The 144,179-nt window shown below is 46.5% G+C and overlaps 1 protein-coding gene across 3 annotated transcripts; it reads left to right on the top strand.

The window, feature by feature from the left end:
• Positions 1-34,969: 34,969 nt before the first annotated feature.
• Positions 34,970-117,499, top strand: DEPDC1B (DEP domain containing 1B). 3 transcript variants are annotated; one of them, XM_073584283.1, is made up of 11 exons: positions 34,970-34,987; positions 57,876-58,141; positions 61,543-61,678; positions 79,545-79,672; positions 80,592-80,722; positions 86,359-86,406; positions 92,359-92,499; positions 96,780-96,946; positions 99,860-100,036; positions 100,139-100,324; positions 116,940-117,499. In XM_073584283.1, exons 2-11 carry the CDS (start codon positions 57,909-57,911, stop codon positions 117,099-117,101), a joined length of 1,509 nt encoding a protein of 502 aa, XP_073440384.1. In that variant the 5' UTR covers positions 34,970-34,987; positions 57,876-57,908; the 3' UTR covers positions 117,102-117,499. The 3 variants fall into 3 exon arrangements, with proteins under 3 accessions (XP_073440384.1, XP_073440383.1, XP_073440385.1); XM_073584282.1 differs by having other exon boundaries at positions 34,987-35,119; XM_073584284.1 differs by lacking the exon at positions 116,940-117,499 and adding an exon at positions 100,965-101,144 and having other exon boundaries at positions 34,987-35,119.
• Positions 117,500-144,179: the final 26,680 nt, after the last annotated feature.

Raw genomic sequence — 144,179 nt, forward strand, 5'->3', positions numbered from 1 at the left:
AAGTGACCGCTCTGTGACCTGCCCCCTGACCTGCCTCTGACCTGTCTAACCTGTCTGCAGGGGTCCTCACTCTAGCTGAGGATTCCTGCAGAGAGGTCGGACGCAGCAAGAGCTCCTGTGCTGGGTATTGTGGTGCCACAGCTTGTAGCATCACAATCCCTGCAGAAGAAAGAAGAAGAAGAAAGAAAACTACAACTGTAAGTGCTAATTGATCCCTGATCCCCTGCCCAATCTATCTTCACCCCCCCACCTATCTTCATTCCCCCGTCCCCCCTTTTACCCCCCTCACCCCCCTTTTACCCCCCCTCACCCCCCTTTTACCCCCTCCACCCCCCCTTTTGGCCCGCCTCCGTGTGCAGCCGCCAAGCGTTGATCGGTGACGCAGTTCACCGATCAACACTTGTGCTCGCTTTTTTTTACTCCGCACACACATCCCGTTTTTCATTTTTTTCTCCCCCCCTTGTGCCACCTAACTACAACCCTAACTGACCCCTGCCCAATCTTTCTTCATCCACCCCAATCCCCCCATCCCCCTTCCCCCTATTTTTACCCCCCTCCACCCCACTTTTGCGCCACCTCCGTGCGCAGCCACCGAGCGTTGATCGGTGACGCAGTTCACCGATCAACACTCGTGCTCGCCTTTTTTCCTTCGCACACACATCCCGTTTTTCATTTTTTTCTCCCCCCCTTGTGCCACCTAACAACAACCCTAACTGACCCCTGCCCAATCTCTCTTCATCCACCCCAATCCCCCCATCCCCCACCCCCCTCCACCCCACTTTTGCGCCACCTGCCTGCCGTTTTAAATTTTTTTCTCCCCTTTTTGTGCCACGTAACTACAACCCTAACTGTTGATCCCTGTCCGATCTCTATTCATCCACCCCAATCCTCCCAGCCCCCTCTTTTTACCCCCCTTTGTGCCGTTTCCGTGTGCACATTTAGCAGCCGCTGAATTTTGATAAGTGACGCAATTCACTTATAAAAGTTCGTGCCGACTGTTTTCCATTTTTCTTTTTCACCTCCCCCCCCCTTTGAGCCACCCCTGTGCACACATCCAGCAGCCACTGAATTTTGGTAAGTGACGCCGTTCACTTACCATATCTAGGTCCTGCTGTTTTAGACTTTTTTTTCCACATTTCCTTTTAGCTTTTTCTTACAGGATAGTGTGCACCAATCACTAGCCCCCCACCACATACACAGTTATAAATAAAGTACACCCAAGCACCATATTTACACAAAAAAATGTCCCGCCCATCACGTTCCTCCCAACAGCGCTATTCAATGGAGGAGGCATATTCTTACCTTGCCTCCGACACTGATAGCGAGGATGACGATCCGACTTTTCTTTATTTTTCGGATTCTTCATCCTCTTCTTCTTCCTCTTCCCCCTCCTCATCTTCCTCCTCGGGTCCTGCGGAACCGCCACGCAGACGCTCCAGGACAGAAGATGAGGCAGCGCCCACCATGCCCGCAGCTGATTCAGCAGACCCTGTGTGGACCTCGCCCCCCGAAAATTACGAGCCACTGATTCCTGATTTTGTGGCAGAATCAGGAATCAAGTTTGACACCACCGGCCTCACAGAAATTGACTTTTTCAAAGTCTTTTTCTCTGAGGATTTTGTTAACCACATGGTGGAGCAAACTAATTTGTACGCTCGGCAATTTTTGGAGCAAAACCCGCTTTCATCCTATACTAACTGGTCTCCTGTGGACGCAGTTGAAATGACGAAGTTTTGGGGCCTGGTCCTCCACATGGGTATCCTGAAGAAGCCTGAAATTTCGCAATATTGGAGTGTTGATATTTTATACAACACTCCAGTATTCCGAATGGTCATGGCCCGGGCGCGTTTTCAGGCCATCCTCAAGTTTCTGCATTATAACGATAATGCACAGTGTCTCGCACGAGATGACCCCAACTTTGACCGTCTGTTCAAAGTTCGGCCGGTCATCGAACACTTCAACAAAAAGTTTGCTGAAGTGTACGTGCTCCAAAGGAACATCTGCGTGGACGAGTCCTTGGTCCATTTTAAGGGCAGGCTCGGATTCCGTCAATACCTGCCCAGTAAGAGGGCCAGGTACGGAATCAAACTCTATAAGCTGTGTGAGAGTACCTCAGGGTACACCCACAGGTTTAGAGTGTACGAAGGAAAGGACACCAGGATTGAACCCCCTGAGTGTCCTCCTGACCTGGGAGTGAGTGGGAAAATTGTGTGGGATTTGGTGCACCCACTGCTGGATAAAGGTTATCACCTCTACACTGATAACTTTTATACCAGTGTCCCACTCTACAAAGCCCTCTTTGCGCGAGGTACCGCAGCTTGCGGTACTGTCCGCAAAAATCAGAGAGGCCTCCCGAAGACGCTACTTGGGCAGATGCTCCGAAAAGGTGAGAGCAGGGCCCAATGTAGCGACCACCTGCTGGTGGTCAAGTACAAGGACAAGAGGGATGTCTTTCTCTTGACCACCATACACGGTGATGGCAGCGCCCTCAGCACTGTACGGGGTACCTCGGCACAGGTCAGCAAACCTGAATGTGTGCTGGGGTACAATAAAAACATGGGGGGCGTTGATCGCTCCGATCAATACCTCCAACCGTACAATGCTTTGAGAAAGGCCAAGGCGTGGTACAAAAAGCTGGTCGTGCACATCGTCCAATTGGCAATGCTCAACGCATTCCTATTGTCACAATGTGCATGCCCCAGCGATACGTCGTACCTTCAGTTTCAGGAGGTAGTGGTTAAGGCCCTGATGTTTGGCACTCTGGAAGGAGCGGGCCCCAGAACTTCCGGAACTGAAGGTGCTCGTATTGTACCAGGTCAGCATTTCCCGGGGGAGGTCCCGCAAACTGGAAAAAGAGGTAAATCGCAAAAAAGGTGCCGAGTGTGTTACAAAAACGGAATACGCAAGGACACCATTTATCAATGCGACACCTGCCCCGAAAAACCTGGCCTGTGTATGAAGGATTGCTTCAAATTGTACCACACCTCAATGCACTACTAAATTTCGTTACCGGAAACATTAGATTAGTTGGGGCACATCTAGATAAGTTCCTTGGGGGTCTAGTTTCCAAATCAATGTCACTTGTGGGTTTTTTTTACTGTTTAGGCACATCAGGGGCTCTGCAAATGGAAAATGACGCCCACAGACCATTCCATCTAAGTCTGCATTTCAAAACGTCACTCCCTTCCGACCCTGCCGTGTGCCTAAACAGTTTTTTCCCACATATGGGGTACCAGCGTACTCAGGACAAATTGGACAACAACTTTTGGGGTCCAATTTCTCCTCTTACGCTTGGGAAAATTGAAAATTGGGGACTAAACGATCATTTTTGTGGGCACAAAATAGGATTTTTTATTTTCACGCCTGGGCAGTATAAACTTTAGTGAAACACTTGGGGGTTCAAAGTTCTCACCACATATCTAGATAAGTTCCTTAGGGGGTCTAGTTTCCAAAATGGGGTCACTTGTGGGGGGTTTCTACTGTTTAACCACATCAGGGGCTCTGCAAACGGAACATGACGCCCGCAGACCATTCCATCAAAGTCTGCATTCCAAAGCGTCACTTCTTCCCTTCTGAGCCCCGACGTGTGCCCAAACAGTAGTTTTCCCCCACATATGGGGAACCAGCGTACTCAGGACAAATTGGAAAACAACTTTTGGGGTCCAATTTCTCCTGTTACGCTTGGGAAAATTAAAAATTGGGGACTAAACGATCATTTTTGTGGGCACAAAATAGGATTTTTTATTTTCACGCCTGGGCAGTATAAACTTTAGTGAAACACTTGGAGGTTCAAAGTTCTCACCACATATCTAGTTAAGTTCCTTAGGGGGTCTAGTTTCCAAAATGGGGTCACTTGTGGGGGGTTTCCACTGTTTGAGCACATTGGGGGCTCGTCAAACGCAACATGGCGTCCAATCTCAATTCCAGCCAATTTTAGGTTGAAAAAGTCAAGCGGCGCTGCTTCCCTTCCGAGCCCTGCCGTGCGCCCAATCAGTGGTCCCCCCCACATACAGAGTATCAGCGTACTCAGGACAAATTGGACAACAACTTTTGACGTCCAATTTCTCCTTCTACCTTTGGGAAAATAAAAAATTGGGGACTAAACGATCATGTTTGTGGAAAAAATATGATTTTTTATTTTCACGCCCGGGCGTTATAAACTCCTGTAAAGCCCTAGGGGGTTCAAGGTGCTCACCACACATCTAGATAAGTTCCTTAGGGGGTCTAGTTTCCAAAATGGGGTCACTTGTGGGGGGTTTACACTGTTTGGGCACATTGGGGGCTCGTCAAACGCAACATGGCGTCCAATCTCAATTCCAGCCAATTTTAGGTTGAAAAAGTCAAGCGGCGCTGCTTCCCTTCCGAGCCCTGCCGTGCGCCCAAACAGTGGTCCCCCCCACATATAGAGTATCAGCGTACTCAGGACAAATTGGACAACAACTTTTGGGGTCCAATTTCTCCTGCTACCTTTGGGAAAATAAAAAATTGGGGACTAAACGATCATGTTTGTGGAAAAAATATGATTTTTTATTTTCACGCCCGGGCGTTATAAACTCCTGTGAAGCCCCAGGGGGTTCAAGGTGCTCACCACACATCTAGATAAGTTCCTTAGGGGGTCTAGTTTCCAAAATGGGGTCACTTGTGGGGGATTCCACTGTTTGGGCACATTAGGGGCTCGTCAAACGCAACATGGCGTCCAATCTCAATTCCAGCCAATTTTAGGTTGAAAAAGTCAAGCGGCGCTGCTTCCCTTCCGAGCCCTGCCGTGCGCCCAAACAGTGGTCCCCCCCACATATAGAGTATCAGCGTACTCAGGACAAATTGGACAACAACTTTTGGGGTCCAATTTCTCCTGCTACCTTTGGGAAAATAAAAAATTGGGGACTAAACGATCATGTTTGTGGAAAAAATATGATTTTTTATTTTCACGCCCGGGCATTATAAACTCCTGTGAAGCCCCAGGGGGTTCAAGGTGCTCACCACACATCTAGATAAGTTCCTTAGGGGGTCTAGTTTCCAAAATGGGGTCACTTGTGGGGGATTCCACTGTTTGGGCACATTAGGGGCTCGTCAAACGCAACATGGCGTCCAATCTCAATTCCAGCCAATTTTAGGTTGAAAAAGTCAAGCGGCGCTGCTTCCCTTCCGAGCCCTGCCGTGCGCCCAAACAGTGGTCCCCCCCACATATAGAGTATCAGCGTACTCAGAACAAATTGGACAACAACTTTTGGGGTCCAATTTCTCCTGCTACCTTTGGGAAAATAAAAAATTGGGGACTAAACGATCATGTTTGTGGAAAAAATATGATTTTTTATTTTCACGCCCGGGCGTTATAAACTCCTGTGAGGCCCCTGGGGGTTCAAGGTGCTCACCACACATCTAGATAAGTTCCTTAGGGGGTCTAGTTTCCAAAATGGGGTCACTTGTGGGGGGTTTCCACTGTTTGGGCACATTAGGGGCTCGTCAAACGCAACATGGCGTCCAATCTCAATTCCAGCCAATTTTAGGTTGAAAAAGTCAAGCGGCGCTGCTTCCCTTCCGAGCCCTGCCGTGCGCCTAAACAGTGGTCCCCCCCACATATAGAGTATCAGCATACTCAGGACAAATTGGACAACAACTTTTGGGGTCCAATTTCTCCTGCTACCTTTGGGAAAATAAAAAATTGGGGACTAAACGATCATGTTTGTGGAAAAAATATGATTTTCTATTTTCACGCCCGGGCGTTATAAACTCCTGTGAAGCCCCAGGGGGTTCAAGGTGCTCACCACACATCTAGATAAGTTCCTTAGGGGGTCTAGTTTCCAAAATGGGGTCACTTGTGGGGGGTTTCCACTGTTTGGGCACATTGGGGGCTCGTCAAACGCAACATGGTGTCCAATCTCAATTCCAGCCAATTTTAGGTTGAAAAAGTCAAGCGGCGCTGCTTCCCTTCCGAGCCCTGCCGTGCGCCCAAACAGTGGTCCCCCCCACATATAGAGTATCAGCGTACTCAGGACAAATTGGACAACAACTTTTGGGGTCCAATTTCTCCTGCTACCTTTGGGAAAATAAAAAATTGGGGACTAAACGATCATGTTTGTGGAAAAAATATGATTTTTTATTTTCACGCCCGGGCGTTATAAACTCCTGTGAAGCCCCAGGGGGTTCAAGGTGCTCACCACACATCTAGATAAGTTCCTTAGGGGGTCTAGTTTCCAAAATGGGGTCAGTTGTGGGGGGTTTCCACTGTTTGGGCACATTGGGGGCTCGTCAAATGCAACATGGCGTCCAATCTCAATTCCAACCAATTTTAGGTTGAAAAAGTCAAACGGCGCTGCTTCTCTTCCGAGCCCTGCCGTGCGCCCAAACAGTGGTCCCCCCCCACATATAGGGTATCAGCGTACTCAGGACAAATTGGACAACAACTTTTGGGGTCCAATTTCTCCTGTTACCCTTGGGAAAATTAAAAAATTGTTGCTAACAGATCATTTTTGTGACTAAAAAGTTAAATGTTATTTTTTTCCTTCCATGTTGCTTCTGCTCCTGTGAAGCACTTGAATGGTAAATAATCTTCTAGAATGTAGTTTTGAGTAGCTTGAGGGGTTCAGTTTTTAGAATGGTGTCACTTTTGGGTATTTTCTGCCATATAGACCCCTCAAAGTGACTTCAAATGTGAGGTGGTCCCTACAAAAAATGGTTTTGTAAATTTTGTTGTAAAAATGAGAAATCGCTGGTCAACTTTTAACCCTTATAACTTCCTAACAAAAAAAAATGTTGTTTCCAAATTTGTGCTGATGTAAAGTAGACATGTGGGAAATGTTATTTATTAACTATTTTCTGTCATGTAACTCTCTGGTTTAAGGTAATAAAAATTCAAACTTTGAAAATCGCAAAATATTCTAAATTTTCGCCATATTTCCGTTTTTTTCATAAATAAACGCAAGTTATAGCGAAGAAATTTTATCACTAAAGTGAAGTACAATATGTCACGAGAAAACAATGTCAGAACCGCCTAGATCCGTTGAAGCGTTCCAGAGTTATGACCTCATAAAGGGACAGTGGTCAGAATTGTAAAAATTGGCCCGGTAGTTAACGTGCAAACCACCCTTGGTAGTGAAGGGGTTAATTTTAGGAATTCCATGGCTGCAGTCTCAAAATCCTATCATCAACTGGGAGACCAAGGAGATCACTTTCCCATCAAGAGAAACACCAGTACCAAGCCAGGCAACTCCTCAGGACACGGGAAGTACCACTGAGGTATCTTTATTACCATCTAATTATAATGAATTTTCGGATATTTGTGAGAAGAAAATGGCAGACCAGCTTCTTCCTCACAGAACTTATGATTGTCCCATTGAACTGCTTCCGGGGGTAGCTATTCCATTCAAGAATGTCTTCCCACTAGCAGCTCCGGAGCTGCAGGCTTTGAAGGAATACATTGATGAGAATTTGGCTAAGCGTTTCATTCGCCCCTCCTCATCACCGGCAGGAACACCCATTTTTTTCGTTAAAAAGAAGAATGGAACTCTTAGAACTTGTACTGATTATCGGGAGCTCAATAAGGTAGCTATCCGGAATCGCTACCTTTTACAGTTGATTCCTGAACTGCTGGAAAGAGTAAGACATACTAAAATCTTCTCTAATCTGGATCTTCGAAGAGCGTATAATTTGATTTGAATCAGTTCTGGAGATGAATGGAAGACTGCATTTAGATGTCGGTATGGGCATTTTGAATATCTGATGATGCCTTTCGGTCTCTGCAATGCTCCGGCAACCTTTTAATATCTGGCTAATGATATTTTTAGAGATGTGCTAGACCATTTTGTTGTGATCTATCTGGATGATATTTAGATTTTTACTGATTAGTTGCAGGAACATCAGGAGCATGTTAAAACCGTCCTGAGGCGTCTGAAAGAGAATCATCTCTGCATTAAGCCTGAGAAATGTGAATTCCATCGCACAGAGATTCAATTTCTGGAGTATGTCATCTCACCACAGGGGCTTAACATGGAGGCAAGTAAGATCCAGGCTATTCTTGATTGGCCCGCATCTAAAAATGTCAAGGAGGTACAGCTTTTCATTGGATTCGCAAATTTTTATAGACGATTTATTTGTAATTTCTCTGAGATTGTTCGACCCATTACACAGCTAACCAAGAAGGAAAAGACTTTCTTGTGGTCCTCACAGGCTCAGGAAGCCTTTGATTGTCTTAAGTCTCAGTTTACTTCTGCACCTGTACTGATTCACCCTAACCCAGCACAACCTTTCATTGTGGAAGTGGACGCTTCAGACTGGGCTCTGGGGGCCATCATCTTACAAAGAACAGGAGACAAGGGTCTGTTACATCCATGTGGTTTTTTATTCTCGCAGACTTTCCGCTGCAGAGAAGAACTATGATATGGGAGATAAAGAGCTTCTATCCATTATCGCTGCATTTAAGGAATAGATGCACCACCTGCAGGGGTCAGCACAACAAGTTATTGTGCTCACAGATCATCGCAATTTGGAATTTCTTACATCTGCTAGATGTCTTTCTCCATGGCAGGCTCGTTGGAGTCTATTTTTGAACCAATTTAATTTTGTCATTTCGTACCGACCAGAGTCACGTAATGGGAGAGCGGATGCTTTGTCCCGAATCCATGCCACGGATTCCGTACCTGGGACCCCGTCCAAGACCATCTTGTCTGATGCCAATTTTGTCGGCGTCATTCAGAATAAGGACTTAGGAAGACTATTAAAGAGGCACATGACTCAGACCCATTTCTCGCCAACCTGACTGCCGACATGAACTTAGTTCTCAAAAATGGTATGTGGGTCCGGGATCAATGTTTATACGTTCCGGAGGCCATAAAGCTGCTTTTCCTCAAGTTTGTCCATGACTCCAAGTTGGCTGGTCATCTGGGGGTACAGAAGAGAAGACTCTGGAGTTCCTCAGCAATTTTTTTCTGGTGGCCTACCTGTTTGAAAGGCGTGAAGAGCTACGTTCTCTCTTGTGAGGTATGTGCACGCTTTAAGACTCCTCGTGTTAGGCGTCAGGTTTCTGCGTCTGCTCTGCAGGAATCCAGAGCCTCACATTCTGCGGTCTCCTACAGTCTTTCTACTGCAGAGGAGATTACTTTGCAGCAGACCGCTCCAGAGACTAAGTCCCTTTGTGCTCCTACTGGGCATGCTCACGAGGCGATCTCCCATTGGAGATCGGGAGTCATGTGTCCAGGTCCTGTTCCAGATCTCATTGGTCCATCTCGGAGATCTGGAAGGTCCCGCACGGCTATACAAAGTGCGCATGGCCGTTCCGCCATGTGCTAGTATAGACTATACTTGCTATGTGTGAATGGTGACGGATGTATGATTCTGGTGACTGACTCATTTGAAACCCCTTCCCTCTGATATTACGCATGGTGATAGGATATTAGTTTAGCAGTCAGCGCCAATCAGTGGCAAGCCTTAAGCCACTGTGCACACCGCACCGCTACGCTAGTGTCCGACATCGCGCTTGCTATCTGGCTTTGTCGTCGAGTGGCAGTGTCCTACGCCGCGCTGCAGTTTCAGCCCTTCTTGGCGTTCGCAGCAGCGACGCCGCACACATGGTAGGTCTAGAGGGACCCATCTCCTCTGTCTTGGGTCCTGCTCCTGTGACCAGATACTGTGTGTGCATTTACCTGAAGACTGTGTCACTAACAGGTTCAGCGTTTTGTGTGCATTTACCTGAAGCCTGTGTCACTAACAGGTTCAGTGTTTTGTATGTTTTTGTTGCGGCACCTCTGTGTGTGAACAGAGCCCGCTCTGCACACTCTGGGTAAAGTTGAACCCGTATGCATCATACCGCCATATTGCTCCTCTGTCATCACTCAGCAGCGGTTGTTTCACCTACTGCACGGTGAACCCCGAGCGGCGAACGCACTTTATTATTTATTTTTATTTAGTGCGTTCTGCCGTTCCTAACACCTCGTGTATCAACCACTGGATTGCTACATCCACTACCCGTCCCCTCTCGCTCTTGGGGGTCTATTTCGATGGACTCTGGGGGAAAGAATTCTATTCTGGTGGTTATAGATCACCTTACTAAAGCTGCCCACTTTATCCCTTCTACTGGTCTTCCCTCTGCCAAGGAGACGGTAGATCTGGTCATCCAGAATGTGTTTCGGCTGCATGGAGTTTGTATTGCTCAGGTGATAATTGATTCACCTGTGCAATACAAAGGAAATCCTGAAAACATGATCTGTTGGTGGGCCTTGAGGACTGAAGTTGGGGAACCCTGCTCTAGAGGTTCTATTGGCCAGGTTGTCACTGAGAAATTGTAAATTATTGTAAGGTCATGTCCCACCTGCCAGCTGACTTTCCCAGTTGCTCACTTCCGTAGCCCTTTAGTGACGTTGCCCATGGTTGAGGTTCAATTTGATCGCATAGCCATGGATCTAGTGGGACCCCTGGTCAAGTCTGCCAGAGGACACTAGTATTTCTTGGTGGTACTGGACTATGCTACATGGTATCCGGACGCCGTACCACTACTAAACTCCTCTGCCAAGTGTATAGCCCGGGAGTTGGTCCATATCTTTTCTAGAACAGGGTTGCTTAAGGAGATCCTAATGGACCAAGAAACCACATTTACATCAAAGATGATGAGGGAGTTGTGCAAAACCCTGCAAATCACAGAGCTCAGGACCTCAGTCTACCATCCACAGATCGATGGCTTGGTGGAAATGTTTAATAAAACCTTGAAGGCCATGTTAAAGAAGGTCATAGAGAAGGATGGCTGAGACTGGGACTGTCTACTGCTGTACCTTCAGATCTCCATCAAAGACATCCCACAAGCCTCTACTGGATTCTCCCTTTTTAAACTCTTGTATGGCCAACACCCCCGTGGACTCCTGGACATAGCGAAGGAGACCTGGGAGGCGGAGTCTACACCCTACCGGAGTGTAATCGAACATTTGGCCATATGCAGGTGAGAACTGCCAAGGTGATGCTCATCATGAAAGAACACCTCTTTAAAGCTCAAAAGGCAGAGGTGAGGGTGCACAATAGATTGGCGAGAATGAGACACTTCAACCATGGGGATCGAATCATGATGCTTGTACTTACTGTAGAGTGCAAATTCCTAGCCAAGTGGCAGGGCCTATATGAAATAGTTGAAAAGGTTGGAGACGTCAACTACAACGTCCACCGACTAGGAAGAAGGAAGCCCTACCAGGTGTACCACTTCAACCGGATTAAGCCATGGCGTGATAGGGAGCCAGTGGAAGCTCTGTGTTTAGTAGCTAAGCCTGAAGTATACATGGAAAAGGTTAAGGTGGCAGAGACCGAGAGTTGATACATCGGAACAGAGACCTGTTCTCAGAACTACCAGGTTGTACTAAGATCATAGAGCATGAGGTTCTGATGGAACCTCATGTCTGGGTAAACTTGAAGCCATATCGGATTCCAAGAAGCCCGCCGAGAGGTGATTTCGAAAGGGGTGAAGCGGATGCTGAGCCTGGGAGCCATTGAAGAGTCTAAGAGTGGCTGGTCCAGTCCCATAGTCTTTGTGAACAAGATGGAGAATGGCGGTTTTGCAATGACTGTAGGAAGCTGAATGAGGTCTCTAAGTTCGATACATACCTAATACCCTGTGTCTATAAATTAATTGAGAGGCTAAGGCCAGTCCGGTACATTACCACCCTTTAACTCACAAAAGGGTATTGGCATATTCCCATGTCCCAAGACGCCAAGGAGAAGATTGCCTTCTCAATGCCAGATGGATGCTTCCAGTACACAAGGATGCCGTTCGGGTTACAAGGAGCTCCAACCACCTTCCAGAAAGCCATGGACCGAATCCTAACTCCCCACATGAGGTATGCAGCAGCCTACCTGGATGACATTGTGATCTTCAGCCAGGATTGGGGAAGCCATCTGAGCAAAGTCCATTCAATATTTGATGCTGTACGGAAGGCGGGGTTTTCCATAAAAAGAAATGTGCCATGGGATTGGAGGAAGCTAAATACTTGGGCTATGTTGCAGGCAGGGGCGAAATAAAGCCCCAAATAAATAAAGTTGAGGCGATCCAGAGTTGGCCACAACCCCTCTCAAAGAAGCAGGTCAGAGCATTCCTTGGCATTGTGGGCTATTACTGCCGGTTTATCCTTAACTTCGCCACGATAGCAGCCTCTCTGACGGATCTCCTTAAAGGGAAAAAGTCGACTATGGCTAAGTGGTCTCCAGAAGCTGTAACGTCCTTCCAGGCACTGAAGCCCTGTGTAAATAGTCAGTTCTAGTGGCACCGGATTTCTCCAAGGAGTTTGTGGTCCAGACGGACGCGTCAAATATTGGCCAGATGCTGTCTTATTACAAGAAGTGAACGGGAAAGAGCACCCCGTAATGTATCTGAGTCGGAAATTGTCATTTTGTGAGAATTAGTCCATAATAGGTTAGGAATGTTTAGCCATCAAGTGGGCGTTGGACACTCTAACATACTACCTCTTAGGTAGGAAGTTCAGGCTAGTGTCAGACCATGCCCCACTGAAGTGGATGAGGGAGAAGAAAGGGAACAATGTCTGAGTGACCAGGTGGTTCCTAGCCCTTCAGGTTTTTAACTTCCATGCGGAGCATAGGCCAGGGAAACTGCATGGCAATGCTGATGCTCTGTTGAGCTCCACTGTTTGATGGCAGAAGGTGCCAAGCTTTGGGCAGAGGGGGTTTATGTAAGATGGCCGACCTAAGGGGTCCTTGAAGGGAGATATGTATGATGGCGGTTGGTAGCTTTCGTTATGTGAGCCCGTAAAGCATGCGCCAGCACATATAGTGCTGAAAGAGTTATTAGGCCATTACAGGGCTGGGTTTTACAAGCAGTCAAAAGAGATGGGGGGATGACTGCTCACATATCCCCACCCCAGGGACATGGTTTGGCAGATAAAATGGAGACCAAGTGTCTCATTGAGGGTCTGGGACTGGAGGTGTGGAGGCCTCCAGCGTGTTTGCTAAAGACACTGACCTGAGCGGGGGGACTCGCAGTACTGATGGACAGTTTATTTTCTGTATCTTTTTTCACTTTGTGCCGTAGAAGTCTATCCTGTGTTTGCTTGTGCTTAAGCATATTTATGAAGTTTTAATAAACCTGACTGGACATTTTTATGAAAATTGCTTCCAGTGCCTACCTCAACCGCAGCTGAGTGAGTGCAAAATTCTACAACATATATAATCACCTTTACCATTTTTTTATTTTCTCAATATTGTCTAAATGCAGTTTCACTAATAAGATGAGAAAGATGATGAGTAGAGGAGGACTCCGGACAAACTGACCTTCATGACTTCAATAAGGCAGTCTGATTGCTTTCCAGTTTACTATCAGATAACCTGAGGAACAACGGTAAAACGTGTCCAACCACGAATGTGCTGCGTTAAACTCTATGACCTTGACAATAACTCAAGGTCATAGAGTTATATACAGTATATTTAACATTATATATATCCGTGTCTAGCAGCTAAGCCTGAAGTATACATGGAAAAGGTTAAGGTGGCAGAGACCGAGAGTTGATACATCGGAACAGAGACCTGTTCTCAGAACTACCAGGTTGTAATAAGATCATAGAGTATGAGGTTCTGATGGAACCTCATGTCCGGGTAAACTTGAAGCTATATCGGATTCCAAGAAGCCCGCCGAGAGGTGATTTCGAAAGAGGTGAAGCGGATGCTGAGCCTGGGAGCCATTGAAGAGTCCAAGAGTGGCTGGTCCAGTCCCATAGTCTTTGTGAACAAGATGGAGAATGGCGGTTTTGCAATGACTATAGGAAGCTGAATGAAGTCTCTAAGTTCGATACATACTTAATGCCCTGTGTCTATAAATTAATTGAGAGGCTAAGGCTAGCCCGGTACATTACCACCCTTTAACTCACAAAAGGGTATTGGCATATTCCCATGTCCCAAGGCGCCAAGGAGAAGATTGCCTTCTCAATGCCAGATGGATGCTTCCAGTACACAAGGATGCCGTTTGGGTTACAAGGAGCTCCAACCACCTTCCAGAGAGCCATGGACCGAATCCTAACTCCCCACATGAGGTATGCAGCAGCATACCTGGATGACATCGTGATCTTCAGCCAGGATTGGGGAAGCCATCTGAGCAAAGTCCATTCAATATTTGATGCTCTACGGAAGGCGGGGTTTTCCATAAAAAGAAATGTGCCATGGGATTGGAGGAAGCTAAATACTTGGGCTATGTCGTAGGCAGGGTCGAAATAAAGCCCCAAATAAATAAAGTTGAGGCGATCCAGAGTTGGCCACAACCCCTCTCAAAGAAGCAGGTCAGAGCATTCCTTGGCATTGTGGGCTATTACTGCCGGTTTATCCCTAACTTCGCCACGATAGCAGCCTCTCTGACGGATCCCCTTAAAGGGAAAAAGTCGGCTATGGCTAAGTGGTCTCCAGAAGCTGTAATGTCCTTCCAGGCACTGAAGCCCTGTGTAAACAGCCAGTTCTAGTGGCACCAGATTTCTCCAAGGAGTTTGTGGTCCAGATGGACGCGTCAAATATTGGGCTAGATGCTGTCTTATTATAAAAAGTGAACGGGAAAGAGCACCCCATAATGTATCTGAGTCGGAAATTGTCATTCTGCTAGAATTACTCCATAATGGAGTAGGAATGTTTAGTCACCAAGTGGGCGTTGGACACTCTAAGATACTACCTCTTAGGTAGGAAGTTCAGGCTAGTGTCAGACCATGCCCCACTGAAGTGGATGAGGGAGAAGAAAGGGAACAATGTCTGAGTGACCAGGTGGTTCCTAGCCCTTCAGGTTTTTAACTTCCATGTGGAGCATAGGCCAGGGAAACTGCATGGCAATGCTGATGCTCTGTCGAGAGTCCACTGTTTGATGGCAGAAGGTGCCAAGCTTTGGGCAGAGGGGGTTTATGTAAGATGGTCGCCTTAGGGGTCCTTGAGGGGAGATATGTATGATGGAGGTTGGTAGCTTTGGTTATGTGATCTCGTAAAGCATGCGCCAGCACATATAGTGCTGAAAGAGTTATCAGGCCATTACAGGGCTGGGTTTTACAAGCATCAAAAGAGATGGGGGGATGACTGCAAACATATCCCCACCCTAGTGACATGGTTTGGCAGATAAAATGGAGACCAAGTGTCTCATTCAGGGTCTGCAGGGTCTGGGACTGGAGGTGTGGAGGCCTCCAGCGTTTTTGCTAAAGACACTGACCTGAGCGGGCGGACTCGCAGTACTGATGGACTGTTTATTGTCTGTATCTTTTTTCACTTTGTGCCGTAGAAGTCTGTCCTGTGTTTGCTTGTGCTTAAGCATGTTTATGAAGTTTTAATAAACCTGACTGGACATTTTTTATGAAAACTGCTTCCAGTGCCTACCTCAACCGCAGCTGAGTGCAAAATTCTACAACATATATAATCACCTTTACCATTTTTTTATTTTCTCAATATTGTCTAAATGCAGTTTCACTAATAAGATGGGAAAGATGATGAGCAGAGGAGGACTCCGGACAAACTGACCTTCATGACTTCAATAAGGCAGTCTGATTGCTTTCCAGATTACTATCAGATAACCTGAGGAACAACGGTAAAACGTGTCCAACCACGAATGTGCTGCGTTAAACTCTATGACCTTGACAATAGCTCAAGGTCATAGAGTTATATACAGTATATATAACATTATATATATATATATATATATATATGTACACTCCAAATTTTTTCACAATAGAAATGTAACAATTGCATACTATACTGATTAAATCCAAAATTCCTTACCGAAAAGTAGTGTGGATCTTGTAAAAATGTTCTGATATTTATTGATACAGAAAAGATGTATATCTTTGTACCGTGTTAGCCAGTGGATAGAAAAATATTCAGGATTGCGAGTCCCCTGTAGTTGATACCTTTTAATGGCTAACTGAAAAGATATTTATTGAGATTTTTGTAGAATTAGAAAACTTGAATCCAGAGCAAACTAATAAGACAGTTATCAATATACACTTGTTAACATTAAAATGTCAACACCAAGAAAGAAAAGTGACAGAATTATGGAAATCACAGTATGGATAGACATGTTAACCCCTTCACTACCAAGGGTGGTTTGCAATTTTTACAATTCTGACCACTGTCCTTTCATGAGGCCATAACTCTGGAACGCTTCCATGGATCCCGGTGATTCTGACATTGTTTTCTCATGACATATTGTACTTCATGTTAGTAGTAAAAATTCATTCATATAACTTGCGTTTATTTGTGAAAAAAACGGAAATTTGACGAATTTTCCAACTTTGAATTTTTATGCCCTTAAATCACAGAGATACGGCACACAAAAAACTTAATAAGTAACATTTCCCACATGTTTACTTTACATCAGCATAATTTTGGAACCAAAATTTTTTTTTTGTTAGGAAGTTATAAGGGTTAAAAGTTGACCAGCGATTTCTCATTTTGCATCACCATTTTTTTTTTTTCGGACCACATCACATTTGAAGTCACTTTGAATGGTCTATATGATAGAAAATACCCAAAAGTGACACCATTCTAAAAACTGCACCCCTTAAGGTGCTCAAAACCACATTCAAGGAGTTTATTAACCCTTCAGGTGCTTCACAGGAATTTTTTGAATATTTAAAAAAAATTAACATTTAACTTTTTTTCACAAAAAAATACTTAGGTTCAATTTTTTTATTTTACCAAGTGTAACAGGAGAAATTGGACTGCAAAAATTATTGTGCAATTTGTTCTGAGTACACTGATACCTGATATGTGGGGGGGAACCACTGTTTCGGCGCATGGCAGAGCTCAGAAGGGAAGGAGCGCCGTTTGACTTTTACAATGCAAAATTGTCTGGAATTCAGATCGGAGGCCATGTCGCGTTTGGAGAGCCCCTGATGTACCTAAACAGTGGAAACCCCCCACAAGTGACCCCATTTTGGAAACTAGACCCCCCCAAGGAACTTATCTAGATATGTGGTGAGAACTTTGAACCCACAAGGGCTTCACAGAAGTTTATAACGTACAGCGGTACAATTAAAAAATCATATTTTTTCCACAAAATGATCTTTTCACCCACAATTTTTATTTTCCCAAGGGTAACAGGACCCTAAAAGTTATTGTGCAATTTGTCCTGAGTACGCTGATACCCCATGTGTGGGTGTAAACGACTATTTGGGCGCATGGCAGAGCTCGGAAGGGAAGCAGCGCCATTTGACTTTTTTGGCTGGAGTTGAGATCGGACACCATGTCGCGTTTGGAGAGCCCCTGATGTACCAAAACAGTGGAAACCCCCCACAAATGACACCATTTTGGAAAATAGACCCCTCAAGGAACTTATCTAGATGTGTGGTGAAAACTTTGAACCCCCAAGTGCTTCACAGAAGTTTATAACGCCCGGGCGTGAAAATAAAAAAAATCATATTTTTTTTCCACAAAAATGATATTTTTGCCCCCAATTTTTATTTTCCTAAGGGCAACAGGAGAAATAGGACCCCAAAAGTTGTTTTGCAATTTGTCCTGAGTAGGCTGATACCCCATATGAGGGGGTAAAACACTGTTTGGGTGCAAGGCAGAGCTTGGAAGGGAAGGAGCACCATTTGACTTTTTCAACGCAGAATTGGCTAGAATTGAGATCAGATGCCATGTTGCGTTTGGAGAGCACCTGATGTGCCCAAACAGTGGAAACCCCCCAATTATAACTCCAACCCTAACCCACCCCTAACCCTAATCTCAGCCCTAACCCTAACCCTAGCCCTAGCCCTAACCCTAAATAGGAAAATGGAAATAAATACATTTTTTTAATTTTATTATTTTTCCCTAACTAAGGGGGTGATAACGGGGGGTTTGATTTACTATTTATGGCGGTTTTTATGTTTGGCAGCTGTCACACGCTAAAAGACGCTATTTATTGTAAAAATAGTTTTTGCATCACCACATATTGAGAGCTATAATTTTTCCATATTTTGACCCACCGAGTCATGTGAGGTCTTATTTTTTGCGGGACGAGTTGACGTTTTTATTGGTACCATGTTCGGGCATGTGACATTTTTTGATCGCTTTTTATTTTGTTTTTTGGGACGCAGAATTTACAAAAACCAGCTTTTCATGAATTTCTTTTGGGGGGTGCGTTTACGCCGTTCCGCGTGCGATAAAATTGATAAAGCGGTTTTCTTCTTCGGTTCAGTACGGTTACAGCCATATCTCATTTATGTCATTTTTTTATGTTTCGCGCTTTTATGCGATGAAAACAATTTTACATAAAAAATAGTTATTTTTGCATCACTTTATTCTCTGAGCTATAACTTTTTTTATTTTTTTGCTGATGATGCTGTATGATGGCTTGTTTTTTGCAGGACAAGATGACATTGTCAGCGGTACCATGGATATTTATATCCGTCTTTTTGATCGCGCGTTATTGCACTTTTTGTTCGGTGGTATGATAATAAATCATTATTTTTTGCTTCGTTTTTTATTTTTATTTTTTAAGAGGTTCACTAAAGGGGTTAACTAATGGGACAGTTTTATAGGGCGGGTCGTTACGGATGCGGCAGTACCAAATATGTGTACTTTTATTGTTTTGGTTTTTTTTATTTCCAAAAAATGAATTTATTGGGGAATATATAAAAAATTTTTTAATTTATTTAGCGATTTTTTAAAAATTATTTTTACACTTTTTTTTTACTTTATTACAATGTCCCAGGGGGGTCATAACTGTCCTGTGACAGATCGCTGATCTGTCACATCACAGATCACTGTGATAGATCAGCGATTTGTCACAGGCAGTGCAGCAGGCTTCCTCATGCCTGCGCTCTGCGGGCAGTGAGGAAGCCAACTTCCTGCAGGCCCCCAGAGGTCCCCGCCGCCATATTGGATCCGGGGACCAGCAGGAAAGGAGCCCCCCGCAGCAGCGCTGCACATTGCGCTGCCGTGGGGGGCTCAGGAAAGCACGGAGGGAGCCCCCTCCCTGCCGATGCTTCCCTTTAACCCCCGGTACACCGCGATCGTGTTTGATCGCGGTGTACAAGGGGTTAACGCGTTGGGGGCGGTCTGTGACTGCCCCTGACACATTGTGCCGGGTGTCAGCTATGATAATTAGCTGACACCCGGCCGCGATAAGTGCGCTCACCACGTGGGCGCCGCTTATCACTATGACGTAATATTCCGTCCTTGGTAATTAGGGCCCAGGTCACATGGATGGAATATTACGTCCAATGAAGGAAAGGGGTTAATGATATGCAAATGATAAGAAATAGAATTTTTTTTTATTTATTCAGCATCGAGTTTAATTGCCACAGGCAAAAATCCCAGTACATACATTGGCTGCTATCAATGAGGTACTAATAGTTAATAATTATGATTAATGGTTGTCTGAGAGATGTTCTGCCACCCAGAATGCACATGGACACACACATCATCAATATCTGCAGGTGGCAGCTCCCTTTGCAATTGCCGAACAATGACATCTCCGAAGAGAATTAAGTCAGGAAATGTTGCAAAGTCACGGGAGCATGTTTAGGCCACACAAGCTACTTAAAGTAGCACGTAGGACTGGTGTGACGTTCACTCATGGTATTGCCTACGTGGTGTCCAGACCAATCTATGGCTGGTATTGTGTCCAAGACAAAAGAGGAACTCATCACTTAAAAGAGTACTTCACACTGGTCGTACTCCTGAGATTATGGTGTGTGGTGGCATAATGCACAGTTGCTGGACCCCTCTAGTTTTCATTCCTGGTACACTAAGGGTGTGTGAACAAGTTGCGGACTCGTCTGCGGATCCGCAGTGGATTTCCATGCGGTGTTCAGTACCATGTTATCCTATGGAAAACAAAAACCGCTGTGCACATGCTGCGGAAATTTCCACGCGGAAACGCAGCGGTTTATTTTCCGCAGCATGTCAATTCTTTGGTCGGATTCCGCCGCGTTTTTACACCTATTCCATTATAGGAATCCGCAGGTATAAAAACGCAGGCGAAACCCGCAGGAAATCTGCAGTAAATCCGCAGGTAAAACGCAGGCATTTTGACCTGCGGATTCTGCAGATTCCGTGCGGAAAAATCCGCAGACGAATCCGCAACGTGTGCACATACCCTTATAACAGCTTGGCCTTACAGCGATTTGGTCATGGAACCAGTGGTACAGTCATTTCTCCAAAGAGTCCCAGGAGCCATATGTCAATATCACAATGAAAAGCCACATGTTGCCTGTGTTTCCGTCTTTAGGCTATGTGCACACGTCGCGGATTCTGCTGCGTTTCCGCAGTGTTTTTGGCCCTGCGGAAACGCAGCAGTTCCGCAGACATGGTACAGTACCATGTTAGCCTATGGCATTTCAAATCCGCTGTGCGCACGCTGCGTTTTTTTTCCGCGTGATTTTGCTGCAGTTTACAAACCGCAGCATGTCAATTCTTTGAATCATAGAATCATAGAATCGTAGAGTTGGAAGGGACCTCCTGGGCCATCTGGTCCAACCCCCTGCTCAAAGCAGGATTCGCTAAATCATCCCAGTCAGATGTCTGTCCAGTCTCTGTTTGAAGACTTCCATTGAAGGAGAACTCACCACTTCTCGTGGCAGCCTGTTCCACTCATTGATCACTCTAACTGTCAAAAAGTTTTTTCTAATATCTAATCTGTGTCTCCTCCCATTCAGTTTCATCCCATTGCTTCTAGTCTTTCCTTGTGCAAATGAGAATAAAGTTGATCCTTCTACAATGTGACAGCCCTTTAGATATTTGTAGACGGATTCCGCAGTGGTTTCACACCTTTAACATAGTAGAGGTGTGAAACCGCAGGGCAAAACCGCAGACTAATCCGCAGGAAAACCGCAGGACACTTTACCTGCGGTTTTACCTGCGGATCCACGTGGAAAAACCCGCAGGTGAATCCGCAGCGTGTGCACATAGCCTTATACTCAGAGATTCCCGTTATACAGATCCTCCGTTGTGCCTCTACCAAGAAAAAAAACAAATTCTTCTCACTTTCTTTGAATCCCATGACATACTGTGTCCTCTTCGGTGTGCCTGGTATAGTGAGGCATGACATCACTGCCATGCGAACACCTATGCCTGGCACGCCAACACTCGCTGCCAGCCTCTGATTGGCCAGCGGTGTGTTTTGCAGCGCAGGGTGTCACTGGTGTGTCAGGTGTGACAGACAGTCATCCTGGATCCGGCTATAGTCGGTCTTTGCGTTTAGCTCAAGTACCTTCTTGATTTTTGCATCTCTGTTATGGAACTGTATTCTTCTTCCCCTAGGACCCAATAGTTACCTCCACGCTCTGCAGCTAAGCACACACCTGTGCTGAAGGTTTAAATACATTCAATTACTGTAGCATGGTGCGGTTGTTACCTCATACTTGCTCATGTCTTGTTGGAAGTTCTAGCAGTCGGTGTTTCCCCCCATCCGTCTACTCTCTCTGTCTTTAGTTTTAGTGGGGATTGACTAGTTTACCCTGTCCCCTTCCTATATAGGGCCTAGCGCTAGTGTCAGGCAGGGATTAGATACCTGCTCGGCGATAGGTACAGAACCTATATAGGGAATTTTAGGGCAGAGTGATTTTAGATCTGCCTAGGGGTCTACTCTCCCCTCTTCTCTAGTGCTTGGGCTCCCCCTTTCCTCTTCACGCTGTTGTGCACTTACTTTTTGCTGCAATAAACTTCAGCTGAATGTGCGTCCTGGGACCCACATCCAACTAAAGTAGGCAGGTGTCCCTTCTGCACACGCCCGATTGCTGCTGCACCCTTTGCAATCGTTACTCCCCTGTGTACCTCCATTCAATGCGTAGCTGTCACTGATGGGTACTGCAGAATAGCTCTTATTCTCTTCAGTGTATATCTGGCTGCCACCAGAGCTAATAAAGGCTGCATATATAACCCCCATCCTGGTGTATATTTCTCCCATCCTGGTACACATACTCCCCATCCTGGTATATATGTCCTCCATCATGGTATACATGCCCCCCCCATCCTGCTATATCTTGGTATACCTGTCCCCATCCTAGTATACGTGCTCCCCATCCTGGTTTACATGACTCCATCCTGGTATATATGTCCCCTATTTTGGTATACATGTCCCCCATCCTTCTCACATTCTTGCGAATAAAGAAGTATCAGGGCGCTTCCTTCAGAGGATCTTTAACCCAATTTGGAGCAAGAAGGTTATAAAGCCAAATAACTGAGTATCTCTGATGTTAAATCAGATGATATTTTATTGGCTAAGTAAAATGCAAAAATTTTTAAAAAACAATAAAAACATTAAAACATTTTTTGTTATAAAAAAAACACAGTGCGTTTCGGCCGAATAGGCCTTCATCAGGGATATGAAAAATGATTTTGTTGTAAGCTATTTATACCCCATTTTTTTTTTTGCTAACGGGTGTGGTTATAATACATGAGGAACCAATCACTAATTATCAAACTCTTTAGCAGTTAAAGTACATATGTTGTAACTTCATCCCCAATAAAAGAATGTTGTGCACACATATTAAATAACATCATCCCTCCTTCAGGGTTAAAACAGTATATCTGTAAATTTTAGGCAATCAGACATGTCATTGCACATGTTCCACAAAAAAAAACAAAAAACAAAACCTGTTCATATGACTGATTAAACACCTCACTTCTCTTGGTGCAAGCGGTCAGGTGGTAAACTAGAAGCACTGCAGGTACTAAAGATCATAAATAAATAACTAAAAAACATATTTGAGAAAAAAAAAATCATCAAAAAAATGTTTAAAAAAAAATCCCAAAGTTTCCCCCCCCTCCCTTCCAAAGAAATTAAAAAAAGGAAAAACAAGACAAAGGGGGAATCTATTGATTGATCTACACAAGATCAGAGATCTCATTCAGTCCATCAGGGTACAGACTGCCAAGTCTGTATATCCAATAGGACTCTTTGGCATTAAGAGCTGCTTTCCTGTTTCTCATTGCTGCAAGTATTTGTTCTATTGGAGTGACCTTTATACATTAAAAGTTTTTGCTATGTATAAGAGTGATGTGCTTAGATAAACTTTGTTTTAAAAACCCTATTTTCACATTATGTCTATGACCATTCATACGATTTCGTAGTGACTGTGAAGTGCGGCCGACATATAAAAGTCCACACACACAGGTCAACACATACACAAATAAATCAGAACCACAGGTTAATTCTTGGGTAAAATTGTATGTGGTATTGCTGTTTTTTATATTTACATTTTTCTTACCATGATCTATAATTTTACAACAGTCACAACGTTTTTTTCCACATTTAAAAATTCCTTTTTTCTCATTTTTTGGGCAGATGGCACATTTATTGGTATTGGTTTTTTGCGGGGGTGTAAATAGGTGCTATATGATTTTTAAGACAATATTAGGTCTTTTTGGGATAAGATCTTTGAGTATTGGGTCTTTCCTCAGTAAGTACCAATATTTTTCAAGAATGCAGCGGATGGATTGGTGGCTTCTATTGTAGGTGGTAATTAAGCTATATTTCCACTTTGCTGTGCTATCCATAGCATCATGTTTTGAGGAATGTTTTTTCAAGCAATCATCCTGTGTGAGAGTGAGATTGCGCTGATATGCTGCATGTACTAATGGTTTTGGATACCTTTTTTCTTTAAACCTAGAAAGTAAAACCTGTGATTGTTGTACGTAATCTGTATTTGACGTACAGTTGCGTCTAATACGACGGAATTGACTGATTGGAATATTTGTCTTCCATTTACAGTAGTGTGAATTAAAAAATCCAAATAGCCATTAGTGTCAACTGGTTTAAAATGAGTTCGGCTTTTGATTTGATTATCCTCATGGTATAGTTCTAAATCCAGGAAAATGATACTTTCCTTGGAAATATTTACAGTGAATGAGAGCCCCCAATTGTTGCTGTTGAGCTCTTCAACAAAGAGGGACGCCTCCTGTTCCGTACCACACCAGATGAGGAACAGATCATCTCTAAAACGTCGATAATATTTGATATTATTACTGTATTTATAGGATCCAATTGGCGATAGGGACTCAAACCTCCCCATAAACTAGTTTGCAAAACTTGGGGCTGCCCGAGTCCCCATTGCGGTCCCGAACTGCAGTAAATACAGTGTGTTCTGGAACATGAATAAATTGTGTTCCAGAATGAATTTTAAACCATTTAATAAAAAGGTATTTTGTTTAAAGGGAATGGTATTGCTATTACAGACGGGCAGCACACCGGTGGAAGGATCACCCTTGTTTGCAAACTTTTCCCAGTGTTGTGCCTCTTTGCACAACCACACAAGGTGAGCAAGTTTGAAGTTGTATTTTTCTCACCAAACTGAATTGACTCATCCACTACGCTTAGATAGCACTCTCCCTCTTTTTTCCCCTCTTTCTCTTCTTCTCGCATTCTTCCAATCCTACAATGTATGGTGTCTTTGTTGCCAGATAAAAGGCCAGCAGCTGGCTTTGGCATGCCTGCTATAGTGAGGCATGACATCACTGCCATTCAATGCCAATGCCTGGCATGCCAATGTCAGGTGCCAGCCTATGATTGGCCAGTGGCGTGTATTGCAGCACAGGAAGCTGACGCGTCTCTGTGCTGCAATACCCTTCAGCAAAATGTGTGTCGTCGGACACACATCAAACTGAAGTAGGTGTTGGGGTCGGTGGGCACCCCTCCTGCATGGGCCCTGTCATGGTAACACCCCGGTCTACCTCCACTCAATGTGTACCTGCCACTGATGGATACTGCAGAATAGCTCTGTGTAAGTCTGGCTGCCACCTGTTAGCACCACACTGGATCCCTGATCTGACAGACAGGGTCTCCGGCGTGTCACTTCACTCACCCGCACTGCGGTCGGTTCTTCCCTTCCCCATGCTCTGCATGCTTCCAGCAGAGCTTCCAGCTGGGCCACCAGCCATGTCCTTAGAGCACGCGCGCGTACTCCCGCCCTCTTAAAGGTCCAGTGTGTGCAATTGCTATTTCCTCCCCAGCCAATTATGTATATATTGCTTCCTCCTCACTGGGGAGGTGCCTGAGCAACCTTCCTGTTCTGCAGTCTAAGTTGTGTAAGGTTGCATACCAGTCCTTGCTGCACTCTGGTGCAGAGCCTGTCTGCCTGCTGCATTCTGGTGCAGATCCTGCCTGCTGCATTCTGGTGCAGATCCTGCCTGCCTGCCACACTCTGGTGCAGATCCTGCCTGCTGCATTCTGGTGCAGATGCTGCCTGCCGCACTCTGGTGCAGATCCTGCCTGCTGAACTCTGATACGAACTCCGCCTGCTGCACTCTGATACGAACACAACCTGCTGCAGAGTCTGGTGCTTCCTTAGTCACGCCCCTCCAGGCTCTCCGCGGTCCAAGGCACAGTGGTTCCACAAACCATGTCCGTGACACGACCAGAGCTGATAACGGCTACATGGTGGCCGTGCTGGGTGTCGGACTATAGATAGATCATCAATATGTTGTCACTCGAAAATCTTTTAAAGTTGGTTACTCCTGTAGGTATAACAGGTACGCAGGATGCAGTGATGAGGCACGAGATGGATGTAACTTTTGGTGGTGGCTTTTATATATAGATGCTAATAGGGCTATCCTGAGCAACCAAACAAGATAACAACAATTGTCCTCACAGGGACCAAACACAAAGAAACAGGAATAATGCGAACACGACTAACCCGGCAAAGGCCGGTCACTATAGGGCTGCGGCATGGCCAACTACAGGTCCTTAGTTACTATGTGTCACTTAGCCGTCCTCACGCCCCACTGCGTGCTGCACGATGGTGCTTTGGCGTCGCAGCTGCTGGGCCCAGTCGCCGAGGATCTGGCGAAGGCTTCGGGCGTTCCTACGCCCAGGTGATGAGGGGGCACAACAGACCCTAGGAGAGTCCTTTGGCAGGATAGCTCCCCGTGGAGGCAGCGGGATACCGCCTGTTAGCGGAAGAATGGAGGCCGCAGCCCCCGGGCAGGGACGGGCCGCAGTGATGCTGAGTGGCGGCTGGTAGGCCGCTAGCGCAGCCTAGGGCTATGCTAGGAGTCCCGCGGATGGCGAGGGGCAGGTCCAAGCTGCGGACTGAAGCGGGGCGGTGGCGGCTGCGGGCGGCAATGGGCAGGCCGCAGGTGCGAGCTGGAAGCGGCAACGGCCGTGGGCGGCAGCGGACAGGCCGCAGCCACGGGCTGGAGTGAAGCTGCAATGGCCACGGGCGGCAGCGGCCGCGAGCTGGAGTGAAGCGGTGATCTTTTGTCGGTCGGCTCGGTGCCGTCTCCCTATGGTCCACAGCGAGTCTCCCTCCCATCTCTCCTGCCTCCGTCTTCCTCTCTGGTGGCTGCTGGAGGCTCTCGCTCCCTGGCGCCCTTGAGGTCTCCTGCTCCTCCTCTGCCGATCTGACTCCCCCGGCTAGCGTCCTCCGCCCCTTTTATATTAGCTCCTCCCCCAACCTGGACATCTCTGCCATCCGTCCTCTAATTCTGTCCCCTGGAAACAGACCCCCTAGGAACCTTGGTGACGGTCCCCTTAGTTCCGGCCCGGACATGAGGCGGGGGCCCTTCCTCCTACACTCCCACCAACTGATACACGATCAACTGACCATTTGATGTCTACTTTATTGAGACAACAGACTCTTCTGTATCATGTTTAAATGTTCGTTCCACTGCATATTGGGAGATAAGACTAGAAGTGTCTAGTAGAGATGAGCGTGTCTAGGTCAGCGGTACCTGGCAGCTAGATGGAAGTCCTGCGAATTTCCCTTGGCATCCCTGGCGCAGCTATTGATTAGCCATGACCTGTACAGATGATGTAGCACCAGCCCTGAATAATCAAATGCTGCACTTAGGACACCGGAAGCGAAGAGATTTTTGGGCCTTCTGTCTAGCTGCTAGGTACCACTGGCCTGGACTGAAGAGTCACAAATCAATCTGCTCATCTCTATTGTCTAGCAGTGGCTTTCATTATTGACTACACATAAACATTCAGTCATACTGATCATTCTAGTATATGGGGGAGTCGGAAGAGATATGTGTTGGCAGGACAAGACTCATGTCTATGGCCACCTTAGCGTCCAGAAAGCCATTCTCCAACCTACTATAAAAATGCAGCCTAAGCTAACCCCTTATTGACTTCAGATACGCTTTTTAATGGTGGCAATTAAGGGTACTTATGCCTCAGCGCGGCGTTTTAACAGCACTGCGAAATAAGTGTATAGCACCCCCCAGTGTCGAAATTTCTCCAAGGTTTCGGCTACTAGGGGTAGCTGAGACCCCAGAGAACATGATTCAGGTCGGTTTTTACCGACCTCAGTGTTGAGACCGCCATTAACGGAATAATGGTGATTGCAAAAAAAAAAAGTCTGATTTCCTATTTACGGTAATTTCTCTCTCCTCTGATGTGATCCCAGAATGTGATGTAGTGACAAAGCAGAGCTAAAGACCAATACATATTATTATTTCTATAGCACCATTGATTCCATGATGCTGTCCATGAGAAGGGGTTACATACAAATTACAGATATCACTTACAGTAAACTAACAATCACAGACTGATACAGAGGGGAGAGGACCCTGCCCTTGAGGGCTTACATTCTACAGGATGGTGGGGAAGGAGACAGTATGTCAGGGGTTGCAGTAGCTCTGATGGTATTGAGGTGGCCCCGTGGTCATTACAGGTTGTAAGCTTTTGTGAAGAGGTGGGTTTTCAGATTCCATCTGAAGGATCCAAATGTGGTGGATAACTGGACGTGTTGGGGCACATATGAAATAATTTATGACATTGCAAGTTGCACAAAAATTTGGCCACAATAAGGCTGGGTTCATATTGCATTAAGGGGGTGCGTTTAACACACCCATACACTGCTATAGATGAGCGCATTGCTAACGTATGTCATAATCGGCATGTGATAGCGATGTGCCGTCCTTCTGTGACTGACCCTTGGACGCGGGCTGCAGTGTCCGAGGGTCCGTCACTGCTAGCGGGATTGCATAACGCAATAGCGTTAGGGAATAGCGTTAACACAGTCCGTCAAAGCTATGCGTTGAACGGCCTGCATTAACGTTATGTGAACCTGGCCTAACCAAAGTGCAGTAGCATTAAAGAGTATACAAAATGCAAGAATTAAAGTGAACCTGTCATTTGCCATAAATGCCATGTGATTTTTTTTTACCAAAACAACTTCAGGGGAACAAAATCATTTAGACCAGGTAAAATATTTACATACAGTGGGGAAAAAAAGTATTTAGTCAGTCAGCAATAGTGCAAGTTCCACCACTTAAAAAGATGAGAGGCGTCTGTAATTTACATCATAGGTAGACCTCAACTATGGGAGACAAACTGAGAAAAAAAAATCCAGAAAATCACATTGTCTGGTTTTTTTTCATTTTATTTGCATATTATGGTGGAAAATAAGTATTTGGTCAGAAACAAAATTTCATCTCAATACTTTGTGATATATCCTTTGTTGGCAATGACAGAGGTCAAACGTTTTCTGTAAGTCTTCACAAGGTTGCCACACACTGTTGTTGGTATGTTGGCCCATTCCTCCATGCAGATCTCCTGTAGAGCAGTGATGTTTTTGGCTTTTCGCTTGGCAACACGGACTTTCAACTCCCTCCAAAGGTTTTCTATAGGGTTGAGATCTGGAGACTGGCTAGGCCACTCCAGGACCTTGAAATGCTTCTTACGAAGCCACTCCTTCGTTGCCCTGGCGGTGTGCTTTGGATCATTGTCATGTTGAAAGACCCAGCCACGTTTCATCTTCAATGCCCTTGCTGATGGAAGGAGGTTTGCACTCAAAATCTCACGATACATGGCCCCATTCATTCTTTCATGTACCCGGATCAGTCGTCCTGGCCCCTTTGCAGTGAAACAGCCCCAAAGCATGATGTTTCCACCACCATGCTTTACAGTAGGTATGGTGTTTGATGGATGCAACTCAGTATTCTTTTTCCTCCAAACACGACAAGTTGTGTTTCTACCAAACAGTTCCAGTTTGGTTTCATCAGACCATAGGACATTCTCCCAAAACTCCTCTGGATCATCCAAATGCTCTCTAGCAAACTTCAGACGGGCCCGGACATGTACAGGCTTAAGCAGTGGGACACGTCTGGCACTGCAGGATCTGAGTCCATGGTGGCGTAGTGTGTTACTTATGGTAGGCCTTGTTACATTGGTCCCAGCTCTCTGCAGTTCATTCACTAGGTCCCCCCGCGTGGTTCTGGGATTTTTGCTCACCGTTCTTGTGATCATTCTGACCCCACGGGGTGGGCTTTTGCGTGGAGCACCAGATCGAGGGAGATTATCAGTGGTCTTGTATGTCTTCCATTTTCTAATTATTGCTCCCACAGTTGATTTCTTCACTCCAAGCTGGTTGGCTATTGCAGATTCAGTCTTCCCAGCCTGGTGCAGGGCTACAATTTTGTTTCTGGTGTCCTTTGACAGCTCTTTGGTCTTCACCATAGTGGAGTTTGGAGTCAGACTGTTTGAGGGTGTGCACAGGTGTCTTTTTATACTGCTAACAAGTTTAAACAGGTGCCATTACTACAGGTAATGAGTGGAGGAAAGAGGAGACTCTTAAAGAAGAAGTTACAGGTCTGTGAGAGCCAGAAATCTTGATTGCTTGTTTCTGACCAAATACTTATTTTCCACCATAATATGCAAATAAAATGAAAAAAAAACAGACAATGTGATTTTCTGGATTTTTTTTTCTCAGTTTGTCTTCCATAGTTGAGGTCTACCTATGATGTAAATTACAGACGCCTCTCATCTTTTTAAGTGGTGGAACTTGCACTATTGCTGACTGACTAAATACTTTTTTTCCCCACCGTAGTTATGGCAAGTGACACATCCTCTTTTAACAAGAACTCTCAACAAAAATTGTATCCCCTACACCTTTCTAGTTCTGCATCAGGTATAAGCCCCGAACACAGTCCCGGGCTCCATCACCCACATTTACAAGCCCCCTGCATACAGCCCCTGCCCCCCTTTCTGTATCACCCACAGGTACAAGCCCCCTGCACACAGCCCCTGCCCCCCATTCTGTATTACCCACAGGTACAAGCCCCCTGCACACAGCCCCTGCCCCCCATTCTGTATTACCCACAGGTACAAGCCCCCTGCACACAGCCCCTGCCCCCCATTCTGTATTACCCACAGGTACAAGCCCCCTGCACACAGCCCCTGCCCCCCATTCTGTATTACCTACAGGTACAAGCCCCCTGTACACAGCCCCTGCCCCCCATTCTGTATTACCCACAGGTACAAGCCCCCTGCATACAGCCCCTGCCCCCCATTCTGTATTACCCACAGGTACAAGCCCCCTGCACACAGCCCCTGCCCCCCATTCTGTATTACCTACAGGTACAAGCCCCCTGCACACAGCCCCTGCCCCCCATTCTGTATTACCCACAGGTACAAGCCCCCTGCACACAGCCCCTGCCCCCCATTCTGTATTACCTACAGGTACAAGCCCCCTGCACACAGCCCCTGCCCCCCATTCTGTATTACCCACAGGTACAAGCTCCCTGCACACAGCCCCTGCCCCCCATTCTGTATTACCCACAGGTACAAGCCCCCTGCACACAGCCCCTGCCCCCCATTCTGTATTACCCACAGGTACAAGCCCCGTGCACACAGCCCCTGCCCCCCATTCTGTATTACCCACAGGTACAAGCCCCCTGCACACAGCCCCTGCCCCCCATTCTGTATTACCCACAGGTACAAGCCCCCTGCACACAGCCCCTGCCCCCCATTCTGTATCACCCACAGGTACAAGCCCCCTGCACACAGCCCCTGCCCCCCATTCTGTATTACCCACAGGTACAAGCCCACTGCACACAGCCCCTGCCCCCCATTCTGTATTACCCACAGGTACAAGCCCCCTGCACACAGCCCCTGCCCCCCATTCTGTATCACCCACAGGTACAAGCCCCCTGCACACAGCCCCTCCCCCCCATTCTGTATTACCCACAGGTACAAGCCCCCTGCACACAGCCCCTGCCCCCCATTCTGTATTACCCACAGGTACAAGCCCCCTGCACACAGCCCCTGCCCCCCATTCTGTATTACCTACAGGTACAAGCCCCCTGCACACAGCCCCTGCCCCCCATTCTGTATTACCCACAGGTACAAGCCCCCTGCACACAGCCCCTGCCCCCCATTCTGTATCACCCACAGGTACAAGCCCCCTGCACACAGCCCCTGCCCCCCATTCTGTATCACCCACAGGTACAAGCCCCCTGCACACAGCCCCTGCCCCCCATTCTGTATTACCCACAGGTACAAGCCCCCTGCACACAGCCCCTGCCCCCCATTCTGTATTACCCACAGGTACAAGCCCCCTGCACACAGCCCCTGCCCCCCATTCTGTATTACCTACAGGTACAAGCCCCCTGCACACAGCCCCTGCCCCCCATTCTGTATCACCCACAGGTACAAGCCCCCTGCACACAGCCCCTGCCCCTCATTCTGTATCACCCACAGGTACAAGCCCCCTGCACACAGCCCCTGCCCCCCATTCTGTATTACCTACAGGTACAAGCCCCCTGCACACAGCCCCTGCCCCCCATTCTGTATTACCCACAGGTACAAGCCCCCTGCACACAGCCCCTGCCCCCCATTCTGTATCACCCACAGGTACAAGCCCCCTGCACACAGCCCCTGCCCCCCATTCTGTATTACCTACAGGTACAAGCCCCCTGCACACAGCCCCTGCCCCCCATTCTGTATTACCCACAGGTACAAGCCCCCTGCACACAGCCCCTGCCCCCCATTCTGTATCACCCACAGGTACAAGCCCCCTGCACACAGCCCCTGCCCCCCATTCTGTATTACCTACAGGTACAAGCCCCCTGCACACAGCCCCTGCCCCCCATTCTGTATCACCCACAGGTACAAGCCCCCTGCACACAGCCCCTGCCCCCCATTCTGTATCACCCACAGGTACAAGCCCCCTGCACACAGCCCCTGCCCCCCATTCTGTATCACCCACAGGTACAAGCCCCCTGCACACAGCCCCTGCCCCCCATTCTGTATTACCCACAGGTACAAGCCCCCTGCACACAGCCCCTGCCCCCCATTCTGTATTACCCACAGGTACAAGCCCCCTGCACACAGCCCCTGCCCCCCATTCTGTATCACCCACAGGTACAAGCCCCCTGCACACAGCCCCTGCCCCCCATTCTGTATCACCCACAGGTACAAGCCCCCTGCACACAGCCCCTGCCCCCCATTCTGTATTACCTACAGGTACAAGCCCCCTGCACACAGCCCCTGCCCCCCATTCTGTATCACCCACAGGTACAAGCCCCCTGCACACAGCCCCTGCCCCCCATTCTGTATTACCCACAGGTACAAGCCCCCTGCACACAGCCCCTGCCCCCCATTCTGTATCACCCACAGGTACAAGCCCCCTGCACACAGCCCCTGCCCCCCATTCTGTATCACCCACAGGTACAAGCCCCCTGCACACAGCCCCTGCCCCCCATTCTGTATTACCTACAGGTACAAGCCCCCTGCACACAGCCCCTGCCCCCCATTCTGTATTACCCACAGGTACAAGCCCCCTGCACACAGCCCCTGCCCCCCATTCTGTATCACCCACAGGTACAAGCCCCCTGCACACAGCCCCTGCCCCCCATTCTGTATTACCTACAGGTACAAGCCCCCTGCACACAGCCCCTGCCCCCCATTCTGTATCACCCACAGGTACAAGCCCCCTGCACACAGCCCCTGCCCCCCATTCTGTATCACCCACAGGTACAAGCCCCCTGCACACAGCCCCTGCCCCCATTCTGTATCACCCACAGGTACAAGCCCCCTGCACACAGCCCCTGCCCCCCATTCTGTATTACCTACAGGTACAAGCCCCCTGCACACAGCCCCTGCCCCCCATTCTGTATCACCCACAGGTACAAGCCCCCTGCACACAGCCCCTGCCCCCCATTCTGTATCACCCACAGGTACAAGCCCCCTGCACACAGCCCCTGCCCCCCATTCTGTATCACCCACAGGTACAAGCCCCCTGCACACAGCCCCTGCCCCCCATTCTGTATTACCCACAGGTACAAGGCCCCTGCACACAGCCCCTGCCCCCCATTCTGTATCACCCACAGGTACAAGCCCCCTGCACACAGCCCCTGCCCCCCATTCTGTATTACCCACAGGTACAAGCCCCCTGCACACAGCCCCTGCCCCCCATTCTGTATTACCCACAGGTACAAGCCCCCTGCACACAGCCCCTGCCCCCCATTCTGTATTACCCACAGGTACAAGCCCCCTGCACACAGCCCCTGCCCCCCATTCTGTATTACCCACAGGTACAAGCCCCCTGCACACAGCCCCTGCCCCCCATTCTGTATTACCTACAGGTACAAGCCCCCTGCACACAGCCCCTGCCCCCCATTCTGTATCACCCACAGGTACAAGCCCCCTGCACACAGCCCCTGCCCCTCATTCTGTATCACCCACAGGTACAAGCCCCCTGCACACAGCCCCTGCCCCCCATTCTGTATTACCTACAGGTACAAGCCCCCTGCACACAGCCCCTGCCCCCCATTCTGTATTACCCACAGGTACAAGCCCCCTGCACACAGCCCCTGCCCCCCATTCTGTATCACCCACAGGTACAAGCCCCCTGCACACAGCCCCTGCCCCCCATTCTGTATTACCTACAGGTACAAGCCCCCTGCACACAGCCCCTGCCCCCCATTCTGTATCACCCACAGGTACAAGCCCCCTGCACACAGCCCCTGCCCCCCATTCTGTATCACCCACAGGTACAAGCCCCCTGCACACAGCCCCTGCCCCCCATTCTGTATCACCCACAGGTACAAGCCCCCTGCACACAGCCCCTGCCCCCCATTCTGTATTACCCACAGGTACAAGCCCCCTGCACACAGCCCCTGCCCCCCATTCTGTATTACCCACAGGTACAAGCCCCCTGCACACAGCCCCTGCCCCCCATTCTGTATCACCCACAGGTACAAGCCCCCTGCACACAGCCCCTGCCCCCCATTCTGTATCACCCACAGGTACAAGCCCCCTGCACACAGCCCCTGCCCCCCATTCTGTATTACCTACAGGTACAAGCCCCCTGCACACAGCCCCTGCCCCCCATTCTGTATCACCCACAGGTACAAGCCCCCTGCACACAGCCCCTGCCCCCCATTCTGTATTACCCACAGGTACAAGGCCCCTGCACACAGCCCCTGCCCCCCATTCTGTATCACCCACAGGTACAAGCCCCCTGCACACAGCCCCTGCCCCCCATTCTGTATCACCCACAGGTACAAGCCCCCTGCACACAGCCCCTGCCCCCCATTCTGTATTACCTACAGGTACAAGCCCCCTGCACACAGCCCCTGCCCCCCATTCTGTATCACCCACAGGTACAAGCCCCCTGCACACAGCCCCTGCCCCCCATTCTGTATCACCCACAGGTACAAGCCCCCTGCACACAGCCCCTGCCCCCCATTCTGTATCACCCACAGGTACAAGCCCCCTGCACACAGCCCCTGCCCCCCATTCTGTATTACCCACAGGTACAAGGCCCCTGCACACAGCCCCTGCCCCCCATTCTGTATCACCCACAGGTACAAGCCCCCTGCACACAGCCCCTGCCCCCCATTCTGTATTACCCACAGGTACAAGCCCCCTGCACACAGCCCCTGCCCCCCATTCTGTATTACCCACAGGTACAAGCCCCCTGCACACAGCCCCTGCCCCCCATTCTGTATTACCCACAGGTACAAGCCCCCTGCACACAGCCCCTGCCCCCCATTCTGTATTACCCACAGGTACAAGCCCCCTGCACACAGCTCTTTCCCCCCATTCTGTATTACCAACAGGTACAAACCCCCTGCACAATGCACACAGCTCCTGACAGGTACAAGCCCCCTGCATACAGCTCTTTCCCCCCAGTTCTGCATCACCCACAGGCACAAGCCCCCTGCACGGTTTTGTATTCTCCACAGGTGTAAGCCGCCCCCAGCCTCCCCCCCCCCCCCCCCCCCATACAGCCTCCTCCCCCGTGCAAGTATGACTGGCACTGCCGCATCCCTCCCCAGACACGTCACGTGGTGGCACCACAGCCAATAAGCGGACTAAGTCCTACAGGTACAAGATTCAAACTGCTGCTCTGCTCTCGTCTCCTGGAGACACAGCAGCACCGGGGAGACGCGGCCGGGCCGCACTGGGGACATGGAGCACCGCATCATAGGCCCGGGCCCGTACAGAGCGACCAAGCTGGTGAGAGCTGCGTCATCTCCGGGCACTGCCTCGTGTGAGGGATGGAGCCCGCTCCTCGTGAGGCTTCATGGCAATGTCCGCTGTTATAGTGCGCATTCCTATACAGCGTCCTGACGACTGTACACTGAGCTGTGGTGACGTCATAGCAGTCATATATACAGAGGAACACGTTGTCCCCCTGGGGCAAGCAGCAGATGTGGGGGTGCAGGAGCAGATGTGGGGGTGCAGGAGCAGATGAGGGGGGACGCAGGAGCAGATGTGGAGGTCGGGCAGGAGCAGATGTGGAGGTCAGGGGCAGTAGTAGATTTCGGGGGGTCGTAGGAGCAGATGTGGAGGTCAGGGGCAGTAGTAGATTTCGGGGGGTCGTAGGAGCAGATGTGGGGGGGACGCAGCATATGTGGGGGGGATGCAGGAGCAGATGTGGAGGTCAGGGGCAGGAGCAGATGTGGGGGGGACGCAGGAGCAGATGTGGAGGGCAGGAGCAGATGTGGGGGGGACGCAGGAGAAGATGTGGGGGGGACGCAGGAGCAGATGTGGAGGTCAGGGGCAGGAGCAGATGTGGAGGTCAGGGGCAGGAGCAGATGTGGGGGGGACGCAGGAGCAGATGTGGAGGGCAGGAGCAGATGTGGGGGGGACGCAGGAGAAGATGTGGGGGGGACGCAGCATATGTGGGGGGGATGCAGGAGCAGATGTGGAGGTCAGGGGCAGGAGCAGATGTGGGGGGGACGCAGGAGCAGATGTGGAGGGCAGGAGCAGATGTGGGGGGGACGCAGGAGAAGATGTGGGGGGGACGCAGGAGCAGATGTGGAGGTCAGGGGCAGGAGCAGATGTGGAGGTCAGGGGCAGGAGCAGATGTGGAGGTCAGGGGCAGGAGCAGATGTAGGGGGGACGCAGGAGCAGATGTGGGGGGGACGCAGGAGCAGATGTGGGGGGGACGCAGGAGCAGATGTGGAGGTCAGGGGCAGGAGCAGATGTAGGGGGGACGCAGGAGCAGATGTGGAGGTCAGGGGCAGGAGCAGATGTGGGGGGGACGCAGGAGCAGATGTGGGGGGGACGCAGGAGCAGATGTGGGGGGGACGCAGGAGCAGATGTGGGGGGGACGCAGGAGCAGATGTGGAGGTCAGGGGCAGGAGCAGATGAGGGGGCAGCGCTTTGCTTTTGATATGTGCACTCGCTGCTTATTTCGTAGTGTCAGGTCTGCGCTGGCTGCAGAGCCGCAGATTGTGGCACACCGGGCAGTGTGAGCATGACAATTTCTTGAGGTCACTTTACTATTTTAAATGTATTTTTTGTCTTGTGTTTGACCTTTTGCACTTAAATTTGAACTGCCGCACTTGGTTCATGAATTTGGCACCACAACTGCTTTAATTTCTAAAGGTGGTCTCGCACATTCCTAATGGTGCAATAAATGGATGATTAAAACAATACAGTCGTTTCCTGGGGGAATGTGACAAGTAATATATGGTCATCTGGAAGAAGCGGGAAGATGCCTGAATGATCCTTCACCCTTCCATTATAGCAGCTGTAATGTGGATGGCCTCGTTTTTGTAGTGTTTGCTGAAGCACCAGCGTCCGTCCATCTGATGTGTGTGTCCACTGTTTATTATTGGGATACGCGCCCTTCCTGTGATGCCAGAGGTCGGAGTCATGCGATTATTCTGCTCCATGGGTGTCAAACATTGCTGTATAACTGGAGAAAGTCAATGAACGTGACACGGTCAGATCCTTTAGTTTATACTGTGAGGTGCACGCATTTTCTGTGTGTGAGAGGGGGAAAATATATAAAAACCGTGCCCCGTGACCATCTTTCACTCAGTTTTGCAGTTAGAAGAACTGTTCTGCATTCACGTTCATTGCTGCAAGCCTCGTAAAAAAAAAAAAAAGTTTTTTTTTTTTTTTTTTAAATATGTAAACACATCAGTTTAAAGGGAAACGACTCTTTGCAACCGCGTTTTCTGGCCACGTTGTGGATGTTCTGTCTGGCCGTGCCTCTATGGTCAGCTCGTTCGTGCTGTCATGTATCTGCTTTCTCTACTTTTGACAGTTCCAACTTGACAGGTTCTCTTTAAAGGAATCTGTCAGCAGGTTTTTGTTATGTAGCTGAGAGCAACATATTGTAGGGTCAGAGACCCTGATTCCAGTGATGTTACTTGACTGCTTGTTTCAGTTTCCATAAAATCAGTGTTTTAGCAGCAGGAGATTATCACTAGAGGACTAGTTGTCTAGTGCCAGTTAGGGCCCCGTCACACATAGCGATCTCGCTAGCGAGATCGCCGCTGAGTCACAAGTTTTGTGACACAACAGCGATCTCACCAGCGAGATCGCTGTGTGTGACAGCGATCAGCGACCGGCCCCCCTGCCGGTATCGCTGATCGCTGTAGGAAACCGCTGGACATTTCTTTTGTCGCTGGTCTCCTGCTGGCTAGCACGCATCGATGCGTGTGACAGGCGGGAGACCAGCGATCAGCTGGTAACTAACGTACACATCGGGTATCCAAGGGACGCACGTCCCTTGTATACCCGATGTGTACGTTAGTTACCAGCTCCCTGCATCAGCGTGCTGGTAACTAACGAACACAGTGACTCCGCGTGCTCGGCGTCGCTGGTGCTGAACGCTGGTGAAGCTGTCTGTTTGACAGCTCACCAGCGATCATGTAGCGACTCACCAGCGATCCTGACACGTTGATATCGTTGTTGGGATTGCTGGTGAGTCGCTATGTGTGACTCCAGCTTTAGTCCTTCTGCTCTGTGTAACCCGGCCCCCACCACTGATTGGTTGCTTAATTTCAGTGTACGCAGAACGTTGTCAATTTTAATGCAAAAAAAATTACAACTTTTCCTAGCATTTTACCCCAGATTTCTGCCTTAACTGCTTTGATGAATCTGGGCTGTTGTGTTTAGATCCGGCACTGCTGGAGCTGAATACGGCTGATCAGTGGGGGCGCCATGTGTCGGTTCTCCTATCGAATATATTGATGACCTGTTGGAAGGCTAGATCATCAATATCTTGAAGGGGTTGTCTCATGTTATTAAATGGACAACATTGTAGAGTGCTTGTAGAAACAATATGCAATTTACCTCTTATTAATAATCCTCTCCAAATCCACAACTTTACAGTTTAGTGCTTATTTCCTAGGCAAGGAGCTGGTGATTACCAGCTATGGAGCTTGCAAGTATCTCTCTGAAGCTGGCTGAATGCGGGCAGCTTCTGTCATCATAGCTCGGACCGGCAGCACAATCACGTCTCCAGCCTCAAGTTTTACACTTGTCGTATAAGTTGGTTGAAAGATTGCCAAATCCAACAATTGTGGTAGATGTGTGCATGGGCCTTCTGATCACAGATGTTGATGTAAAGGATTGGAAATGTTGGATTTCAACTTGCCCAATCCTTTGTTTCTGCAGGAAATAATCCACTGGTGGAAGTGTCTAGGAGCAGTTTATCTCCCTCTCCCCATTAAAAACCCCTGCAGGATGTATGGATAGTGTGTCATATGCCCTATTGACTGTAAGGTAGCGGGTGGTCTTGCACCTATTAAATTCCCCAAGATCATAGGATCAGTTCCCATCATGCAATCATCCCATGGCCATCCTGTGTAGCTGACATGTTTCTGGGGTGGAGGACACTTCTCTGGACCAGTTGTGGTTTGGCGATTTCCTGTCGGTGTCTCCGCATATTCTTGGCTGTGAATTCTCCACTTCTGCTATTACAAGTTCCTGCACGTTTCTATTGTTTCATGTATTGTGTACGGAATGTGTTTTATGCCTCTTTCTTACATGTACAGGCTGATTGACCCGCTTATGTGTCGCATTGTAAAAATAACCCCCAAAAACATTTCATCGTGAGGATTTAGCTTAAATCTTGGATAGTGACACAAGTGCCATACCCTAAATTCACATACTGTTCTACTAAGAACCAGGTCTGTAGTGATTTTCATCCTTTGGCTGTAAACAGGACTAACCCCATTCACTGACCACAAAGGGGAGATCTTAGAAAAAAGTGAGACTTTTTAATTTCTGCAATGATTAACCCCTTAATGACCTATGTGCCTTTTTACTAACCTGCCGAAACACAGAATAGGGCCCCCCCCTACATGTTCAAAAATTCAGCTGGTGTGGGATGTATTGTACAGCTGATATACTGCTGAATCAGCCGTGATCAGTGTAGCATCAATCGTGGTCCTTTAACCCCCTTGATGCTGCTTTGAATAGCGACAATAACATGTAGATGGGTTAAAAGCTGGAGGATGGCTGCTGTGGTAACATGAGGCCACAGCGTCTACCGGCTAGTGTGGCTCGTTAGGATAGTTGTAGTGAAAATAATATAATTATTAATTCTGTGTTGTGGTAACTCCTAGGAGGCACCTACAAAACTGAATAGGTCCTTAAATGTTTTTTTTTTTTATGTGTGTGTGTGTATATATATATATATATATATATATATATATATATATCGTATATTCTGTAAATTTTCTGCAAAAGGAGGAAAAAAAAATTGGTGCAAGTGCAGAAATTTTAACACCTTTAACATCTAATCAGAATAAAGGAACTGTCTGATTTAAAAATAATCAGACTTAGAATGTTGCCAAATGTTTCAAATTTTTAGTGTTTTTATCACGTTTACATATTTTGATAAATAAACACAGAACATCGACCTAAATTTACTGCTAAGATAAACAAAAAAGTGTTGTGAAAAATCAAACTCTGCATCATTGGGACATGTTGAAACATTACAGAGTTATTGCTACATAAAGTGACATGTCACATTTGAAAAATTGGGCTGGGTTAAAGAGGTAGTGCTAAAGTGGCTGCAGACTTGTGAATCGTCACAGCGTGCATTTGATCCTCCCAGCGCACGCAATGCACGCTGTGACGATTCGCCGGCAACGGGAATGGTGCATACTCCAGACCAGAACCTGAATAGACATTTTCCGTCGCTCTCAGCACAAGTGTATTGTGCGAAGCCAGAAGCAGTCTAGTCGGGTTCTAGACGGGAATATGCATATCGCATGCTTGCGGTCACGTGACCACCATTCCCGGTGCTGGCGAATCCTCCCAGCGTGCATTGCGTGCTATGGGAGGATTCACAAGTCTGCAGTCACATAGAGCTACTCCAGACTTATTTTAGACCAGACAACCCTTATAAAAAGGTGGTTGCAGAGGGGGTTTTCCACACTTAGTTCTCAGTATAGGTCATGCATCTGTCGGGGCCCACACTGATGATGTACTTATGGGTCCTAAAGTCCCTATGTGTGAATGGAAAGGCGGGGCGCATGCATGGCCACTACTCTAGTGTTTTGTTTTTTTATTCAATATTATCTGATGCGCCCTTTAATTTCTTAAACTCTTGAACAACTTTTTATCTCTATTTAGGTAAAATAAAAATTATTTTGGAAAAAAAAAATGTAAACGCCAACTGCCTTTCTGCCTGGACTGTGTGTTTTTATACAATAGTGTTTTAAAAGGAATGGTAAACTTTTTTTTTTTTCTTTTTTTCTTCCCATTTACCACTAGGCACATGTAGATTAGTGTGACATATAACTGATGAGTTCATCCTTCTTATCTTTACAGCGCACCCACTCTATAAACCATAGTGACCCTTGCCTCTAACAATGTGTGCTCCATGACCTTCTGACGTCTGTGTATACATGACTCCACAAGCACTGTATACATTGAGTCTTCTTTGTGTATGCCGTTTATATACTGATCCAAGACAGGCTCTCCATATGGAGCAATCATTCCCCGGAGTAACATCCAGGTATATGAGATCTCTGTATGCAGAGAGAAAAAGAAAGAGCAGGAATTCTAGTGTCACCTATTGAAAGTGTCAAAGGCTGGAAGGAAAGGTTTGTGGATGGTTTCTGCACTTGCCGACAGTTAATGAGACGTATATCCCAGGATGTAAAACGAAATGGTGGTTTATTCTACACGTTTCCTTTTATATCCTGGGATATACGTCCAATCAAGTGTTGGCAAGTGCAGAAACCATCCACAAACCTTTCCTTCCACCTTTGATGTCTTATGGTCAACTGCTGACCCGTGGATCTGCTGCAGCTGAAATTCCATTTGACATGCTTTTTAAAACCTAGAAAGTGAGTGTAATCTGATTTTACCATCTGTCATATCTCTCGGATAAGACCCTATTTTTCTCTCCTACAGCTCTGTACCTGTTGGAAGTAGGGATCATAAAAGTTGAAGCTTTAAAGAGAATTGTCACATGAATTAGGATAAGAAGCCAGACCATAAACTCCATTGGCGGACACGCGTTTCAGGATTAGACTTCAAAATTCATTAAATGCCTAGATTAGTGACACCTCCAAATACCAATCAATCAAAAAGAGAAAATAGGAAGCTTTTATGGTATAAAATCACAGAAATTTCCAGGACGTCCACCTGACAGCACTATGGAGGACGTCCTCCTCCTCCTTACAGGGACAGGAAAGCACACGAGAGGTTAAAAGGCCATGTCCCACCCCCTTTCCCTCAGTGTTTTTCCTGTCCCTGCACGGAGGGACACGCGAGAGCTTACCGGAGGGACCCAGGGGATCGTGCGGCCGGTCCAATCCTTCCCCTGTCAAGAGGTCCCGGGGCCGAAACTTCCCGGTGGGGAGTCCCTCGGCTCCAAAGGCCAGGAGCAGGACGGCGCTCCTGGAGGGAGCCGTTCCTCCCGGTGGGGGGGCTCTCGGCTCCAGGACGGGTCGGCTCCCCGCAGGCGGCTGGCCATGCGGGCACCGACAGAAGTGGGGCGGCGGGCCGAGTACCCGCAGGACGTCGCCGACGCTGGGCAGTGGAGGCCAGAGCCATAGCAGGAACGGCTCCCTGCACGCGCCGAGCGCGGTCGCGCGCAGATGCCCGGCAGGAAGTGGAGGCGCGGCTTACCAGCGTCACATCCGGTGACGTCAGACGCCGGTTTCAAATCCAGGGCGCGCGCGCTCCTGGACCAAAGCGTTCTCCAGAGTCGTCACAGGTGGCCAGGCTGTGTGACTGCATCGGACGCCAGGGAATGGAAGGCAACACTGCATCTGGTGGAGGGGTAAGTGCGCATAGCGCAGACCACCCTCCCCACCCGTCCCCACAGCCCAGATCTGATGAGGTGCCCCTTATATTATCAGGAAAAGGGAACCCCGGCTGAGTCCCCCTCGGGGAAGGACCCGGCGAAAGCCATCGCCAAATCAGTCAGATGTCCGGTGTGCAGAGTAAAGCTGCCAGACACCTATAGCAAGACCCTATGCGGTCCCTGTACCTCCAGAGTCATAGGCGAGGAACAGCCATCTCTGCTTTCCGAAATGAGGTCGCTGATAAGGGAAGAGATTCAGGCCTCTACGTCCCGGCGTCGATCCCCCAGCCCTGGGCCAGGTCGCAAGCGTCCGAGGTGGGAACCAGTCCCAGTATCAGAGGCGAGCCCTAGCGAGGAATCCGATTTCCGGAACTCAGATCAGGAGGAAGAAGGCGAGATCCTGGGGGATAGTCAGGAACAGAACAGAAAGTACCTATTCAGACTGGAGGATACGGACGAGCTGGTACACGCGGTCAGAAATACCATGCAGATGGAAGAAGTCCCTAAGCCACAGTCCAGACAGGACTTAATGTTTGGAGGACTGGTGTCCCGCAAACAGGTGGTGTTCCCTGTGAGCGAGCACATCAAAGCAATGATCCAGGAGGAGTGGAAGGAAGCAGAGCGTCGGTTGACACTCTCCCGAAGCTTTAAAAATAGACTGCCCTTCGATCCCGAGGAAACTCGGGCGTGGGAAGAAGTCCCTAAGATCGACGTCCCGGTTGCCAAGGTTACGAAGAAATCGGCTATCCCAGCCGAGGACTCATCCGGTCTTCGAGACCCAATGGATAGAAAGGCGGACGTCTTGTTAAAAAGAACATGGGAGACGTCGGCGGCCCTGATTAGAGCCAACATAGCAGCCACCTCGGTGGCCAGGTCTATGTTCCTGTGGTTGGGGCAGTTGGAGGAAAACCTAACCAACAAGACCCCGAGGTCAGAGATACTAGCATCTCTTCCTCTTTTGAAATCAGCCACGGCGTTCCTGTCGGATACGTCGGCGGAATCAGTTAGGTTTGCGGCCAGAAACAGCTCCCTCTCTAATGCGGCCCGGAGAGCAGTCTGGCTTAGATCCTGGTCGGGGGATAACCCTTCTAAGGCCAAGTTATGTGCCATCCCTTTCTCGGGTCTGAGGGTGTTTGGTCCAGCCCTGGATAATATCCTTGAGCTGGTGTCTGATAAGAATAAGGGATTTCCGGAAGAAAAGCCCAGGCGGTCCCAGTCCTTTCGGAGAGGCTCCTTCTTCAGAGGACAGTCAGAGTTTAGGGGCCGGGCGAGGTCTAATAGAAGCTCCTACAGAGGCTCCTTCAGCCAAAGTGGGAAGAACAGAGGTCCCCCATTTGCATCGACATCTAGGTCGAGGAGACAATGACGCCATAGGCATTGGGGGGAGACTTCGCCACTTTGCAGCAAACTGGTCGCGAGTCACCAACAATCAGTGGGTCCTCAGAACCATCAGCGAAGGTTACAGGATAGAGCTCTATTCTCCTCCCCCCGACAGATATATTGCCCCCACTGTCGTCCAGGAGGACTCCGCAATGTGGTCGGATCTTCAGGACATGTTAGACTCAGGGGTCATAATACCAGTTTCACCATCAGAAAGAGGAAAAGGTCACTACTCTTCCCTGTTTGCAATTACAAAGAAATCCGGCGAGGCCCGCACCATCATAAACCTGAAGCCACTAAATGCTTGGGTCAGATACAGGAGGTTCCGGATGGAATCAATCCGATCCGCAATTCCTCTGATAGACAGGGACGCAGTTATGTGCACCCTAGACCTAAAAAAGGCATATTATCAGGTTCCTATTCATCCCTCATCCCAAAGCCTACTAAGGTTCGCGATCAGTTCACTAGCCCGGACCTGCCATTTCCAGTTCCAGGGTCTTCCATTCGGGCTGGCCTCAGCTCCCAGGATCTTTACAAAGCTGGTGGTAGAGGTGGTGGCCTACCTGAGAGATCAGGGTATTGTGATTGTGCCGTACCTGGACGACTTCTTACTGGTGGCAAGATCCAAAGAAGCGCTCATCCGAGACAGGATCCGAACAACTACTGTGATGGAGTTCCTGGGCTGGGTGATCAACTGGGAGAAGTGGGACCTCACACCAAACACCAGAAAGGTATTCCTGGGAGTCCTCCTAGACTCAGCCGACAGAATATCCTGGCTACCCGAGCAGAAGCAGAAGTCCATTCAGGCCAGAACCAGAGGTCTGTTGAAGCGTCAATGCTCCATTAGGGAAGCAATGGAGGTCCTGGGCCTCATGACGGCCTGCATCCAGTGTGTCCGTTGGGCCCAATTCCACTCGCGGTTGTTACAAAGAGAAATTCTCGCGAGGTGGGACAGGAGTCAGGCGTCGCTAGACAAACCCCTAAGACTCTCAGGACGAGTAAAGGAGTCCCTTCGCTGGTGGTTACAGGCCAGGAACCTTCAGGTGGGCGTGCATTGGAAAACCTCTCCATACGTGGTAGTCACCACAGACGCAAGTGCGTGGGGATGGGGAGCCCACATAGAAGGGAAGATCTTCCAGGGGAAGTGGCCAGCAAGCATCAAGGCCAGATCCTCCAATTTCAAGGAACTCTTCGCGGTCTGGGAAGCATTGCGGAGAAACCGGTCGGTACTAAAGAGTCGTCATGTTCGCATTTTATCCGACAATACAACGACAGTGGCATTCCTGAAACACCAAGGAGGAACCAGGCATCAACCACTACAGGCACTGGCGGAAAAGATATTCACGTGGGCAGAACGGACAGTTCGATCCGTGACCGCGGTACATCTAGAGGGTTCCCAAAACGAAGTGGCGGACTACCTGAGCAGACAACAGATCCACCCGACAGAGTGGGAATTGAACATAGAGATCTTCAACCAGCTTTGTCAGCGCTGGGGGAACCCCAGTATAGATCTCTTCGCAAGCCGCAAGAACTCGAAGGTTCCCAGATTCTACTCCCTAAATCCGATGGACCATCCAGAGGGCGTAGACGCCCTGAGTCAGACTTGGGGAGAATCCCTCTCTTATGCGTTCCCACCACTGGCCCTCATACCGGCAGTGCTCAGAAAGATACGCGAGGACCACGCAAGAGTGATATTGATAGTGCCATACTGGCCGAGGAGAAGCTGGTTTTCCCTTCTGGGAGCCATGGCAGTAGAAGATCCAGTCGAGCTGCCCTTGTGGGAGAACATCATCCACCAGGGCCCGATCCACCACCCGGACCCAGCAAGACTCCATCTATCGGCTTGGATCCTGAGAGGGACATCCTGAAGGCAAAAGGATTGTCGGAGCAGGTCATATCCACCCTACAGGCCAGCAGGAAGCCGGTGACGTCGGCAATTTATCGGAAGATATGGAAGAGATTCTGTTTGGGGGGTGGCAGGTCCGGGCTCGTGGCAGGTACCCCGGATCTCCCTAACATACTAGGGTTCCTGCAGGCAGGTTTTAATAAAGGCCTCAGGCCCAGTACTCTAAAAGTCCAGGTTTCAGCTTTGAGCGCCTTCTATGATTATCAGTTAGCTGCACATCCCTGGGTGATAAGGTTTATAAAAGCCACACAGCGCCTGCGCCCCACGATTAGGCAGCTCACCCCGCCATGGGACCTGGGCCTGGTACTTCGGTTCCTCTGCTCGGACACTTTCGCCCTTAGTGAGAAGATAGCCATCCCTGCTCTCACTCGTAAAACGGCCTTTCTAGTAGCCATTACCACGGTCAAAAGAATAGGGGAGATCCAGGCCCTATCCACTAAGGATCCATACCTCCAGATAAGAGAGGATAGTATAATCCTAAGGTTAGACCCGGCATTTACCCCGAAGGTAGCCTCTACAAGAAATCTGAACCAGGAGGTAGTGTTACCCTCTTTCTGCGATAATCCCCGAAATGAGAAGGAGCGGCGGCTCCACTCGCTAGACGTGAGGCGCGCAGTTATAGAATACCTAGAGGCCACCAATAGTTGGCGTATCGACCCGAACCTGTTCGTTCTCTTTGGTGGTAGGAATAAAGGGAAGAAGGCCTCTAAGGCGTCCATAGCGCGTTGGATTACCTCAGTAATCTCGGACGCTTACCAGGCTGAAGGCGCCAGCCCGCCTGATTCCTTAAAAGCCCACTCTACAAGGGCGGTATCGGCCTCATGGGCCGAGCGGGCGGGGGCGTCAGTTGATCAAATTTGTCGAGCGGCAACCTGGGCTAGTCTTAATACATTCTGCAAACACTACAAACTAGATGTGTTAGCTGGCCAACAAACCGCATTCGGGAGAAAAGTTCTCCAAGCAGTAATCCCACCCTGAGGAGGTGCTTTGGTACTCTCCATAGTGCTGTCAGGTGGACGTCCTGGAAAATAGGTATTAGACCTACCGGTAATGATGTTTCCAGGAGTCCATCCTGACAGCACGGGTAGTTCCCTCCCTGTTATGTTATACTATGTTGTATTATGTTATGTCATATGCTGTAATATGATTGTTTCATTAAACCGTTACTAGCATCATCCACCTTGTGGTACTTGTCAAATCACTGAGGGAAAGGGGGTGGGACATGGCCTTTTAACCTCTCGTGTGCTTTCCTGTCCCTGTAAGGAGGAGGAGGAGGACGTCCTCCATAGTGCTGTCAGGATGGACTCCTGGAAACATCATTACCGGTAGGTCTAATACCTATTTTTATTGCTATAGTATTAATTGTACAAAAATGAATAAAAATGGGGACAACAAAATGCAAAAAAATGGTCATTAAAACGTACATGAACTAGAATATGTCCTATCAATGATGTATTTCACAAAGTATCCTAGAAAAGATTTTTAGCCACTCAATGGTCCAAAAGATGAATGCTTGAAAGTGCATATGGAGCAAAAAAAATCAGCTTCCTAATGACCACATGAGGTGTATGCTCGGATCAATAGAATTAAATCTCAAATTGAAAGGATATAATTTATATAAAGTGCATTAGAGTAATGAATAAATCACAATATGCATCCCATATTCTGGAAGACCAGCTAAATCCCTGTTCCCAGAGGCAAAGTGCCCTCAAAAGATTACTCGTACATATAAATGCTATGAGTTCAACAATATACAAAAGTAGAGATCAAGCAATATATGAAATAAAGTACAGGGAATCACAGGGAGAAAAAATTATTGCTGGAAGTTATACATTGTACCTTTTTAAATAACCGTGGCACCCCGATGCACGTTTCACTTTCTGCTTTTTCCAAGGGAGTGTGCGTGACATGTTTCAGGATGTTTGTCCCTCATCCGTGCAAAGCATGAGAACTGGTTTGACTGAGTGAGAGGCCTTTAATGTGAGGTCTGAGGGGTAAAGTGTCTCCTTTGTAGAGAGTCCCCATGTTGGTGTAAGGAGACTTTCCAGTATATTCCAAGCAATGCCCTCCTGGGAACATAAATATAGAAACTTGTATTTGCTGCCATAGTGGTGATTTGCTTTGAGCAGTGAGCACTCTCTACCCAATGAGTGCTCTGTAATCGTATCCACCACTTGCTGACTGCACACATGCTGTACCATAACTTAATGCTCACTGAGCGTAGAGCACTGACTGTTCACAGCCCTGGTGTAGTACAGATGACTGTGAGCGACTGCAAGTAGAATAAAACTTTTTTTTTTTTTTTTTTGTCTTACTGTTTAAATTATAGTTAGGCTACTGCACATGTTTAAAGGGAACCTGTCATGTCATTGGTAGCATCTAAAGTGTCCCCAGTGCGGTGTTAGTGATACAATTTGAATGTATTTTTCCATTAAAATTGCCACTGTAATTCTTATAAAAAGCACTTTATATAGTTATAGCTTACCTGCTCATAGGGTTAGTCATAGGGTTGTGCTCCATTGCGTTGTCAGGGTTGTCACCACCCATGCAATTTGGATTATGTTCCCGGGGTTGCGCCGACATCACTGCTTGCGCAGCCTTTATTCTTTTGCACCACTTGCGCAGTGTCTATTGGGGGACCCGTGCTTGCGCAGTATCCATCGGCTTTTTTTGCATGCACTGTGATGAGTGGCTCCGGCGTATGCTTGCACACAGTCAGTAAATGTGGTAACTATAACCAGCTTCAGTGTGCACGGGAGCCGCTCATCAAGTCACATGCGCGGATCGCAGACGGACAATTTGCAAGCACGGGTCAACAATTACATATTGCGCAAGCGCGACTCCCCCAATAAACACTGCGCAAGGGCTGCAAAATGATAAACCCTGCGGAAGTACGGGATTTAAAACCGTATTAACCTGCAGCTTACTATTATTGCTGTCTTTAAATCTTAAAGATTTATTCCCATCTTCATAAACTGATATTGTTGGACAGTTCTTGTAACAAAAAGCACTCAAATAAGCAATTCTTGCAAATATTGCATAGGAGACCAACTACCACTGCTGTGTAACTTTCAAGCAATGCTTGAAACAAAAAATGCTTTCAAGGTCGATAGAAAAGGGCATGTAAGCACGGGGCATGTTCTGTTGTCTAGGCACACATGTCAAATCTGGCCCATGATGCTGGCCCTGCACTTTTAACTGTATTGGTATCCTGGAGGAGTGAGCGTCTGCTGATGTTCCTTCCTCCATCACTCTCCCTCTAAGTCTGATGTCTCAGTGCAGTGGGCGCGATAACGTCACTATTTAACGCCTATTGTACCGAGCAGCGAAGAGTTTCACAGCACTCGCTGTTGAGACCAGAGCAGTGGGGGACCAGGCAGAGGTGAGTAATCTTATTAATTTATTTATTTTTTTTTTTTAGCGTGGAACCCATTATACTGTGTGGAGATCACAGTATGGCCATCATACCTTGCTGGGGAGGACCATCGTACTGTATGTGAGGAGGAATTCATTACACTGTGTTTGGGGGGCACTTTGTTGACAACATACTTTATTATCTGTATTATTTATACATTTGCATATTGTAAAATACTGACCAAATTCTGAACATGTGAACGTGGCATTACTAGTACACTTGCATATACAGCGGATACAAAAAGTCTACACATCCCTGTTAAAATGCCAAGATTTTGTCATGTAAAAATTGGCAAATTCTGAGCACATCTCCAATTGTAAGTGAATGTTTACATTTTGGTTTTATTATTTTATTTTTCCCTCCCAAATTGCTTTTGTTTATCTAATGGAATTATACAGATTTCGGGTGACATTAAAGGCGAAAAAAAATTCTGAAACTATTTTTCTTGGCTGGTCCATACAATCAGGGCAACTGTTACCACCCACCTTTCGTGTCTACCTCTTTCCTCATAGACTGTAAGCTTTTGAGCAGGGCCCTCATTCCTCTTGGTATCTGTTATGATCTATGTGATTATTGTTATGCTGTAATGTCTATAGTCTGTACAAGTCTCTGAAATGTAAAGTGCTGCGGAATATGTCGGCGCTATAGAAATAAAATGTATTATTATTATGGTGCTTGAACCTCTAGGTTCAAGCAACATATTGTAATCCGATTTCTTATATTTTATTATTATTCTACTTCTTCTCCGCGTTTTCTGCAATTAATACGGCCCGAACCGCTCGGCGCAGAGACCGGTGGGGACAGGTGTGCTATGTATTTTTGGAGTTCATCCGATTTGTAGTTTTTTAAAAAATCGCATTTTAAGCAAAAAGTTTCCCGTAGGAATTAATGGCGACCTTTCCATGACCCCCAACTGACATGGATTGAAGCCACAGCGCAGGTGCAGTGACCTTACAAAGATGGCAGCTATGCAAATGCAGCTTCCACACATGACCCGTATTAGCTAATAGAAGCTGACAGATCGCTGATTCAAGGTCTTAAAGGCGCAGAGCGCCAATGGCTTCTGAAAAGTCCCACCCAGTGATGGCTAACCTGGCACTCCAGCTATTGTAAAACTACAACTCCAAGCATGCCCTTAGAACCTGCAGCAGTTGAGGCATGCTGGGAGTTGTAGTTCTCCAACAGCTGGAGTGCCAAGGTTCGCCATCACTGTAATAAGTGGCTACCGAGGGGCCGAATGGGCCAAAGTGGCTACCAAGTGGGCAAAGTGGCTACTGAGGGGCTGTGTGCACCAAAGTGGCTCTTAAGGATTCCTGCATGCCAAAATGGCTACAAAGGGGCCAAAATGGCTACCTAGGGGCAGGGCCTTGCATGCCAGACTTGCTCCTGAGGTTTATTGGCGTGGTTTCTGAGGGGCCCTGGGAACCACACTGGCTCCTGAGGGGGCCCGCACAACAAAGTGGGTCTTGGGCTTCACATACTAAAGTGGCCCCTGAGAGGCCTCGCTTGCCAGACTGGCTCCTGAAAGGCCCCGACATCATAGTGGCTGTTGAGGGGCCACACCATGCCAAAGTGGCTTGTGAGGGGCTGTACTATGCCAGTCACTATGGCTTTTACCAACCTAAGATGATTCGCACCACAAGAATGTCCACAAAATATTTCCATGAAAACGCGATATGCGCTTTTGTCCATTTATATTTTTCAGTGGTACAGCTGCAATTAAATGGTTGCTATCATTACTAAGGTCCTCATCACACTGAACGAGCATCCGATCATGACGTTTCAGCAGTACCCCGCTGTGACGGCGGCAATTGCTACGTGTGACAGTGGGATACAACATCGCAGGGGGCGTTCCTGAGCATGGCAGATCTCAGTCCCGGCCGTTTTCATCGCTGGGGTGTCGTGCATCATACACTCCCAGCGAAGAAAATTGTTCATTGTGACTGCTGTGCTTGCAACGCTGCGATGTCGGGTTTGGGACGTTGCAGCGTCGCGATCGTCAGCGGTATTATTCAGTGTGAAGGGACCTTAAGGACTTACAAGTCCACTAATGGTACAATTTTATTGAGTAAATAGGGAGCACTGCACTGCTATAAGAAATGTATGTGACAAGCTTCCCTGATTTCTGTAACAAATGTTAGTGGCCTGATTAATGAAAATTGCCTCAGAGTAAAACCATTTTGGTTGTCCATAGCAACCAGAGGTCAGCGTTCATATTTGTAACTGCTGAGGTAAAATGAAAGCTGACCTCTGATTGGTTGTCGGGGCCACTCGAGCAGTCTGTCAGGCAGTTTCACTGTGTGAGGCCTGCTCTTCCTAATCTGCTAGTCACCTTCTAATTTCTGTGTTCGGTGAATAACATAAAGCAGAATTTCTGAAGGAATTTCCACTGAGATAAATCTGCCCCTAAGGGTGTATTCACACGTGTGAGAGGAGCAGTTAACAAATCGCTGCCATTTTTTTTCTCATAGCAAATTTTGCCATGCAGTATTATGTAAGGGCTGGGAACCAAAAAATAGGGCGAGTCATTGTTTCTTTCCCGCAGCCCTAAAATAGAGTATTTCACCTATGCTATTAATTTCCATGGGGGGAACAATGCCGTGCTTATTCCAGCAGATTTGCTACAGGTTTTGTGGCAATAAGGTCGTTTCACACAGGAGATTCTTTGGCGCGTACATTGCCGGACATTTTAGCTCTACAAATCACAACCTATTATTTTCAATGGCCGTATAACATGGCTACTTGACATCACATGTGAATATGCCCATTGATAACAATGGGTCATGATTTTTAGCGAGAAAATTGTCCGCAATTCTCATGCCAAAAAATCGCCCCTGTGAATCGGCCCTAATGCTGTGGATTTGCTGCGTGTCTGTAGCAGTTTTGCAGTCTGCAGTAAATTTGGGAAAATTTACTAAAATAGGTCTCGGGCATACAGCAGAGTTTGATCATTGATTTTTCAATGATGTTTGGAGGCGAAAACCAGGAGTGAAACTCAAAGACAAAATTTATATTGGAAAGATTTGCACCAATTTTGTATTTTGCACCTACTCCTGATGCTTTTACAGGGCTTTTCATGACCCCTTTATAAACGTCTATGTCAAAATCACCTGCAAAAATGCCCAGTCAGATGTTTTTGCAAGCGATTTTCAAGGCTCCCGTAGGTTATAATGGGCAATTTCCCAGCACTAATGTGCTTAAACGGGCTTAATTACACACAGTCCGATTTTTACATCCGAATTCAACTGATTATTTATTCTGACTGTGTGTACTAGCTCTAAGGCTATGGGCCCACGTAGCGTTTTAAAATGCACACTAAAAACCGGACTCCTTCCCAGAAATCGCACTTTTTTTCCGCGCGATTTCACCGCGATTCTGTTCGCGATTTTGCCGCGATTTTCTCAAGCACTTTCCAAGCGATTTGAAGCGTCGCTTGGAAAGTGATTGACAGGTTGGTCACACTCATCAAACATAGTGTTTGACAAGTGTGAGCAGCTTTTTACTATTGAGGCCGCCTATGCAATAGTAAAAGATAAAATGTTAAAAATGATAAAAAAAATAAATAAAAAAATCGGGGTATATTTACCTTCCGACGTCCCGCGCTGCCATCCCGGGCCACAGTGTTCCCAGTAATGCCTTGCGAGACCTGTGATGACGTTGGTCTCGCATTGCTATAGCGATCTCGCGAGACCACGTCATCACAGGACCTTGCCGCAAGGCATTACTGGGAACGCTTAGGCTGGGAATGCAACGCGGGACGCCGGAAGGTAAATATACCCCGATTTTTTTTTATTTTTTATTCTTTTTTTTTTTTACAGGGGTATGGTACCCAGGGCCTGGAGGACAGTCTCCTCTCCTCCACACCGTGGGTACCAACCGCACATGAGACGCTTAACTTCCCGCATGGTGGGCAGCGCCACATGCGGGAAGTAAGCGATTCTCATGCATTCCTATGGGTGCGGAATCGCGGCAATTCTTCGCGATTCCGCACAAAAGAATTAGCATGCTGCGATTTTTTTTTTTTTCCGCGATGCGTTTCCGCCGCGGAAAAAAGTGCAGCATTAGCACAGCATGTGCAGAATGCCATAGGAATGCATGGGGGGGCGTTCTGTACACGATTTTTAAACGTTTTCGCGCCGAAAATCGCGGCAAAAATGCTTAAAAATCGCATCGTGTGCACATAGCCTAAATGTGACTTCATTAGCTACATAAAAGTAGTTTGTTTCCATTGTGGCCGTCCCTATTAAAATCTGCCAAAAGCAGACAGACTTTACATTCGCAGAGTCTACCTGTGAGAACTTGCTGCTAGAGAGATTATTGCAATCAGAATCTCTAGTGAAATCAATAAATCAAACTGAGCAGCCACAATTTCTTACATACAGACTCTGCCTAGGACAGTCTGCCTGTTCTTCACAAGTTTCCGGACCCCGTTCATTTCATCATTGTGGGTCCCAGCGTCCCCTTGAAGCAAATGGTGGTGACATCACACAGGTCCTTTAGCCTGCACCCAATATTATATGATGGTGACATCACTACATCACCCCCATTGGCTTCATATACAACCCGTCCCAGGTTGTGCTATCGCTATACACGACATTCATATTCTAACTTTACTTTCTTACAGTCGACACCTGATACACTGCTGTAAAGCTGGCAGCGCTGTTCAAGCACCATGTATTTCCGCCAGGAAATGCCCATCTACCGTAGTTATTAGTGTGATATTTTTTTTTTTTTTTTTTTTTTCTTCTTTTTCTTTTTCTTTTACAATCCATGTCACAATCCTGGCATTTTAACAGTGGTGTGTAGACTTTTTTTTTATATCCACATTATGCCTAGCATGTACGATAGTTGTAATGGTGATCCCATTCATCTTGGGGTCCATGTACATTAGCAGAACACACACAAACCTTTTCTTAAGGTACTGTCACACTTAGCGATGTACCAGCGATCCCGACCAGCAATATGACACGGTCAGGATCGCTGGCACATCGCTAAGTGGTCGCTAGTGAGCTGCCACACAGGCAGATCTCACTAGCGACATCGCAGGGGTCGGGGTCGCTACTTACCTGTCAGACGCGGCGATCCTGACGTCCTCCCGCACGCGTCGCTCGTCGTCACAGCAGGAAGCTGACGGCGAGAAACGGTCCAGCACGTTTTTGCGCGATCAGTGATAACCAGCGGGGGAGCGGTCGGAGGTAAGTATCAGACATAGCAATATCGCTATAACGTCACAAAAACCAGTGACGTTATAGCGATATTGATAGCGATATCGCTTAGTGTGACAGCCCCTTTACAGTCAGTTCTCTTTTTTGCTTTGATCCTGTCCCATTGTTTTTACAGAAAATACACAAGCTTCTGCAGAATCTGACCTTGTCTCTACACTCACCAGACACCTCCACTGTTTATCTTCAGAGAATGTGAGGTTGTGTTGGAGGTCAGAGACCCCTGTGATCTGGTGAGGTGCTGGGCATGACCTATGGTGGACATCTGGATGAGGTCGTAAGCTTGAAAGTTATTCAGGCCTGAAAATTTTGATCTTGATGGTTCCATCAGATTGAAAGGTGGATTAGTTGAAGTTTGGTCTGGCACCATGTGCAGTTATGTCCTGTGAATGTTGGTGCAGGGGTCACTTTCACAGTTGGGACGTTAATGAATAACTGACCAATGGGTACGGGTGAGAGCAATGTGTTTCTGAATCCAGGCTGTGGAGAAATCTTTAGCATTCATTGCTCAATTTGACTGTGAGAAATTTCATGTTTTCTTTTTCTTTTAAAAGTGTAAGCTTGAGAAAGCTAAAGCAGGCTCGGGAAATGAATCATTAGTTGTACTTACTTTTGAGGGCCAGGTATAGAGGCTTACATTGTAAACTTGGTCCTATTCTGGAAAGGGCTCCTCTGCGACAGATATTGATGACCCATGCTTAGGAGGATATACACCAAACGGGCAAAAGTATTGAATAAATCCTTTAATTTGTTTTTCAGTCAGTCACATTGCCCCCCTGTGAATAACATCACGCCCCTCGCTGTGCCGTCTGCCTTTAATAACATTCTTGAGAGAGTGGGTCATTCTAGGAACCTCGCTGCTAAATGCGTGGTCTTGTAATAGGACGTCACTAGTGTAATGAGTCAGTTTATGAATTTTCCTATCATGTAACTGTAGAAAAGGCGGTGACCTCACATCCAAAACTCATATGTTGATCCATTGCAGCTAAGCAAAAATGTATGAAACCGAACATGTGGTTCTTAGTTAAAGTGATCCTGTCACCAGGTTTGACCGATCTGAGATATGGCCACCACCTTTCAGCCCTTAAATACCGCATTATGAGCCCCCAAACCGACCTGCAAGAAAACAAAAAGACCTTTTATTATACTCTACCTGCGGGACAGGCCAGTCCGATGGCCGTCACTGGTCTTGGTCCGGCACCTCCCTTATTTTTGCGGTTCTGTCCTTGCTTCGTATGGATGACGCGTCCCTACATCATCCCCACAGTATTCCTGGCATCACGCTCCTGCTCAGGCGTGTTTCTCTGCCCTGACAAGGGTGGAGGAAAGTACTGCAGTGTGCAGGCATCAGGAAGGGTCAAACAGCCCTGGCGCCTGTGCATTACAGTACTTTTCTCTGCCCTAGCCAGGGCACAGTAGTACGCCTGCGCAGGAGTGCGATGCCGGGAAGACTGTGTGGGACGACTCGTCTTCCACACAAAGCAAGAAGAAGGGATGCATATGACCAAGACCAGCGGCGTCCATTCAGACTGGACCGCCCCGCAGGTGTCTTGCAGGTCGGTTTGGGGGCATGTATACAGCATTATAGAATGCTGTGTATCAGGCTTGTAAGGTGGTGGCCGTATCTCATATTGGTCAAACTAGGTGACAGGTTCACTTTAAAGTGGCAGCACGGTGGCTCAGTGGTTAGCGCTGCAGCCTTGCAGCGCTGGGGTCCGGGTTCGAATCCCACCAAGGACAACATCTGCAAGGAGTTTGTATGTTCTCCCCGTGTTTGCGTGGGTTTCCTCCGGGTACTCCGGTTTCCTCCCACACTTCAAAGACATACTGATAGGGAATTTAGATTGTGAGCCCCCATCGGGGACAGTGATGAAAATGTGTGCAAACTGTAAAGCGCTGCGGAATATGTTAGCGCTATATAAAAATAGATTATTATTATTATTATTATTATTAAAGGGAATCTGTCACCCCTTTTTTGAGATATCAAAAAAGATTTAATGATATAATTCAATTGTTTGTCACATAAGGATTCTCTTAGTACTTTTTCTTCCCCCTGAACCCGCACCTTTCATGCATAATTACCTTTTTTTATATCGGTTCAGATGTATGTAAACTGCTGCGGTCCGGTCCAATGGGCGGGGCTTATTCACCTGCTCTCCCCGTCTTGCTCTACACAAGAAGAAATGCGTAGAGCAAGAATCCTTATGTGACACACAATTGTATGATATCATTATATGATATCTCAAAAAAGGGGTGACAGATTCCCTTTAACACTCTGACTAGACTGTATGAAGACTACTGTCACATCACGGTGAACCTCTTAGTGAGTCCCTAACCTTTAAAGTTGCGGCACTGTGAGTCGACCACCAATGAAACGATATTGCATCGGCAGGAAGAGCTAACCAGGTGCCCGACACCACGCATGCTGCAAGGCAAAGACTCAGTTTATGAATTTTCCTCTCTCTTGCTCTTCCGTTGTACTACTCACAGTTGATTGCGAAATAAGGAACCACAGCAACGACACTCTGAAGTGGAGACCACGTAGTTAGATTGTGGTCACTGGGAGCTGAGACGCTCTGCTGACTATAACTGCAGAGTCCTAACTTCCTCTGGCATTAGCATCAGCACACAAACTGTGCCCTTGCTGGGATCTTCATGACATAGGTTTCCTTAGCCGAGCTGCAGGCAAGCCTTGCCTTGCATCACCAGGTACAATGCCAAGCATCAGATGGTGTGGTGGAAATCATGCCATCAATGGACTCTGGAGCAGTGGAAACGTGTGCTGTTTAGTGACGATCACTTTTTTTCTATCTGGCATCTTATGGATGTTTCTGGATTTGATGCAGGAGGGATAGTGTTTTTTTTTTTTATTTTTTTTTATGGGTCTCTCTAGGCCCCTTAGTTCCAGTGAAGGGGAATCTAAATCCTTCAGTATAGAAGACATTTTGGACAATTGTCGCCTCTAACGTTATGGAAACAGTTTGGGTGACGTTCTCTTCCTGTACCAGCATAACTGCCCATGAGCACAGAGCAAGACCCATAAAGTCATGGTTGGGTGAGCATGGGGTGGTGTAAGAACTATATCGACCCATACAGGGCTCTGACCTCAACTCATGCAACACCTTTGGGATGAACTAGAGTGGAGATTGTAAGCCCGACCCTCTCAGCCAACATCAGTGCATTACCTTACAAATGCTCTTCTAAATAAATGAGAATAATTCCCACAGAAACTTATAAAAGTCTTGCAGAAACCTTCTCAGAAAGTTTAAGCTGTTGTAGTTGCTAAACCCTTACCGACATACAGTCACACCATATATCGGCTCCCTGGCTTTGATGTGGACTCTGGAACTGCCGGCAAAGATGATGTATCTTCCATCCATCATCTGCTTCTAACAGTAATGAGTGCAGCCAAGCGTTTCCTGTGGCTGTTCACGTGTTAATTGCCTCTGTTGTGTTATGGGGGGCTGTTTTAAACACCCATAGGTGCCCCCATTTTTTACACTGTGCTGAAAATAACCCCTGTGTTTTCCTGATAAGAACTGTGTCAGTCTATGTCACTGCCACGCTGCCCTACAGCGCCCCTAGTGCATTACAATGTAATGTGTGTGAATGTGTATAATATTTATAAATAATGTGTGTATATAATAGGTTTTCTAGACCGGACAACCCTTTTATTGCTTGATAAGATACACAGATAAAAAAAAAAGAGAATATAATTGTTATACTAATTTTTCTTATCCTGTTGCTGTTCAGGTTCTAATCTTCGTTTGTTCTTTCAGTGGAATGAAACAATTGAACTTTTCCGCTCGGGGATGACCCAGAAGAAGCATCGCTTGCACTTTAAAACCTATGATCGCTGTTTCACTGCAACAGAAGCCGTGGATTGGTTGCATGAACTACTCCAATGTAACCAAAATTTTGGTCCAGAAGTAACTCGAGGTCAGACAATCCAGCTATTAAAGAAGTTCTTGAATAACCATGTAATTGAGGATGTGAAAGGAAGATGGGGTAAAGAAGACTTTGAGGATAGTAACAGCCTGTACAGGTAAACTCTGTGAATGTAAATGTTACGGTTAGAGGAAAATAAAGATGTACCTGAAAGTGGACCCTCTGGGTCACGGCTCCAGAGCCCCTGGGGGCGAGAGCCCAGGTGAGGACCACCCCCTATACAGGGAGTGTTAGGGACATGCCACCAGGGATAGAGCCGCAACAGCCGGAACCAAAGGGACGACTGAGGCAAATAGAAGGAAGGTACTGATGTGGACAATAAGCGAGGCACCGGGCAATGCAGGGGCCCAGTGGGGTACAGGACTGGAGAGCCAGGGGAGCACAGGACCGGAGGCTGAAAGGTAAGGAGCACAGATGAATAAGGAGAAGGACGGCAGGTAACCGAAACGGGAAGGAGAACGCAGGGAGCAGGACAGAGGGAAGAAAGCCTCAGGGAGACTGGGAGGGCAGAGCACTGGAAAGAAAGACCGGGGAAGGCAGGCAGCGAACAGCACTAACATACACAGACAGAGAACGAGAGGGGCCCGAGACAGTGAGCACCGCAGCAGACAGCGTCACCGTATATGATAATCAGGCGTCTTACCTGAGCTGGCGCCGGGCATATGTAGCGGTGGGCGCCGCCATCTTGGGGGCGGAGCTAGCGCGTCACATGATTCAGGAGGCCGCGTGCTGTGTGCTGGTACCCGTCGCCGAGGGAGCCGGAGGCCAGGCGCGGGGGCGCGCTGAAGAGCAGGAGCGCGCCGGACCGAGCGCGCAGCAAGGTAAGCAGGAGCAGGGACTAGCGCCGTGACAGTAAATTATCTGCATGGTCGAGTCTTTGATGTTCAGGATACCTGTTTACCCCCTTCCTCTTTTTAATTTTCAACAAAAGACACCAAGAAGAAGAAACAAAAATGTGAAACCATAAAATATAGGATTAGTTCTAAAAAGCTAATTATCATCTGATTTTAAAATCTTAGGACTGCCTCACATCACTTGACATATCAGTTTTGTTTTTACATAGAATGTAGTGAGGAAAACAAAAGTCAAATTGGTATCCGTTTTATACACATTTGAGCACATATCCATTTAAGTACTTTTTTTTGTGCTTTTTCACCTTTAAAATAATTGTTTTCTATAATGTTGCAGTCTATGGGAGACGGATGCATGATCAGAGAATGTTAGAGTTGGAAGGGGCCTCCTGGGTCATAAAGTCCAACCACCTGCTCAATGCAGGATTCACTAAATCATTCCAGACAGATGTGTGTACAGCCTCCTTCCATTGAAGGAGAACTCACCACCACTCGGGGCAGCCTGTTCCACTCACCCGCACTGTCAAAAAGATTTTTCTAATTTCAGTCTCATTCCGTTGCTTCTAGTGTTTCCTTGAGCAAATGAGAATAATGATGATCCCTCTATACTGTGATATCCCCTCAGATATTTGTAGACAGCAACTAAGTCAGTTTCAGTATACCACCCTACCCGCGCCCTCCGTTCTGCTGATGACCTGAGATTAGCATCCTCAATAGTCAGAACCTCCCACTCCCGTCTCCAAGACTTTACACGTGCCGCGCCAATTCTTTGGAATGCACTTCCCAGGTCAATACGATTAGTCCCCAATCCCCACAATTTTAAGCGTGTCCTGAAAACGCATTTATTCAGACTGGCCTACCACCCCAACACATTAACCTAATCTATCCCTGTGTGGCAGAGCCAAAAGTTTTACCATAACCAGGTTCCCCGCATCATGTTCCCACATGCTTTATGCCTCCATTAGCCCTCTGTGTCTGTACTGTTACACACTTAACATTATGACTGGTCCATACAATCAGGGTAACTGTTACCACCCACCTTTCGTGTCTCCCTCTTTCCTCATAGACTGTAAGCTTGCGAGCAGGGCCCTCTTTCCTCTTGGTATTTGTTATAATCTACTGTATGTGATTATTGTTATGCTGTAATGTCTATTGTCTGTACAAATCCCCTCTGAAATGTAAAGTGCTGCGGAATATGTCGGCGCTATAAAAATAAAATTTATTATTATTATTATTATTAAGTCTACTCTTAGCCTTCTTTTTTGCAAGCTAAACATTCACAAATCCTTTAACTGTTCTTTGTAGGACATGTTTGCAGTCCGCTCAATCCTGGTAGCTCTTCTTTGAACTTGCTTCAGTTTTTCAATGTCTTTTTTTAAACTATGGTGCACAGAGCGGGACACAGTATTCCATATGAGTGCCCCTGCGCTGCTTCCATGCTGTGGTGGTAAACCTACCTCTGCTTGCCGACTGGGAGAGAGAGTTCGGTACAGCAGCTCAGGAGTGCACTAATCCTGGTAAGCAGGAAGCTGGAGACAGGCAGCTGTGTGCTCCTGAAGGTTAATCTTGACACAACTCCTTTTAATTTGCAATTTAAGGAAAACCCCTTTTATCCCATATCCACATGATAAAAAATTACTTGCTAATTACTACTCGATCTGCTTGGACTCCCTGCAGAGTCCTGTCTTGAACAGAGTGATGCATGTATGCTCAATTGTATGCTCAATGAGACTGCCAGAAATAGTTGAGCACTGTACTGTTCTTTCTGACAGTCCCATAGACAATTAAAGGCGTGGGTGCTGAGCATGCGCCCCTCCGCTCCTTGCTAGCAGTCTGATCTCTAGCGATCTACAAATTGGCCCCCAATGGCATTGCAAAGTCCAGAATTGAAAGGCGAGCACCGTCATAACCTCCAAACCGCCTTAGATATGTGTGAAAGAGACGCAGCCGGCAATTAACTGCTAACCCTTAGGTGTACATTCATAGAAAAAAGCAAATCCACATTGCAAAAGTACAGAAGGAATGGCACTCACCGGGCAAAGAAGTCAAGGCTTTATTGTAAAAACATATTTAACGGGAGAACGGGTGCTACAACGAAGTAATGACGATCGTTTTGGGCAGAACAAGCGCTTCCACGGGTCACCCGTGGAAGCGCTTGTTCTGCCCGAAACGATCGTCGTTACTTCTTTGCAGCACCCATTCTCCCGTTAAATATGCCATTCCTTCTGTACTTCCCCAGTGGCATTACTTGCAATTTTGTGGTGATCTCTTTAATTCTTCCATAAAAGTGAAAGGAGAAACATGCGTATGTATGTATGTATAGATAGATATATGTTGCTCCCTCACTATTCATTCTCTGCCAGGGTCACGCAGCAGCGTAGTAGAAGGCAATGGATTCCTATTCTTGACCTAGCATAGCCCGGGTTCCTCAGGTGTGTTGAGGAGCTGCCATAAATGTCCTTTTAAAGTGAGAAATAATATTACAGTGGTTTTGTGAGACAAGGGGCATGTGATAATTTCCCTGACGCCCAACTGTCCTCCAATCCCAGGCATCATGCAATTGTTGTAACTTTGTTGTTCATCTCTTGATTGTTTTTCTCTCTCTTTTTTTTTTTTTTTTTTTTTTTTTTTTTACATTTAACTCCAGGTTTCCGCCAACATCACCTCTTAAACCATACCCCAAAAGACCTCAGCAAAGAGTGGACCCTCTCCCATTCCCTCGCTGGTCTGATGAAGAGTCTGTGATGTCACATGCTTATATTCCTGTGAAACCTCTTGTAATGGTTTGTATTATTTTTTTACCATGGTATTGGTTTTTGTATCAGCTGTATGTGAATAATTGTCGAAGAGCATCAGATTTCACTACTATTGATGGTCTGTCCCTGTAATGCACCAATACTTGGGCAGCCACAGCTGGGGGATTTCGGCATTCAGGAGTGGGGAACGTCTTCTGACCTCTGATTGTAAAATGCATTACATGATAAGGAGAGGATGTGATGAGAATAACCTATTACAAAGACGTCTCCCTTGCCGTAGTCCCTTAAGGGGCGAACATTCTGTGCCCTCCTCATGTCACTGCACCATGTTATGTGTTGTCTAATTTACAGAATGTTTTCTAAGATGCCTCCTGCTGCACTTTCATCTGCACGGCTGATGCCCAATTATGCTGATATATTCACTCCTCGGTGAGATAAGGGAAAATGTTAATCAAAGGCATTTCCTCTCCTTCCACATATCAGCACTTCAGTTTTCAAGGACAAGACAAATTGCTCTGGTATGGATTTGATTTTGTGGCTTGCATACGCCTCAGGTCTTTCTGGAGGTTGCCGCTCAAGCAATCGAATCGTAGAAACGCAACCATTTAAATCTTTAGGGCAGGTTCACATGACTGTATTTTCAATCTGAGGGCTGTCCAGCGCTTGGATAAATGTTATTCAATGGGACAGTGCAGATAAGCGGCTTTTTTTTTTTTTTTTTACGAACTTATTCTGGCCATGAAAATCGCAGCATGCACTAGCCACAAGAGCATAAGGAGGGTCATCCACACACCCTTGAAGGCAAGAACTGGAGGGCCTCATTGAATTTTGGAGACTAAAAACATTTAATGTGCAACATCTGGTGGTGTAGAAAAGTGGGGGCTAATCCAGGCTTTATTCCTTATTCTCTGGTGACCGGCCGGTCTGTTATGACCCCCACACCCTCCCGCAAGTGACACTAAAAACCCACTCAGGCAAGATGCTTGTGGGAGGGCAGCACAACACCTCCAAGGCATAAAAGAACAGCTCATGCCAGGTGTCCACCTTTGATAACCAATAGTTGAAGGTTGAAGATGAATGAGGGCGTATGCTTGTTTGGTTGGCCAGGTATGACCATCTTTGAAAACTTTTCCCTCATTGTCCAAAATACCCGGTCATCATGGCGTGGATGCTGGGAGGGTGTCATGAAATTGGCCCAGGCCTTTGACAATGTACCCCTGCTTCTGCTGTGTCTCCCCCTCGCCTCCCCTCCTTAGTTGGACAAGAGGAAGCTTGCCCCCTTCCGCTAGTGTCTGATGGGAATGTTTTCAACATATTTTCCACAATGGATTTCTGGAATCGCAACATTTTAGTAGAACTCTTCTATGGAAGGAGATGGGCAAACTTCTCCTTGTAGCGTGGGTCTAGCAGGGTAAACAACCAGTACTTTTTTTTTTTTTTTTGTTTGGATAAGCTAAGGGTCACTAGAAAGACAGAGGTACTTAAAGTCTACCATATGTATCAAGGTCTCTAAAGCCAACACTTCCCTGTTTCCACCATGATGACGACTCTCCACTTCAACCTCCTCCACATTGCTACCCAATCCACGGTAACTAATTCTTCTCCGGTGTGCAGTTTGTCTCCTAGACCTATTAGCTTCAGCAGAGCCTGTTGCCGTTTCGCTGAGGCAGTGCTGCAGAGTTCCCAGCATCAGGCTGATGTGGACGACTTTGAGATACCATATCGGAGATGGAGAGGAGCAGATGTGGGAAACCCTGATAGAAGTAGGGCCAGCAATCCTCGGTATCGGGAGCACATGTGCCATGCCATGCTGGGACTTGGACCCAGCCTCCACAATGTTCATCCAGTGTGCCGTCAGTTAAATGTATCATCTCTGCGCCCAAGCGCTTGTCCACGTGTAGTCGTTAAGTGAACAATCCCAGTAACCGCGTTGGTAAGAGCACTGGTGATGTTCCTGGACAAGGTTGGGACGCAACACCAGAAGAATAAGTAGCGGCTGGGACAGGGTACCAAGGGACGGCTGCTGCCATGAGTCAGCAGAAATCCTCCATGTCAACAAGCCGAAACAACATTTCCACGGCAAGTAGCCTGGAAATGTGCCTATTTAGTGTTTTTGGACCTGTGGGTGGATGGGTGCAAACTTTCTCATTTGTTCCAAGGCCTGGGGTAGAGACAACTGAATGCTGTTCTGGGACAAGGATTTGGAAGTGCCTGATGATGGTGCATCAGAACGTGCAGGGCAGGAGGCATCTGCGCCAGGGTCATGGACAGGGGATTGGGAAGCACCTAGCATAGGGGAAGAGGGAGTGGTGTCACCTGCTGGGACCAATCAGGGACCCAGGCATTTGGCCCACCAAATCAGGTGCTTAGATGACATGAGCCTGATCATGCTGGTGGTGGTTAGGTTCTTAGTGACCATGCCCCTGCTGATCTTGGCAATACACACATTGCAAATGGCCATTTTTTTCTCTAATCCCCTCCATGACAGCACACAGAAGGGTTGCCTCCCCATCCTAATTAGGGACAGGAAACAAGAGGTTAAATAGCCCTCCCCTTCCTCTAATCCCCAGTGTTTTCCTGTCCCTAATAGTGATTGAAGCGGTTCTGTGTGCTCCGTGGATGGGGCCAGCGAGATCCCGGAGTTTTCTTACCTGTGAGCCGGGCAGCCGGGGTCGATCGTCCCGGACCTTCCTCCCCGGACGCTGCTCCCGCCGCTGGCGGGACCCGCACCGTCCTCCGACGCTCCGGCAGTGCTGGATCGTGAGTCGGACTGGGGGCCTCCCGTAGCTCCTCAGCCCAGGATCCACTCCCCCCGCGCGCTGCATGCTCGTCTCTAACCGAGCGGCATGTACCGGAAGTGACGTTCACCGCCGGGTCCGAAGGCGCGACGTCCCTTCCGCCTTGCGTTCCACAGTGGAACGCACCACCATCTTGGCGGGAAATTTAAAAAAAAAATGACAGGTGGCGCCAGGAACTGAGGGGGAGCGACCTCATCCGATTGGATGAGGTAAGGAAATGCTGGATCTCGGTTCCGATTTAAGGACCCTGATGGAAGACTCCATAAGGTAGGACTAACGTCTGCATGATGGATGTGTCTTCCCTCAAAGCTGCTTCTGTAGAGCCCAGCACAAACCCTGGCCCAGTGAGTACACTTGGAAAAGGGTATACACCTTTTTGGTTTAGGACCCATTCTTAGGGGCCCCCTCCTTTTCTCTCTTTCAGGGAGAACAGGATCCTACACCAAAAACGGAAGAAAAACCTACAAGCCGCAAATGCGCCATCTGTAGGAAAAAAAACTCCCCTCCGATTATAAAAAGACCTTGTGCCAGCAATGCACGGCAAAAATCGTCCGGGAGGAACTACCATCCCTGATAGAGAGGGATGATGCGACAGAAAATCCAGTCGTCCCTGGCTACCTTCTCCCAGTCATTCGGGGGGGGGGGCCCTCAACCTCAAGGAAGAGAAAATATGCCCCTGAGGACATCTCATATTCCGAACGCGAGTCATCGGTTTCAGCGGATTGGAGGGAAGGGGGTGAATTAACCCCAACCCAGACAGAGGATGGTAAGGGATGGTTCTTTTCCTCAGACGATATGAAGGAACTACTCTCAGCAGTCAGGAACACAATGGGAGTAGAAGAAGATAGACCGCTCAGTGCAGGATGATCTATTTGGTGGCCTGAAGTCCAGGAAGAAAATGGTTTTTCCTATCCGTGATAATATCCAGAGTCTAATCTTGGAAGAATGGGAACTCCCGGAAAAGAAGCTAAGTATCCCAGGCGAAATGAAGGATCGGTTTCTCCTGGACGAAGAAGCCTCGAAACCTTGGACTGAGATTCCAAAAGTAGATATCCAGGTAGCCAGAGTAGCTAAAAAAACTACGCTACTCTTCGAGGACTCCTCGCAGCTCAAGGACCCGCTTGACCGAAAGATGGATAGTCTACTGAGGAAGTCCTGGGAAGCCTCAGCAACTTCCTTAAAAACAAATGTGGCATTGGCCTGTGTAACTAGAACCCTATACCTCTGGCTCCAGCAGTTAGAGGACCATATAAAAAGAGGAACTCCGAGGGAAGATCTTCTAACTTCTCTACCGCTTCTACAGAAGGCAGGAGCTTTTTTAGCGGACTCCTCAGCAGAATCGGTCCGTGTTGCGGCAAGAACATTCGTGCTTTCCCACACCACCCGAAGGGCCTTATGGCTGGAAATGTGGAGTGGAGATATCCTATCAAAATTATGCTCTATTCCATTCAAGGGCGAATACGTATTTGGTCTGGCATTGGACGAACTATTAGAGAAAGTGACAGACAAGAAGAAAAATCTTCCCAAGCCGAAACCGTCCAAATAAAAGCCCTATCACCCATCCCAAGCTCAAACCCCTCAATACAGGGGTAAAGGAAAAACAGGGCGATGGAGCTACCCAAAAGGCGGAAGAGGCAGGAATGTTTAACAACTCCCGCTCAGACAGAGATAAGAAATGACGCCAAGCAGGTAGGGGGCAGAATCGCAAACTACTTCCCGAGTTGGCAGAAGATAACAAACGATCGAAGAATCCTGGACTTGGTCAGATGGGGAGTAAAAATAGAATTCTCCTCCAGCCCTCCTCAAAACCTGGAAGTAACACATCTTCCTTCGGCAAGACTTCAAAAAGTTCTGCATTCAGAACTCCAAAAGATGCTGTCATCGGCAGTGATCTCACCAGTTCCAGAATCGGAGCAGGGTCAAGGCCACTACTCCTGGCTGTTCTTAGTAAAAAAAGCCAAGTGGGAAATATCGGGTCATCATCAGCCTAAAGAAGCTGAACCAAGATGTCCGGTACCAACGCTTCAAGATGGAATCGATAAAGACCATGATACCATTGATCGGAGAAGACTTTGCCATGGCCACTATAGATCTCCAAGAGGCCTATTACCACGTACCCATCCATCTCATTGACAATATCTAAGGTTCGCGGTCACTCTAGACGAAGAAGTGCACCACTTCCAGTTCAGAGTCCTGCCCTTCGGCATGTCTTCGGCACCCCGAACATTTACAAAAATAATGGCAGAAGTGGTAGCATTCTTCAGAGGAAAGGACATATGTGTCGTCCCTTACCTGGACGACCTCCTGGTCATGTCTCCCTCCAACACCACTCTAAAACAACACCTGCAATCAGTCCTGGAGACCCAGGCATCCCTAGGCTGGATAATAAATTGGGAAAAATCAGATCTGAATCCCTCAACCAGGAAGGTCTTTCTAGGGATCCTCCTAGATTCCCAGAACCAAATATCCTTTCTTCCATCCACCAAGCAGGTGGGCGTGAGATCAAAAGTTCGGACTCTAAAAAGTTAGAAAACAGTGACCATAAGGTTTGCCATGTCAACATTAGGGTCAATGACTTCTTGCATCCAAGCGGTCCCCTGGGCCCAGGCCCACTCGAGGATACTCCAGAGATATATACGCCTTTCCACCATTTCCCCTAATACTGAAAACTCTGCAAAAGGTCCGGACAGACGGGGTCAACACTATCCTGATCGCCCCTCTCTGGCCAAAAAGTAGCTGGTTCAGAGCCCTAAAACTAATGAACTCAGAGGGTCCCCTGATCCTACCTTTGAACCGCAACCTTCTACATCAAGGTCCCATCCCTCACCCGGCTCCCCACAGCTTAAGCTTAGTAGAAACTGAAAGAAAAAGAGCGCAATAGGGTCTTACCCGAGAAACTGAGAATGTAAAGTAATTCGTTATACTCCCCTTTTGTAGGAGAGTATCAGACATAAAGGAACAAAGGTCAGCTTGCTGCACATCCAAATGACCACGCCGTGGCCATAAATCATCAGATTCAAAGAAAATAACTTTTATGGATTAAGCGTGCGCTGCCAGACCATCACTCCTCACAAGTGGTGTGCTTTATACATTTATTCCCAACGCGTTTCAAAGTTAACAACTTCTTCCTCAGGGGATGACATGTATACATGTCATCCCCTGAGGAAGAAGTTGTTAACTTTGAAACGCGTTGGGAATAAATGTATAAAGCACACCACTTGTGAGGAGTGATGGTCTCACAGCTTAAGCTTGGCAGCCCGGCTTCTGAAACCACAATTCTGAAAGTCAGAGGCCTCTCAGATGCGGTGTTATCCACCTTACAAAAAAGTAGGAACCAATCTCAAACACCATATATTCCAAAATATGGAAGACTTTCTCAGCATGGTATGGATCCACTCCCATAGATCCCCAGGTACCTTGAGGGTCCAAGTATCAGTCCTGAGTTCTTACTTTGACCAAAAACCTAGCAGAGCATCGATGGATCAAGAGATTTATGTCAGCAGCTTCCAGAATCCGTCCAAATAAATCCAGCATGGTCCCAGCATGGGACCTGAATATAGTACTAAAGGGTCTAACGAACCCTCCATTTGAACCTATCGACCAGACCCAGATAGATAAACTATCCTGGAAAACAGCACTACTCGTAGCCCTTACAACGGCAAGAAGAGTGGGCGAAATTCAGGCTCTGTCCATCAGAGAGCCCTATCTAAGAATTCTGGACGATAGAATAATTTTCCGACTAGACCCTTCCTTTGTGCCAAAAGTGTCTTTGGATTTCCACAGGTCCCAGGAAATAATACTGCCCTCCTTCTGCGATAACCCGAAGGATGAGAGAGAAGTGGATTCCATTCTCTGGACGTCCGGCGAGCAGTCCTGGTCTATTTGGAAGAGACAAAACTCTGGAGGAAAAATCAAAATCTTTTTGTTCAGTATGGCGGACCGAACAAAGGGAAAAAAGCGTCCAAAAGCTCCCTAGCTAACTGGATCAAGGAAGCAATCATGGCCGCTTATAAAAATCAGGATCTACCTCCTCCGGTATCCCTGAAAGCCAACTCCACTAGAACATCTCCTTGGTAGAAAAGACTAATGCATCCATTGAGCAGATCTGCAAAGATGCGACCTGGTCTTCAGTCCATACCTTCACTAGGCATTATAGATTAGATCTTATGTCAGTACGAGATCTAGCCCTTGGCAGGAAAGTCCTGCAAGCTGTGGTCCCTCCCTAAACCATTATTCTTTGGTATACCTCCTGTGTGCTGTCGTGGAGGGGATTAGAGAAAATAGAACTACACTTACCGGTAGTTGGGTTTCTAAGACCCTCCACAACAGCACGGGTAATTTCCCCCCTAACAAATTTTGTTCATGTGACTTATATGAATAAATAATATTTCAAGCATTCACTCTATGTGGTCCTTGGAAAACACTGTGGATTAAAGGAAGGGCAGGGCTATTTAACCTCTTGTTTCCAGTCCCTAATTAGGATGGGGAGGCAACCTCCTGTGTGCTGTCGTGGAGGGTCTTAGAAACCCAACTACTGGTAAGTGTAGTTCTATTTTTGTTTCAGAGCTTTCTTTAAAAAAGTCCCAGACTGGGGAACACCTAACTTTGATGGAGAAATCCCGGAGTGTCTGAGGAACACTTGCCCGCCTTCTCACTCTGATCACCCCATTGCCTCTTCCTGCCTGTTTCGGTGCTGCTGATTTCCCCCCCCCCCCCCCCCTCAGCGCTGCTTGCCTTGCTCTGCATGTCAGCTTCCCAAGTTGGGTCGGTCACTTCGTCATCCATCACTGCTTCTTCTACTGCTGCACCCTGGTCCTCCGGACTTGGTGACTTAACAACAACCTGACTTATTGTCAACTGTGTCTCCTCATCATCTTCCTCCATTAACATAATTTGCCGGTCCCCACCATCCTCTTCTTGTGTTCCCTCTTGGAACATGCAGGGTGAGACAACAATTAAGAAATTATGTTGTAAAGAGCTCCTCGGAGTGTCCTAGTGTGGGATCACTGATCTCCTGGGACTCAACATGGTGGGAGGAAGGAGGATCATGGTGAAAATTAAGAGATCCTGACTGGTGGCTGGTGAGACTGGACCTTGTGGAAGACTGGGTGGTTCTGGCAAGCCTGCTGGAAGCATTATCTGCTATCCAACCGACCACATATTCACAATGCTCTGACTTCAGAAGTGATGTACCATGCCGACCTGCAAAGTGGGACAGGAAACTATACATCATGGATGGACATGTTTCTTGTGCTCCAGCAACAGGCATATTTGCACTTGCCCCACGTCCTCGGCTTCTTGGTGGGAGGAAAGAGGATCAGGGTGAGGATTAAGTGATCCAGACTGTTGGCTGGCGAGACTGGACTGTGTGGAAGACTTGGTGGTATTTGTAAGCATACTGAATACTGCATATCTGCTATGCAATAGAGCACCTGTTCCATGGATTGAGTGATGGTCAATGGAGCAGATCTGTTCTTCCAGCTGGGACCATGGTCGCTTAAGCTGACATCCTGTAGAAAGTCAAATCTGTGTTCCTCTTGATTGAGCCATATTGTCCTGGCTGTTGCTCTGGCAAGTCACCTGATTCTTCTTGCAGAATGATAGAATTCTCTTTTTATATCCACATCTGTCGCTCAGGTCAGGGGGAGGTGGGATGAGTTTGACTTATACAATAGGTAATCAACATATTAACAAACATCTATTGTTCAATTACCCTGCCTTCCTGTCATACTAGATTACAACACAATATGCTGCAACAAACTTCGACTCGAGTCAATCTTATAGGCTCATAGTAACAATAGTCTGTTTCTTGAACAACCAAAGGAAAACAGAAATTCAAAAGTCAACCTAAAGAGAAGTCTATGCCTCCTGGCCTACTGAGAATAGACATATGGGTAATTAAGAATAAATGCTGTATCATCACAACACCCTTTTTGATCTAAATGATTGGCCCAGATAAAATACAGTAGCCTGTACTCTCCTCCCAAGCCGTTGAAGCCTTGTCTCCACTCGCGGTCCCAGGGCTCTCGTATGACATGTGCCCGGGCGCCCAATCATCGCCGGCATCACTGGCCCCGCCTTCGGATGTTTTGAACTTGAAGAGGAAGTCAGAGGTCAGCATCAGCCTTGTCTTCCTCTTCATGTCCGAAGGCGGAGACAGTGACGCCAGCGATGATTGGGCGTTGGGCACCTTGTGTCATACAACCGCACGAGAGCCCCTGGACCACAATTGCAGACAACGCCGGAGCTGAGATGCCACAGGAGGCGAGTATAGCCTTTTCTCCTTCGTCTCATTGGGGGACACAGGTACTGTGGGTGTATGCTACTGCTGCCTGGAGGCTGACACTAAGTGAAAAAAAGAGGTTAGCTCCTCCGCCGTATACACCCTCGCCCCGATTGCGGGCGGAAGCCAGTTTTTTGCTTAATGTCTGTTGGAGGCACACGTCGGTCTGTCTCAAGACTGATTTTATTTATTTTTTTTCTTTTCTTTTTCCCCATGAGGATAAGACAGGGACGACGGACCCTATTGAAAGGGTCCGATCTCCACAAACCAACAACGGGCGAGCACGTGTGAGTGTCCCTCCACGTATCCTCTCCCGTAACGGGGATTTTTTCTGGATGTTCTATTTTTTCACAATGAAGATGAGATAGGGGAGACGGATCTTATGAAAGGGTCCGATCTCCCCAAACCAGCAACGGGCGATCACATGCGAGTGCCCCTCCATGTATCCTCTCCCGCCACGTGGGATATTGTCAGACCACGGAGGTGAGATATGGGCGACGGACCCTATGGAAGGGGTCCGATCTCCCCAAACCAACAACTGGTTGGTGGCCATGGCCTGGGCGGACGCCGGAGGAAATTTAGGCCGGAACTAGGCCGCAAAGAAAAGTCCGCCCCCCCAGGATCTTTCTTTTTCTTCCGGGGGCCAGCCTGCTGTACTGGCGCGCAGATTAAAGCGACGCCTCGCACGCTGAGGACACAGGAGACACAGGACTGGGGTAAGTGCTGCCCCACCGAGAGGCCACGCTATCAGGAACAAAGAGCGCCCTCCCCCCCCGGCGTTTTTTTTGTCAGCACGGAGACCTGACAGGTACAACATGTCAGGAAAATCTAAGACACATACGTTCCTATACGGTGCATGCATCTCCTGTCAGTCAGCTTTTCCGCGGGCGCAGACCAAACGGATATGCGAAGCCTGCGAGTCCGAACGCGCTCAGGAGCCCTCCCCTGCGACTGAGCCCAGTGTAACAGGCCCCCCGGAATGGGCATTATCACTGTCGCAATCTATGGCGTCACTTACAAGAGCAATCGAGTCCCTTCGGGCCCCAGATACGGTCAGGGACAGTTGCTCTCCTGTCTTAGAGGGGTCCTCTACCTCACAGGAGCCTCCGGCCTGCAGGGGCCGCTCTCACTCCAGGCAGGCGCATGGGTAACGAACTCACACGGCGTCTCCCGGTCCATCCGGTGCCTCGGCATCCGTGAGCTCTGCTTCTCGCTCCCCGTCACCAGCAGTCGATAGCAATCAAGGCTCGGACTACGACTCGGATATACCCCTTGACCTAGATACGCCAGGTGGTCAGGAAACGGTTGGCAGTCTCATAGAAGTCGTCACCCAGACTCTTGGGATTGAGGATGATTCCACTCTGGCTGCGGGCCATAAGTTGTAATTTAAGCGTGTCAAACGTCCCCATAGAGTATTTTACACTCACCCTGAATTTGAGGACATAGTGCAAAGACACAGAGAACGGCCGGACAGGCGGTTCTCGGGTCAGAGGGCACTCGAGGCAAAGTACCCCTTTTCCCCCGGATCTCCATAAAAAGTGGACGGAATCCCCAACGGTGGATCCACTGGTGTCACTCTTGGCTACAAAAACTCTACTATCTTTGCCTAGTGGTTCTTCTATTAAGGATCCCACTGATCGTCTCATAGAGAACTTGGCACACTCAGTGTTTGAGGCATCAGGATCAGCGCTCTTGCCTTCGTTCGCAGCAACGTGGGTAGTCAAGGCCATGATTTCTTGGTCAGAAACTTTGAAAAGAGCCTTGCAGGACCTAGACCTACCAGCGGAAGTATCAGAAATCCAAAATCAGATAGCCATGGCGGGGGACTACTTGATTAATGCATCTTTAGATGCTGCCAACTGCACTGCACTTACAGCCGCAAATGCAATCTCCATTAGGAGAGCGCTATGATTAAGGACATGGCGGGCCGATTCAGCCTCAAAAAAGTCCTTGACAGCGCTACCTTACCAGTGTGGCCGCCTGTTCGGAGAGAGGTTAGATCAGCTCATCTCCGACTCCACAGGAGGCAAAAGTGGCTTTCTTCCTCAGCAAAAGGCCAAACCGCCGTTTCATCACCAGTTGCAGGCGCGTTTTCGGGCCTTTCGCAACCCCGGGTGGACGACAGCTGCTAATTCCGCCACATCAGGGCGTCCCAATCACAATAGGGACCGACAGGTCTCATATAGAGCCAACCCATTGGGGAGGATGCGTGCTAACCAGTCTAGGTCGAGAGGATCCAGGTCCCAAAGATCTTCAGCCAAATGACTCGGGGCATTTGTCAGGCGGCACCAGCAGGGTAGGCGGCCGCCTACTCCGGTTTCACCATGCCTGGCTCAATTTTGCACACGACACATGGGTGAGAGAGCTGGTGTCCACAGGGTACAAGATAGAATTTGTCAGGTACCCCCCAAGACGATTTTTTCTTTCCCGTCTTCCCAAGTCCCCATGGCCATCCTGCACTCCCGGGGCATAGTAGAATTCCCCTACTTAGATGACCTCTTGGTCAAGGCCCCTTCAAGGCAGGCATGCAAGGAAAGTGTCAGCATTACGCTAGATACTCTTGCCCACTTAGGGTGGTTGGTCAATGTAAAGAAGTCATCCCTTGTTCCAGCTCAGAGAATTTCCTTTTCAGGGATGACCTTCGACACTTGCCGAGGGTTGGTAAGTCTCCCTCGAGACAAGGCCCTAGCCCTCCGGCAGGGGGTGCGAGGACTGCCCCAACCAGTCCCTCACACCATCCGTTTCGGCATGAGGATTCTGGGGAAAATGATGGAAGCGATCCCGTTCGCCCAGTTTCATCTTCCTCCCCTGCAGCACGTCCTCTTGTCAGCCTGGGACAAGAACCCATTCACGCTCGATCATCGGTGCCGGTTGTCCTCTCAGGTCAGGCAGTCACTAGAGTGGTGGACAATGAGTTCCTCCCTGCTTCAGGGGAAACCCTTCCCCCCCAGATCAGTGGCTGGTGGTCACAACCGACGCCAGCCTTCTTGGCTGGGGAGCGGTTTTTCGCCACCACACGACCCAGGGAAGGTGTTTTCTGCAGGAGGCACGCCTCCCAATCAACTTGTTGGCGATACGGGCGATCCGGCTGACTGCATCGATTCCATCACCTTCTAGCAGGCCGCCCTGTCCAGATTCAGTCGGACAAGGCCACGGCGGTGGCTTACATAAATCATCAGGGGGGCACCCGCAGCAGGGCAACCATGCGCGAAGTAGGGCACGTGCTTCGCTGGGCCGAGAGGAACTGCTCGCTGATATCTGTGGTCCACATCCCGGGGGTAGAAAACTGGGTGGCAGACTTTCTCAGCCGGCAGGGCTTGCGTCTGGAGAATGGTCACTTCACCCAGAGGTTTTTCAGCAGATTTGCCAACAGTGGGGAACACCGAATGTGGATCTGATGGCGTCCAGGGTGAACGCCAAGGTGTCCTTGTTCGTCGCGCGGTCCCGGGACCCGCAGGCAATTGTCGTAGATGTGCTGGTTCTGCCATGGAATCAGTTTCGCCTCCCATACCTATTTCCCCTGCTGCCTCTACTTCTGAGGGTCATCAAGAAAATCAAGGCAGAAGGGGTGCCAGTGATTCTTGCTGGCCCCAGACTGGCCTCGTCGGGGGTGGTACGCAAATCTGGTGCAGCTGCTCGTCGACGTGCCATGGCAACTGCCAGAGCGCCCAGATCTACTGTCTCACGGGACGATCTGCCACCCGAACTCAGGGGCCCTTTGTTTGACGGCTTGGCCGTTGAATCCTGGATTCTGACGCAGGCGGGGTTCGGGCGCAAGGTGGTTGCTACGATGGTTGGCGCCCGAAAGCCTACCTCGGCACGAGTTTACCACCACCCCTGGAAGGTTTTCTTTGCATGATGTCAGGGCAACTGTTGTTCGCCAATGAGATTCTCCATCCCTAATATCTTGGCTTTTCTCAAGTCTGGTTTAGACTCAGGCTTGGCTCCCAGTTCTCTCAGGAGACAGATATCGGCTTTATCCGTCCTCTTTCAGTGCAGGATTGCTACCAACTTGCAGGTTAAGACTTTCATCCGGGGGTCTCCCACTTGGTACATACCTCCCTATAAGGCACCTATGAACGCCTGGGACCTTAACCTGGTCCTAAGTGTTCTGCAGGAAACTCCATTTGAGACGCTTCAGGATGTCTCTTTGTCATGCCTTTTCTGGAAGGTGGTGTTTCTGGTAGCCATAACATCAATCAGGAGTGTCTCGGAGCTGGCAGCGTTATCTTGCCGAGCCCCGTTCCTGACCTTTTTACAAAGACAAGGTGGTTCTTAGACCAGCTCCTCCTTTTTTACCAAAGGTCGTTTCCTCGTTTCATATTAATGAGGATATTGTCTTGCCCTCTTTCTGTCCAGCACCGCTGCACCGTGTGGAAAAGGCTCTTCATACGTTGGACCTGGTGAGCGCTCTCAGGAGGTACGTGTCACGGACGGCACCCTTTCGTCAGTCAGACGCACTGTTCGTGCTCCCTAAGGGTCGCAGGAAGGGACTCGCTGCCTCAAAATCAACCATAGCCAGATGGATTCGTTTGGTTATTCAGGAGTCTTACCGCGTCAGGGGCGCCCCGATTCCAGCAGGGATCAGAGCACACTCTACTCGGGCAGTGGGCGCCTCTTGGGCGCTTCGACACCAGGCTTCGGCGGAACAGGTTTGCAAGGCAACAACCTGGTCCAGCCTGCACATGTTTACTAAACATTACAATGTCCATACTCAGGCTTCGGCGGATGCGAGCCAGGGTAGAAGGATTCTCCAAGCAGCATTGGCGCACCTTTAGACAAGAGCTGCATGTAGCTTGGATCGGTGAGTCAACTTCTCACCCAGGGACTGCTTTAGGATGTCCCACAGTACCTGTGTCCCCCAAAGAGACAAAGGAGAAACATGGATTTTTGTGATAACTCACCATAAAATCCTTTTCTCCGAGACGCTCATTGGGGGACACAGCACCCACCCTGTTAGCCAAGTTGGCTTCTGTTTATTTAATTAATATGCTTTCTGTATGAAATTAGGGTGGTTATTTTCTAGACATGTTGTTACCTGCATTAAGGTTGATGTTGTCTGATTTTTGTATGATCTCCTACTGGTTTCCGCCCGCAGTCGGGGCGAGGGTGTATACGGCGGAGGAGCTAACCTCTTTTTTTCACTTTGTGTCAGCCTCCAGGCGGCAGTAGCATATACCCACAGTACCTGTGTCCCCCAATGAGCGTCTCGGAGAAAAGGATTTTACGGTGAGTTACCACAAAAATCCATGTTATTTATTTTATTGGGGTCAAACCGTTAGATAAAGAATGGGTTGTCCTAGTAGTGGCTAACCCCCTTTAAACAATACAGTCCTAATGGAGGAAAAGGTATATGTCAAAAGGAGAGCTGTTGGCAAAATTGGTAAATGCCCAGCAGTAGTATCTGAGGTGGTGGTGCCGGATGTAATTTTCAATTTTATTAGTGCTAGGTTGAAGGTTTCTTTAAAGAAGTTGTCCACTACTTGGACAACTTGTTATACCCCACACTTGGCCCCGATAAAATAGAAAATCCTTTACTCTCCCCTGGCCCTTGTGCTGTTCCCACAGTGTCAGCACTCCCTCTCCCATGCAGTTATTGTGACACATGACCCAGGGCTTCAGCTGATCTGATTTCCTTTTTATATTCAGTTTGTCCAAAGGCAGGGACAGTGATGCCAGTGCTCATTAGGCGCCGTGGTCACATGTCACAACAACCACACGACAGCCCTGGGAGCGCGATTGCTGACCCCCAGGGAACGGCGCTGGCACGGGTGGTGATTGTAGGCTTTTTTTTTTTTATCACAGCCAAGCGTGGGTTATGAAAAGTGGTTGTCCTAGTAGTAGACAACCCCTTTTAAATATTCTTTTGTGTGCGTAGTTAAGTTCTAAGAACCAGAGTGAGTCATTTTATAGGTATATTATATTATAGGTAGATGGTAGGTATATTATAGGTATATGATAGATAGGTATATTATAGGGGTAGGTAGGAATATTATATGATGGTAGGTATATTATAGGTATATGATAGAGATGGTTGACCCAGCTTAGGGGAAGGAATTTTTTTCCCTATGGAGAAAATTGGCTTCTACTCTGTGGGTTTTTTGCCTTCCCCAGGATCAACAATGCAGAACAGCTTCACTAAAAATAGGCTGAACTAGATGGTCATAAGGTCTTCCTTCAGCCTTCAAAACTATGTTACTATGTTACTATTTTAATTTCCACCTCAGTATACCAAGGGGAAGTTACTATTATGAAAAGTTTTTATTTGCATGATAGATTTTTTTGCTTTAAAGGCATATTCTGTATCTGTACCTGCTCTACTGTTATGCTTGTCATCACTGATGTCTCAATAAATACACTCTTCTTGATTTAAAAAAATAGGGAGGTAACATCAGAAAATGAAGAATTGTTTAAATAATATTTTTATGCGTATTAAAAAAAAAAAATTGGCAAGATTGTAATATGGAAAAAAAAAAAGAAGTGATGTCAAACAGTAATTCCTGTAATTTTCCCACTGGGAATTTTTTTAGGCTATGTTTACACACAAGGCAAAAAAACTGAGCTGGACTATAAGCTGGTATGTAAGAGCTTGTTCACACTGTGGCAGGGCTGCCATTAGGAATTTCAGGGCCCCATACTGTAAAATTCTTGGGCCCCCTTGAGACTCTGTCCAGGCTCCACCCCAGCCCCGCCTCCACCCCTCAAATCTTCCACAGTCCCACCGCCCACTCTTGGAAAAACTCCACTTCTGCACCCCGTCCTCAAATCACACATTAACATTTCCCAGCTCATACGTATAGCCATCAGCTTTTGTTCTGGCCAAAAGAATTTTAAGCCGCCACCACAAGGTAGACTCTTTTGGCCGAGCACTACTCTACTGTAACCTATTAATTATTTGTTAAAGTACCCAATACTTTTGTAAGTATATTTTTCTTTAAGGAAATGAGTCACATACATTTTTTTACAATAATTGAAACCAGATTGTGACTTTTTTTTTATAATCTGTATTTCTGATTGCAGATTATTGTACTCTGTTTTCTTCACATGTATGAAGCTGTTGGTGGATATCGATCTGTGCTTGGACCGCAGTGCATGGACGGGCCGCCAGTCTCCTGACTAGAACTCAGAGGCCTCACAGCATGTATGAGGATGCAGGCCAGGAGATCGGCGCCCAGTCCATGCACTGCAGTGCGAGCGTAGCGCATTTTCCCAAATAAAGATGTTTCCCAATCATATATACCCACTTTTTATTTTTTCATCAATATTGTCATAGGAGGGCTTGTTTTTTGCGGGACGAGTTGTACTTTTGAATGACATGACTGGCTTTACCAAATAGTGTACTGGAAAATGTGAAGAAAATTCAAAGTGCGGTGAAATTGAAAAGAGAAAAAAAAGTGGAATTCTACAATTTTTTGGGTCGTTTCAGCAGCCTCCCATCTCCTCACCTCGGCAGCCTCCCATCTCCTCACCTCGGCAGCCTCCCATCTCCTCACCTCGGCAGCCTCCCATCCCCACACCTCGGCAGCCTCCCATCCCCACACCTCGGCGGCCTCCCATCCCCACACCTCGGCGGCCTCCCATCCCCACACCTCGGCGGCCTCCCATCTCCACACCTCGGCAGCCTCCCATCCCCACACCTCGGCAGCCTCCCATCCCCACACCTCGGCAGCCTCCCATCCCCACACCTCGGCAGCCTCCCATCCCCACACCTCGGCAGCCTCCCATCCCCACACCTCGGCAGCCTCCCATCCCCACACCTCGCCAGCCTCCCATCCCCACACCTCGGCAGATTCCCATCTCCTCACCGCGGCAGATTCCCATCTCCTCACCGCGGCAGATTCCCATCTCCTCACCGCGGCAGATTCCCATCTCCTCACCGCGGCAGATTCCCATCTCCTCACCGCGGCAGATTCCCATCTCCTCACCGCAGCAGATTCCCATCTCCTCACCGCAGCAGATTCCCATCTCCTCACACACTGCCCGCCTCCTCTGCCTCATCACCGACTTCAGTATCTTCTGTCTCCCACAAATGTGACATGTTGCTGCTCTGCTCCAGAATGAAGAAGAGTGTGCGGCGTGTCACATGACCTGCGTCAGGCCCATGATGCACTTTGTCCTGCTGCTGCTTAAAAGTACAGCACCGACTTCTGGCCGCAGCGTGCACTAACAACACTGTAGGTTTTAAATCACTGCAGTGTTGTTATGTATCTGGCTTGCAGCGGCTGCTGGCCATAAACTATTATAGCCCGAACAGCAGTAGCAAGAGAGGAGGACCCGGGCTGCAAGCGCATCCGGGCCCCCCTTTTTTCTACTGTTCATCGGGCCCCATACAGTAGTAAGGGCAGTAATGCCCTGATGGCGGCCCTGCACTGTGGCCATTTCATAGACAAATCCCTAGAAAAAAAATTAAGAATGATTATACATCCTGTAGTAAGTAAATCAGTAAATGTTAACGGTTCATGTAAATAACACAGGGTACTTGGTTAACACTATTTTAAGTAAAAAAGCATAAAATCTATCCCACCATTACAAGGTGTACCCTGCTTGGATGTCTCCAGTGTTCTGCATAACTATGGTCAGAGCAGAGGGACAGATATTCCCATCTAAATTGGCTGAAATGGGAATAAACTTTATAAATATTTTTTTTTTTCCTAGAAAATGAAACGACTTCTATAATGGCTACATATAAAGCAACATCTTATGAACTAATCAGCCACCTTACAGGACATGGTGGTGGGGGAATGGGGAAAGATTACTATAAATTACTCCAATACTAAATATTGGCAATAATTCGACCATTTTTTCCCCCTAGAATTCTGAGATGTGGTATAAACGTCACAGTATAGCCATAGGAGAGGTGCCAGCCTGTCGGCTGCTATATCGAAAAGAGTTAACCGCAGAAAACATTGAAGAAATATGGAAATCTAGGACGCTATTACGGTAAGTCAGCTGGGCAATATCATTTAGGGGCAGCATGGTGGCTCAGTGGTTAGCACTTCAGCCTTGTAGCCCTGGGGTCCTGGGTTCCAATCCTACCAAGGATAACATCTGCAAGGAGTTTGTATGTTCTCCCCATGTTTCCTTGGGTTTCCTCCGGGGTCTCCAGTTTCCTCCCACACTCCGGTTTCCTCCCACACGGCGCTTAGAAACCCGCTGTTTACCTTTGATACGAGCTAGGAGCCTCGCTGATCACTGCTCTCCCTCCTGCCACACGCAGCGATGCGTGCTGGCCAGCGGGAGACCAACGATCAAAAAAAAATCCAGGGCATTCGAGCACGATCAGCGATACCCGGCAGGGGGGCCGGTCGCTGATAGGTGTCACACACAGTGATCTCACAAAACTTGTGACTCAGCAGTGATCTCGTTAGCAAGATCGCGGTGTGTGACGGGGGCTTTAGACTTCTCACCTGAACATAGACCTTTCCCCCAAAATTATTTGTATAGCTGTCCACAATCTCTAATAATGAATGTTAGATCCTGTGTTATCTATTTTGTATGGACGTGTTACCTTTAACTGTTATCTTTTCTGTGATGATAGCGAGACTGCTGAAAAGTGTCATGTACAGGACAAGTATTACTCTAGTAGAAGGCCTAATGGCAAATGTGAATAATGCAGGTTTTCTGTTTCTTTTTTCAGATAGATAGTGGTATGAAGAATGTTGTTATTATTTGACACTATTTTCTTCATTTTAACATAAAAACCTGGCTTATTATAGGCCACTTTCTGATGACACATTCCCTTTTAAGCTTTCCAATGTGTATTATTTGTTTTTCACTTAGATCAGTCTCTTAATTTCAGTAAATCAAACCTTCACATCAATACTTTATGGGTTCAGAGTTTCTTTTCCTTGTCTTAAAGTTTACGAAAGATTTTTGGACTTGATTCTCTGGATGAAGTGATGGACATTAAGCAAACAAATGGGAAGCATGTAATGCACAACGTGTACAATGTCAACAAGCAGGGGATCGTGCTGATGGATGATCGATCAAGTGAGTTGCTTCCCATTCCCCTCCCTCCTCCAAGGCTTCATTGATCAGCGGTCCATTAATGTACATCAGTATCACTATGTGCATCAATGTACATGGGGAAAACCAATGCTGTTGCGGTTGTATATTTGTGTTTGGCTGAGCTGCAGTAACAGAAGAAGTCACGTTAAATTGTGCAATACAGCTATGGGTCAGCCAGGGGTTGTCATGTCGCAACTTATTGTTGACCCATCCATAGCTGGGTGGATGGGGTTTGGCGCAACCTGATATTGATGACCTGATGATCAGTTGTTATAAGCTCTGGTGGCAGTCGAAAATAAACACAATGAAGGGGATTACAATGCACGGCTCCATTAATTTTGTAGTGGCTGCTGCCAGTTCCTACAGAGCAGCTGTTACGATCCTATTCATGATAGATAAGAACAGGAAGAATAAACAGAAGAATATCTGCAGTACCCAGCATCTGCACACTGCAGCTTTACATCTGGCCGCCATCAGACCTTTATAATAGCTTGTTAGGTTGGGGTCAACACCTTTACTATCTGGTATTGATGATCTGTCCGATATCTTGTGACCAATCTTGATAATCCGTAACTGAAAACATACAATATCCACATAAAGGGAATGTGTGACTTGAAAATAGCATACTGTTTACATCATGTGTGTTAAGCCCCCGTTACACACTGCGATATCGCTAGCAATATCGCTGTAAAGTCACCGATTTTGTGAAGTTGCAGCGATATTGCTAGCGATATCGCTGCATGTGATACTTACCTCCGACCGACTCCCCCGCTGGTTATCGCTGATCGCGCGAGAAGCTCCTGGACCATTCCTCGTCGGCCACTTCCTGCTGGGCTTCCTGTGGCGCCGACGAGCGACGCGTGGAGCCGGGCGGGAGGACGAAGGATCACCGCGTCTGACAGGTAAGTAGCTATCCCCGTCCCCAGCGATGTCGCTGGTGAGATCTGCCTGTGTGGCAGCTCACTAGCGACCACCTAGCGATGCACCAGCGATCCTGACCGCGTCATACCCTTACACTGACTTAGAAATTTTTAGGCTGTGTTCACACACAGCATTTTTTTTTGCGTTTTTCCTGCGGATTTACCAAAAAATCCACTCAAAAAAACATTTAAAAGAAGCTTCCCATTCATTTTAATGCATTTTGCACTTTTTGTGCATATTGATGCGGAAAAAAACGCTTCGTGGTAAAAAACGCAGCACGCTCATTAATTTCGTGGTAAATTCTGCATTTGTAGCTATTTTCTATGTGTCTGGGGACGCGCAGGAAAAAAACGCATAAACGCGCGTATTTCCTGCAAAAAACACACAGAAAACGCGCGGAAAAAAATCCTGTTTTTATGCCGAAATTTTCTGCATTCGCGTGCACATAGCCTTAGAAGTGAGTTTGTGATATTTTGAAAACACACATAAAATCTGTATTTAAAAAAAAAAAAAAAAAAAAAATGGGGAAGGCTTTGCAATTTTCAATCTGACCACTGTGGCTGTTTCAGAATCACACTTCATCTCGTATTAGAAAGAGTTTACAACGAGTCTCCTTATTATTAAAGGCAGAATTACATTGATGGGAAACACCTCAATATATAGCTGATAACACAGGATTCACCAATCACAGTAGGTGATGTCACAAGTAAGGCTGGAGTCACACTAACCTGCGCAAAATATGGTCAGTATTTTACATGCGTAATACGGATGACAGACCCCTAAATAGTGCTCCGTATGTCATCCGTAATCAAGGTGTGGTCGCGTATTTTGCGCATGTCAGCATCCGTATGTAATCCGTATGGCATCCGTATGGTGAGATTTTCTCGCAGGCTTGCAAAATGGACATATAATGGATCCCTATGACCGTTTTAATAAAGAAAGAAAGAATAGATATATACACATAGAAAAAAAAAATTATATATATATATATATATATATATATATATATAATTTTTTTTTTTTTTTTCTATGTGTATATATCTATTCTTTCTTTCTTTATTAAACCTGTCAGTGTGAGTTTACTGTATAGCTCACTGAATTGCCGGCTTTGCTAAAAGACACCTGGTGCGTATTTCTCGCAAGTCACATGTGTGGTCCGTGTGTAATCCGTATTTTTTGCGCGCCCATAGACTTGCATTGGCGTATTACGGCCGTAGTACGCTGACAATCGCAGCATGCTGCGATTGGCACGGAGCCTAGAATACGGATGAGAAATATACGGCTGGTGCGAGGGATCCCATAGAGAATCATTGGTCCGTGTCTAATGCGTGCCTAAGGCCGGGGTCACACTGGCGAGGAATACGGCCGAGAGAGAGGCGCTAAAAGCGTATTCTAGGCTCCGTGCCAATCGCAGCGTGCTGCGATTGTAAGCGTACTACGGCCGTAATACGCCAATGCAAGTCTATGGGTGCGCAAAAAATACGGATTACACACGGACCACACATGTGACTTGCGAGAAATACGCACCAGGTGTCTTTTAGCAAAGCCGGCAATTCAGTGAGCTATACAGTAAACTCACACTGACAGGTTTAATAAAGAAAGAAAGAATAGCTATATACACATAAAATGAATATGAAAATATATATATATAATATGCATTCTATGTGTCTATATCTATTCTTTGGTTTCTGTTAGAAACCCTGTCATAGGGCTCCATTATATGTCCATTTTGCAAGCCTGCGAGAAAATCTCACCATACGGATGCCATATGGATTACATACGGATGCTGACATGCGCAAAATACGCGACCACACCTTGATTACGGATGACATACGGAGCACTATTTAGGGGTCTGTCATCCGTATTACGCATGTAAAATACTGACTGTATTTTGCGCAGGTTAGTGTGACTCTAGCCTAACACTGCCCCTTTCATAATGACTTTTACGAAGGCTCATTCAGGACCCTCATTCCCTGTTCCTGATCAGGCACATCTTCAGAGTTTTTCTTACATGTGATTTGAAGGGCTTTAAATAAATTTTTTTTCGTAACACATGTAGCTTCATTTTTCTGTCATTATCCTTTTTCCTACTCTATTATTAATACAAAAACTAAATAGAGGAAATACTTGTGTTTTTCACCTTTATTTTCTAAACTTGATTTTCCCTGTAACTGGGGATGGTATTTTAGCCCCAGTTAAAGTGGAAATGCAGCTCCCTGGCTACATAGCAAAGCTATCTGAGTCTCCTAAAACTCAGCAACAACAGTTCCTTTCCAAGACCAAGGGACCACACAACTGCTGGGTCAGGAGCAAAACTGGAAGCGCCACTAGCACTTCCTATATGCTGTATATAATGCGCTTGTGAAGCGTCATGCATACAGCGATCGGGAAGGCGGAGATGAAAGCAAAGCTTCTCTTTGTTTAACAGCAGGCTCCGCACTCCCGCAGCCGCACAATCGTGCACGTTTTAGAACTTCACTGCAGAGTGGAACAGGGACCCCCCCCCTCAGACTATTATAGTCTATGGGTGGTCCAGAAGCAGTTGAATACAAAAGGTAGGGTCTTAATCTGGTCATTATAACTAATGTACTTGTGGATTTCCAGAAACAGTACATTAAAGTCTAAAAAAAAAAAAAAAAAAAAAAAAAAAAAAGCCTCAGTGACCAGTGTGAAAATAGTAACAGGATTTCTAATTTTTATTTAGCTGATACAGATTTGGGATAGAAAACATTGCCAAAATTTGTTTAACCCAATAACTCTATCTTGGAGCATTTCAGGAAATTTGGCGAGGACTCATAAGCAGAGCTCACTCCACATAGGGTAGATGCTGGCTGTAATATATAGCTGGTATCTGCCTCTTGCAGCAGCGAAACTCTGGGAAAGAAAAAAAAAAAATCAACAAAACCCCAAAAAATCAATTGTGGAATTGCTTTTTTTTTTCCTTTGCAATTTCACTAAATTCTTAGGTCCCCCCATGTTTCAGTACAACACAGTATAAAAAAGTGGATGGTGTCATTCAAAAGTACAACTAGTGACACTAAAACACAAGCCCATCATATATTATTGTTAACCGGAAAATAATATTATGGCTCTTGGAAGTAGGGGAGGGAAGAATGATGGTGTAAAGATGAAAAACTAGTTACTCCTAAAGAAGTTGAAAAATATATTTAACTCAAACCTGATGTAATCAATGGGTCATTTTCTGAGGACTCGTTCCGTTTTAACTCCTTAACGACTGCCGATACACCTTTTAACGCAGTTAGTGCCTTCCAGCATCAGAAAATCTCAGTTGTCTCGGCTATTGGGGTATCTGAGACCCTGGAGAACGTGATGTTGCTATCTCCGTTATTAATAGAATAACGGCGACTGCAAAGAAAAAAAAGTCCGATTTCCCATATAATTTCTCTCTCCTCTGATGTGATTGCACATCAATCCCCCCCTGGACCCTCCTGTATTCCCTTGTGATGTCCCCAGGCGGCAGCGTCTTCTTCCGGGAGGAAAATAGCGTGCGCACGGCAACAATAGGAAATTTTTAAACCCTATCACAGTAATCAAAATAAAAAAAATAGTAAATCAAACCCCCCTTTATCATCGCCTTAGTTAGGTAAAAATAATAAAATAAAAAAAAGTATTAATTTCCATTTTTTCATTAGAGTAGGGTTGAGTGAAAGTTAGGGTTGGGCAAAAGTTAGGGCAGGGTTAGGGTTTTGGTTAGGGTTGGTATTAGGGTTAGGGGTGTGTTGGGGTTAGGGGTGTGTTGGGGAGGATTAGGGTTGGAGTTAGAATTGGGCTGTCCACTGTTTAGGTACATCAGGGGTTTCCAAATGCGACATTGCGCCACCATTGATTCCAGCCAATTTTGCGTTCAAAAACTCAAACGGTGCTCCCTCCCTTCTGAGCCCTGCCATGCGCCTAAACAGTGTCTTTCCGCCACAGAAAGGATATCGGCGTACTCCGGAGAAATCGCCCAACAAATTTTGTGGTCCGTTTTCTTCTGATACACTTGTGAAAATAAAAAAATTTGGTTCCAAAGTAAAATTTTTTTGTGAGAAAAAGTAAAATGTTAATTTTTTTTCTTTCCACATTGCTTTAGTTTTCGTGAAGCACCTGAAGGGTTAATGAGGTTCTTGAATGTGGTTTTGAGCATCTTGAGGGGTGCAGTTTTTAGAATGGTGTGACTTTTGGGTATTTTCTTTTATATTGACCTCCCAAACTCACTTCAAATGTGAGGTGGTCCCTAAAAGAAAATGGTTTTGTAAAATTTTGTTGTGAAAATGAGAAATCGCTGGTCAAATTTTAACCCTTATAACGTCCTAACAAAAAAAATAATGTTTCCAAAATTATGCTGATGTAAAGTAGGCATGTGGGAAATGTTACATATTAACTATCTCTGATTTAAGGGTACAAAATTAAAAGTTTGAAAATTGCTAAATTTTCAAAATTTTTTCCAAATTTCCATTTTTTTTCATAAATAAGCGCAAGTTATATCAAAGAAATTTTACCACTAACACGAAGTACAATATGTCACGAAAAAACTGTCTCAGAATCAGTGGGATACGTTGAAGTGTTCCAGAGCAATAACCTCATAAAGTGACAGTGGTCAGAATTGTAAAAATTGGCCTGGTCATTAAGTACCAAATTGGCTATGTCACTAAGGTGTTGAAACCTGTCCTAACTGATTGTGTTTTTTTTTACAGAGGAGCTTCCCCATTGGCTACTGTCGGCAATGAAATGCTTGGCGAAGTGTAAGTCTGGCATGTCACTTTTTTCTTCTTTCATGTTTCTGTGCAGTTATTTATGTCTTACCAATTGTGAGGTGTGACTTGGCCATACACTTATGGTTTTATAGTTGTAGTTTCCTTCCACTAAGGTTATAGAAAACACATGTGTGATCACTGATCTGTCCTCCCTTAAAAAAAAAAAAAAAAAAATCAGTCCGTTTTATGCACATTTGTACAGGATAGGTGAAGGCCCCTGCGGTTAGGGGGTTTCAGTCTCTGGGTTATGACTATAAGCACCCTAATACAAAATTACAGCATGGGTGTTCTTGATTAGATTGTTAGGCCGGGGACACACTAGGTGCAAACCGCGCTTCCATACCCGGCACTGCCGCCGTCGGTTCGGATCGGAGCGTTCAGCTGCATAGAAATACATGCAGCCGCACACTCCGGTCCCGAGTGCCGGCGGCAGTTCCGTTCTTTGATGTGAGAGACTCGCGTGAGTTTCTCGCATTCCTCACGAAAGTGTGACCCCGGCCTTAACCCCTTCCTGACATCCGACGTACTATCCCGTCCATGGGACCCGGGCCCCTATGCCCATGGACGGGATAGTACGTCTGCTGCGATCAGCGGCGCTCACGTGGTGAGCGCCGCTGATCGCGGCCGGGTGTCAGCTGATTATCACAGCTGACACCCGGCACAATGTGTCAGGGGCGGTCACGGACCGCCCCCGACACGTTAAACCCTTGCACACCGCGATCAAACATGATCGCGGAGTACCGGGGGTTAAAGGGAAGCATCGGCAGGGAGGGGGCTCCCTCCGTGCTTCCCTGAGCCCCCCCCACAGCAGCGCAATGTGCAGCGCTGCTGCGGGGGACTCCTTTCCTGCAGGCCCCCGAATCCAAGATGGCGACGGGGGCCTGCAGGAAGCTGGCTACCTCAGTGCCTGCAAAGCGCAGGCATGAGGAAGCCTTCTGCACTGCCTGTGACAGATCGCTGATCTGTCACAGTGATCTGTGATGTGTCAGATCAGCGATCTGTCACAGGACAGTGATGTCCCACCTGGGACTATGTAATAAAGTTAAAAAAAAAATAAAAAAAAGTGTTAAAATAATATTAAAAAAATCGCCAAATAAATTAGAAAAAAAAAAAAATATTCCCCCAATAAATCCTTTTTTTGGAAATAAAAAAACAAACAAAAAACAATAAAAGTACAAATATTAGGTATCGCCGCGTCCGTAACGACCCGCCCTATAAAACTGTCCCATTAGTTAACCCTTTAGCGAACCCCTTAAAAAATAAAAATAAAATAAAAATAAAAAACGAAGCAAAAAATAATGATTTATTATCATACCGCCAAACAAAAAGTGTAATAACGCGCGATCAAAAAGACGCATATAAATATCCATGGTACCGCTGAAAACGTCATCTTGTCCCGCAAAAAACGAGCCGCCATACAGAATCATCAGCGAAAAAATAAAGTTATAGCTCGCAGAATAAAGCGATAAAAACGACCTAAATGAGGTATCGCAGTAACCGTACTGACCCGAAGAATAAAACCGCTTTATCAATTTTACCGCATGCGGAACGGTGTAAACGCACCCCCCCAAAAGAAATTCATGAAACGCTGGTTTTTGTTCATTCTGCGTCCCAAAAATCGGAATAAAAAGCGATTAAAAAAAATGTCATGTGCCCGAAAATGGTGCCAATAAAAACGTCAACTCGTCCCGCAGAAAATAAGACCTCACATGACTCGGTGGGTCAAAATACGGAAAAATTATAGCTCTCAATATGTGGTGATGCAAAAACTATTTTTCAATAAAAAGCGTCTTTTAGCGTGCGACAGCTGCCAAACATAAAAACCGCCATAAATAGTAAATCAAACCCCCCGTTATCACCCCCTTAGTTAGGGAAAAATAATAAAATAAAAAAAATGTATTTATTTCCATTTTCCCGCTAGGGCTATGGTTAGGGCTAGGGTTAGGGTTAGGGCTGAGATTAGGGTTAGGGGTGTGTTGGGGTTCGGGTTGGAGTTAGAATTGTGGGTTTCCACTGTTTGGGCACATCAGGGGCTCTCCAAATGCAACATGGCATCTGATCTCAATTCCAGCCAATTCTGAGTTGAAAAAGTCAAATGGTGCTCCTTCCCTTCAAAGCTCTGCCATGCACCCAAACAGTGTTTTACCCCCAAATGTAGGGTATCAGCCTACTCAGGACAAATTGCAAAACAATTTTTGGGGTCCAATTTCTCCTGTTACCCTTAGGAAAATAAAAAATTGGGGGCAAAAATATCATTTTTGTGGAAAAAAATGATTTTTTTATTTTCACGTCCGAGCGTTATAAACTTCTGTGAAGCACTTGGGGGTTCAAAGTGCTCACCACACATCTAGATAAGTTCCGTGGGGGGGTCTAGTGTCCAAAATGGGGTCACTTGTGTGGAGTTTCAATAGTTTAGGTACATCAGGGGCTCTCCAAAGGCAACATGACACCCGCAGACCATTCCATCAAAGTCTGCATTCCAAAACGTCACTACTTCCCTTCCGAGCCCCGACAGTAGTTTTCTCCCACATATGGGGTGTCAGCGTACTCATGACAAATTGGACAACAACTTTTGGGGTTCAATTTCTCCTGTTACCCTTGGGAAAATGAAAAAATTAGGGACTAATTGATCATGTTAGTGGGAAAAATACCATTTTTTTATTTTCATGCCCTGGCATTATAAACTTCTGTGAAGCCCTTGGGGGTTCAAAGTGCTCACCTCACATCTAGATAAGTTCCTTAGGGGGTCTAGTTTCCAAAATGGGGTCATTTGTGGCAGGGTGGATTGATTTAAATCACGCCGATTTAAATCACGATTTAAATCAAAAGATTTTTTTCTATTTAAATCGGATCGATTTAAATCATGATTTTAATCATGATTTAAATCACTGATTTAAATCAAAAGGTTTTTTTTTAATATAAATCACGATTAAAATGAGAAGTGAGAGCAGTGTGCATGTGCGCCCATAGTTACACGGACGAAACTAGGGGCAACGATCTAACGCCAGGGTGAGGGGGGGACCCCAAAGTAAGTAAAAATCTTTTTTGTTTTACTATATGGCAATAGGTAGGTGTTTAAAAGCAGCATGTCTTAATTGTATAAACTATTAATAGCCTCCACATTTTGTTCATACTGCCCCTTTAATTCCACACTTCTAGCTTGGTTTCAGTTTTGGTTTAGTTTCTTTTTCCCTGCATTCAGTTGACATGCCCAAACTTGTTGGATAGTCAGCAGTACTTGGCTCAGGCTGTAGTAACATCAGCAGTGCTTGGCTCAGGCTGTAGTAACAATCAAACTTCATAAGTGATCTGTGTGAGCCTGCCATGGCAGCAGGTCATAAGAGAGACCCTATTTGGGTTCATTTTGTTGAGATGCCAGCAGCAGATCTTGGAAAGAAAGGTGCAAGAGCAAAGTGCAAATACTGTCAAAAGGATATCCAAGGACTTGTTTGCCGTTTGAAATCACATTATGAAAACTGCAACCAGAAGGGAAATGAAGATGTTGATAGTGATACAACTAATGTCAATGAACCCCCACAGCTTCTTATGCACCAGGAGCCTAGTACTAGTGGTAAGTCTGGCAATTAATTTACAACCTATTTTTTTAACAGACATTTTACTGGGATGGTTAAAGTCTATGAAAAGAAAAATTTCTAGCACTGGTAGTTCTGGAGTATAGAATTTAAATTTATGTTAAGGCAATATTTCACAGAAAATTAACGCTAAAGGACATGTGCACCTTTATTTTTTTAAGGTGCACATGTCCTCCCCCCGCAGCGCTCTTACCTCCGATCCCCGCAGCGCTGAGATCCGTGGCTTCGTTTTGACCGTCCGCCTCCCGTCCTCCGGTTGCGGCCTACTCGCAGTGATCCAGCGGCGTGACGTCAGCGGGCCGCACGCTCCATTGAAATGAATGGAGGCGCGCTCGCGGACGGGCAGAACGAAGCCACGGATCCCCGCAGCGCTGACATCGGAGGTAAGAGAGCTGCGGGGGGAGGACATGTGCACACTGTGACTGGCTGCACCTTAAAAAATAAAGGTGCACATGTACTTACTCTCTGTAGTTCAATTCTGAGTGTTTAATAGTGCAAATAAAAATTATTAGGTTTCATAATCAACTGTTTTAATATTTTTATTTGTGTAAAACAATTAGATTTGCAAAAAGACAAAGTTTTGCTTGTGTACAACTTGATTAAAAAATCTGATTTAAATCAAATGATTTAAATAAAAAAAATCTGATTTAAATCAAAAAAATCTGATTTTTTTGATTTTTTTAAAAAAATCAAGATTTTTATCCACCCTGATTTGTGGGGGGTTTCCACTGTTTAGGTACATCGGGGGTTTTCCAATCGTGACATGGTGTCCGATCTCAATTCCAGCCAAAAACGTCAAATGGCGCTGCTTCCCTTCCGAGCTCTGCCATGCTCCCAAATAGTGGTTTACCCCCACATGTGGGGTATCAGCATACTCAGGACAAATTGCACAATAACTTTTAGGGTCCTGTTACCCTTGGGAAAATAAAAACTGGGGTGAAAAGATCATTTTTGTGGAAAAAATATGATTTTTTAATTGTACCGCTGTACGTTATAAACTTCTGTAAAGCGTACGTTATAAACTTCTGTAAAGCCCTTGTGGGTTCAAAGTTCTCACCACATATCTAGATAAGTTCCTTGGGGGTTCTAGTTTCCAAAATGGGGTCACTTGTAGGGGGTTTCCACTGTTTAGGTACATCAGGGACTCTCCAAACGTGACATGGCGTCCGATCTGAATTCCAGCCAATTTTGCATTGGAAAAAGTCAAACGACGCTCCTTCCATTCTGAGCTCTGCCATGCGCCGAAACAGTCGTTCCCCCCCACATATCGGGTATCGGCGTACTCAGGACAAATTGCACAATAACTTTTGCAGTCCAATTTCTCCTGTTGCCCTTGGTAAAATAAAAAAAATTGAACCTGAAGTATTTTTTTTGTGAAAAAAAGTTAGATGTTCATTTTTTTTTTAAATATTCAAAAAAATTCCTGTGACGCACCTAAAGGGTTAATAAACTTCTTGAATGTGGTTTTGAGCACCTTAAGGGGTGCAGTTTTTAGAATGGTGTCACTTTTGGGTATTTTCTATCATATAGACCCCTCAAAGTGGCTTCAAATGTGATGTGGTCCGTAAAAATAAAATGGTGTTGTAAAAATGAGAAATCGCTGGTCAACTTTTAACCCTTATAACTTCCTAACAAAAAAAAATTTTGGTTCCAAAATTGTGCTGATGTAAAGTAAACATGTGGGAAATGTTACTTATCAAGTTTTTTGTGTGCCGTATCTCTGTGATTTAAGGGCATAAAAATTCAAAGTTGGAAAATTGAGAAATTTTCAAACTTTTCGCCAAATTTCCGCTTTTCTCACAAATAAACGCAAGTTATTTGAATTAAATTTTACCACTATCATGAAGTACAATATGTCACGAGAAAACAATGTCAGAATCACCGGGATCCATGGAAGCGTTCCAGAGTTATGACCTCATAAAGGTACAGTGGTCAGAATTGTAAAAGTTGGCACGGTCATGAACGTGCAAATCACCCTTGGGGGTGAAGGGGTTAAAGTAATAGTCTGAAATTAGAAAAAGAAAAGGGGCTTGCTTTTTCCATGGCACCTCTCTTGTACATGGATTGTCTTGAAGCTAAGGGCCACCTTACATGTTAGATTAAAATCACCTGGACCTGCTATCTGACGTGTATGTGGGTCGCCTACTGAGAATTTGCTGATTGTGTGATCTAAGGTGTAGGAGCACCTGTAGCTCCATCGCTTGACCAGGGATGATTTACAGTAGCCAATGCGGCCCATGGAGAAGAGTGGTGCCGTTTCTGGAAGGGGGCAGCAAACGTGTTCTGTCTGTTCTAAAGCCATTTTGTATATTTTGTCAAACTATTGACGCCTTTCCTATTTGTTTAGGGCCAAATTGCTCGGAAATGAAGCAGCCAATGTATTTGGGCTTTGAGCGAGATGTATTTAGGACCATCGCTGACTATTACAGCTCTCTACTGGAGCCACTTCTGACATTTCCGCTGTTTGATGTTTTTGTGAACATACTTGGTAAGCCAGCAAATGAGTCTGATTTTCTGAAATAACCAACACCTCCTTGTGTTTTTTTTTTCTCTGTATGCTGCCATTATTAAATTACTGTAGCTTTCTGTGAGATGACAGGACACGGAAGCGTTACATCACAACATGTATTTTATGTAGGACTTGTCTTACTTGGGGGAATTAAATTAACCATTGCTTCTGGTAGGTATCATTTAGGTTCTGAAAATTATCCTGGTCCCTTTTAGTATACATTGTTGTATCGCCATTTTTATGTTCACACTACAATTGTGAAAACCACTGGTGGCAATGCTTTACATTACAGGTTAAAGCCTGAGGCTGCACTACTGAGAACACTGTCCTATTGTGATTTCTGTCCGGTGATGTGTTATTACGTAGCCCATGCCTGTATGCAAATGACCAAATATAATATACTTTATATCCTACCGTATTGAGTTGTATCTCCAGGTGTAGCAGGCTTCATCCTTACAGCCTCGGTGCACTACGGTATTAAAGAGAACCTGTCACCATGTTTTCCCCATGTAAAGTAGGGTCAGCCCTTTGTTACAGCGTTCTGGACTGCTGGATAGAAGTCCCCAGTTCCCTCCGCAATGCAAAAAAAGAGCTTTTATTATACTCCTAAACTGTGGTCCTGTCCGATGGGCGTCTTTGGTCTGGATCCGGTGCATCCTTTCTTTATACGATTGCCGTCCTCCTCCCTGTTTCATGTGAATGACGCATCCTACTTCATACAGACAGTGTACCCACATTACGCTCCTGCGCAGGCGCAGTTCTCTGCAGTGCACATGCGCTGACTTTACCTATGGTCATCAACGCTCTTGGGCCTTTCCCCTCGTATGCTCCCTATAGTAAAGCGCCGGATCAAGACCAAAGAAATGCTGACTTTTGGATTTACAGTAAAAGTCTCCATGACCGCATTGCACCTACCAGAAAAGGGAAAGTGTTCTCATCACAATGTTTCTGCAGTGCAGTCTCTGACATTGGGCCTGTAACAACCGCATAGAAATGACTTGCTTTGCTTGGGCTGGAATACCCCTTAATGGTTTCTCACCACTGGATAGGTAGTGACACTGAGGCCGGGGTCACACTATCCGACGCAAAATACTGTCAGTATTTTACATGCGTAATACGGATGAATGGCCCCTAAACAGTGCTCCATATGTCATCCGTAATCAAGGTGTGGTCGCGTATTTTGCGCATGTCAGCATCCGTATGTAATCTGTATGGCATCCGTATGGCTAGATTTTCTCGCAGGCTTGCAAAATGGACATATAATGGAGCCCTATGACAGGGTTTCTAACAGAAACCAAAGAATAGATATAGACACATAGAATGTGTGTGTATGTATATGTATATGTATATATATATATACATATATATATTCTATATATCTATTCATTCGTTTCTTTATTAAACCTGTTAGTGTGAGTTTACTGTATAGCGCACTGAATTGCCGGCTTTGCTAAAAGACACCAGGTGCGTATTTCTTGCAAGTCACGTGTGTAATCCGTATTTTTTGCGCACCCATAGACTTGCATTGGCGTATTACGGGCGTAGTACGCTCACAATCGCAGCATGCTGCAATTGGCACGGACCGTAGAATAAGGTTGAGAAATATATTCGGCTGGTGCGAGGTATCCCATAGAGAATCATTGGTCCGTGTCTAATGCGTGCTTTTAGCGCCTCGCACTCGGCCGTATTCCTCCCCAGTGTGACCCCGGCCTTAGATCTATGTCCAGTGCAGTAACCCCCACTGATTACCAAAAGTTTCCTGATCTGTGCCCCATCCTTCCATGCACTCGGATACCGGTGTCATAGATATAATGGTGTAGCAACATGAATGCAGTTACTCCATTCAACTCTGTGGTAAAGGGAACACTGGGGATACAATTGGCCTCTCATGCTTTTAGCAATTGATTTAATTTATCACCCAACCAAGAGACATCTGCAGACCCCCTCCAAACTACTTAGAGATGGCGCAGTTGAATTCCCCGCTGTTGCAGTGTGTGTTCACAGTGATCACGTGGTTTCAGCTCCTGTACTTGGATCTCTGTGATGTATACATACAGTGGGGAAAAAAAGTATTTAGTCAGTCAGCAATAGTGCAAGTTCCACCACTTAAAAAGATGAGAGGCGTCTGTAATTTACATCATAGGTAGACCTCAACTATGGGAGACAAACTGAGAAAAAAAAATCCAGAAAATCACATTGTCTGTTTTTTTTTTCATTTTATTTGCATATTATGGTGGAAAATAAGTATTTGGTCAGAAACAAAATTTCATCTCAATACTTTGTGATATATCCTTTGTTGGCAATGACAGAGGTCAAACGTTTTCTGTAAGTCTTCACAAGGTTGCCACACACTGTTGTTGGTATGTTGGCCCATTCCTCCATGCAGATCTCCTCTAGAGCAGTGATGTTTTTGGCTTTTCGCTTGGCAACACGGACTTTCAACTCCCTCCAAAGGTTTTCTATAGGGTTGAGATCTGGAGACTGGCTAGGCCACTCCAGGACCTTGAAATGCTTCTTACGAAGCCACTCCTTCGTTGCCCTGGCGGTGTGCTTTGGATCATTGTCATGTTGAAAGACCCAGCCACGTTTCATCTTCAATGCCCTTGCTGATGGAAGGAGGTTTGCACTCAAAATCTCACGATACATGGCCCCATTCATTCTTTCATGTACCCGGATCAGTCGTCCTGGCCCCTTTGCAGAGAAACAGCCCCAAAGCATGATGTTTCCACCACCATGCTTTACAGTAGGTATGGTGTTTGATGGATGCAACTCAGTATTCTTTTTCCTCCAAACACGACAAGTTGTGTTTCTACCAAACAGTTCCAGTTTGGTTTCATCAGACCATAGGACATTCTCCCAAAACTCCTCTGGATCATCCAAATGCTCTCTAGCAAACTTCAGACGGGCCCGGACATGTACAGGCTTAAGCAGTGGGACACGTCTGGCACTGCAGGATCTGAGTCCATGGTGGCGTAGTGTGTTACTTATGGTAGGCCTTGTTACATTGGTCCCAGCTCTCTGCAGTTCATTCACTAGGTCCCCCCGCGTGGTTCTGGGATTTTTGCTCACCGTTCTTGTGATCATTCTGACCCCACAGGGTGGGATTTTGCACCAGATCGAGGGAGATTATCAGTGGTCTTGTATGTCTTCCATTTTCTAATTATTGCTCCCACAGTTGATTTCTTCACTCCAAGCTGGTTGGCTATTGCAGATTCAGTCTTCCCAGCCTGGTGCAGGGCTACAATTTTGTTTCTGGTGTCCTTTGACAGCTCTTTGGTCTTCACCATAGTGGAGTTTGGAGTCAGACTGTTTGAGGGTGTGCACAGGTGTCTTTTTATACTGATAACAAGTTTAAACAGGTGCCATTACTACAGGTAATGAGTGGAGGAAAGAGGAGACTCGTAAAGAAGAAGTTACAGGTCTGTGAGAGCCAGAAATCTTGATTGCTTGTTTCTGACCAAATACTTATTTTCCACCATAATATGCAAATAAAATGGAAAAAAAACAGACAATGTGATTTTCTGGATTTTTTTTTTCTCAGTTTGTCTCCCATAGTTGAGGTCTACCTATGATGTAAATTACAGACGCCTCTCATCTTTTTAAGTGGTGGAACTTGCGCTATTGCTGACTGACTAAATACTTTTTTTCCCCACTGTAGGTCAGTGCTTGGCAATTACATGGTCTTATGACCTATATGTGTGTCATGGTGCACAGAAGGGTTATGGGGGTTCTTCAAGTTTAGGAAAACTGCAATTGGGTGAAACGACCGCGTGGTAGATGGCTACAGAATAGACGTGCCAAGTCAGTTGAGAGGTTCAGAGCGGCAGTGCAGGAATGGCAGAGGGATGTAACTATTAATTAAAATATAGACAGATCAATCTGCAGAAAAATTCATGCTTGTTACACGCAGATTTTGCTGTGGATTTGATTGCAGATTTGGTGCAGATTTTCCCCTTTCCACTACAAAATCTTCTCTGATTCTACATAAAGAATCGCCATTTGTGCGGAAATCCACATGGAATATCTACATCTACACTGTGTGAGCACTCTAATTATTAATGCATTTAAGGGTGAAATTGCAATGCTAATACGAGAAGCTGCAGTGTGTATCTTTGTTGTCAGACTGAGTTGTATTGTTCACAGAAAGTCCATTTTTTTTTTCTTAATAAATGATTGTTACCAAAAGTAGTAATATAACCCCTGTCAGCTACAGTACACCATCTTTTCCCACTCATTCATTCTGATTTATGCTGTCTCAGGTCTTCTGCAAAAGCGGCCCATAGCTATTGAAGCTCTCCAGGTTTGCTGTCTGCTTCTACCACCGGAAAATCGTAGGAAACTGCAACTGTTAATGAGGATGATGGCGAGGATAAGCCTTAACCGAGAAATGCCACCTCTGTGTGATACTGCTGGGAACCGAGCGCTGGTATGTTATTAGTCTGGATAATTGAGGCTCCTTGACTCAGCACTATAGGGGTCTCTTAGAGGAGGCGCTGCATCGAACAAAAGATTCCCATGTTTCAGCTTTCTTTTTTTTCCATGTCAGAGCTTGTATGTATGTATGTATGTATGTATGTATGTATGTATGTGTAAAGATTTTTGAAGAAAAAAACCAAAAAGCACTGTGCTGTAGAAGTCCGGGTATGGATACTGTGGATCCCCACTAAGTTTCCTGAAAAACATAAGGGTTTTACCCGTCCACCTCTGTAGATTTGTAGAAAAGATGTCACACATTTCAGGTTTTGAATGACAATGAGTGTAATCTGTCCTGATATTAATCTGCAGTGTACATTGACATACTGTTGTTTTCTAATCTGAAGTCTCACTTGCAGCGCTGCTGCTACAATGGGCAGCAGATTTTTCACTTGCGAGTTTACTACTTGGAAAATATCCTAAAAAAAAATGTCAGCACTCCAGTCAATGAAGGTGCAAAAAAAAAAAAAAAAAAAACAAATTAACTTTTTAAACACCCAGAAACAAAGTTTCATCCCAAATCACTGTAGCCTTTGTCAGTACTGAGTATGAGCACCATGCACAGAAATCTCTGCACTTACAGCTATCATTGAGGTTATTAAAGGTTATTATACCCCACTGAATGCGCTTGGGCACACACATCATCAAAATCCTCTTCTAGCAGCTTCCTTTTGCAATTGCCGACCAATAACGTCCCAGATGTTTTCTATAGGAGACAAGTTCTGAGACATGTTAAGGGCACACAGGCTTAACATGACCATGTCACACCGCTTGTTCCTCATGCTACTGGGAGCAGAGTCACCTCCTGGAACATTTTTATGAAAATGGCAATACCATTGGATTGAGCACAGATCGAGCATGGGTACCTCTACGCTATTCATTCTTAATGGGGAGTGCTGGGGACAAGCTGAGCCAGTGCTCTACTATCTTTAACGGTCCCATTGAGAATTATTATTTATTTCTTTTTTTGGAGCACCATTGATTCCATGAGGAGTTTGGAGGAACAGCAATCTAGGATGATAGCTGGATGAAGAGGTTGGGTTGAGGGATAGTTTCTTTGGGATAGGGGTGATTGTGGCATGTTTGAAAGCAGAAGGTAAGTTACCAGACGTTAACGATAGGTTGAAGAGCTGAGTTGGGGCAGGAGAAGCATGGTGGTGAGGTTGGGGAGCAGGTTGGAAGGGGTCAAGTACACAAATGGTTATGTTCGATTTGGAGAGAATATAAGTAAGCTCTCCTTCAGTGATGGTGGAGTGGAAGGAAGGTTATGGGGTAGGGCAGTTGACTGTTGTACATAGGGATTGCCATCTTTGGAGAAGGCTCAATCCTAGTGTTGTGAAGGTGATTGTAGCGAGAGAATATATAATTCCAGAGAGGTCTAAAGCCCCCGTTACACACTGCAATATCGCTAGCAATATCGCTGTAAAGTCACCGATTTTGTGAAGTTGCAGCGATATTGCTAGCGATATCGCTGCATGTGATACTTACCTCTGACCGGCTCCCCCGCTGGTTATCGCTGATCGCGCGAGAAGCTCCTGGACCATTCATCGTCGGTCACTTCCTGCGGCGCTTCCTGCTGTGACGACGAGCGACGCGTGGACACGGGCGGGAGGACGTCGGGATCGCCGCGTCTGACAGGTAAGTAGCGATCCCCGTCCCCAGTGATGTCACTGGTGAGATCTGCCTATGTGGCAGCTCACTAGCGCGTCATATCGCTGGTCGGGATCGCTGGTGAGTCGCTAGGTGTAACGGTACCCTAACTCCTTGACAGCTCCACCAAATATGTAGCATTGACCCAGCTGTACCTGAACACCTCCAGCATGCATCTGAAACAGCTGGGTATGTTCTATGTAATTTAACAGGTGTCCTATACCAATGAGTCAATATCTTATAGTTCCGGGGAAATACCTACAGGTCTCCGTGCTTCCATCAGGGGTAGGCAGTGTAATCTCGCTCATTCATTGCAAAGAGGGGGAACATCAGCGCTCCATCTTAAAGAGTAACGTCCCCCTTTAAAAATTATTTTAAAGTTAATGCGCCCTTTCGGCTTAATCTTAAAAATAAAGAAAAAAAATACATATTGCAGTATCTGTAACAGGCCAATCAAAATGTAAAATTATTTAGCCTGTTTGATAAGAGCCATGAAGCACAACAAAAAGTCAAATTTATTTAATTTAGTCAAAACGCTTTGTACCCCCCAAAATGGCACGAGTGGAAACGTCCGTTGACCATGCACTGAATAAGCTCTTATACAGCTCCATCGGCGGGAAAAGGAAATTGTTACAGATCTCAGAAAATGTCGACACAAAACACAACTTTTGTTTTTCTACTTTTATTTTTGTTTTACAAATTCCTGAAAATTTTTAATTTTTTTTTTTTTTTTGCTGAAACACAAAACAGAGTACAAGTTCGATGTCATAGTAATTGTACTGACCTGGAGAATCACGTAGCCAGGTAATTTTTACCACACAATGAACACTGTAAGACAAAACCCAAGAAACAAGGAATTATGGATATTTTTGTCCACCTCACTTGTAATTTTTTTGTCATTTTCTAGTACATTACATGGCAAAATGGATTATGTGATTCAAAACTACAAGAGGTTCAACAAAAAAAAAATCATGTTTATCAGGACAGAAAAACAAATGTTATGGCTATAAGAAGAAAGGATGCAAAAACGAACACAAATGAATGGGAAAATGGAGTCATAATCAGATGTATCACATATACATGTGGAATGATGCCAGTATGAATCAGATCACATTCTGGTGTCATCTTATGTGGATTTTTCATCCATCATGTCATATTAGATGACTTTCTTTTGTAAATTTACTCTTGCTTCATATCTCCATGTCTTTGCTGTCAGATGGTGCAGACCTTTTCTCGCTCTGTCCTTCGCTCTAAAGAGGAGGTGGACCTGGGTGAACTTCTATCCACAAACCTGGTAACTTTCATGATGGACAATTGTCAGGACATTCTGACTGTACCGGCATCTTATAAAAACTCTGTCGAAGATTACATGGCACACCAAAGAAGAGTCCAGGTACAAACTTTAAAGTGTTTTGTTTTTACCATCCAGCTTTCCTTTCCCTGTACTTGATATCATTTGCACTTTTGACCATTGTTTTATCTCATGTGGTTTCAGATAAAGTATCCAGGGGCAAACATCGACAGTACGCTTCATCCAGCTTTCATTAAGCCACAGGGTATAACACGTGAGTATGAATATCAGAAGCTGAGCCAACCTCAGGATCCTGTGAAGAATGCACTGGAAGACCTCATAAATGACAAGTCTATGTCCTCCAAGGAAAAGAAGAAGAAGCTGAAACAGGTTCATATATTGTCACTCATGTCTTTATGCAATGTCAACCATAGACTTATCCACAGGTGTTGGAGTTGTCCAGGGACCAGTTGGTTTACTCTGCTGCTTAAGTGTTGTCCAATACTAAATAAAATATATATATAAATATATATATATATATATATATATATATATATATATATATATATATATATATATATATATATATATATATATATATATTTTTATTTTTTAAGGCATGGATTGGCTAAAAATGATAAATGAAGGCATACTCGTCTTACAATGCCCCCACATATCCAGTGCAGCCCATTCTGAAGATGAGTGCTGGTTCCTAAAGCTGTGTCTACAAATTCAAAAGTCACAGCACTTCTACAGCCCGAAATTGTCTGTAACGGACAGGTGACTCGAAGAGCGCGTCATCGGAGAAGCATGCAATAGTGCGCTATTGGCTGCAGTAGTACTGTGATTTCCAAACGAGGCATACACTGCTTTCGGAGCCCGCGCTGACCTCCAGTGTGGCCTTCGCTAGATCTGCGAGGGCAGTGGAAGGTGAATTAAATAAATTAAAAAAAAATTGAAAAATTTATTTATTTATGCCTAAATAAACAAAAAGTAAACTTTTTATGTTAAATTTAATTTTTTTTTTAAGAGCTTGTCCACTACTCGGAAGACCCCTTCTCAATCTGCAGCTCTTGCTTCTTCCGGATGTATGTGATACGTCCGAAGGCGAGGAAAGTGAAGCCAGTGCTGATTGGTCGCAGGGATTATGTGACATAACAATGTTATGTGATACCTGGGACCGCCAGTGCCCACTCCTGGACCAATGCCGGCACTGGAGGTGGGTTTAAGTGTTCTTGTTTTATAAGGGGGGAGTCAGGATTGAGAAGGGATTGTCCGAGTTGTGGATATCCCCTTTAAATTCCTGGCTATTTTATTTTTTTGTATGTTTTATATTTTAATATGTTTATTTTTTTTATTTCTCATGTCACAGTCTGTTTTTAAGAAAGAAATTTGAAATCTTGAGATTTTCAGACTTGTCCCTAAGCAGAATAGACTTGTACTTCCTATTTTATAGAAGTAGCTACATGAAAATGGGCAACAATAGTCTGGTTCTAACTCGGTGACTTTCTAATAAGTCTGTAATCTGGTAAGTCATTTTAAAAGGAGGAGGTGAGCTGTGACATCACCTAAATGGTGGATCCTGTGTTATCTACTGTATATAGAGGAGCTATGTCATTATGATCATAAACTCATGAAAGGTCATCTGTACAGAACAGGAAATATGAGTAATATTAGGCTTAGTGTGCGAGTTTGAAAATTGCATAAATATGTATGGATACTAATATGGAAAATTAAAAAAAAAAAAATATATATATATTTTCTCTTTTACTCCAGCACAATTATGTCATGTTTTGTAAGTTGACCTTTGGGTTGTATATGATTTCTTAGTCATGTTAGATTGGAGAATATGATTTTAATCTTGACTGTTTTAGAATAAAAAAAACCTGCCAGAATGCTATAAAGTAATACCTTATCTACTCTCCCTGACACACAGCAAAGTTTACTGAAAAGTAAAAGCGTACCGGCTCTCAGAAGCTGATAACACAGAAAAAAAAATGTTTTCTCCTTCGCCTCATTGGGGGACACCGGTACTGTGGGTGTATGCTACTGCCGCTTGGAGGCTGACACTAAGTGAAAAAAAGAGGTTAGCTCCTCCTCCGACGTATACACCCTCGCCCCGATTGCGGGTGGAAACCAGTTTTCTGCTTAGTGTCTGTTGGAGGCACACGTCGGTCTGTCTCAAGACTGACCATTTTTTTTTCCCCATGAAGATAAGACAGGGGTGACGGACCCTATTGAAAGGGTCCGATTTCCCCAAACCAACAACGGGCGAGCACGTGCGAGTGTCCCTCCACGTATCCTCTTCCGCAGTGGGGATTTTTTTCCGGATGTTCCCTTTTTTCACATGAAGAGGAGATAGGGGCGACGGATCCTATTGAAAGCGTGCGATCTCCCCAAACCAACAACGGGCGAGCACGTGCAAGTGGCCCTCCACGTATCCTCACCCGAAACGTGGGATATTGTCAGACCACGGAGGTGAGATACGGGCGACGGACCCTATTGAAAGGGTCCGATCTCCCCAAACCAACAACGGGCGAGCACGTGTGAGTGTCCCTCCACGTATCCTCTCCCGCATCGTGGGACATGATGCCAGACTTAGCCCTGTCCAACTGAGGGTAGGGAAACTCCAGGCTGCACAGAGGCACAAGCGTAGTCCGTGTGGCCCCGCTTCCCCACCAATGCTAAGGACTGCAGGGGGCAAGGTGGCGGACGGTCCCTCTCCTCATCCCTGCAGGGGGTTAGATGGAGCTAGGGTGCCTGCACCGTCCTGTTCGTTTAGGGCCCCCCCTCTACTTGAGGAATGATGGCCAGGGAGGGCTCCTGCGGCGTCCAGGGATCTGGTTCCGGAGCGTTTCGGGAGGTCTGGCGGTTTCGACGCCCCCCCCCCGGGTGGAGGAATAAATCGAGGCCCTGGCTTGAGCCAGCGCTAGGCCGCGGCCGGAAGGCCCCGGCATCGCATCACGGTGGCCCCGCCCCCGTAGCCTGGGCGGGCGCCTGAGGAAATTTAGTCCCCGGCTTTAGGCCGGAACTAGGCCGCAAAGAAAGGACCGCCCCCAGGATCCTTCTATTTCTTCTGGGGTTAACACACTATAGTGTCCTCAACACTGCTGTAATGGCACTTCTATAACTATGAACACATCCACAGGGAAATAAGATGTAACTAATATCCCAGAAAAATTAAGCGAACCAATAAATATTCTGTGATAAAATCACAATATTTTTATTTCATGAAAAAAGAATTAAAAAAGACCACATGTCATTTTAAGCATAATATACCCCTAGGGGAAAATTAAACAGCCCAAAATTTCATAATCCAATTAATATATTAAATATATCATAACTTAAATGTCACAGGAGGTATAATAAAAAAAAGCTTCCTAATGTTAATTTCAAATATCATTATATAAAGTTAACAATTAAAATAATTAACTCCATGATACACATCAATAAGGTCTATAATATAGTCTCCATATATGCAATAATTTTATCCACAAAAGATATTATATAATAATCCAAGCAGGAGACACCGAAAAAAAATATATATATAAGATAGAAGCAGTTGTTACACAGTATGGAATATAAGTATAAAACTTAATTACCTTCTCTGCAATATGACCATAAATAGGAGCCGTGCAAGAGACCCCCGCTCCCCGACGCGCGTTTCGCCCTCTTGCTTCTTCCGGGGATGGGATTATTGTGATTTTATCACAGAATATTTATCGGTTTGCTTCATTTTTCTGGGATATTAGTTACATCTTATTTCCCTGTGGATGTGTTCATATTTCTTCCGGGGGCCTTCTGCACTACTGGCGCGCAGATTAAAGCGGTGCCTAGCACGCTGGGGACACAGGACTGGGGTAAGTGCTGTGCCCCAGCCCCACGGACAGGCCGCGCTATCAGGAACAAAGAGCCTCCCCCAGGCGAATTTGTTTGTCAGCACAGAGACCTGACAGGTACAGCATGTCAGGAAAATCTAAGACACATATGTTCCTATACGCTGCATGCATCTCCTGTCAGTCGGCTTTTCCGTTGGCGCAGACCAAACGGGTATGCGAAGCCTGCGAGTCCGAACGCGCTCAGGAGCCCTCCCTGCGACCAAGCCCAGTATAACAGGTCCCCCGGAATGGGCATTGTCACTGTCACAAACTATGCCATCACTTACGAGAGCAATCGAGTCCCTTCGAGCCCCAGAAAGGGGCAGGGACAGTGGCTCTCCTGTCTTAGAGGGGTCCTCTACCTCACACGAGCCTCCGGCCTGCAGGGGCCGCTCTCACTCCAGGCAGAGCCGGGGGAAACCAACCCGCTCGGCGTCTCCGGGTCCATCCGGTGCCTCGGCATCTATGAGCTCTGCTTCTTGCTCCCCGTCGCCAGCAGTCGATGGTGAACAAGGCTCTTACTATGACTCGGATATGCCCCTGGACCTAGATACGCCAGGAGGTCAGGAAACAGTTGACAGTCTCATAGAAGCCGTCACCCAGACTCTGGGGATTGAGGATGATTCCACTCTGGCTGCGGGCCATAAGGTGTCATTTAAGCGGGTCAAGCGTCCCCATAGAGTATTTTGCACTCACTCTGAATTTGAGGACATAGTGCAAAAACACAGAGAACGACCGGACAGGCGGTTCTCTGGTCAGAGGGCACTCGAGGCGAAGTACCCTTTTCCCCCGGATCTCCGTAAAAAGTGGACGGAATCCCCAACGGTGGACCCACCGGTGTCGCGCTTGGCTACTAGAACTTTACTATATGTGCCTAGTGGTTCTTCTATTAAGGATCCCACTGATCGTCTCATAGAGAACTTGGCTCGCTCAATGTTTGAAGCATCAGGATCAGCGCTTTCTCTCTCGTTCGCAGCAACGTGGGTAGCCAAGGCCATGATTTCTTGGTCAGAAACTTTGAAGAGAGCCTTGCAGGACCTAGGCCTCCTAGCGGAGGTATCAGAAATCCCGAATCAGATAGCCATGGCGGCGGACTACTTGATTAATGCATCTTTAGATGCGGCCAACTGTTCAGCCCTTGCAACCGCAAATGCAATCTCCATTAGGAGAGCGCTATGGTTGAGGACATGGCGGGCTGATTCAGCCTCAAAAAAGTCCTTGATAGCGCTACCTTACCTGTGTGGCCGCCTGTTTGCATCAGGGCGTCCCAATCACAATAGGGACCGACAGGTCTCGTATAGAGCCAACCCATTGGGGAGGATGCGTTCTAACCTGTCTAGGTCGAGTGGATCCAGGTCCCAAAGATCTTCAGCCAAATGACTCGGGGCATTTGTGAGGCGGCACCAGCGGGGTAGGCGGCGGCCGCCTACTCCGGTTTCACCACGCCTGGCTCAATTTCATGGACGACGCATGGGTGAGAGAGCTGGTGTCCACAGGGTACCAGATAGAATTTGTCAGGTACCCCCCAAGATGATATTTTTCTTTCCTGGCTTCCCAAAGTGGATACCCGGGCAAGGGCTCTACTAGAAGCCATCGATTCGCTCTCTCACAACAGAGTGATCATTCCAGTACCGGAAAACGAAAGGGCGCAGGGCTTCTATTCCATCCTGTTCACAGTTCCCAAAAAGGACGGGACGGTCAGGCCCATTTTGGATCTAAAGTTCCTGAACAGATTTATCAGGATCAGACATTTTCGGATGGAATCTCTCCGTTCAGTCATAGCGGCAATGAGGCAGGGAGAGTATTTGGCCTCTATCGATATCCAGGACGCCTATCTGCATTTCCTCATTTTCCCTCCACATCAAAGGTTTCTACGCTTCGTCATCAACTGTCTACATTTTCAGTTTGCAGTGCTATCCTTTGGCAGTCCCCATGGCCATTCTGCACTCCCGGGGCATAGTAGTATTCCCCTACTTAGACGACCTCTTGGTCAAAGCCCCTTCAAGGCAGGCATGCGAGGAAAGTGTCAGCATTACACTTGATACTCTTGCCCGCTTAAGGTGGTTGGTCAATGTGAAGAAGTCATCCCTTGTTCCAGCTCAGAGAATTTCCTTTTTAGGGATGACCTTTGACAACTTTATCTTCCAAAAGGTAGGGGAGAAAACAAGGGTAACTGCTACCTTGGATCTAATCCTTATAAACAGGGAGGAAATGGTTGAGGAGGTAAAAGTGGCTGGGACCCTAGGAGGTAGCGGCCATGCTATTTTAGAATTTTGGATAACTAGAGGAGGAAGACCTGTGAAGACTCAGACGTCAAGGTTAGATTTCAGAAAGGCGGATTTTAAGGGATTCAGAAAGAGAATTGGAGGGATCCAATGGCTGGATATCCTTAAAGACAAAAATGTCCAGTAAGGATGGGAAATCTTGAAAAATGAAATTCTCAAAGCACAGTTGTTAACAATTCCGAAAAGAGGGAAGAATAGGAAGCATTTAAGGAAACCAGGATGGATGAACACAGAACTTAAGCACATGCTAAAAAGGAAGAAAAAAATGTTTATAAAATGGAAAGAGGGAGGCATATCTAAAGAAGAATATAATGCTGTCTGCAGAACCTGCAGGTCACAAATCAGATTAGCTAAAGCTGACATTGAATTGAGGCTTGCAAGAGATGTCAAAAGCATTAATAAAGGATTTGGGGGATATGTCAAAAGTAAAAGAAAAGTCAAAGATGCTATAGGATTTTTACAGGATGAAAATGATGAAATGGTAAGACAGAATGTTGAAAAGGCCGAACTTTTAAATTCCTATTTTACATCTATTTTCTCTCAGAAAGGAAATGTAACATCAACTGTTCTTCACTGTCCTATTAAGGGAATAGAAGAATCCAGGATATCTATAAACAGAAAGATAGTGAGGAAACACTTAGCTAACCTAAATGAATTCAAGTCTCCAGGTCCAGATGAATTACACCCCAGAGTACTGAAGGAGATAGCAGAAGAAATTTTTGAACCCCTCTCCATAATCTTTGAAAATTCTTGGAGAACAGGAGAAGTCCCAGAAGACTGGAGAAGAGCAAATGTTGTTCCTCTCTTCAAAAAGGGGAAGAAGGTGGACCCAGGCAACTATAGGCCGGTGAGTCTGACTTCTATACCAGGAAAGATCTTTGAACAAATTATTAAACAACATGTATGTCAGTACCTGGATAAGAATGAAGTGATTAAACAGAGTCCGCATGGATTTGTAACTAATAAGTCATGTCAGACTAACTTAATTTCCTTCTATGATGGAATCACTGATTGGGTGGATCAAGGAAATGCTGTAGATATAGTATATCTTGACTTCAGCAAAGCATTTGACAAAGTATCTCATACAATCCTTATTGAAAAAAATGACTAAGTATGGAATGGACAAGGCAACTGTTAGGTGGATTCATAACTGGCTTAGTGATCGGACCCAAAGAGTGGTCGTAAATGGCTGCATATCCAGTTGGAAGAATGTCTCAAGTGGGGTACCACAGGGCTCTGTCCTGGGCCCTGTATTGTTCAACATCTTTATCAACGATTTAGATGAAGGAATTGAGGGTAAACTGATTAAATTTGCTGATGACACAAAGCTAGGAGGGATAGCTAATACTAGAGAAGAGAGAGAGAGGATTCAAAAAGATATAAATAAACTGGAGCAATGGGCAGCAACTAACAGAATGGTTTTTAACAGGAAAAAATGCAAAGTACTACATCTGGGAAATAAAAATGAAAAAAGCATATACAGAATGGGAGGAATAGGGCTAAGCAACAGCACATGTGAAAAAGACTTGGGTATACTAATAGATCACAGACTGAATATGAGTCAACAGTGTGATTCAGCAGCAAAAAAGGCAAATGCAATTCTAGGATGTATTATACAGTCTAGATCACGTGAAGTCATTATTTCCCTCTACTCCTCTTTGGTCAGACCTCATCTGGAATATTGTGTCCAGTTTTGGGCACCACATTTTAAAAAAGACATCAACAAACTGGAGCAAGTTCAGAAAAGAGCGACCAGAATGGTGACCGGTCTGCAAACCCTGTCTTATGAGGAAAGGTTGCAGGATTTGGGAATGTTTAGTTTGCAAAAGAGAAGATTGAGAGGAGACTTAATAGCTGTCTACAAATATCTAAAGGGCTGTCACATTGTAGAAGGATCATCTTTATTCTCATTTGCACAAGGAAAGACTACAGTCATGGCCAAAAGTTTTGAGAATGACACAAATATTCATTTTTACAAAGTCTACTGCTTCATTTTTTCTAATGGCAATTTGCATATACTCCAGAATGTTATAAAGAGTGATCAGCTTAACAGCAATTACTTGCAAAGTCAATATTTGCCTAGAAAATGAACTTTATCCCCCAAAACATATTTCAACATCATTGCAGCCCTGCCTTAAAAGGACCAGCTAACATCGTTTCAGTGATTGCTCCATTAACACAGGTGTGGGTGTTGATGAGGACAGGGCTGGAGATCAATCTGTCATGATTAAGTAAGAATGACACCACTGGACACTTTAAAAGGAGGCTGGGTGCTTGGCATCATTGTTTCTCTTCTGTTAACCATGGTTATCTCTAAAGAAACACGTGCAGTCATCATTGCACTGCACAAAAATGGCCAAACAGGGAAGAGTATCGCAGCTAGAAAGATTGCACCTCAGTCAACAATCTATTGCATCATCAAGAACTTCAAAGAGAGAGGTTCCCTTGTTGCCAAAAAGGCTCCAGTGCACCTAAGAAAGACCAGCAAGCGCCAGGACCGTCTCTTAAAAGTGTTTCAGCTGCGGGATCGGGCTACCAGCAGTGCAGAGCTTGCTCAGGAATGGCAGCAGGCAGGTGAGTGCATCTGCACGCACTGTGAGGCGGAGACTCTTGGAGCAAGGCCTGGTTGCAAGGAGGGCAGCAAAGAAGCCACTTCTCTCCGGGAAAAACAGCATGGACAGACTGATATTCTGCAAGAGGTACAGGGAGTGGACTGCTGAGGACTGGGGTAAAGTCATTTTCTCTGATGAATCCCCTTTTCGATTGTTTGGGACATCTGGAAAACAGCTTATTCGGAGAAGACCAGGTGAGCGCTACCACCAGTCTTGTCTCACGCCAACTGTCAAGCATCCTGAAACCATTCATGTGTGGGGTTGCTTCTCAGCCAAGGGAATGGGCTCTCTCTGTCTTGCCTAAAAACACAGTCATGAATAAAGAATGGTACCAGAATGTCCTCCAAGAGCAACTTCTCCCAACCGTCCAAGAGCAGTTTGGCGATCAACAATGCCTTTTTCAACATGATGGAGCACCTTGCCATAAAGCAAAGGTGATAACTAAATGGCTCAGGGAACAAAACATAGAGATTTTGGGACCATGGCCTGGAAACTCCCCAGATCTTAATCCCATTGAGAACTTGTGGTCAATCATCAAGAGACGGGTGGACAAACAAAAACCTTCAAATTCAGACAAAATAAAAGGATTGATTTTGCAAGAATGGACTGCTATCAGTCAGGATTTGATCCAGAAGTTGATTGAGAGCATGCCAGAGAGAATTGCTGAGGTCCTGAAGAAGAAGGGTCAACACTGCAAATATTGACTTGCTGCATTAACTCATTCTGACTGTCAATATAACCTTTTGCTACTCATAACATGATTGCAATTATATTTTTGTATGTGATAAAAACATCTGACAAACACACATAAAAACCAGAGGGAAGCAGATCATGTGAAAATATAATATTTGTGTCATTCTCAAAACTTTTGGCCATGACTGTAGAAGCAATGGGATGAAACTGAATGGGAGGAGACACAGATTAGACATTAGAAAAAACTTTTTGACAGTTAGAGTGATCAATGAGTGGAACAGGCTGCCACGAGAAATGGTGAGTTCTCCTTCAATGGAAGTCTTCAAAGAGAGGCTGGACAGACATCTGACTGGGATGATTTAGCGAATCCTGCTTTGAGCAGAGGTATGGACCAGATGGCCCAGCACGTCCCTTCCAACTCTACGATTCTATGATTCTATGACTTGCCGAGGGTTGGCAAGTCTCCCTCGATTCAAGGCCCTAGCCCTCCGGCAGGGGGTGCGAGTACTGCGCCAACCAGTCCAGCACACCATCCGTTTCGGCATGAGGATTCTGGGGAAAATGGTGGCAGCGATGGAAGCGATCCCGTTCGCCCAGTTTCATCTTCGTCCCCTGTAGCACGCCCTCTTGTCAGCCTGGGGCAAGAACCCATTCACGCTCGATCATCGGTGCCGGTTGTCCTCTCAGGTCAGGCAGTCACTAGAGTGGTGGACAATCAGTTCCTCCCTGCTTCAGGGGAAACCCTTCCCCCCCCAGATCAGTGGCTGGTGATCACAACCGACGCCAGCTTTTTCGGCTGGGTAGCGGTTTTTGCCACCACACGACCCAGGGACGGTGGTCTCCGCAGGAGGCAACCCTACCGATCAACTTGTTGGAGATACGGGCGATCCGGCTGACTCTGCATCGGTTTCGTCACCTTCTAGCAGGCTGCCCTGTCCGGATTCAGTCGGACAACGCCACGGTGGTGGCTTACATAAATCACCAGGGGGGCACCCGCAGCAGGGAAACCATGCGCGAAGTAGGGCATGTGCTTCGCTGGGCCGAGAGGAACCGCTCGCTGATATCGGCGGTCCACATCCCGGGGGTAGAGAACTGGGCGGCAGACTTTCTCAGCCGGCAGGGCTTGCGTCCGGAGAATGGTCACTTCACCGAGAGGTTTTTCAGCAGATTTGCCAATGGTGGGAAACTCCGGATGTGGATCTGATGGCGTCCAGGGTGAACACCAAGGTGTCCATGTTTGTCGCGCGGTCCCGGACCCGCAGGCAATCGCCGTGGATGCCCTGGTTCTGTCATGGAATCAGTTTCGCCTCCCATACCTGTTTCCCCCACTGCCTCTGCTTCCGAGGGTCATCAAGAAAATCAAGGCAGAGGGGGTGCCAGTGATTCTACTGACCCCAGACTGGCCTCGTCGGGCACGGTACACAGATCTAGTGCAGCTGCTCGTCGACGTGCCATGACGCTTGCCAGAGCGCCCGGATCTACTGTCTCAAGGGCCGATCTGCCACCCGAACTCAGGGGCCCTGTGTTTGATGGCTTTGCCGTTGAATCTTGGATTCTGACGCAGGTGGGGTTCGGGCGCAAGGTGGTTGCTAAGATGGCTAGCGCCCGAAAGCCTACCTCGGCACGAGTTTACCACCACACCTGGAAGGTTTTCTTTGCATGGTGCCGGGGCAACGATTGTTCGCCACTGAAATTCTCCATCCCTAATATCTTGGCGTTTCTCCAGTCGGGTTTAGACCCAGGCTTGGCTCCCAGTTCTCTCAGAAGACAGATATTGGCTTTTTACGTCCTCTTTCAGTGCAGGATCGCTACCAACTTGCAGGTTAAGACTTTCATCCAGGGGGTCTCCCACTTGGTACCTCCCTATAAGGCACCTTTGGACGCCTGGAACCTTAACCTGGTCCTAAGTGTTCTGCAGGAAGCTCCATTTGAGCCGCTGCAGGATGTCTTTGTCATACCTTTGCTGGAAGGTGGTGTTTTTGGTAGCCATAACATCGATCAGGAGGGTCTCGGAGCTGGCAGCGTTATCTTGCCGAGCCCTGTTCCTGACCTTTTACAAAGACAAAGTGGTCCTTAGACCAGCTCCCCCTTTTTTTTACCAAAGGTCGTTTCCTCGTTTCATATTAATGAGGATATTGTCTTGCCCTCTTTCTGTCCAGCACTGGTGCACCATGTGGAAAAGGCTCTTCATACGTTGGTGAGAACTCTCAGAAGGTACGTGTCACGGACGGCACCCTTTCGTCAGTCAGACGCGCTGTTCGTGCTCCTTGAGGGTCGCAGGAAGGGACTCAACGGCCTCAAAATCGACCATAGCCAGATGGATTTGTTTTGTTATTCAGGAATCCTACCGTGTCAGGGGCGCGCCGATTCCAGCAGGGATCAGAGCACACTCTACTGGGGCAGTGGGCGCCTCTTGGGCGCTTCGACACCAGGCTTCGGCTGAACAGGTTTGCAAGGCAGCGACCTGGTCCAGCCTGCACACATTTACTAAACATTACAATGTCCATACTCAGGCTTCGGCGGATGCGAGCCTAGGTAGAAGGATTCTCCAAGCAGCAGTGGCGCACCTTTAGACAAGAGGTGCATGTAGCTTGGATCGGTGAGTCAACTTCCCACCCAGGGACTGCTTTAGGACGTCCCACAGTACCTCTCCCCCCAATGAGGCGAAGGAGAAACATGGATTTTTGTGATAACTCACCGTAAAATCCGTTTCTCTGAGACGCTCATTGGGGGACACAGTAACCCACCCTTTTAGCCAAGTGGCTTCTGTTTTTTTAATTAATATGCTTTCGGTGTGAAACTAGGGTGGCTATTTTCTAGACATGTTACCTGCATTAAGGTTGATGTCTGATTTTTGTTTGATCTCCTACTGCTTTTGCACCAAACTGGTTTCCGCCCGCAATCGGGGCGAGGGTGTATACGGCGGAGGAGGAACTAACCTCTTTTTTTTTTTCACTTCGTGACAGCCTTCAAGCGGCAGTAGCATACACCCACAGTACCTGTGTCCCCCAATGAGCGTCTTGGAGAAAAGGATTTTACGTTGAGTTATCACAAAAATCCATTTTTATTTTTTTTTTTCTTTTACGTTTTTTGAGATTTTTCTTAAGTGATTTTATTTTGCAAAAGCAGTAAAACCTGAAAAATAAAACGCGTGAATTAAGTTTCGCTATAAATGCGTCAGCCCACAAAATAACATGTCAATCGTAATCTATTCCGGATACAAAAGTACTATATATTGTCTATAGAATAATTGTATCATGTATTTTATATTGTGTTATTTTGTTTGATACATCAAAAAAGTAATGGCTTTAATGAAATGACAAGATTTTGTGTGTGTAAAATATATATTATTTTTTTTATTTCATATGAGATTTGTGTATTGATGCACGCACGCGCGCGCACACACACACACGCACACACGCACGCACACGTATTTGATACTCTGCTGACTTTGCAAGTTTTCCCACCTGCAGAGGATGGAGGTAACTTTTATCGTAGGTACACGTCAGCTGAGAGAGACGGAATCTAATAATAAAACCAGAAAATCACATTGTATGATTTTTAAATAATGCAAGTACATTTTATTGCATGAAGTATTTGATCACCTACCAAGCAGCATGAATTCTGCTCTCACAGACATGTTAATTTTTCTTTAAGAAAGCCCTCCTGCTCTGCACTCATCACACGCCAACCTCTCCACCATGGCCAAAACTAAAGAGCTGTTTAAGGCCACCAGGGACAAAATTTTAGACCTGCGCAAGTCTGGGAAGGGGTACAGGACAATAGACAAGGAGCTTAGTGAGAAGGCAACAACTGTTAGCACAACTATTATAAAATAAATGCAAGACTGTCCATTATCCTCTGTCTGGGACTCCATGCAGGATCATGTCATAAGGATGATTCTAAGCAAGGTCAGGAATCAGCCAAGAACTACATCGGAGAACCTTGTTAATGACCTGAACAGAGCTTGGACCACAGTCTCAAACAATGCCATTAGTAACACACTACTCCGTCATGGATTAAAATACTGCAGGGCACACAAGGTCTCCCTGCTCAAGCCAGCACGTTTGAAGTTCGCCAGTGACCGTCTGGTTGATCCAGAGGATGCGTGGGAGAAGGACAGATGAGACAAAAATAGAACTTTTTGATATAAACTCCATTGGCTGTGTTTGGAGGAAGAAGCATGAGTACAACCCCAAGAACACTGTCCCAACTGTGAAGCATGGTTGGGAAACCTCATACTTTGGGGTGCTTTTCTGCAAAGGGGGTCGGACAATTGCACCGTATTGAAGGGAGCATGGATGGGGTTATGTATCGCAAGATTTTGTCCAACAACCTACATGCCTCAGCAACAGCATTGAAGATGGGTCTGGGTCTTCTAGCATGACAATGACCCAAAACGGGCAGCCACGGCAACTAAGGAGTGGCCCCATGAGAAGCATTTCAAGGTCCTGGAATGGCCCAGCCAGTCTCCAGACCTGAACCCAATGGAAAATCTTTGGAGGGAGGTGAAACTCAATGTTGTCCAGCCACAGCCCTGAAAGCTGAAAAATCTGGAGAAGATCTGTGTGGAGGAGTGGGCCAAAATCCCTGCTGCAGTGTGTGCAAAATTGCTCAAGAACTGCAGGAAATTTATGACATCTGTAATTGCAAACACTGCAAACAAAGGTTTCTTTACCAAATATTAAGTTCTGTTTTTTATATTGTATCAAACACTTATTTCATGCAATAAATTGCAAATTAATTATGTAGAAATCATATAGTGATTTTCTGGCTTTTTTTTTTAGGTTCTCGTTCTCTCTCTCTCTCACTTGAAGTGTACCTATGATAAAAATTACAGATCTCTCCATTCTTTGTAGGTGGGAAAACTTGCAAAATTAGCAGTGTATCAAATACAATTCTTTCTTTCGTTGTAACAGTTCTACTCGAGAGTGGTATTCAGTATCACTGGAACTGTTGCTATTTAAAAGTCAGGCTGATTTACTTTACTCCTTACAAACCGCATCTCAAAAAATTAAATACAGCCCTTGTCCGGCACGAAGTGAAACACAAAGTAAAAAGTCCATACAATAGTGCGGGTTCATCTGCTTGGGTTAGACCCCAGCTTCATAGTTCTATAGCAAAGGCACACAATCCCGGAGATCTGTACACTCCACACACAAACATCTGTGAGACAAACAGGTCCCATTTTATAAGGTGAACCACACCCAGGGGTGGAGATATGGTGACCTGCTGTCCCACCCAACTCTTCAGCTGCTTACATTAAACCTGGCCCCTGACATGACCGATTAACCACTCTTAGTACTATGTGCAGGGCCGGATTATAGGAGGGGCAGGCGGGGCTTCAGCCCCGGGGCCCCCACCACAAGAGCTTCTAAGGGGGCCCCCACCACTGGGCAGCGACCGCCAACGCAGCGCGAGGATAAATATTAGACGCCGTCAGTGAATAGCAGGAACGGAGCGGCCGGCAAGGGTCCGTCCTGCTTCCTGCCCGGAGGCCGCGCTTCCTGTTTTCACACGTCATCATTCAGCGGCCGCTGCTGTGTGAGGGAGGAAGCGCTGGCGATGCTGCGGAGGACAGGTGAGAGGAGAGAGGTGGTGTCTTGTGTGTGTATGTATGTGTGTATCAGTGTATGTATGTATGTATGTATGTCTGTGTCTGTGTGTGTATATCTGTGTGTATGATGGAGCAGGCAGAGGCAGTGATGGGACATGGGAGTGATGGTCTAGAAGGCAGTGATGGGGTGAAGGAGCAGGCAATGATGGGGGTGATGGAGCATGCAGTGATGGGGCCGGGTGATGGAGCAGGCAGTGATGGGGTGATGGAGCAGGCAGTGATGGGGTGATGGAGCAGACAATGATGGGGGTGATGGAGAAGGCAGTGATGGGGTGATGGAGCAGGCAATGATGGGGGTGATGGAGCAGGCAGTGATGGGGTGATGGAGCAGACAATGATGGGGGTGATGGAGAAGGCAGTGATGGGGTGATGGAGCAGGCAATGATGGGAGTGATGGGGGTGATGGAGCAGGCAATGATGGGGTGATGGAGCAGACAATTATGGGAGTGATGGAGCAGGCAGTGATGGGGTGATGGAGCAGACAATGATGGGAGTTATGGGGTGATGGAGCAGGCAATGATGGGGGTGATGGAGCAGGCAGTGATGGGGGTGATGGAGCAGGCAGTGATGGGGTGATGGAGCAGGCAATGATGGGAGTGATGGAGCAGGCAATGATGGGAGTGATGGGGGAAGGCAGTGATGGGGTGATGGAGAACGCAGTGATGGGGTGATGGAGAAGGCAATGATGGGAGTGATGGGGGAAGGCAGTGATGGGGTGATGGAGAACGCAGTGATGGGGTGATGGAGAAGGCAATGATGGGAGTGATGGGGTGATGGAGCAGACAATGATGGGGTGATGGAGCAGACAATGATGGGGGTGATGGAGCAGGCAATGATGGGGTGATGGAGCAGACAATTATGGGAGTGATGGAGCAGGCAGTGATGGGGTGATGGAGCAGACAATTATGGGAGTGATGGAGCAGGCAGTGATGGGGTGATGGAGCAGACAATGATGGGAGTTATGGGGTGATGGAGCAGGCAATGATGGGGGTGATGGAGCACGCAGTGATGGGGTGATGGAGAACGCAGTGATGGGGTGATGGAGCAGACAATGATGGGGGTGATGGAGAAGGCAATGATGGGGTGATGGAGCAGGCAATGATGGGAGTGATGGAGCAGGCAATGATGGGAGTGATGGGGGAAGGCAGTGATTGGGTGATGGAGAACGCAGTGATGGGGTGATGGAGAAGGCAATGATGGGAGTGATGGGGTGATGGAGCAGGCAGTGATGGGGTGATGGAGCAGGCAATTATGGGGTGATGGAGCAGACAATGATGGGGTGATGGAGCAGGCAATGATGGGGTGATGGAGCAGGCAATGATGGGAGTGATGGAGCAGGCAATGATGGGAGTGATGGGGGAAGGCAGTGATGGGGTGATGGAGAACGCAGTGATGGGGTGATGGAGAAGGCAATGATGGGAGTGATGGCGTGATGGAGCAGGCAATGATGGGGGTGATGGAGCAGACAATGATGGGAGTGATGGGGTGATGGAGCAGGCAATGATGGGAGTGATGGGGAGAAAGCAGTGATGGGGTGATGGAGAAGGCAGTGATGGGGAGAAGACAATGATGGGGTGATGGTCGAGAGGGCAATGATGGGGTGGTGGGTGAGAATGCAATGATGGTGGTGGTGGAAATGTGGCAGAACAAGAGGATAAGATTAGATTGTACATCTAAGTGCTACAGTTCGCGCTCTACTGTTATGGCTAAAATGTTAATGATATGGGGGCCCCCACCAGATTTTCTGCCCAGGGGCCCCCACCAACCTTAATCCGGCCCTGACTATGTGTACTAGAGCGTTGCCCTAGGTTTACAGCACAGAGGCCATCCACCTCTGTGATACATATATCCCATCCACTGTGTGTCCGATAGCTTAAAATATATATATTTGTTATTACATGTAGCTTTTGTTTTTCTCAGTTCCAGAGAGCCCACTTTCAAGTCTACAAGGAGCGTTTCCCCACACCAGAGAGTGAAGCCGCAATATTCCCAGAGAAAACGGGCCTATTACCTCAGCTCTCATTTTTCACTCTAAAGCGGCCTTTCCAGTCATTTCAGAGGACACGAAGCTTTCGCATGTAAGAGAAAGCTCCGACTGCACCATGAATCTACGTGACTGTTTACAACACATGATAATGATACTTTACGTGCCGCAAGACACGAGATCCGATGACCACTTATCAGTATTCTATCCATTCAATAGGTCAGATTTTAACAAAAATTGCCTTTTTTTTTTTTTTTTTTTTTTTTTTTTTAATGCAGACATTTCAAAAATTTTTTCCCTTTTTGAAGTGTGGATTTTAATTATGACCACTGAAAATCTAAAATTGTATTATTCTCGGGGAACGTTAGAAAAAAAAAAAAAAAACTTGACCAAACTTTTTTTTATCATGTAAATACTTGAATTTCTAATACACTGGATGACTGTAAAATAATGTAGCACTGTATATACATTAAAATATTTTTGTCTTTAAAAACTGTTTAGTGTCATGAGTAAACATTTTATTAAATTATTCTTTTTTTTAATTTCAATATGAATAAAATTTGACTAATAAAAAAAATAGAACATTAAGCTCTAACTATTGATCAATATTAATATCTCCTTCGTGATCGCACAGTACATTTCTTTTAAAGGGAATCTTTGACCCTTTTTTTTTTTTTTTTTTTGGACTATGAGCTGCTGGCATCGACATCAGGGGCTTATCTACAGCATTCTGTAATGCTGTAAGCCCCCGATGTAACCTGAAAGATAAGAAAAAAGAGTTAGATTATACTCACCTCGGCGTCCGGTCCGATGGGTGTCTCCGTCCGGTCCGGCGCCTCCCATCTTCATACGATGCTGTCCTCATCCGGTGCCTGTGCACTGCAGTATTCTGCTCTGCCCTCAACAGGGCAGAGCAGTGCGCCAGAGCCACGACAGGAAGGGAAGAGGAGGACCGCATCGTATGAAGATGGGAAGCCCCTGACCGCGACACCCATCGGACCGGACCGCCCCCGCGTGAGTATAATATAACTCCTTTTTCTTATCTTTCAGGTTACATCGGGGGGCTTATCTACAGCATTCTGTAATGCTGTAGATAAGCCCCTGATGTCGATGCCGGCAGTTCATAGTCCAAAAAAAGGGTGACAGATTCCCTTTTAATGATCTAATGAGGAAAGTCTGGTAATTTGGGAAAATTCATTTTTTCTCTTTTCCTAATTCAAGACTAGCATTTTATTCAGGCATTTCTTTGAGTAGTTCTCAACAATTACACGAAAGTTTAATTTTATTATTGATTGATCCAATCCTTGTAAGATCAGGATAAAGAGATTTTACTTAAATGGTTAGAACTGATCACTGCTGAGCCCAACCACTGCAGCTCCCAGCGTTCCCTAATAAGGGACTGTGGAATCTGGGTTCTGCAGAACCCTGTTTATTGAGCATGGGCCTGCTGGAAATAGTAAAGCGCTATGCTTTCCTCATTCTCGGCATTGCTGGCAACACCAGCGTTCAAACCTCCGGTATTCATTATGGTACGTTATCTCCTATGGTAAAGATAAGGGATAACTGGCCATATAAATCGGACCGCAACACACGGATTGGCCGATGGCTCTACCAATCAGAGTGTGACTGCTGCATTGAAATGCATAAAGCTGTCACTCTCTGGTCGGGAGAGCGGCCAACTAGTCCATGCACTGCGTTACGATCTTACTCCGATTTATACGGCTGTTAGACTGCGCCCTAATGCGGATTCATTTTTATAGAGAATACCGCGCAGTTCATCTGCTCTCGAGTGTTTCTATAGCCTCATCCTATGTGGTTCTCCCTTGGGCAGTATTAATCCGATCTTAGTTCTGAAAGGCTGAGATGGAAATAGATCTTTATAACTCCTTCTCAACATGCACCGTATATATTCGGCGCTGTGGGAGCCACAGTCCCGCAAATTGCCTTATATATACACGGTGTAATGATCGCGCGGGCTCACGCTGAGTGCCGCCGTGATCAAATGCGGTTGTCGGCTCTATATGAGAGCTGACACTCTGCATCAACGCGCACAGCTGGCACTATTATCGATCGCTGGAGTTTAACCCCTCTGATAACGCTGTCAATATTGACTGCATCATTACGGGGCATCGCAGAAGGAGGGAGCTCCCACTGCGCCCCCATCGGCACAGTGATTACGATCGAGTTGTGCCGATGGTGTCCATGGTGACCCCGGGCCTAAAAATAGGCACGGAGTCACCCAGGGATGGTAGCCTGTAATCTCCTGCTGAGAGCAGACATGCCTAATCCCTGCATGTGAGACATTAATCTAATACCCTGCACTGCATCAACATTGCAGAGTATTAGATCAGCAATTAGGGCAGGGAAAGTTGATGTCCCATCCTGGAACAAGGTCAAAAAGTTAATAAAAATTGTAAAAATATTAAAAAAAATCACAAATTAAAGAACAAAAAAAATCCAATGAACACATTTATTTATGTAAAAGAAAAAATGAACAAAAAAGTACACATATACTGTATTTGGTATTGCCGCGTCCGGAATTAACCGCCCTCTAAAACTGTCCCACTAGTTACCGTATTTTTCGCTTCATAAGACGCTCCGGATTATAAGACGCACCACAAATTTTGAGGAGAAAAATAAGAAAAAAATATTTTTTTAATAAAATGGTGGTGCCTCTTATAATCCTTGCATCTTATTGCTTACCGGGGTTGGTGGCTGCGGTGTAGCGGGGTCCCAGGCTCGCTGCTGGAGGAGGCAGGCGTGGAGTGATGCTGCAGGCCGCATTCAGGGATGAGGGGGGCTCCGATGTGTGACGTTGCTGCTCCAGGGTCTTGTGCTGCTGCCAGGTTTCTCCGCTTGTCCGGCAGTTGCTGGCCGGTGCTGCGAGTGTCTCCGGTGCCCAGCGGTGCGGCGTTGTGTGCCCGTCGATGTCCGGGGCTCTGCCTACATTGTTCGACAGGCCAGAGCTCCAGCATTTCCTCGGTTCCCTGTATGCGTGCGCTGTGGTGCCGGTAAAAAAAATGGCCGCCGGTGCGTGCGTAGATGGGATCTCGGGACCCAGTTCTCGAGAGATGAGATCTGAAATCTCATCTCTCGAGAGCTGGGTCCCGAGATCCCATCTGCGCACGCGCGGCGGCATTTTTTTACCGGCACCACAGCGCGCACACAGGGAACCCAGGGAAAATGGCCGCCGGCGCGTGCGCAGATGGGATCTCAGGACCCAGCTCTCGAGAAATGAGATTTCAAATCCCATCTCTCGAGAACTGGGTCCCGAGATCCCATCTGCGCACGCGCCGGCGGCCATTTTTTTACCGGCACACAGGGAACCGAGGAAATGCCGGGGCTCTGGCCTGTCGCACAATGTTGGCAGAGCCCCGGGCATCGACGGGCACACAACGCGGCACCGGCCAGCAACCGCCGGACGCCCCCAATCACAGCCTAGGTAAGGCATGTCCGCATTGTAAGACGCACCCCCGTTTTTCCCCCCAAATTTGGGGGAAAAAAGCGCGTCTTACAAAGCGGAAAATACGGTAACTCCTTCAGTGAACACCATTAAAAAAATGAGTCAAAAAGCTATGCTATATGATACCGCAGAACAAAAAGTAGAATAAAACGCGATCAAAAAGACCAATGTGAATGAAAATGGTATCTCTGAAAACATTTATCTTGTCTCACAAATAAACAAACTGCCATACAGCTCCATCAGCGGAAAAATAAGTTATTGCTCTCAGAATAAAGCGTTGCAAAAATATTTTCTATAAAATTTTATTGCGTAGAGAAGCGCCAAAACATAAAAATATAAATGTGGTATTGCTGTAATCTTACTGACCTGAAGAATAAAGCTGCTTTACCCATTTTACCACTCGCGGAACGGCAGAAAAACAAAACCCAAAAAACAGTGCCTGAATTGCTGGTTTATGTTCAGTTTGCCTCCAAAAAATCGAAATAGAAAGCGATAAAAAAAAAATTATGTGCCTGAAAATGGTACCAATAAAAACTCGTCCTGCAAAAAACAAGTCCTCACATGACTGTCAGACGAAATATAGTAAAATGATAGCTATCAAAATGTGGTGATGCAGGGGGCGTGGCTATGTAGCGACGGACTGAGGACGCGCTGGGCAAGAGCTCCTGCCATCCTGATGACATTCGGCCAGCAGACCCTTACTTTTGCGGCATATTTGTTGGTTCTCGGACCCCTCTGGACTCGGTGGTGCTCCTGGACCTCCACGGGAGAGCGGGGTTGGATTCCTGGGTGCCTGCGGCTGTGAAGACCTGGGGCGGCCAGCGGGGCCTGCACGGGGCGGCTATCTTGGAGGCGCGTGCTCTGCCTGTGAGAGACGCAACGCCGGGCTTCCTCGCTGCAGCTCTGACAGACGGTGAGCAGACACCCTGAATTCTTGTGAGGGACAAGCGGTGTGTGCCCTGAAAGATTGGGCCCTGCGTCCCCCTCTTTGCTATATCACCTGGCCTGCCGGCGCCATTACTGTAGGGACTTGGATCCCTCTCTGACTGCTGTCCCTGTGGGGTGCAGAGGGGCTCTCCTCAGGCTATAAGGGCCCGTGTCTGCTGCTCGGAGCTGGACATTGCCTCCCTGTGTGACTCTGCAGGTCTGTGCTGCTCCTGGGACCCTGCAGCCACCATCTGATAATTTTACTCCGTCTATAACCTTGATTCAGGGGACTCCAGAGTGCACTGTCTCTGATATCCGGCTGTGCCCTATTGCTATTAAAATGAGTCGTTCCAAGGGGTCTGGGGTGGCTGAAAAGCTGAAGGAATAGACCATGCTGAAGGCTCAAGATCTCTTAAAAATAATCCCTCACAGACTCAGCGTAAGAACCGCCCTTCTGAGGGTGGGGAGGACAGTGAGCAAAAGGAATTAACCCTTAAGCAGGCGTCTGAACAACTTATGCAGGCTATCTCCTTAACCAGGACGTCTCTGTCTGGGAAGATAGAGGACGTGCACACCGAGGTGGGACGCCTCCGACAAGACATGCAAGCCATGAAGGGCCGTATTACGGAGGTGGAGACGTGGGTATCCCAGGTAGAAGACACCATCACACCCATGGAAGCCAAACTAACGAAAGTGGCAGGCTCTATGAACGTGTGGAGGCAAAAAGCAGATGGCCTGGAGAATAGAATGCGTCAGAATAATATCCGAATTATTGGTCTACCGGAATGCTTGGAAGGACAACACCCGGAGCAATTCCTAGAAGATTGGCTTAAAACTACTTTGGGAGACGAATTCTCCCCAATCTTTGCGGTGGAAAGGGCTCACAGGGTCCATACTAGGCCTCTTCCTCCTGGAGCCCCACCTAGAGCTTTTCTGGCGCGTCTCCTCAACTGCAGGGATAGAGACGTGGCTCTGCGTCTGGCGCGGCAAAACAGCCCTATCAAGTTCAACAATGCCACGATCTCGATTTTCCAAGACTTCTCTATGGAACTCCAGAAACAACGGGCGCAGTTAAGGAGGTCAAAAGACATCTACGGGAGAGGAATGTTATGTACTCGATTTACCCGACCCGGCTCCGGGTGGTCCACGAGGGTTCTACTTTATTTTTTACAGATCCAGCGGAGGCGGCGGAGTGGCTACGGTCTCACAAAGGGTCTGCTGCAAAGGAATCCTAACGTATCTATGGCTAGTTGGTATTTTTCTATTAGTCGGCTGATTGGAGCCTTACTCGAAAGCGTCCAAGTTTTACCAACAATACCGGACACTGGGCTCAGTGATGGTATCCCCTTGTTTGCTTCGTGATGGGAGTACAGGACTCTGCTCCCATGTTGATTGATGTTTATTCACTTTGTTTTTTTTCGGTAGTAATCGCAGTCGACAACAATTTCAGTCTCTAGGTGACGTCTCTAAATTTTGCCCAGGTAATATTATGCACCATATTCAGTGGAGTAAAACATGGGGTCTGAGTTGATATGTATGACATGGAATGTGAGGGGTATAAAAACTCCTCGAAAAAAGTTCAAGGTTTTCTCACAGGTCAGACATTATCGCCCGCACATTGTGGCCTTGGGGGAGACGCACTTTACTAGGGATACAGCGTGGTGCGTACGGAAGCCTTGGGTACAATGGTCTGCCCATACATTCCACACCAGCTATTCGAGAGGGGTCTCACTGTTGGTACATAAAAATGTCAGATGGGAAGCTAGGGAGACTCGGAGGGAACCTGAGGGTCGTTTTATTTTTGTCCATGCATTGATAAACACCAGGAAATATGTGGTCTTATGTATTTATAATCCCCCCCCTGGCTCATATATCCATTCTACAGAAGGCAATGAGTTTGGCCCTTAATTACCCAGACGCTGATGTTATTTGTATGGGAGACTTTAACATGGTCATGAACAACTGCCTTGATAAATTGAGGTTGGATGGTGGAGCGACTGGGGAGTCCTCTCCACCGACTACAACCCCGTTGTCATTTATGGGGGGTGGCCGGTGGTTGGATTTGTGGAGGGTGCGTCATCCTGAGTTAAGGGAATATACTTGCCACTCATCCACTAAACGCTCTCTATCACGCATAGACTACATATTTGGTTCTAGCGGTCTGGCAATGTGGGTGACTGATATAGAGCATGGAAGTAGGGGGATCTCAGACCATAGTCCGGTCATTCTTAGACTCAAATATGGGCAAGTAAACAATGGGATAGCTTGGAAGTTGAATCCTTTCTGGTTAAAATTGATGGGACCTCCTGACAAAACGATTGATCAGTTGCATTGCTTCATCGCGTCCCACCCAGAACCTCAAGATATTAATTTATTTTGGGATGCCCTTAAGGCATACCTGAGGGGCTGTTTGTCCTCCACAATCTCTTATATTAAGCGGGTAACCACAAGAAAGGATGATGAGGTGGAGCAACGACTGAAAGACTCAGAGGCTACATACCCTGTTTCCCCGTAAATAGGGCGCCCCCGAAAGTAAGGCATGCTAGGGGGAGCACTGTGCCTGCTAATATAAGGCACCCCCCGAAAATAAGGCATACCTTGTTCTGTGCATGGGGCATGCAGTTGTGTCTCGCTCCCGCTGTCCCCGCTGTCCGGTGCCCGCCACTGCAGCCGCGATGTTCGCAGGAGTTAATCACAGCCTCGCAGCTGTGTGCCGATCTCCGCCCATGAGCCCTGCGCCAATCACAGCGCAGGAACCATGGGCCAGCTGACGTCATCCATAGCCTCTGATTATTCCTGGGCTCTGATTGGCCCAGGGCTCCTGCGCTCTGATTGGCCCAGGGCTCTGGCTCCATCAAAGCACTGAAAGCAGCACTGCGGAGGAAACCAGTAAGAAAGTGTGTGTGTGTCTGTGTATGGGGGTGTGTGTGTGTCTGTGTATGGGTGTGTGTACGGTACACACATGGGAGGCTGCAGTGGGATACTGTGATAATGGGAGGCTGCAGTGGGATACCGGGATGATGGGAGGCTGCAGTGGGATGATGGGAGGCTGCAATACTCTACTGTAGAATGATGGGGGCTGTAATGGAATGATGGGGGTGCTGTATTGGGGACTGTAAAGAAATGATGAGGGCAGCAATGGGATGATGGGAATATTTGGGGCTGCAAAATGATGATGGGGCTGCTACGGTAAAGTAACTGCTGTGGGTGATTTGTTACGGTAGCGGTACAGTGTCCAGAAAGTGTGTGGGAGCCATTTTAGAGCCCTTATGTTTTGTGTCCCTGTGTGGGAGTCAGGCAATTACAGTACCGTATCGTAGTGTGTTACTTTGATTTGTTGTCTGCTTTTCTGCTGAACGGTCTACCGTAAAGTACCGTACTGTAAAAGAAATACCGTAAACAATGATGATACGGTATATTTTTACCCCTAGACATGAGCGCTAAAAGAAAGAGCTATTCCGTTGAGTACAAAAAAGGAATCGTGGAAGAATCTTGGGGCAAAAATCTTACTGAATTCTGCAAAGAGAAAATGTTGAGTGTCCGATTGGTCCAAAAATGGCGAGCAGATTACGGTAACCTCAGGCAACAAGTGGACAGTGGAAATGCTAAAAAGCGCAAGGTTGGATCTGGTCGGCAACCATTATATTCCGAGCTGGAAGACCTGATCTGTGAGTGGGTTGCTGACAGGAGAGCAAAGACATTGGTTGTGACTGGGGCTCAGATTCAAGAATTTGCCCTTGCAATGGCACCACAGTTTGAAATTGCCCCTGAAGAATTCAAGGCATCACAACACTGGCTGGATAACTTCCTTCAACGAAGTGAACTGTCTTTGAGAAGATCCACAACACGTTTTAGGCTGGAAGATGCTGAAATTATTAAACGCGCATTTGCATTCAAGACCTTTGTTGATGACGCTGACTTCTCTAAATACAATCTTTCCAACATGATTGCCATGGATGAAACTGTAGTGTTTATGGGCCAAGCATCTCAAACAACAATTGAACAACAAGGTGCCCCTGGACCTGATGGGTTTCCTATTGAATTATATAGGAAGTACCGAGATATATTGACGCCACTTTTGGTGCAGGTATTTCGGGGAATTTATGAGGCTAACATCATAGTGCTTCGGAAGGAGAAGGACCCTTTTGGAATGTGGATCCAATCGCCCCATTTTGTTAGTAAATGTGGACTATAAAATTTTCACCAAGATCCTAGCTACCAGACTGAATTAAATTATATTGAACCTTATACATCCTGATCAAACGGGCTTTATGCCTTGTAAAAGTACTTCCATTAACATCAGAAGAGTCCAGTCAATAGTCCAATATAGCTCCCTAATGCCAGACAACAAATGGGCATTGGCATCGTTAAATGCTGCCAAGGCTTTTGACTCTCTTGAATGGCCTTTCCTCTCCGCATGTTTGCAAAAGGTATGGATTTGGCAATAAATTCATAACATGGATCAAAATATATATGAAACCCAAGGCACGTATTCTAGTAAATAACTCCATATCTGAGTCTTTCTCATTACATAGGGGAACTCGTCAGGGTTGCCCTCTTTTCCCGGCCCTCTTCGCCCTTGCGATTGAGGCACTAGCAATACGTATAAGGCCTCCCCTAACATCAAAGGTATAGATATAGCAGGTCGGGTGGATACCATAGGCCTATATGCCGACGACATGGTGATATTCTTGAATGATGTGGATGAAACTTTACCACAGATGATATCCCTTATAGATAGATTCAGTAAATATTCAGGTTTACATATAAATTGGGAAAAGTCTGCCCTGTTACCTCTTTCCCATGCCCCGATGCCCCAGCTGGAAGCTCTCTCCTTGCTGTCCACTTTATCTAGTTTTAAATATTTGGGCATCCACATATCTCACAATAGTACGCTTGATCTACAACTCAATGTCCACCCATTGCTGGAGCTAGTTAAAGTTAAATTTGCATCCTGGAGTAGGCTCCCATTATCTGTGGCTGGACGCATTAACCTGATTAAAATGATACTACTCCCTAAATTTAGCTACTCCCTTCAGCACAGTGCAGTAGCAGTGCCCAGGTCCTTTTTTGTAAATCTCAATTCCCTGGTCACGTCCTTTATATGGGGGAAAACTAGGCCCAAACTTAAATTGTCCACTTTACAAAGACCAAAGAAGGGAGGTGGGGCGGCGTTGCCAGATTTTTTCCTATACTACTTAGCTGGCCAGACTAAAGCTTTAAGTAAATGGATGCCGGGTAATTGCCTCCCCAATTCTGAAAGTCACTTGCTTCACGCTGCACAAGCGGATTGCCCGTTATTTTTCCTGGAGTCGGAGAAAACTAATGTCCCACGTCTGCTACCCCTGCTCCGGCTGGCACGATTAATATGGAGACAAATCAAGAACGTAATTGGGTTTAAAGATTTTATAGCTGAAATGCCCCTGTGGAATAATAACTATTTTCCGGGGTTGATGAATCACCCGTCCACCGTTTTTTGGATTCAGTGTGGTGTCTCTTCAATGGGAGACTTGTATGACCAAGGGATCTTAAAGTCTTTTGACCAATTACACACATGATATTCCGAGATCTCAATTTTTTCGTTATTTGCAGCTGAGATCGGCTCTTCAATCACATATGAGGGGGCAGGGGTGTGGGCCGTACTATTTCATCTTTACCTCTGATAGGTATCCTTAATTCTCAGGGTCCCCAGGGTCTCATATCCTCTTTGTATACATACATGCTGTCAGTAGGGGCAGAATCGGCCATAAGCTCTATTAAGAGGAGGTGGGAACGATTCATCCCTAATTTGCAAAGAGAGGAGTGGGAGGAGATTCTGGAATCTCCGATTGGAGTATCACCATCTATTAATAACAGAATGATACAATTATATATAATAAATCAATCATATTTGACTCCGATGCGACTTTTCAGGATGGGTCAGCTTCAATCATCAGAATGTTTGCGATGTCACTTGCCAGATGCGGATTTTATTCATATGGTGTGGCAATATCCCACTATCCTACATTACTGGAAAGCGGTGACTACACTACTGACATCCCTGGTACAAACCCCTGTCCCTCTAGAGCCATTGGTCTGCTTGTTTGGGGTATGGGAGGAGGAGATTTCGAATCACTATGCTGGGGTCTTCCTGCGCGAGTCGCTGTTTATGGCACGGAAGGTGCTGGCATTGCGGTGGATGGGGGGTTCATGTCCTTCCCTTAGGTTTTGGATCGAGTTGGTAAATTCGATTGTTCCATATGAGCGCACGTTATACCAAAATAGGGGATGCCCGGGTAAATTTGAAAAGATTTGGGAGAGGTGGAATTCCTCTCATCTTGCTTTGCAAGGCTGAGACATCACATGTGACATAATATGATATAGGAGACCAGGCTGCGGAAATAGGAATTATTAGTTGATGTAGTGGAAGTTGTAGTTTAGGAATTTTAGTTAGACTTTATTTCTGAATGATATGACAAGGCTTGTGGAATTGGATTGATATACATGCTGGAAAATGTATAGCCAATTATCCTTTATGTATGCTTGGAAGGATATGTACATATGGCCTTGTTTATCTATAAGAGTGTGCAATGTCTTTGCATTGTATTTTACAATGGACGGAAATGTGTGCTATGTATAATGCTTGTTATCATAAACTATTATGTATGTTGTACATTCTTTGTGTCCTGAGGTTCAATAAACGAATTAAAAAAAAATAAAAAAATGTGGTGATGCAAAAACTTGTTTTTGGCAATAAAAAGTGGCTTTTAGTGTGTGACAGCAGCCAAACATGAAAACCCAATATAAATCTGGTATCGCTGTAATCACACCGACCCGAAGAATAAAGTTGTTTAATCGCTTGTGCCGCACGAGGAACGGCATAAAAATAAATAAAACCAATTCTTCACCTGCTGTTGATTTTTAATAAGATTGCAGTAAGGCTCGGCACACATTTATCCTGTGCTGAGCGCTTACACCAGGGTTTCGGTGTAAATCTACATCATGTGAGTATTTCCACATTCAGCATAAATTGTGGGCCAAATTTTGGTTCCATTTTTGCCCATTACCCATTGTGAAAATGTAAAATCTGGGGCTAAAACTAAATTTTGGTGGTAAAAATGTAATTATTTTTTCTTCACTGCCCAAAGGTATAAAATTCTGTGACCTACCTGTGTTGTCAATATTATCACTGCACCCGTAGATGAATACATTGACAGGTGTACTTCGCAAAATGGGACACTTATTGGGAGTTCTGCTGTCCTGGCACCACAGGGGCCCTGCCAGTGTGACATGGCACCCTCAAACCAGTCCAGCAAAATGTGAACTCCAATATGGTGCTTCTTCCCTTCTGAGCTTTGCATTGTGCCTCAAAAGTAGTTTTTGACCAGATATGCGATAATCGTTCTACTCGGCAGAAATTGCACAACAATTTTTGGGGTCCATTTTCTCCTGACCTGATCCTTGTGAAAATAAAAACATTTAAAAGGAAGGTGCTGGAAAAAAATGTGCTGAGTCTGCTGACGTGTGTGACGTCACGCATCCCTTCCCCTTCTGGGTGTTTTTAAATAGATAAGAGGATGAAGTTTAGTATAGCAGTGCGGAGCCATTTTGTTGGTGCCTGTCAGTGATACTGACAAGTACAGTATCACCGAGGACGGCCGGCAGCACTGATTCTGTTAGTTGGTGCTGCTCGCTGCATCATAAGCTGGGGTTAGTTATGCGGAGTGTAGCACACACTGGGAATATTCACATGTGATGCACAACTCATATAGATACAGTGCACATTGTAGTGTATCACATAATGGGATTATATATACTGCTCTGTAGTGTATCACACATGATGGGATTAGATACTGGGGAGCATCACACATGTTGGCTTTGGATATAGCGGTGTGGGTAGTATCACATATGATGGGATTGGATACAGTCATCTATGGAGAACCACACATGATGGGATCAGATACAGCGATGTGAGGAGTGTCACGCATGATGGGATTAGATATCTTTTCACTTTATGCTGTATTTCTTAAGATACGATCATCTGATCTCTGCTACTATACATGGTAAAAGACACATGCATGCTCACGCACACAGGAAAATACACATTCACTCTCACACTGGAAAATGCACATGCACTGTCACACAGACAGGAAAATACACATGCATGCTCACACACACAGGAAAATGAATATAGTGAAAATAAAATTAAATGACCACCCCAGCCTGGTATATATGGCCCCCCCCATCCAACCTGGCATACATGACCCCCTCATCCAACCTGGCGTACATGGCCTCCCCATCCAGCCTCTGGGATATATGGCCCCCCCATCCAGCCTGGTATATATGGTCCCTCCATTCTGGTACACAAGGCCCCCATCTATATAATGAATAGAAAAAACCCCCACTTCCCTCCTCTCCCACGAAATGCTGCATCCTGTTCAGGGCACAGCAGTGTGATGACCTCCCTGCTGTGCTCTGAACAGGTCGGCGGTGATTGCAGCCTGTACTATAATAGTAATTACAGGCTGCAATCACCGCTGCCCGGCATCTTCTGTCATCGCATGCACTGAGCAGTGTGTGCGATAATGGGAAAATTAAGCCCACAGCATACGCTGTGAGCTACAACAAAATAGCCACGATCTCCCATAGCTGTGATCTGGACAGCACAGGGTGCGTGTGTGGTGCCCCTGAGGGTTCAGTTGCCACAGAGGTACTGCACCTCCTCCTGAGGTGTGGTGCCCCACCATCCAGGTAAGTTGGAGACTCCTGCCCACATTCCAACACCTGCACCCATCATCACAAAGTAGTGTAGCAAAGCCACATTGCGGCTACCTGCTTGGATTGTAGCAGAGCACCTTTGGTGGCTCCCTGCTTGGAACACGAAACGTGCTGGGAAGTGGGTGGAGTTAGAATACTTAAAAGAGTGGGAAGGTTTAGAAGGTCAGTCAGTTGAGTGGAGAGAGTGAGGATTGAAGATCCCTGGAAGAGGGATGGAGGAAGGAGGTGCTGCAGCAGATCTCAGTGACCTGGGTCTGCTGGCATGGAAAAGGAAAGAAAGAGATCGAACAGAAACCTGATCTTCCATGGGACGGAAAGACTAGTACGGAACGTAGGAGTAAAAGGGAACAGAGGACGTGGGTTAGAAGAGAACCCTGCCTAGAAGTTCTAAGCGCAAGGCCGGGGCCCGGTCCCCGAGGTTTTATGGATACTAAGGGTCCTACAGCAGACACCGGTGGAGCAGTGGGCTGTAAATGCACTACTCCCATCTAAGACTTGGGGGCACAACAGCAACATGGATAGTGAGCCGGGACTTAGGAGTAAGGAGTCCCCGAAGCAGGCTACAGCTGTCTGCCGTACAAGTATAGTTCTTGGGAACATCTGTCAGGAGGAACTCCAGTGTAACTCAGTACTAGGAGTACTTCACACCAAAGGTGCTATAAGAGGAGACGTTCAGAAAGGCACATGTTGGCGGATTGTTGGAAGGGAGCATTCCATCTGACCTGGAGGACACAGCACGGAGGCAGGCACCTGTGTGTACTACAGACTGAGTAAAGCTTTGGAACTACAAGCCCTGGTGGCCTCCATTTATTCCTGCGCCAACACACCCTGTACCGCTACATCTGGGTACCCGCATCTACACTGCCCTGGGACTACAGCTCCACCTGTGGGGAGCTACACCATCTTGGCTGCAACACACATCCAGCCCCAGAGGATCTGCATGCAGCATCGGCTTAACTTCTCACTTGCCGAACACCACAGGTGGCGTCCCGAACTATTCATTCAAACAATACCATTTCAATTCCCCCATTACTTGGGCGCCCAGGGCTATGGACCGGGTCACTGCTGCTGTGACACATCCCGCTGACACCGGCCCGATACCGACTACCCCACAGCCCTGGGAGGGCGACCCAACTTGGCGTCACGAACAGGATGACGAGACCCAATTCCATCGGGTTCTGTGTGCCTAAGACTTAAAGTTTTTGAAAATGTGCAGAAGACTCAATTTAATAGACTGTAAAATGAATGCTAAAAATGGCCGCTGGTGCGGTGAAGAAGGGCGTGACAACATGGGAGGTCCTAAGAAAAGACCGCAAACTGTCCTGGGACTCCCCTGCCTGAATTACTATGCGATAGCAACATGGCCCACCCCCTGAGGGGTTCGTATACTGGCTTGGTATGGAGGAGCTGGAAGAAGACGCCGCCCCAAGAAGGAGTGGAAGCCAGTGGCGGGAAAAGAGCTCAGACAGGAAGAAAGCCAGAACGCCATCTTGGAAGGAGATGGGAGGAGGCCTGCGGAGCGCAAGGAGGTTATGCTGGATCTCTGCGGTGCCATTGCTGAAGGCTCCAAAACAGTGTCCGAGATGAACCGCCAGCAGCTCAGACACTTACACCCCCACCAATGCAAATGGGAGCCTCCAGTGGGTAAAGTAAAAGTTAATAAATAGAAAAATATTAAAGTAATTCATATAGTTTTGTATTAAACATAATTGATTATATAATCAATAATTGTTTTTTTGGGAATTTGTTTTCACATCCACAGTGGTGATAGAGCGTCACATGTCTCCACATCACATCCACAGTGGTGATAGAGGGTCACATGTCTCCACATCACATCCACAGTGGTGATAGAGGGTCACATGTCTCCACATCACATCCACAGTGGTGATAGCGCATCACAGGTCCCCACATCACATCCACAGTGGTGATAGAGCGTCACATGTCTCCACATCACATCCACAGTGGTGATAGCGCATCACAGGTCCCCACATTACCCCTGACATATGAGTACTGTGAAGTGAAGTGTCTGTGTGTCTGGACATATACCACATAAAACACTTCAGCTGCACCAGAACCTCTGCAGTGATGTGTATGGAGGGGATAGATGGATGAGGGAGGGATGGATGCACACAGCACATTAAACTTGACTTTGTTGAAGCCTTTTCCTTCCTGTGTTCGTCCAATCAACTGAGTTATTATACTGCTGTCTCACACTGCTGTATGGGGAGGCTGAAGCAGGAGGGGGAGGGGCTGGCAGAGACTGGGGCATCCGGACAGGAAAACTCTAGTCAGTGAGTGAGCAGCTCCTCCAGAATCAGGAAACAAGTGATACCTGAAACATCATGCCGAATGCTGACAGGGAATATATTACAAACTATCAGCATTCTGCATCCTAGAAACACACACAAAGTATACAGAAAGACTGAACAACCCCTTTAAAATCTGACTAGCTGAATTCTAAGCTCTATGTAGAAACAGGAAGTCTCTTTTTCCTTAATGACTCATGTGAGTCATCAGTCACTGCAAAAGTTCTTGGCAGAGGGAGGAGGGAGCAGCTGGACCAAGAAGTGAAGCGGGGAATGATAAATGCAGGGACAAGAGACTTCCTGTTCTATAAAGAGCAGAGAAAAGAAAAGATTTACTGGGTAGAAAGGCAAAATGAGCAATTGTAAGTACTAATGATGAGTGAATGTGCTCCTATAAGGTGTTATCCGAGCATGCTCTGCTGCTAACCTAGTTACTTTGGCATGCTAAAATATGTTTGAGGCTGCATGTCTGAGGGCTGTTAGACAGCCGCAACACATGCAGGGATTGCCTGTTTAGGCCGCAGGTACTAGAACATATTTTAGGCTGGTTTCACACTTGCGTTTTTTGTGCTGGATTTTAGCGCTAAAAAACGCATGCGTTTTTTTCCCTATATTTTGCATGGGATGCGCTTATGTGCGCATACACATGCGTTTTTATGCGTTTTTCCGCGCATGCGTTTTTTTGCGGTATGCGCTCGGGCGCACAAAATGCATTTTTTGGGCGTCCGACTTGCCTCAAAAAAACGCATGCACGCGCAATGCGTTTTTTTTACAGCAAGACACCCATTATAAGTCTATGGGTGCGCATATGTGTGCACTGGCATGCTTATGTATGCGTTTTTTTGCGCATGCATTTTTTTTTTTTACCGTTAGTTAGACAATGGAATTTAGGGGTTTGGGTTAGGGTTAGCTAGGGTTTAGGGTTAGGGTTTGGGTTAGGGTTAGTAGGGTTTGGTTAAGGGTTAGGGTTAGTATGGTTTGGTTAAGGGTTAGGGTTAGGGTCAGGGTTAGGGTTAGGATCAGGGTATGGTTTGGTTAAGGGTTAGGGTCAGGGTTAGGGTTAGTAAAGTCATGGTTTGGGTTAGTGTGAGGGGCCACCTAATGTTGGAAAAAAAACGCAAACGCGGTAAAAACGCACTAAAAACGCATACAAACGCATAAAAACGCTGCGCTTTTTTCATGCATGCTCATAAAAATGCTTGAAAAAAACGCAGCATTTGTATGCGTTTTTTCAATGTGTTTTTTTGCTGGAAAAACGCGCTGCAAAAAAAAGCAAGTGTGAAAGTAGCCTTAGCACGTCGAAGTCACTCAGCACAGAGCATGGTCGGATAACACCTCATATGAGCATGTTCGCTCATCACTAGTAAGTGCACAGTGCTATATAATATAAGGACTGCAATATATTAAGAGGATAAAGACTTTGATGGCAGTGCTTCTTTTACAAATAGACACCATGGACCTGTTTCATTCCATAGTTTTTATCAGAATTCTGTAGTAAAACTGTTTCTTAATCTTAGTTTTGAAGTTGAAAGAAGACATGAGTTCGTCAGGCTCAACCTATATCTGAATACATTGATCCATAAGATGATGAAAACGTAATCAGGCAGATAATTGCCTCATGAGGTGAAAAAAATCCAGTTTTAGCAGAGCTCAGAATGCTGAGCTGTCTTTAATGCCGCCGACACTAATGATTGACAGCTTTCTGTGTACACTGTATTGGGGGTGAGTTTGGACCAGGTGGCACAAGACACGCAGTCCTGTAGTGATAATCTCCTACTGATAAAGTGCTGATTGTATTGAAACAGAGATGCACTCCTGTTAAATAATACAAAATGCCAGTCTTGACAAATCGGGTCCTATATATTTTTTCAATAATGTCTCAACAAATTCTTACTTTAATAATGTGCATAAATGTTTTCTTTGCTGCTCCCAACCTCTTTAGTGGTACTGAAAACCCTCAATATTCGATTGTGATCCTTTAGATTTGGTGCAGTTTGGCTGTAAAACTAGTATATGACCAGTAGAGGGCAGCATTGTCAGTCTTATGGGGCCATATAACTTGTACTGTAATCTACAGCTGCTGACATTTAGAAGACATAAGGATAGGTATGTAATAACTCTAGCTGAGATGGTACAATAAAGAACGGGGAAGACAAAGGAACGCGGGGTACTCTGGCAATTCAGACTATAATGTAGATCTTGCTGTGCAGTGATGGGAATATTTATGCTCAGAGGGGATTTAATACAACAGAAAACTAAAAAAAGGGATAAGGTATGCACAGCGCGTTTCCTCCAGCCAACCAATACGAGCCTTTTACTGAGCCTTGATGTGGTTTAACTATGTGTGTGCAGGTTTTTACAAAGAAATCATAGGCCACCATATCTCAGCATAGCCCCTCTCCACCGTGAGCCAGTACCCATATAATACCAGTAACATTTCCAATAGACTTAATTTTGTTGGGACAGTCCTGCAAAACAACATTTAAAGGTTCTCATTTTAACAAAGTTGACACCTGAAGGGAACCTGTCAGTAGATTTTAGCTCCCCACATCTGAGAGCAGCGTAATCTAGGGGCAGAGACCCTGATTCCAGTGATGTGTCACTTACTGACCTGCTTACTGCAGTTTTGACAAAACCCCTATTTTATCTGCTGCATATCTTGAAGTTCTTTTAAAGGGAATCTGTCACCCCGATGTAACCTGAAAGAGAAGAAAAACAAGTTAGACTATACTCGGTATGCGTAAGCGCTGACCACATACCACAATCTCTGGGGCGAGTGGAGGAGGAGTGCACACATTTGTCTTCAACAAAATGGCGCTGGATAGTGCGGTATGTGCACAAGCTGACTCCGGCGCCATTTTATTTAAATATTTAACGCAGAGTACGCGCTGCAGGGGAGTGGAGGAAAGCTGAGTAGGAGTGTTTTTTTGTATGTATTTATGGAACAACTATAGCAGTGGCAGGACGGGGGAGCATATACAAGGACAGGGGAACGTATAGCAGGATGGGGGATCATATAGCAGAATGGGGGAGCATTTACTAGGATGGGGCGATCATATGGCAGGATGGGGGAGCATATACCAGGATGGGGTGACCGAACAACTGGACTAGCTATTAAATCCGTTCTACAGCCGGGTGGCAAGCATTTTTATTGGTACATTTTTATTCTATGCTAAAGGGAACCTGTCACCAGGAATAACGTTGTTAACCTGTAGATATGCGGTCAATCTGCAGGCTGACAGAGCTATGATGCTGTCCAGTGCTTACAACGGGGAGAAAATTAACTGCCAGCATTTCGTTTCAGTCATGGGGTCAGGGACGTCGCCGGTGCAGTCATTAAAGATTGAGAGATACTAAGCAGGTGGGAAGGTGAACTTAAATGATTGACCATGACATGATGCACCGAGCACCTGGACTTGAATATTCCTTCTGTGCTGGCAGAGTCACTTTAAAGAAAACTGCAACACTTCTTAGACGATAGAAAGAAAAAGTCATCAGTTGACACCAGACTTCTGAGGAGGCATATGGTCAAATACTCAAAAACAACTGCAGCAAGATTTGATGGCACAGCAACAGAGGTTTCAGTTTGCACAGTAAGGCTGGAGTCACACTAGCGAGAAATACGGATGAGTGCTTTGCGATAAAAAAAAATTTCATAGCACTCGGACCAATGTTAATCTATGAGTCAGCTTGCATAATCGTTTTTGTTCTCGCACGTTTTATACGTACAAGAGAAATCGAAGCATGCTGCGATTGTCAGTGTTTCTCGACCAAGACTCGCCAATGCAAGTCTATGGGTGCGAGAAAAAAACGGATTACACACGGCCCATACTTGTGACTTGCGAGAAATACGCACCGGTGTCCTTTAGACAGGGGTGGACTCAGACTGTAGTGTGCCCCTGTGCAAGAAATTTTTTGGGTCCCCCCCTGCCCTTCATAGGGCAACAAAGTTATGTAAACATATAGATTGTAATATTTAAGTTAGGGTGCCTTCACATAGGCGAGTTTTTTGTATCTGACGAGATCGGGCGAAAACTGCATCTGACTTGATATGGTTTTTCTTTTTGCCCTAAAGGATGCTTTCACGCTGGCGTTTTTCGACACTAGCAGCAGATCCAGCAGACTTCTGCACCTCTGCCGCCTAACGGGCGACTTGTAGCACCGATCCAGCAAGCCCCACTCATTCTCTATCGGGCTTGCGGCTGGCCGCGGCAAGTGCAGTTGTGCTAGATCCGCGTTACATGGTGCCACTAAAATATACAGCGGATATGCTGCGTTTTTTAGAGCGGGAAAATCTACACCATTTCAATTTTTGTTGCAGATTTTCCCACCGTAAATGTACTGTACATCTAATATTGAGGCTATGCAGGGCTGGATATAATATCTGTAGGGTGCTGATGGGCTGTACTTATTATTTGCCAGTTGCAGCCTCCAAATTATATATACAGGCCAGCACAGTCTTCAAATAACATATATAGCCCACTAGCCCAGCATTGCCTCTTGTTTTTAATATATACAGCCCAGCAGAGCCTCCAAACAAAATATGGTATACAGCCCAGCACAGCCTTCAGTTAATATATACAGCCCACCACAGCCTACAGGTGATATATACAGCCCAGCATAGCCTCCAGTTAATATATACTGACCAGCACAGCCTCCATGTGATATATACAGCCCATCATAGCCTCCAGTTAATATATACTGCCCAGCACAGCCTCCAGGTGATATATACAGCCCATCATAGCCTCCAGTTAATATATACAGTCCAGCAACAGCCTTCAGGTAATATATACAGCACCCAGCACAGACTCCAGGTAATATATACAGCCCAGCACAGCCTCCAGTTAATATATACAGCACAGCCTTCAGGTAATATATACAGCCCACCACAGCCTCCAGGTGTTATGTACAGCCCACCACAGCCTCCAGGTGATATATTCAGCCCACCACAGCCTCCAGGTGATATATTCAGCCCACCACAGTCTCCAGGTGATATATACAGCCCAGCATAGCCTCCAGTTAATATATACAGCCCACCACAGCCTCCAAGTGATATATACAGCCCACCACAGCCTCCAGGTGATATATACAGCCAAGCATAGCCTCCAGTTGATATATACAGCCCAGCATAGCCTCCAGTTGATGTATATGTGGGCCGCCCGATTCATGTTTCTTCTCCCTTCATGAGCAGCCAAGCATCTCCCCCAGGGGCCCCCCATTCATGAGCAGCCAAGGTCATGCTTCCCTTCTCCCCAGGCAAGGGGCCCCCCATTCATGAGCAGCCAGGCCATCATGCTTCAGTTCTCCCCCAAGACGGAGCTTCCCAAAATCATGCCTGCGCCTCGGTCCCAATCCCTCAGTCCTGCTCAGCTCTGGTAGTACTCTTACCTGGAGCAGGCAGGGCACCCCAGACCAAGAGGATCCATCCATTCCACACTGTCCAGTGTCCGCACTCCGCACATTCCTGAGCTGCTGCAGCATATGCAGAATACTGGCAATACTGGCAAAATTTTCGAGGCCCCTTGAAACTCCTCCCAGGCTCCACCCCAGCTCCGGCCTCCACCCCTTGAACCTTCCAAAGTCCCACCGCCCTCTCTTGGAACAACTCCACTTCTGCACCATGTCTTCACAAATCACACATTTACAGTTCCCACCACCACATACATAGCAGGCAGTTTTTCTTTTGGCCAAAAGATTTTTTTATCCGCCACCACGACAAAGTAGACTCTTTTGGTCAGGCCCTACTCTACTGTAACTTACTAAACATTTGCTAAAATATCCAATACAATTTCGGTATATTTTTATTTATTTTTCCATTTTTAAAATTACCAATAATGCCACATAAAAAGACAAATGCACCGCACCATGACCAGACACCATATTACCACCACATGGTGAACTAAAATCCCATATACAAGGAACAAATACCATCACGCCATGACCAGACCACATTTTACCACCACAGAGTGACCGGGGCCCCACTGCGAGCCCCTTCTGTTCATCAGGCTCCTTCCAGTAAGGGCAGTAATGCCCTGATAGCGGCCCTGCTTAGGTCAGTGGGTTTGGGAAGAAGGATACTTATAAAGTCTTCGGGAATATTAGGAATAATTAAGGTATATAAAAGAATTGTCCAGCTGAGAAAAGTGTATGGCCGGGGTCACACGAGTGATTCTCTCATGTGAGAGAATCTGCTCAATTATGCTACTGACACTCGGCTCAAACTCTCGTCCAAGTGTCATCTGATTCTCTTGCATGAGATAATCGGAGCACATTGAGAAGACAGGGAACTTAATTTCTCCATCTTCTCCATTGTCTGAGGTCGTGGATTCAGACTGCACTGAGCTGACAGCTGACGAATTCGGTCTGTAGAAAAAATCACAGATCTGCAATGCCCCATAGTATGACACTGTGCTGAGTATTATGCAGTAAGACATCACATAGCACTCAGCCGTGTTATACGCTCGTGTGAGCAAGGACTAAGAGCCTTCATTCCCCCTGCAGATCTTCTCTCATTAGCCTCTCATGCTGGAGTCCGGCCTCAGTTACTTTTCTGTAATACAGTACTGTGGAATTTTTGCATACTTTTAGGGTATGTGCACACGTTGCGGATTCTGCTGCAGATTTTTCTGCGCGGATTTGGCTGAATCCGCAGGTAAAATGACCTGCGGATTTCCCCTGTGTTTTTACATCTGCGGATTCCTATAATGGAAGGGGTGTAAAAACGCTGCGGATTCACACAAAGGATTGACATGCTGCAGATTTAAATCCGTAGAAAATCTGTGTGGAAAAATCTGCAGCATATGCACAGCGTTTTTTGGTTTTAGATAGACTTTAATGGTACTGTACAACGCAGCAGAATCTGTTGTGGATCCGCAGGGCCAAATCCGCTGTGGATCCGCAGCAGAATCCGCAACGTGTGCACATACCCTAAGGGTACGTGTACAGTATGGCATATATATGTAGTGTGTGGTTGTGTTACATAACATCTCTAGGAGGTGAGCCTATTCATCAGCTATAAATCCTGTTGAGCGGTGTCCTGGACCCCTGTCCCCCCAGAGAAGAGAGAAGGATAAGGCTTCTGTGCCCCCTCTGCCTCCTGACAGGACACCACTGCTCCATTCTGAAGACTGATGTTTTTTAGACAAGTTTGGAGAGAAATGCAGGGAATCCTGAGATGGGGCTGCTGAGTCCTGTCAGGGGGCAGGCTGGGCTCAGCGGTCTTATGCTTCTCTGCAGGAGGTGAGGGGGGAGGGGGCGCTGGTGTGGGTTCAGTCACCGCTCCACATGGATAATTTGAAAATTGAACAATTAGCCACGCGGTGCAGGAGGCTGGAGGGGCCCCCCTCTCCCCCGGGGCCCCCGTTAAATGAACGGGCTGCACGGGCGGTAGGTCTGCCCCTGCCTTTAGAAAAGCCGGCAATTCAGTGCGCTATACTGTAAAATCACACTGACAGGTTAATAAAGAATAGATAGTATATATGTATATACATAGTATAGGTATATATATATATATACAGTGGGGAAAAAAAGTATTTAGTCAGTCAGCAATAGTGCAAGTTCCACCACTTAAAAAGATGAGAGGCGTCTGTAATTTACATCATAGGTAGACCTCAACTATGGGAGACAAACTGAGAAAAAAAAATCCAGAAAATCACATTGTCTGTTTTTTTTTCATTTTATTTGCATATTATGGTGGAAAATAAGTATTTGGTCAGAAACAAAATTTCATCTCAATACTTTGTGATATATCCTTTGTTGGCAATGACAGAGGTCAAACGTTTTCTGTAAGTCTTCACAAGGTTGCCACACACTGTTGTTGGTATGTTGGCCCATTCCTCCATGCAGATCTCCTCTAGAGCAGTGATGTTTTTGGCTTTTCGCTTGGCAACACGGACTTTCAACTCCCTCCAAAGGTTTTCTATAGGGTTTAGATCTGGAGACTGGCTAGGCCACTCCAGGACCTTGAAATGCTTCTTACGAAGCCACTCCTTCGTTGCCCTGGCTGTGTGCTTTGGATCATTGTCATGTTGAAAGACCCAGCCACATTTCATCTTCAATGCCCTTGCTGATGGAAGGAGGTTTGCACTCAAAATCTCACGATACATGGCCCCATTCATTCTTTCATGTACCCGGATCAGTCGTCCTGGCCCCTTTGCAGAGAAACAGCCCCAAAGCATGATGTTTCCACCACCATGCTTTACAGTAGGTATGGTGTTTGATGGATGCAACTCAGTATTCTTTTTCCTCCAAACACGACAAGTTGTGTTTCTACCAAACAGTTCCAGTTTGGTTTCATCAGACCATTGGACATTCTCCCAAAACTCCTCTGGATCATCCAAATGCTCTCTAGCAAACTTCAGATGGGCCCGGACATGTACAGGCTTAAGCAGTGGGACACGTCTGGCACTGCAGGATCTGAGTCCATGGTGGCGTAGTGTGTTACTTATGGTAGGCCTTGTTACATTGGTCCCAGCTCTCTGCAGTTCATTCACTAGGTCCCCCCGCGTGGTTCTGGGATTTTTGCTCACCGTTCTTGTGATCATTCTGACCCCACGGGGTGGGATTTTGCGTGGAGCACCAGATCGAGGGAGATTATCAGTGGTCTTGTATGTCTTCCATTTTCTAATTATTGCTCCCACAGTTGATTTCTTCACTCCAAGCTGGTTGGCTATTGCAGATTCAGTCTTCCCAGCCTGGTGCAGGGCTACAATTTTGTTTCCGGTGTCCTTTGCCAGCTCTTTGGTCTTCACCATAGTGGAGTTTGGAGTCAGACTGTTTGAGGGTGTGCACAGGTGTCTTTTTATACTGATAACAAGTTTAAACAGGTGCCATTACTACAGGTAATGAGTGGAGGAAAGAGGAGACTCTTAAAGAAGAAGTTACAGGTCTGTGAGAGCCAGAAATCTTGATTGCTTGTTTCTGACCAAATACTTATTTTCCACCATAATATGCAAATAAAATGAAAAAAAAACAGACAATGTGATTTTCTGGATTTTTTTTACTCAGTTTGTCTCCCATAGTTGAGGTCTACCTATGATGTAAATTACAGACGCCTCTCATCTTTTTAAGTGGTGGAACTTGCACTATTGCTGACTGACTAAATACTTTTTTTCCCCACTGTATATATATATGCAGGACCCGTTGAAGCGCAGTTGGCGTGAAACGGCCATTGTCCACAGTTCACACATCTCTCCCGAGCCTATGCTTTTTATCTGAAAATAAATTCACTTCTTCAGAACGGTGGGTGCCATCCCTTTTGTTCTTTTTCATACAACGTAGCCATGTTTTTCTTTGGATTGAGCACCCGTTCTGTGGGTAGCTGGTGTGCAGCCCAGGTGTGTGTTTGTACCGCACTATAGTGCACATCAAGGTGGCGGCAGTGGTGTCGAATTTTCTTCTTTCTTCTTGGACATTTGACATATATATATATATATTTCAGAGAGATACATATAGTAGAATCGGTTAAAATTCAATTGCCGGCTTCTGTAAAATCATTACAGAACCCGACATGAAATGACACATGGTTTACATACAGTAAACCATTTAATTTCATTTCGATTTATATGCCTTTGACTAATAATTAGATTAGTGTATGTGTGTAAAATTTGGGACATGTAGGTGTTAAATTAACGGGTACATTCCTGGAAAAATATTGCGTGGGCTCCCGCACAATTTTCTCTGCCAGAGAGGGAAAGCCAGTGACTGAGGGCAGATATTAATAGCCTAATTAATAACAAATAGATTAATAACATCTGCCCCCAGCCACCCCAGAAAAGGCGCCTTTCCTGGCACTTAGCCTCTCTATTCCCATTGCCTTTAGCAGTGACATATGGGTTAATAATTGGTTAATGTCACCTTGCAATTGAAAGGTGACATTAAGCTGGGTTAATCATAGAATCATAGAATCGTAGAGTTGGAAGGGACCTCCTGGGCCATCTGGTCCAACCCCCTGCTCAAAGCAGGATTCGCTAAATCATCCCAGTCAGATGTCTGTCCAGCCTCTGTTTGAAGACTTCCATTGAAGGCGAACTCGCCACTTCTCGTGGCAGCTTGTTCCACTCATTGATCACTCTAACTGTCAAAAAGTTTTTTCTAATATCTAATCTGTGTCTCCTCCCATTCAGTTTCATCCCATTGCTTCTAGTCTTTCCTTGTGCAAATGAGAATAAAGTTGATCCTTCTACAATGTGACAGCCCTTTAGATATTAGTAGACAGCTATTAAGTCTCCTCTCAGTCTTCTCTTTTGCAAACTAAACATTCCCAAATAGTGCAACCTTTCCTCATAAGACAGGGTTTGCAGACCGGTCACCATTCTGGTCGCTCTTTTCTGAACTTGCTCCAGTTTGTTGATGTCTTCTTTAAAATGTGGTGCCCAAAACTGGACACAATATTCCAGATGAGGTCTGACGAAAGAGGAGTAGAGGGAAATAATGACTTCACGTGATCTAGACTGTATACTTCTGTTAATACATCCTAGAATTGCATTTGCCTTTTTTGCTGCTGCATCACACTGTTGACTCATATTCAGTCTGTGATCTATTAGTATACCCAAGTCTTTTTCACATGTGCTGTTGCTTAGCCCTATTCCTCCCATTCTGTATATGCTTTTTTCATTTTTATTGCCCAGATGTAGTACTTTGCATTTTTCCCTGTTAAAAACCATTCTGTTAGTTGCTGCCTACTTCTCCAGTTTATTTATATCTTTTTGAATCCTCTCTCTTCTCTAGTATTAGCTATCCCTCCTAGCTTTGTATCATCAGGAGAGGTGACACCTCTCCATTATTAATCCAATAGTGTGAAAGGGTTAAGAAAATACACACAGACATTAATTAGAAAATATTTTAATGAAATAATGACACAGTTTAGACCAAATTTATTACACAGCCAATCCAACTGAAGCCATTGTTCGCCTGTAAAAAATTTATTTTTAAAAAAGCAACAATATCCATACCTCTCCGCCGTTCAGTCATGTCCCCCGCTGCAATCCATCTGAAGGGTTAAATAGTTTCCAACCGGAAGCAGTGCTAATGCTCATGGTCTGACTGTAAACCACGTAGGAATGAAGGAAAACCTGTCTGTGCAGGTGCCCCGGCTGACCGGAGATGAACTGATTAGCGTGGGAAAGTTTCTGAACATTTTCCCACTCTCCTGAGTTCACCTCAGGTCAGGTGGGGCCTCTGCACAGCCTCCGTGTCTACCACTGACGTCACTTACCCAAAAACAATGGAGAAGACTGCTCCAAAATACTCAGAAAGCATATGAATAAGCCACCGAAATTTTGGAATTCTGTTCTGGGAAGTGATCAAAACAAAACCGGAACTTTTTAGGCCTTTCAAATCTGCTATATGTGTTAGGCGTCGGGTTTCTTCCCCTGCACAGGAGGAATCCCGAGCCTTGCCTTCTGCGGTCTCCCATTCATTCCCGGCTACAAAGTAGGTTGCTCAGCAGAGACATCAATCCCGGCATCTTGCTTAGCCTAGTGTTGTCAGTTTGGTTGCTGCTGCCTCCCCTGGTTCAGCTATAGCAGTCCACACTGGCCAGCAGCGAGCAGCTCCTGGGACTAAGTCCTTCTTTCGGCCTACTGAGTGTGCCTGTGGGACGACCTCTCATTGGAGGTTGGAGGTCACATGCTCAGGTCCTGTTGCTACTTTGATTGGACAACTAGGAAGGTGTTAGGGACGGCGGAACGCACTAAAAAATAATAGTAAGTGCGTTCGCCGCC

The sequence above is a fragment of the Dendrobates tinctorius genome, unplaced genomic scaffold, assembly GCF_039654945.1.
Source record: "Dendrobates tinctorius isolate UK_male_01 unplaced genomic scaffold, ASM3965494v1 ptg000083l, whole genome shotgun sequence".
NCBI classification, from domain to species: Eukaryota; Metazoa; Chordata; class Amphibia; order Anura; family Dendrobatidae; genus Dendrobates; species Dendrobates tinctorius.

What these genes read in the sequence shown, in the direction of transcription:
- DEPDC1B (XM_073584282.1), top strand. Translation starts at nt 35,072, where the DNA reads ATGGAGCACCGCATCATAGGCCCGGGCCCGTACAGAGCGACCAAGCTG. An exon ending in GCTGATGGATGATCGATCAA is followed by an intron (nt 80,723 to 86,358) that starts GTGAGTTGCTTC and finishes TTTTTTTTACAG; the next exon opens with AGGAGCTTCCCCATTGGCTA. An exon ending in AGAAGAAGAAGCTGAAACAG is followed by an intron (nt 100,325 to 116,939) that starts GTTCATATATTG and finishes TGTTTTTCTCAG; the next exon opens with TTCCAGAGAGCCCACTTTCA.